General features: G+C 34.4%; 1 protein-coding gene across 1 annotated transcript; it reads right to left on the bottom strand.

The window, feature by feature from the left end:
- Positions 1-29,360: 29,360 nt before the first annotated feature.
- LOC123649859 lies at positions 29,361-127,259 on the bottom strand. Its single transcript, XM_045568139.1, has 3 exons — positions 127,177-127,259; positions 105,521-106,642; positions 29,361-29,740 (listed from the first exon to the last, which is right to left on the bottom strand). The coding sequence occupies exons 1-2, from the start codon at positions 127,257-127,259 to the stop codon at positions 105,838-105,840; spliced, it is 888 nt and encodes a 295-aa protein (XP_045424095.1). The 3' UTR covers positions 29,361-29,740; positions 105,521-105,837.
- Between the last annotated feature and the right edge of the window lie 16,920 nt (positions 127,260-144,179).

Raw genomic sequence — 144,179 nt, 5'->3', positions numbered from 1 at the left:
TGACTCATACGTAGGGGAGATTACCAACAAGTCTGAGTAGTCATTTAAAATGAATATATTAGAAGCTGGTTACAAGTAGAAAAATTACTATATTTGGCACTAATTGTGGCTATTTTTCTTTTACCACTTTCTGAGCTCATTCGAATCACATGCTGTGCCAGTCTCTTCCTTTTGGAGAGATAGACACTACTACATCCCTTATACTATTAGTTTACCTTAGCTTTCCACTACATTAAGCTGCTACAGGCATTGAAAAGTAACTAACACTACAGCAGTGGCAAGGACTTTTACTCCACAGATGAAAAGCATACATGGGCCATATGCAACATTAGAGTAAACTGCACTCTAGAGCTTGCTAAAAATCTTCTTAATAGACTTTTTTGTCAGCCTTTCATTATAGGTACAATGAAAACTAAAATGCTTTCTGTACTCTAAAAAGTCAATTTTGGAGTTATACTGAAAATGAGTTTTAAAAACAAGTAGAATAAACCAAAAATATGAACAGTAAGTATAAAACCAACTTATTGATAAATATTTCTTTTAATTACAAAAACTATTTAAATCACAGTATATAGACAGCAAGGCAGAAAGAAAATATGATTATGATTTATGTTCCTCCTAACAATGGTGACTAAAGGAGCTCTGCATTGCAGGACAGGAAAATGGTGTTTAGCACGAGATTGTCTGTTTATCCAGAGTTCACTAATGCCCTGTGAGAGTCAAAACTCCAGTTGGCCCACATATATTAAAAATACTGAATATTCTTCTTTAACAGAAAACATTTCACATTAGCTTAAGAATTGATATAAAATCAAAACAAAAATAGTATATATATACAAAATCATTTTCATGTTCACAGAATTATTATAATTTTCATGTTGTTTAGAAATAAACCAAGTAAATCTATTCACTTGCTTCAGAAAGGAAAATGTAGTTAAAATGAGTTCTCTATTGTTAAAAGGATGAGAGTCTTGCCCAAGAGTTGTAAACACAAAGATTATTTTTCTAGGGGTAACAGGTAGATAAATTAAGGAAGTGTCTCAAGAATAACAAAAACTTTTTCTCTATTTACATTTTTCCAAGACTCCTGATTATAAATTGAATTTTTAGCAGCAAGTTGTGAATATTCTGGTGTGCAAATAAATTAAATAAATCATCAAACTGAAACCTAAAAAATTGCTATTCTCATTTCCTTTTTCTTTTGAAAAAGGTTTTTAGTTGATATTTATATCAAGGATAAAAGAACAATTTCAAGAGAACAATCTCAGGAAAAAAGTCTTTATACCAGCAGTATATTTTGGTAAAACAGTTTATGATCATGCATTGTGCAACTGAAATGATATAAAATGTAATTTAATAACCATCAATATTTCTTACTGACTACTAAACATGTGGTATTCTAAATTGATTCTAATATTTTCAACAATAAAAATCAATGATGCCACAATAAAAGAATAAAATTATTTGACCCTGAAATTCCTCAAATTTTAATTAATATAAAGTCAGACTTCAATAGAGATATTTTATAAATGCGTGTTCAAATACTCCTGAACTGTAATATTATACTATTTTAGAATAAATGACTTCTTTACTTTGAATGAGAGAACAAATGCAGCTCAAAAAGAATAATCTTCACTTTCTAAAACAATCAACAGTGTGTGTATATTTATTAAGGATCCAGCATGATCCTATAAAGTCCTTGTTAAATTCAAATTTCAAGCCAATTTATATATTTCAAGGTGCCACATATTTATATTTTATACACAAAATATATGCAAATGTCAAGTGTTTTTTTTTTAAATTTCAGTAACTTTCTTTTTACTTCTCCACAGAAAATTACTTCAACTCATACCTAGGCTCACCTAGAAATTGGCAAAGTTGAGGAAGCATAAGGAAGCATGGGAATGTTTACAGAGAGAAATGGGGAAAGGACAGAAACAGCAAGGAAACAGGAGGAAATGACAGTGGATTCCTTCCTTAGGTGCCCCTCTCAAATCAACTAAGCAAACGTATTTACAATGGTTTGCTTATGTGCTTGGAAAATATTCACTGTATTACTCTGGGTACAACAGTTTCCCCATTACTTTAGAGAGCATAATTTTGAAAGGTGTTATGTAATTGAAATATGCAAAAAGCAATGTTAAAGAATATTTTCTAGAGCACAGGTTCTCAATGTGTGGTCTCTGAAGCAGGTACATCAGCAAGGCCTGAGAACTTGCTCGGAATACAATTTCTCAGGCCCCATCCCAGACCTGTCAACTCAGAAGACCTGGGATTGGGGCTTAGCAACCTACGTTTTAAGAAACCATGCAGGTGATTCTGAAGCACAGCAAAGTTTGAGTGCTGCTGTTCTGGGCTTGAGGGTAATTACACCCTGAGGAGAAAGTTTAGTCAAAGAGATCATTCAGTTTGTCACTGCACTAGATAATGCCAACTAGTCCAATAATGTGCAAGTAAAAGAAGTTTACAACTAAAAAACATGGAACCACAGACATGACAAAATTTAAAGGAATAGATAATTGGATCCATACTTTCAGAAGCTCCAAAATCCAATCTATGGGAAATAATTGTTGAATTCACATCTGTAGCTATTCAATCTGCTTTTGTAGGAAGTAATATATGAGAGGTCAAGCCATGAAATTTATTAAGATGAAATTAAGTGATTAAATAAAAGGCAAAGCATTTGCTTCTTGATAAACAAGAATTTAATGCATGTGCTGACCTTCCTAGCCTATTTCATTCACAGTTACTTTGTGACTAGCCCTATCTTTTTTTAATAGATATGGACTGTATTGATGATATTGTTTGTGTAATACTTAGACAGGAAAGATAGAAACGATGTCCAGCATGCTGTTGGAAACTGCCGATCCTGATCTTAGTGAGTCAGGGTGTCATGCACTAGGAACCTGACCTTTAACCTGAACTTGCCTTTAGGGACTTTTGAGACGGACTAAATCAATTGATATGGTCATTGCAATTGAAGGCCCTGTCAAAATTTTTACAGTTTTGAAGGAGGTAATTGGAATCTAAAATGGCCTGTAAACTACATGGAACTACAGTTTTCGATATGCCCATGATCCAACACATTTTATTTCTTCTTTATACTGTATAATGTACAGCAAGCAAAAATGTTAAACACCAGTTTCCAAGCAGATACTAAGATATTCTGCTATTTTGATTCCAATATATGTCTAATGAATTTTCCACAAGTTTAAAAATGTAAAATATTGGATTTTAAGCGAGAGATAAGAGAAAATTTTAAAAATGAATTTAACAAATATATTTTGATGGAGAGAACTAATAATTTTCTCTAATAACTTTATAATTTTGGAGAATATGGAACACAGGGAAGAGAGCTCTCTTAATTCAAAGGAAAAATGTTTTATAAATGAGCCTAAAGTTAATCTTTACAATTAAAAACAAATTGCAACTGAATGTTTTCAATTTCAAAAACTAGAAAATATATATATATATTTCCCCCTGTTTCTGCTGTGCCATGAGGTGCTTTTTATACTGGATAGAAAAATAGAATGGTTTTTAACATCCATGTATGTTTTAAATTATACTAATAAGCAACATATCAGCTGTGAGGTGAGACTACATTGAAAAAGACTGCTTCAGCTTACAGAAAATACCAGCTGTCTCCACTCTGTGAAGACGGATTACCACCTGTGCCGTTATCTTCCATACACAATACAAGGCACGTTGGCCATTTTAACCAGGATAACTGTACCCATATGTTCTTTAATTCTGGTCTGCATGCTGCCTACCATTAAATATTCCTAATGGATCATTGTAAACAGGAGATTAGCATGGAAGACAATGTGTTTAAGCAGAGTCTAAGCCTCTGTTTTAAATTGTCTTCCTTGCTCTTGAAACCTTGCACAAGCTACAATAATTGTGATAATACATCAATTTTAGCTAAATAGTGAAGCATACAAGTGCAAATAGAAAACACTTGTTTTTATAAGACACAAGTTCAGAATGCATGTCACAATAAATTAAACATTAGGTTATTTAGGTTAACACATTAACTTTTTAGATGATCACATACATATTTTGTATTTTAAAAAGAAGAAACAGCAAATGTTTAACAAAAAGAATATCATCTTTAGTTTGAAGACTAAAAATTTAGAATTGTTTATGAGTCACAGGAACAGTTTATGGTGGTTACTGTACTTTTAATTGAACATCCAATTTTCTCCTCATTATTTACAAAAACGACATACTGAATGCATTCAACACAAAATAATACATGAAAAGAGGCACAGATTTTTAAGTATGGTAGCTGAAAAAAGTTACCTTTATATGAAAAATAAAATGTATATTTACCATTATATCAATTCTTTACTAAATCTCTAACCAACAAATCGGGATGGTTAAATAAATGTGCATTTCTAAAATGGCACATATGGAGTAGAAATAACATGCATCTTATCAAATACATTTATGTGCTTGGCCAGCCTAATATGCAACCAATAGTTTGTGAAATATGGATTATGAGATATTGAATTCAGTTTTGGTGAGCACAGGGCTAACCCAGCCATACAGAAATCAAACCCAATACTTGGCCCTATTAGATTTATGTTACGTGCTGGAGCCAACTAAGCAACACACTTAACAACAGGTTTCCTAGCAGCTGTTTTGTATTGTTTCCAATATTTAAAACATCATGTCAATATGAATTAATCCAAAAGATTAATAACCTAAAGTAATGAGAAATAATTTATAAAACCCAGTAAAATGTATATTTAAAATTCCATTGCTTCGTCTTGGATTAACTAGAAAGATAAAATAATTTCAAATATAACCTTTTCTTTGTAAATAGTCATAAATTCTAGTCCTCTTGGAGGAAAATAATAGATCAATATTTGCAGATATTTTCTGTCTTATGTTATTTAGTTCCAAATTATATTAGTCAAACATTTTCTTTCTTTCCAGCTTGTGAAATGCTAGAATTCCTGATTAAACTCTGAAATAAAAAGAATAGACAGAAGCAAGTAGAGATTAAAGGAACACATTACAAAAGCTTTCTTGATTTACAAAACTTTTCTTAAAGGAAAGCAGAAAGCTATTGTAATGGTTGAAGACAGAACCCTTTTATGTGTACACATGGGAAGTACTTCTAGAGAGGGTCATATTTCCTTAGGCTAAAGACCAAGAAAACTTAACTGCCCCAGGCCTTGAGTTTTGTGGGTGAGAACAATTCATTCATTGAGCACTAAGATTCAGTAATCAAAGTATGGGGAGAAGGGTGTGATTTTCATCTTATCTGAGGACAAGGAAGTTCCAATTCAAAAGAGAAAAATGGCAGTAAGAAAATGGAATCTTCCACATTTTTTATGTGTGGTCCCTCATACTGTCACTTTTAAGTTTCACTTTGTATAAATCATTGACTATATAATAAGCCTGAAACATGCACTGTTTGACAGTTTGCAATAATAAGTTCTTATTATATTAAAATCTCTTCAAAAATCACAAAGGATACAAACTATATTGCATCAAAAATTAAAAAAAATACAGTATAGAAATTTAACAACTATTTAATATCAACAACCCATAAGAAAGAAAATTTGTACAAATTCAAAGGTAACAGTTACATTTATTTTCAAATACCTGTTCACTCAGTGCACATAATAAATTTTATTGGAAAAGTTTAATGTTGGAATACCCTTAAGAACTAGATGAAAGACCTGTGCATATATAGTATACACATCCTACGTTCAATCAACATTCTGTTTGGGGTCCAATTGCCCAAACTTTAAGTATTTCCCTAACACTACTCCAAACCTCCATGAATGGCCAGAATAATCAATAATATGAATCAATGTCTTTATCAGATGTAATTTTCTCAGTTTCTGAACAAAAGCCCTGAAAGTAGTTGTAATGGCTTATAATATTACTGCCTGCAATTACACCCATTTAAACTTAACTAAAAGCTTAAGTAAAAAACGAAAACGAATGCATACATGCAGAAAATGCATTTTTAAGCTAAGATGTAGTAAAAATATGGCAATTTTTATCATAAATTTCATATTAATTACCTGTTCTGTATATAAAAGTACTTTATCTGAAGCAATCATCACAGAAAACTTGCAAATTGTGCCTGTGCCATGCACATGGCATGACAAAGAAATGAAAAACTATCATCTACTATGACAAAGTCAAATTAGCATCTGTGCTTTGGGCTTCTATTAATAGTTATTAAATAGCATAGTTTTCAGAAGTAGTTATTATCCAGCTTAGTTCACATGGGTTAGAGCTTGGATAGACATTACTAGATGGGTTTAGGTATTCTATTTTTGTGGAAAAAAAAGCCCAACGGTAGAAATAAGAATCCATAAAATAGAAGTTCATAACCATCTTCTTCGAACTAGTCAAACCAAGAAAGCTTCTACTGATAACTTTATTATATAAGAATACCTAAATTAAATTAAGGAATGAATTAAGCATTAGCAAACCAGGTAAGTCTGACATCAAAAATTTTCATCATGAGTTCTCAGGCTATATTATTAAATTCTTACCCCCATTTGATAATGATTAATATCAGTATAGTTAGAATTTCTTTTATAAATGGCTATTTATTTATTTTAAAAATAAAGCTGAAGTATTCTGTATTAACAGGGATGCCATTTTTAGAAAAATAACAAGTGTTTTTAAAATAATTAGAAAAAAATTTAACATTAATTATACAAATTTAGGCTGCTTATTTTGCCTGTGACTCCATCTTAAATATAAATGTAATTTGTTAAGGGTGGTCAATTCACTTGTTTTACATCTAGAAATCTGACTAATTTTGTAAAATCTGAATTTCCATCATCATTCTTCTGCTATAATAACGAAAAAGAAGGCATGTTTAAGGAAAAACTAAAATTCCAGTGTCAAAAGTCTTTAGCCATCCTGAACCTTTAGGCAGGCCTTGGAATAAACTCAGAGCATGTCCCAGTAAGATAATTTCTCTGGGGACATATCATTCACTTGGCTTTGAAGGATTTATCATAGACAGATTCATTTGGCCTATGAACAATTCTAATCCAAAGAATCTAAACAAGAAAGCAAGCAAGAAGGAAATAACTGGGTTTTTTCAACCTCAATTCTCAGCTTCCATTCAGAAAATTTCTTTCTTCTTTTTATGCCTTCCTATGTGAGTTCTTATAAATGTTTAAGAATGGAAGCTACTACAAGACAAAACCTACCTTATGAGATCGTTATATTTCTTTCAATGCACAGAAATATACACAGAAATTCCATCCAAATGCTTTTGGCACACATTAAATGATGTTGAGTAATACTTGATAATAAATTAAATACAAAAGCATGATATTGTGAGCATCAAAGCCGGTAGTAGTGGATTTTTAATCAACTATTAAAAGAATATATATATGTAAATAATTTATAGAAAATTATAAAATGATTCTAATTTATTTCTTCTCCTGTGACATAAGGTTAAATTGTGTTGATGACATTTATATCTATAAATGTAAAAGAAATCAGAGTGGAAATACCATTTTGTAAAGAGAAATATATAAAAATTTTGGCATGCCTATGGTCCATAAAAGAGGCGGAGTGTTCAATGTGATGAGAGAAATGTATGAAAACTGACCATGATGGAAGAGCAGCTTGGAAAAGTTATTAACCCAGGAGAAGTTCTAACATGTTATGCTAACTTTTATTCAACTAAAATTAGTTATACATTTTGGGGAACTATCTGATGCTTCTAACAATTATCAATAAATCATTATCCCTTATTTGGCAATTTCTGGATATGTTTCATGTTAGGTTTACATCAGTCTTTCCTAACTTAGTGTTTACTCAGTATTATATATATTTTTAGGGCATAAATAATCACTAGTCAGTCTGTCATGGGGCAGCTAAAAAAATAAAAAACTGGCTAAATTAGACCCTGGCTTGCTTCTTGAACTTTCTAAGTTTGAACTGTCACCTTGAGCTTTTCTTTAATCTGCTCAGTTGCTTTCTAAGGTGCCAGAAGTATAACAGTGAAGTTGAATGCAAATACGCATACATCCTACATACTTTTAGGAAATTTCACGTAGAACATGATGGTGACAGATACTGGTAGCCCACTACTATAAAACACTCTGATAGGAAAAAATAAAGCATCTGGCAATTGTCATAATCTGGGTATCCTAATTCTTCGCCACATTTTTCTGCAACGAATTTATTGATCCTTTCTTGTGGTTCTTTTAGAGCAAAGGAACACTACCACATTGACATGATTTTACATATGCTTACAGATATTTTACCCATTTTATTAAAAAGTTCAATGATATAATGATATATTGACATGTTATTTCTAGAATTGTCATATCAAAGCAAATTGTGCATTGTACTCAATAGGTAGGTCTATCCATGTAACAAAAAACATTTGTACTCCTTACATTTTTTTGAAATAAAAAAAAAGTATTACAAAGTCAAAAAAAAAAAAAACCAGCAAATTGTGACTATCACTCAGACATATGTCATTTAATACTATCAATTTTTATTTTATTTTCTCAGTGGCTGTTTCATCTGATCATTAGAAGATCATTGTCACCTGAACTTCAAACAGGCCCAAATGAGTCTTCAGAAATGGACTCAGTGGATCTTCTGCACAGGGGAATTTGCACATCTTCTAGATCAGACAGTGCAAGGCCAGATGGAAATACTGGGACATCATGTCACTGAAACTTACTGCCCAGAAGTGAGTAACTTCTTGATTTTTAAGTTGGAGAATAATATAGTGACTTCAACAAAATGAAACAACAAGGTTGAGGGTAAACTAAGTAGAATCAAAGTAGATGAAACTAACAGAATACTGGACACGGCACAAGAACAGCCTCATCAACTCAAGAAAAGGGAAACAGTGTGTGCTCACAATGTTAGGTCAACTGAAGCTTTACTGCTTCCCAGCTATTTACTTGGTGGATTTTCTTGTCAATATCTGGGCTTTAAAAGATTACCTATTCCATGTCAAAAGATCCCAGTATTGATCTCCCCTGGACATGACCTCCCTGGTCTTGTTCTTTTAAGGGATCATATTAGGTAATGGTTTCTTTACCCAAAGCTACTCTGTCTTTACAACACAGAATAAGTTAAGGAAGGCAAATTTATACACATTAAAATTATAGACCTTAATAAAGGACAATAAAGGCAAAAAGAAGAAATGGTAACCAACTATCAGTTTACCATCTCATTTTAGTCCATCTCAAATTTTACTGGGGAACTCTATATTTTAGTATATTAATCCTGTGATAAGTTGATTTGTCAATAATACATAGACACCAAAGGCAGAAATTAATAGTAAATGCAAAATGTACAGGTCTAGAACCAATTAACTGTGGCAGGATAAAAATGTAAGAGTTTCATGTTTAAGAAGGAATTGCATGTAAAACAATATTAAAATTTTACTGATTCTTGTCTGATTGAGTACGGAGTAGGAAAACGTAAATTAAAAATTACATATTTTGGAGCATACTGACTGTCATATTAACAATTATTTTTCCAAAAGAAATAAAATATACCATATCTTACCATTATTTTGTGAGAAGGTAATTGTCTTAGGTACAAAATGAATTTGTCTTAGATTTCACATTCATGATTAAGAATCCTCCATGATTAAGGAAACACCATAAGTGTTAGAGGCAAAATAACATCAGGATTATGGGCATGGGCAAATTCATTTAAATTACCAGAGTCTCTATTTCATCATCTGAAAGTGAGGATATTGTAATAACTACTTCATTGGGTTGCTGTGAGGATTTAGTAAATTCATAAATGTAAACCAGTGCCTGACACATAGTAAACACTAGGAAGTATTAGTTATTATTACAATTAACATGACCTTTCACCTCAAATTTTTCCTCAGCTTTAAAAAACTTAGACTGTATTCTGTAATATGGTTTTACTAAGAAACAATCTATCCCACTAAGTCAAATATAAAATAGATATAAATTAATTATGTTAGCTTGAATATTTAAAACTCAATATTCTTCTTCCTTTGGGTCTGGTTCAGAATTTCAGTGGCAATTATGCACATATATAAACTCAATTTCCACAGCATAAGTGCTCTCTATATGGTGCTTAAAAAGCTTCCAAACATCCAGGAATGTACTCAAGCAGTTTGATTAGCCCCTTATGTCAAATAAATGGCCAGTTTTTGTAAACATTAAGTGCAATACAGGTCATTTTGAAATGAGAGATTCCCTATAGTATAATAAACATCCCAAATGGAATGCCTCTGAAATAATATGATTTTGTTCTCGAAATAAGTCAACCTTTTAAAAAGTCAGAATTCTACAAAAGTAACAAGTGTTTTTAAAAATTTTTAAGTGACAATACAAATGGGTATGTTTGCATATAAGATATGTAAGTTTACTGGCACATTTAAACAGGGAATAAAATCTAGCATGAACAGTTAAATTTGTCAGACAACTATTATGTACAAGGAAAACACAACACATACAAAAGAGCAGAAAAGAGCTCTAGCCATCTAAGAAATCAAATATAGAAAAGATAAACTAGGTTTGCATGGGATTCAAGGCATGTAAGGCCAGTCAACAGAATAATTGGTGTGAGAATATAATGCAAATCTGATGTTAAAGTTGCTCTTTAAAAAATAAAGACCAAAAAACTAATGTCTTACAAGAATGGATTCTCCATCCCACATCATCAACCAAAAATACCTAGGAAAATCATGGAGGAATGTGCCTTTCAGAAGCAGGCTTCATCCCTGCCAAAAATGATCATGGCCTACTTTGACAAATAAATTTCCCCTGGACAGAAACTCAATTCCCTATTGCTAGGCTAACAGTCTAAAAAGCAAAAACAAAAAATATACACACTGTCATGAAAAAGCATAATTTTAAAGAAAAGATCATATGTATCGAAGTCAGAGCTAATTAAACTTAAAGTCCTTTCCCTCTTCCTATCCTTCTCCTTCTTCTCTCTTTTTTTTATAATACTATTTCCTGGTTTTCTTTCAGGTATGAAAATTGTACAGTTTTGCAAAACCATAGAAATATCACACGTTCTAAAAACATCATTGACTATTTAATAAAGATAACTGTCTCTTATCTACATAATGCCTATCCCTAATCATTCCAAATTATGTTCCAATAGTTACCCAATTATACAACTGTTCTGTAAAATAAAAAAATAGAATTGCCTATTTATAGATAAGAAAATGAAGTCACAGAGGTCCAGAGACATTATCAGGTCCTTATCTTTCAGCCCCAGAAAATCAATTTAAAGAGTTACGCTCATAGAACATTCATTTACCAAACATTTCTGAGATATTTTTTCTGTGCCAGGTACTGTTCTAGATCAGCAGTGATCAGGAGTGACAAGGTCCTTGTCCTCATGGAACTGACATTCCAGGAAGGCAAATCAATGATAAACTTGTATTATTCACATGACCCCATCCCTGGTTTGTTGGTTGCAAGTCATTTACTCCTAACATAGAAAGGGACTGATTAATATACCTCCTTTCCTGGGGCCACGGTGACTCTCCATAGAATCGTAGATTGCCATTGGACAGATGCCAGAGACTTAAGCTGAGTCAGAGAACAAGCTTTGCGTGGTGTGTGAAATGCTACTGTAAAGCAGGTCCTGTCTTTTTTAAAAATCAAAATGCCTATTAAGGGAGAAAAAATGATGTGATTGGAAAGAAGAGGAAAAGGCGGTGCCCCTTGTTCCAGAGGAAGTTACTCCTCTCTCACGCCTCCTCTGCAACTCATCAACTCAGGTTGCCAAGAAATCCATCCCCATAGGAAGGATTACACCTCCATGACCTCAGTGGAGCAACAGCTTTCATAGTGAACTGATCACCCAAGTGCCTCCAAAACGTGTGAACAGAATGATGCAAACCGTTCCTTAACATAGAGACATGACGTGTTATAATACGTGGAATTAATGACCCATATTTTAACATTGGTTAATACTTTCATTTATAACAGTTACATGTCATATATGTAATATTATAGGGATATGACCTGAGCTCTTTGGGAGATGTGGAGGGAGGAGGAAAAAAGGTGATGTCTAAATCTAGACAATTCTGTTAGTGAGGGAAAAAAATTACACATATTTATAAATATATATGTACAAATACATATGTGTATATATACCACATTATAAAATATATATAGCTCTGAGAAATGGTACTTTTGAATAATGAAAAAGTGAGTGATTATAAGGACATGTATATCAAGTTTTCTAATGCACATCTAGCATCCTAAAATGGGACACGGTTACATCTAAACTTGCAGCTGTAAAATAATTTCAAATTAAATATTAATCAAAGGTACAATTATACCTAATCAATTTCATGCATTGCCATTTTAAAGGATGAAAGAAAACTGAAGTATAAATTATTTATAAGAAAAAATAATCTATAATAACATTGAGCTAATTATCACAGTAATTGTAGCATTTCAGGGCAAGGTTAGAGAGAGAGGGATTCCTTTGTTCATATTTTCCCCATCTAGAATTTCATGAATAAATCATATTTTTCAATGGTATATTTAAAAAAACTAAAGAATATTTGGATCTGACCTTCTTAAAACATGGAAAAACAAAAAGGAGCTCTAACTGAATGTATAACAGGCATATAAAAATATTTCTTCAAAAATTTGTGTGTGGTGTATGTGTGTGTATGTGCTTTCTGGGTTCAATAAAATCCCTATAAAACTGGAATTACTTCAGTGAAATTAACGTTCTTTCTTACTTCTCATAAGTAGCACTAACTGTTGTAGCTTCAAAAATGGTTATCATCAGCACAACTGAGCCAGTCAAAAGAAGTAGGCACCAATGCCAAGGACTATGACATTCTATTTTCTGGATTTTGTCTCTCACTTTAAGCAAAAGCAGAAAGAGTGCTTCAAAAATTTTTAAATATTTAAAATATTTCATATACTTAAATTATTTTATATTTACATGAAAATATTTATATTTCAAATATTTATATTGAGATTTTTCGTATTAAAAATAAAGTAGCAATTGTTTTTATCTATTAATTTTTAAAATTAATATTATGAGAAAAATCTGAATTCTAAATTTTTTCAAGGTTCTATGTTGTCATGCATTTTAGTTTATGTTCAACCAGTACATGTTAGATTATTAAAGCAAACATAGAGATAAACTTTTACACAAGTTTTTTTCTGCACAAGTAGGTTAACAACTTAAGGGAAAAATGATTCTTATTTCTATTGATGTACATCAATACACATTTCTTTTTAAATACCTAAGCATAGTATCTGCTATTTAGTATAAATTCTAAAACACAATTTCATTCTACAAAATGTATTTTAAATTTTATAATCTGAGCTAATGACAAGAATATATGTTAAATAAATTAATGCTGTACTTGAAGCTCTTTTGAAAAAGTTTAGCTGAGTTGTACAATCATAGATCTGACTTCTAATTAGAGTTGATTCCAGGAAAAAAATTATTTGTTTCTAAACGTGGAAAAAATGAGGCATAAGGCAGAGCAGGTACAAAAATTTGTGTGCAATGTCTCATTTCTACTGAGGAACAAAATGTAAACTATATATTAGCACCTTCAAATAGAAAGAAAAAGACTTTTTTTCATTGTTGTTGGTATAAGGGGATCATTTCATAGAATCTTTTACTAACAAAGATTCAGTAATAATGCATCTTTGTGACCTGTGCTAGATACTTGAAGGTAAACCCAGTGGTTAGAATTAAGTGGGAAATACAGACAAGACTTAATTACCATACAGGAGCTACTTACTGTGATAAAGGAATAGGGGTGGTATGAGTAAGGTTAACCTGGACTTGTGGTGTGGGGAAGAGTGGCAACAAACAGAAAAAGAGCTTTGGAGAAAGTGATGTCTCTACTGAGCTCTGAAGCCGTAAGTAGGTTTTTTTTTTCCCCCACATGCCAGGGCCACTCAGATCCTTGCAAGTCATTTTAAATAATTAAGACTTTAGAAGCCATTGAGAGTCTCTGAGTGGGCAATCTAGAAAGACAGATGAGATTTTTATTTGTAAAGGAGCATTACAGTTACCAAGGTGAGAAATGATGGTGATTCTAATTAAGAGAATTGCAAAGGGGATGAAGACAAGTAGAATGATTCTAAAGCCGTTTAGCAAAAAACGTGGGCAACAGCTGATGCTCAATTGATATGGAAAACAAGAGGGAAGAATCAATCTCAGGTTTCTGGTTTGGAGGGCTAGATGGATAGTGGTATAAATTTCATAGTTAGGAAACAATAGAGGAAAGGAAGGGATGAGAAGGAAGATGGTAAGTCTCATTTTGGAAATTTGAGCTGTAGGTACCACCAGGACCTCTAAATTGAGCTAAGTAGTCCAGGGCAGAGATAAGAAAACAGAGAGTGAATCAAGAGAAACTTAGTAGGTGGATGCAAGGAGGTAGGTGTGGTCATCCAGGGTGGAACATAGAGCAAGAAAGAGAAAAGGGGCCACAGCATGTCCTTGAGAAACTTGAACATTTCAGCTATAGGCTAAGAAAGACTCAGCCAGATAAACAAGAGGAAAATCATACAGAAACACTATACTTACGCTCTGTATGGCCCATCTCCAGCATCAAATTTAAACCCATTTAGTTAAATGTCCTGATTTGGTTACGTGAAGTAGGATGCAATCTTGACTGGGTGTCATGAATTATACAAAGAGAATATTTCACAACGAAGGTCAACCATGTCAATTGCTTGTAAGAGGTAAATTATATCCATTATAAAAGGCAAACTTTAGAAAGCTGGGATCAAGGCTATGAAGAGTAACAGGATATTAGTGAGAAAGAAGGGTAAGGCCACATGTGGTACTAGGTATCTCTTTGCAAAGTTTTGGTAAAGCATCATATTTGAATTGCTTGTCTGGAATCTTGAATGGATCACTGTTATGGCCTTCAATATGCTAATGGAGAAGAAAATATCCCTGGAAGACAAAATCGAAACAGAAATAGTATATTCTATTCTTACTCTTATAGTCTTGAAACAAAGGAACCATGGAAATAAACAGACTCAACTCCAAAAAACACAGGCACTTCTAAAACTGTATTTTCTCCCACAAAGTATAAAATATTAATGTTTATCTAAAATGTTGTCAGACTATTCATACAAAATATTTCTGCAGTTCATATAAGGGTGGGAATCACAACAATTGAAATTCTTTACTTATGTTTTCTATGATTTGTTGATATTACAAAGACCCTAAAGTTTTACAGAAAATAGATTTTTAAAAGTTTGTTTAAAGATGTATTTTCCAAATTATTTTTTAACAGTCCAAAGAAATAATTCATTGGAACATATTTTGAGAAAGGCTACAATGAAACATATAAATGCTAGCCATACCAGTAACAGCTTTACAAACCCTCAAAAATATATTTGTCATAAAAGACAAATCATGTACTGATATGTTAAGAATACATATCTTTTCACAAATATTTATGTCGATTTTAAATCAACTTGTAATTGAGAAGATGACTGAACCAGGCAACAGAAAGACTGTTTTAAATGGGATTAGTTTTTCAGCATTTGCCTTTCTGAAATGAAAAGATACATTCTTGGGGATCATATACATGGAAGGAATCAACTTTATAATGTGCCTACCACAATAAATAGCAGATAGTACAATAGCTACTACTTATTTATAGTGATTGCTGACTGGCCAGGCACAGCTTAAAGCTCTTTATATGCATCAACTTATTTAATCCTTTCCAAACCTCCATAAGTTAAGCAGAATATCCCCATTTTACAGGTGAGAGAACTAAAATATAGGAAGGCTAAATAATTTCAGCAAGGTCATGGAGCTATGCTAAACGAATATTTATTGTGTTAGAAACAAAAATTGCTTTAACTTAATGACAGAATTAATTTATCTAACCATGAAGAATTTTTACAACGTCCTCTATAGATAAAAGCCATTGTATATGGTTAAAAGAACCCATTGTATTAAAACAAAACTCTTAGAATAGATCATAAGAAATGTTGACCTAGGGTTCATGAATAAAACTCTGGGGGAGGCTTTAAGAATTATAACCACATGGTCCAGAAAGACCCATTTCATGTGAGACAATACAGAGACCTAAGTGGTAATTACATTATTACTAAGAAAAGAAGAAAAAGAGAAGAAAAATGTTAAGGTATTGACTTTATTGCTTACCAATGTCACAGAGTCTGAACACAGAATTTCGAACTTATTTTGGGTTATTTAAGCACAACAAAGGAGAGAAGAGAAAGGCAATTGTCCACAAGTTCTCAATCCACTGGTCAAGTAAATATCTCTCCTCTCCCATCGGATTTTGGCTCATCACTTCTTTCTTTCCAGAGGTGATCTCAAAGGAAAATCCTATTTTCCAAGAATTCCTTTAAGGAAGATTCAATACAATTGCAAACTGTACTACATTTCTACCTGAGAACACTTGGATAAGCTATGACAAGTGCTAAGTTACACAATCAAAATGCTCTAAATGTCCTTCTACATAAAATGGTGGCTCCTATTCCATTTTTCTAGTGTCTGAGATAAGAATCAGATAGAAGAATAACTTAATGTGACTAAATCTACCAACAATACAGTATTACCTGGTAAGACACACAATGGAGAGGAAGAGGTTGAAGGTATATAAATCCTTTTGTTGAAGTACTGTCTTTTGCCATTTTTTTCTTAACTTTCGGGCTTTTATTCTAAATTTATTCCATCATTTACTGGATATGATTTAAAATGTCCTCATCCAGGCATACTAAATAACTTGATCATAAACCTTTATTTCTCCTGACAAGTGGAAAATGTCACACGAGCTATTAAAACTTCAATTTAAACCTTAGGTTAAATATGACACAACTTAAAATGTGACTAAAGCTACAATTTCCACTTTAGACACTAAGAGACTGAGATTAAAAACTGTCTTATTACACTCAAAAACTTAAATTAAAATCAGATATACTTTATTAAAAATTAGGTCCCACTTAGTAACGATCTTCAAACATATGAGCTGCTATATAAAAAATAGCTTTTCTCTGTTATCACTTAGCATGTAAAATGAAAGAATTAGATTGTAGCATAGGATTTAAGTAAATTAAAGTAATAACTTTGTGTTAACATATGCTGATACATATAAGTTATATTGATGATGGAGGCTGGATAATCTTTTGCTCTGAACATCTTTTACTACAACAAATTATCTTCAGACAATTTAAACTAAAAGTCAGAGGGATAGATTAAATGACTTCCAAATGACCCTTCCAGGATGATTCCATGCTTATTAATAAAACCTACTTTTTCTACAGTTTTCATTCTAGTAAATGTAAGGTAAGTGTAAAGATCTAGCATTTCACTTTTGGATTATGTTAAGTAAACATAGGCTTTCATGAATTTACTCAAAAACACCTAAGATACTTCTCATGTATTACTTTTCGTGATGAACAGTGGTAGGGATGGATGTTAATAAAGGTTTGAGTACCCTATCCTCTGCTTAACATCCCACTAGCTGTAAATATTCCAAGCTTATTTGTAAGTACTAATATATAGAAAATATTTTTTTCCTTCTCCATCCAAGCAAATATATTTTTCCACTCTTCCGAGCTTAACTCCTACTCTAGCAGCATGCCACCGCTCGTCCTTCCCGACGTCTGTGTCTTGCTCACCTTTTGCTTGTTCTATTTTTCTCTTCCTGTGTCTCTCTCTGCTACTCTTAATGTCTTCTTCTTAAGTCCCTCTTGTGCTTTTCTGTGTGTATTTCTCTCCATTCTGCCCCTATTTTACTGTCTTTACCAGTCTCTTACATGTCCCACCCTACACGCCTTTCAACACCTCACTACTTTAGAAACCCAGGATAATTCACCCACAATCATGTTTTATTTGCTTCTCTTAAAAAATCAAGCACATTGTGCTTGCGTGTCCAAAGGGCATGTTAAGCTATACAGGAAGAGCAGGGGGTCTATGCACCCCAGTTTAAGACTCCAGATTGATTTTCCTCAAACTTTGCTTAACTTTCCTCAACGCCCTGTTAAAGCTGACACCAGTGCTTCTCAAACTTGACTTTGCATATGAAGTTGCATAATTCCAATAACATTGGAATATTATTAAAATACAGGGTCTGATTCAATTGATCCAGAATGAGACCTGACATTCTAAATCTCTAATATGCTTCTAGTTGATGCCAATGCTGCTTGCTGGTCCATAGATCATACTTTGAGTAGCAAGGCTTCACTGGCTGCCTGCCGTGGACCACATCCATCCCACACCTGAGTTTGCCTCCTGTGCACTACTGGACACATTACCAGCAATATGGGCTTCTTCTATTTCTTGTCCTTATCTGCCTCATTATTGCATCGTTTAGCTTTCCATTGACTTTTTTTTTTTTTTTTTTTTTTTTGAGACAGAGTCTCACTCTGTTGCCCGGGCTAGAGTGAGTGCCATGGCATCAGCCTTGCTCACAGCAACCTCAAACTCCTCGGCTCAAACGATCCTCCTGCCTCAGCCTCCCGAGTAGCTGGGACTACAGGCATGCGCCACCATGCCCGGCTAATTTTTCCATATATATTTTTAGTTGTCCAAATCATTTCTTTCTATTTTTAGTAGAAACGGGGTCTTGCTCTTGCTCAGGCTGGTCTCAAACTTCTGAGCTCAAATGATCCACCCGCCTCGGCCTCCCAGAGTGCTAGGATTACAGGCGTGAGCCACCGCGCCCGGCCCCATTGACTTTTTATATCTTAAGTTTTTGTTTGTTTGGTTTTGGTTTTGGTTTTTTAGTTTTTATTTCATCCACCACAAACCATACCTTAAGATTGTAATAAGTAATTTAAAGCATGACTATGCTGGAATTTCTCTTTGATTTCTCATCAAGTTTGCTTCATTAAATATCAACGTATCTGACTATGATAATAGCTTTACATATAATAGATTACTGGCAAAGCACAAGAGGGCAAAAATACTCCTTTACAGAATAATCACTGTATGTATTTTATCACCTATCCAGAAAGAGAAAGTCAAGTTTGCTAGGTCCTGTTTTGCATATGTAAAGTGTCTCAAGCAGCCCTAAGAAGCCCCTTCAGGCATTGTCAACACAGAAATTGTTTCAGTTAGGAAGAGTTTAATACTCTTTATTTTCTATTAGCCAGCCATCAGGGTTAAACACAGGGTGATGTTGCCCAGAGGGGGTTACTACATTTAGAGAGAGAGCTCCACATTTATTAGAGCCTAAAAATCATTCAGAAAATGACAAACAAGCCAAAAATAACTGTCTTTTTCTACTAGGGGAACTTAACTAAATTCCCTGAGTAATGTTATCCCCAGATGTGACACTTAAATATTCCAGAAGCTTGAATGAAGGAAAAAATAAAAAAAACAAAAACCTCCCAGGGAAATAGTTGATGACTGCATTCTAAATACTGTGCTTTCAAAGGAGTGTTTGAGATCATGTGAAGTGCTTAATTTTACAAAGAAGTTGGTTGGGAAGTCAATGAAAAAGTAGGTAAGACTGCTGCTTGAAGTGGCGTTCTAATGCCTTATGACGTTCCTTACACATGGGATAAAACATTTCTGGGTTCCATGCTAGATCATTTCATTTGCAATGTACCATGAATGGTGTGCTAGGCACCTGGCATGGAAAGATGAATGCTGTAATTTGAAGCAGTGTGTTGGGTGCCACGTGAGCACAGGCAGCAAGGGGCTGAACCCAGCAAGACAAACAGGGACATGGGATGTCGGCACATTGATCACAGCACGGTCCCAGAGGAGGGGACCCTTGAGCTGACTGTAAGGGAGTGACCAGTGCAATAGGAAGAGAAGCACATTCCAGGTGAGGGAACAACAGAAAGTGAAATTTCTTGAGGCCGTGATGGGACAGAACATACTGAACCACTGGAAGCCATTCGAAAATCACAAATCCCAATTCAAACTCAAATCTTAATCCAAACTCTCAGTTCCACCTGTAGAGTCATAGATTTGACCTTGACCTTGTCGTCAATTGCATCTCTTGCAAAATCTCAACTTCTTACTCACCCTCCAAAATTAAGCCAAATTTTTGGTTCTCAAATCTAATCCTCCCTTTTCTCTTCATTTCCACTAATACCACCAGCTTCCAACTACCGTTTCTTGCCTGGAATCCTGCAATAGCCCCCTAATTGATCTCCTACAATTATTATGCAACTCATTCTCTACACATGTGATACTCAGTTATTACATGGGTGGTGTTTTAAAATTTAAATCAGATCATGTCAGCTCCACTATCATAACACCAAAGATACAATTCAACATCCTTAATTCAGTTAAAGGACTTTGCACTATCTAGCCCAGCTCTCTAGCCATCTCCTTTATTCATATGCCATACTGACCATCTTTCATTTCCTCAAATATACTCAAATCTATAATATTTTCATGGTCTTTTAGATGTACTGTTCTTTCAGCCTGAAATGCTTTTCCTTTTACTCTTCATCTTGGTAATATCCACCTGTCATTTAGCTCTCAGCTCTGACCCCATTCCTTCTTGGCACTTGACACAATTAAGCATAAGGTTATTTATTTGTATCGTTAGTTGCTCATTTTCTGTTTCTTTCTCCCCTCCCCCAACCATCCTATAATTTTCACTAAGGCAAGAATCATATCGTTTTTGCTAACCACTGAATAGCTAGAGATAGAATGCCTGGAAAGAATGAGTTAGGAAAAACTAATTCTAATACTATATTTTTTAATAAACTATATTTTGGTATTCTCCATATTTTTACATAATTTCTGACTTTTTAAAAACATTGTTAATATCCATATTGTGAAACAAAGAGACAGAAGAAATTTTATCCACCAAAGACATTCAATAGTACTTTATTCTAACCTGAAAATTTATGGTAAAGTGAGTACGGCTTTTAAAAGTTTAAACTGATAAGTAATGACAGCTTCAGTTAACTTACATTGTGTTAATTTAAATGAATTATACTAAGGAGGTTTAAGTGTGTTTATATTAAATAAACTTGTCACTGAAACAAATACAAATGATTCTCAAGTTTGTGCATGTGAGAAAAACTTATCATAAATAAATTAGAAGGATTAAAAGAAGGCCTGATCTGATGACAAGATTTCAGAGATAACCAGGTCCACCTTTTCATTTTAAAGACAGTACTATTATTTCAAAGTATACCCTAACTTATTGTTGATTATAGTCACTTTGATACAAGGAGACACTGCCAAGAATTTCTCATAAATAACCAAATACTGAATTGATTTTCTGGAAGCCTCAAGGGGCTGTATATCTAGTATATCTAAGCATTAACTAGTGTTGAAATAATCATCTGAATACTTTTCAGCGTGTATGAATATCACGTACTTTTTGAAAAAAATAAAAGGAAGTGGCTCATGAGACTGGTAATGGAATATGTCACCTTTAACCCCGAGATTACTGGATTGAATGTGTTCCGGGATAGTATATCTAGTAATACTCAGCAGATAGCAGCTGTTTTGTAGCATCCAATCTAGAGAGCTAAACTTTTCCATTTAGACTTTATGACATAGCTGACTGTGCACTCCAACATATCCAGTGCCTTTTGTGGCCATCTAAGAAAAGATCCGATGTTAATTGAATAGTAAATAGTTTTCCATAGAAAATATCTGCTTATAGGATCATTCTGTGCATAATATATAAGAAAACAAGACTAGAAGAATATACATCAAAATTTCCTTTTTTTAATTTCAGAATTTTGCAGAGGTATGCATGGTTTGGTTACATAATTTGCTTTTGTGCAATCTGAGTCAAAGTTATAAGTGTGCCCTTCACCCAGTTAGCATACATTGTACCCATTAGGTATACACCAAAATTTCAACAGTAGTTACTTCTGGGTAGTGTTTATGTATTTAAAAGTGTTCTATAATAAACACATATTATCTCTGTATTCAGTATATACATTATAATTTTAGAATTTATTTATAAAAATAATCTTGGTAAGCTTATTAATCATTATCTTGAACCAGTGATTGGAAGTAAAGGAAAGAAAATGCATAAACTGTCCCCACTCTAAGATCTTTCTAGAAATCAGCTAAAGATTAATACACAACTATGTGAGATGAAGAAAAAAATAAAAGTTTGCCTAAGAAGGCAACTGAACACATATTTAAGTCTATAATCTAATTGTTTAACTAAGAGTAGTTTTAAGATAGAATATAAGCAGATGGTTATTTATTGCCAGAATGAATAGTACATTCCATGACACAGCAATCTCTAACACTCATATTGAAAGTCCAGCAAACTCTGTCCTTTTCTGTTGAAATACCCATTGAAACGCAAACTTTCTCTTTATGCCCATCGCTACTGATATCTCTCAGATGGATCTGGAATATTGGCTTTTACTGTGATATTTCACATTAACTACTTTTTGCGCAGCAAACCCAAAAATATGAAAGAGAATTTTTATGTGTTTTCAAAAGAAAATGACAACTACCTTTTCTCTTAATGTAATATCCAAAGAATGCCACTCTTACTTTCTCCAGAAATTACAGAACACACTATATTTACTTGAAGAGATAATGTGTGTATACTTGACTTATGATATTAAATTAAACCTAATAGTTGGATGCAAACAGTGGTCTAATGGACTTACTCCTTACTGATATCATTGAGATTTCATGATTTTCCCCTGATTTTTCAATTTTTATTTCTCAGTCATTATATATGATAAAATAACTAATATAAACTTAATAAAAATCCAGAAATATTGTTATAAAACATAGCAACAAAAGAATACATTCTGATAGATAGTGAAAACTCAAGCCCTTTATAAATATAATCATGTTATAGAACCTAACAATATTGTGTCTTCACTTAAAATAAGCAAATATATAAATTTGGATGTTATCTTAACTGTAAAGTGAAGTTATAAAAATGAATTTGCTCAGTTGCCCCTGAAAGAAAAATAACTTGATTCAATACTATTTGCATGTCTTATATCATCAATGAGAATCCAAAGATAAGGGTAAATGTCTCATACCATCAACTTTAATTCCAGATGCAATTTAGTATATTCAACACACTCTTTAATCAGAAATTAAGGAAAATTGATTACTGAAGTATTTTATTTAAATTTTAGTATCTTAGCAAACTTATCTTCAAATTCAAAATGGAGTAAGATCAGAGGAGTAGAAGATCAAGGCAATACAAAAATGGAGTAAGAACTGACCCCATTTTTGAAGTCAGAGGTGTCCACATCCCCTTCAGATAAGAGGTTTTACATAAATAATCTTTCAAAACATAGTTGAAAACAATAGCAACAACAATTTAGACTTTGAAAACAGCAGCAACAACTATTCAGACTATGTGTCAGTCACTGTGCTACATACTTTACATGCATTATTTCATTTAATTGTGAACCAATTTTGGAACAAAGAGTCAGCACATTTTAAAATGTACATGGACAAGAAAGTGAAAAGATATTTTAAAATCAGGCCAAGCACACTGACTCACATTTATAATCCTAGCACTCTGGGAGGCTGAGGCCGGAGGATCACTTGAGGTCTGATGTTCCAGGCCAGCCTGAGCAAGATGAAACCCTCTCTCTACTAAAATAGAAAAAATTAGCCAGGTATGGTGGTGCACACCTGTAGTCCCAGCTACTCGGGAGGCTGAGGCAGGAGGATCACTTGAGCCCACGAGTTTGAGGTTGCAGTGAGCTAGGCTGACGCCACGGCACTCTAACCCATGTGACAGAGAGACTCTGTCTCAGAAAAAAAAAAAAAAAGATATTTTAAAACCATTAAACTAAATTACACTTTAACAGTCTTTTTTTGAATACTGAAAAGAAAAATAAGATGTAACTTATAAAAATGTTTTAGAATCTGGTCAAAGTATTTTAAAATAGCAAGTATTTTTAAAGATAAAAGTAAAGGAAACAAGGAATATGTTTAAAGATACAGTATAAACCTAGTTCAATTTCAAAGACAGAAAGTCTATCAGGGAATACACATATACATATATATTTGTATATGGCTTTGCTGCCTCACCAAAGACCATCTAGTTTCACCAAAAAGTTAATTCTAAGCTTTGGAGCTGACATCACAGAACTCAGGGATTATTCATCTATTCCAAGCTCAAAATGGGCAGCACTCAAATTTCAGTATATACTCCATCACTAATCTGCTGTGTGATATTGAACAAATCTTATCTTCTCTGATTCTTCCTGACAATTGTCTGTCTGCCTCTCTCTCTCTAAATCAATCTTTTTTTTTAATACAATGGCATATTCTAGTTCCACCTTATCTTATCTAAATGATTTCCTGCCCAGGAGTAAAGTTTCCATTTTCTATGTGCTAGATTTTGGAAATACATTCTATTGTACCTAGGTAATCATGTGGCTACTCAGCATACATTGTCAATTGACTTTCTTATTTTACCCAAATGAGGAATATTGTAAAATTCAAATTCTACATCTATTTAAGAGGCATCATTTAATAACAAAAGGCATGCCTATTTAAGAGGCATCATTTAATAACAAAAGATCATAATGTGTAAAAGCAGTAGGAAAATATTCCTTCAAAATACAAAACATTTTACTTCAAAGTAACAACTACTAAAAAGCATCCCAGTTAAAAAAAAATCTAAAAAGACTGAATCTTTGATTAATTAAAAATATGCTCTTTTTCTTAAGGAAAGATATAATAGTTATATGGTTTTGCTCCTGTGATAGTCAGCAGATGTCTGCGTAGTCTGAAGGGAATTTCTCTTCCTCAGGAGAAAACAGCATAAATAAGAAACAAATGGTCATATACTGACTGTATACTACTTAGCAAATGATGTAGAGAGCTATGTTCTACAATGGAAAGCATGAGGGTCAACGTTCAAGTTAATTTTCCTTAAAATTCAATGTAATTACCCAAGATTAAATTACTTATTAAATACAAGTTGTGTCAAAGAACTATGCTATCAATTTGTGCCAGGCATAACATGGAGGTCTAAATTTAATAATCAGTGATATTGGGTATAGGAAAATAGACTCATAAAATATTTCCCTAAATATTTTATAGACTTTCAAATAAATCTAATCCAAAATAAGCAGGAAAATACTGCTTGCAAGATCTTTTAAGAAAGCTAGGTTTGAAAGTGTATTAGACAAATAGTGAGTTTTCGTAAGTCTTAGAAACAACAATGTCTTCTAAATTATATAATTTAATATCCCCATCAAGACTCATTCTTGGTTTGCAGACAAAAATAATAGTTGAAAAATAAATTTTAAAAACACATCTGTGATTAAAAATTATTTTCTTTTAAAAATACAAACTTGAAAAAACTCCAGGTGAAAACTTTAGAAATAAGGACTGCTATGTATTTCTTAGCCTTCCAGTTTTTAGACTTTATAATCATGTGTGATAAGTTTAACCACATGCAAACTGAGTTTTTGAGAGCATGGCAAGGGGCAGCACTAAAAGGTCTGCTAATATCTGTACTAAGGTCTACCCCTGTTATAACTAGGATACATAAAAAAATGAAAATAAATACTCCTAAAGATAACCAATAAATACAATCATTTCAATTTAAATAAATATTAATAGTATAAGAGACAAGAATATCATCATTTCTATACAGAAATAAAGGTTTTTAAATGGCATTCCATGTCATGTTTTTTCCGATGTTTGAGAGATTGACAATTGCTAGGAACCAAGAAATACAGTTGTTGTTACAGCTGTAAAACTTGGTTTCAAGGCAAATAAAACACAGATAAATGTTTATAAAGCATTACCAACAACTACACTGTGTTGCCCCATGACACTTTGGTTAATGCTGTTACTTGGGGCTACAGCTTTACCAAGAAACTAGATGCAATCTTTGTCTTCCTGTGTCTGAGCCTTGGGGTGAATAAGAGTAGTTTTTATTGAACTTCTGGTATCTAAACTAAGGAAACGTTACAAAAAAAAAAAAAAAGTAGTAATACTCTCTAGGAGAAAGTAAAACTCAAACTATAACTGTACTTTATATGTTTAATTTACAACAAATATGGCCCAAGCTTCCTCCTCACCTCTACCCTGTTTATTTATGTAACATACAAAAGGCTAGTTTTGGCTTTAGGGTACAAGCCTCTTAAAAATGGTAAATGACCAAAAATAAGTAACTGAAATGCAGTAAATTGAATTAATACATATTCATTATTAGTGCAATGAAGCATAAGTGTACTTAATAATATTTTCTAAGCTTTTTAAACACATAAAACCCTTATTAACTGCAGAGTACTTAATTTTTCCCATAAACTTTTGTGTCCAAATCATACAATTTATTAAAATAAAAGCATGTTTTAATCAGTGCAATTAAACTGGTATAAAAATTATTTAAAGCAAATGCTATCCAAACTTTTTTCAGGATTTCAAATAATTATTACCACTAATAAGCATCTTTATTATCAAATTATCTTTGTTAATATCAAACTACATCTGATATATATTTAATATCTATACATTTCATATATAAATTGTCACTGAATATTAATTTATAGTATTTTTAGAAGTACTTATATTAAAGTTTGTTTAGTAAATCATAATATTCTTTTTTTTCTTTGGAGCTTGAAAACATTTTGTAAACATAATGATGTACATCATGCTCAAATGTATGAATCATGCATTAAGGGGATCTATATTTGAATAATTTGCTGGTAAAATTGATATAATGATCTTATGTCTGGTTTCAATTCCATGGTTGTGTATTTGATGACTAAGACTGGAAAGCTTTTCCCATAACTGCTCTCAAAGTAATGGGATGTCTAGCTAAGAAAAAGAACTTAACTGGAAACTAATACTATCTTTAAAATATCTACACAAAAGCCAGATTAGCAAAGACAGCTCTCTAAATCCCAGTGCATTAAGGTATCTTGATCATCTGGGGTAAAACTAAAGGTGTTTTGAAAAAGAAGATCTAGAAGGTAAGCATTTAGACATACTCAAGTCTACAACTGCTTTAAAAAAAAATTCTGGCAATGATAAGAATGCATGTAGAGTAGGAAATAACACAAAAACAAGAGATTATCTTTGCTATTTCTAAATATCAAAGTTGGGACACACTTCATTTATAAGAAATTATAATTTCAGAGCTGGCCTAGGTTATCTATATAATTTTTTGATTCTCTAAATTTGTTTTCAAATGCTAACTTAATTTTGTCTCTACAGGGAATGAGTATTCTTAAACATAAATGTGTCAAATTTACAAAGGTGCTAATATTCTAACTTTGAAAGATGACTTTATCAAAATTTTACAAAAATATACAGTTGGTCCTCCATATCCATGGGTTTTACATCTGTGGATTCAACCAATTATGGACTAAAAATATTGGGAAAAAAATAGATGGTAGTGTCTATACTAAAGATGTACATACTTTTTTTCCTTGCCATTATTCCCTAACTAATACAGTATAACAACTATTTATATAGATTTACATTTTATTAGCTATTATAAGTAATCTAGAGATGACTTAAAGCATTCGGCAAACTATGTGTAGCTCATATGTTTATACAATGCCATTTTATATAAGATACTTCAGCATCTGTGAATTTTGGTATCCACAGGGGTCATAGAACCAATCCCCCATGAATACAGAGGGATGACTGACTGTACATTCTTTTATAAATAGGTTGAACATTTAATTTTTTTTTTTTTTTTGCTTCAGGTATATTTAAAGTTTGGCTTAAAACAAAACAAAACAAAAGCAAAATAGCTTTCATACACATCACTGATTTAGTTCTAAGACCTTCACTGAAAATCAAGCCAATAAGAGACATCATTATAATAATTAACAATGAATAGAGAAATATAAATTCAAATTCAGATTTCAGGCAAATGTTCAAAATATGTGAATAGCTAGTTTTGACATAGTTTAAATGGTTACTTTAATTTTTATTCTATCTTATATTTTATACTCATATCATACATTTTTGGCATTCTATCTCAATGTAAGTACTGCATCATGGCTCTGTGAGGGTGATCAAATCATTTAAATTCTCTGGGGCTGATTCCACATTACTGATATGTGTAAATAAACTGAACCATCAATTACTTGAGGATTACATACATATTTAGAGACAGAGGAATAATCTGTCTCAAAGTTCCTTTCCATATCTATAATTTTATAATTATTTATGGTTCTAAATATTCAAGTTCTAGTTAATCTTGGAGACTATGAAAACTGATTATTTAATTAAAATTTTGGACATAAATTATATTAAAATATCAATCATCTTGGAAAAACATCACATATAGATATATGCAGAGTTATACATACAGTTTCATATATAATTATATATAAAGTGAATTAGATCTAAATTTCATGTCTCATTCCTGTGTAATTTTTAATTTCTGTCATACAGCAAGATTCTTTCAAGGAATGAAACTTCTTGGCTACATCTTGAATGTGGATAGAAAATAAGAAAAGTCCAATTCATATTCAAATACAAATAAATACAGACTCTGTAACAGATATAACAAGTTAATCATTAGTCAATAACTTTTTCTTTAGGTAATTTGAAATGAGCTGTATTTGGTATTTGTGTAAATAAATGGAACGATCAACTACTTGAGGATTGCATATACCTGTTTTCCTCCTGGGGTGCACCACAGTAGCCAAAAAAGCAAAGTATGAAACATATATATATATATATATATATATACACACACACACACACACATACATACATATATACTTCTCTGGATATAGTTCTAACAGAAATATAAAATGTTTCTAAGAATTAGAAACAGTTTTAAATCATACCTTATAATAGCAGTTGAAAGTATTTTCTTAATGAGGATAACTTAAAAATTTCTCACACTATTTTATTTACAGATAAATTTCTATATTTTTATATACATATTTTTAAATATTTACAAGGTGTTGCTATGTTGCCCAGGCTGGAGTCTAGTTGTTATTCACCGGTACCATCCCACTACTGGTCAGCAGAGGGGTTTTGACCTGCTCCATTTCCGACTTGAGCCGGTTTACCCAACCTTAGGCAACTTGGTGGTGCTTGGCTTTCCTAAGGTCACCATACTGATGACAACTTAGTGCAGACGCCAGATCCGCCTAGCACACTACCACCCAGAACGCTTGGGCTCAGGCAATCCTACCCCTGCCTTCCCAGCAGCTGGGCCTACAGGTGGGCACCATCGTACCTGGCTATTTGATATATTTAAAAGCAACTAAGGAAGGGAATAAAACACATTTAACGAAAATGCTCAACAAAAACCAACTCCAAATCAAAAGACAAATGGTTCAACAACTATGTATAAATCCTAATTTAACTTGAATAACCAGCTAGGATGAGAAATATAGAAAATTCAAATAGTGGATGGTATTCACATATGAAGCTAGAGATTGCTGTCAGGGAAAGCCTATGATACAAATTCGACTTTTTATTGCCGTTATCAAGACAAGTGATCCCACTCTGTCACTCCCCCGGCCACACACAGACAGCCCATTTTACTTACTAGCTACCTCCAGCGACGCGTTGTGGCTCACGGCCTCCCCAAGGTAATTCCTCGCTACACAGACGTAGACCCCCTCGTCGGGCCTACTTTTCCGGCCGTGTACTATACGTAAGAAAAATAAAGATCCGCTCGGCAGCAGCATTCGGTGTGAGCGAGGGTCATCTTTGTCTGTCTCCACTCTCTCCCCCCCTTTGTACCATTCAATGGTGGGTGTGGGGCGGCCTTCGGCTTTACAGTTCAAAGTTGCAGGTTCTCCTTTAGAGACAATTAGGTCCGAAGGGTGTTCAACAATACGAGGTGGAAAATCTTCTTGACGAAGACGGGAGCCTGTAGAAGAATTGACAAAATATCTTCATGCATCACTTGAAAACAATTAAAAGTCTTATTTCAAAAGCACTGGCTTTACCACTACTATTTAAACACTGCATAATATGGACCTACCCTTCCTGGCCTATTTACAAACTAATCCCTCTGGTGTCCACCTTGATTACGCCTTCCAATTCCTGCATCCTTTTGACCCTCCTCCACTTAGAAAGTTCTCTTGCTTAAACATGGCCTGTACAAATCCTGTCTGCTCCTCAAATCCCTTATCCACGAATGCTTGCAGAACCTATTACATTGTCTGTTTATGCCATGCATGTGCCTGTTTTTGCAAAGGAATGTGTTAGAGAACTATTGCATAGCTTCCTGAGTATTACAAATAATGGCATGGCTTTCTGGAATCTCCCTTTTAACTAACATCAATCAACACTTTAACAAAACATATGCTATATATGGATGAACATTTACATTCAAATATGTAATGAAACTGTTCTTTTGTGGGTTTTTTTTTTTCCTATTTTTTTTTAACATCTTGGGGATACTCGGAGGACCAGGGAGACTCTAGATGGAATGATAAAGACAAAAGCACTTCAAAAAACGTGTCATGAGGCTCTCCCCTTCAGATAAACAATTCCCCCTCTGAACACTTCCCCCTCCCCAATTTCTGCACTCATGTTTTTCCTCAAGCTTTACACCAGAGGACAGATGAAGTGAGTGGCGGTGAAAACAGGGAGGGCTTCTGCAATGCTGTCATGCAGGGTCACAAAAGGTGGCCTGGAGTTTGCCCTGTAGGAAAGAATTCAGGCTTTCGAAAGCTCCAGTGCCACACAGGGCAGCTCCTTCAGGGACACAGCACAGGTCACTGGGCAAAGACATGGAAGAAGGAAAGAAGACCACACCAAGACCATGAAAACAAGACAGCCTCTGCCTGCGATCCTTAACTGCAGCTCAAAGTCAAGTGTAAGAGGCAATGGGAATTCAGAGTCAAGTGTGTACAAAAGCAGTTCCTTGCTGGGTAGGGTGAGGGCTACTGACAGAAACAAGAACAAGCCCTGAGAGTTGTGTGGAGCTTTGCCCCTTACAGAGCTTGTTATTTCCCATCTTCCTCTCCAGGGAAACATCAGGAAAGCACCTGGGCCTGCAGCTGGTCAGCGGTAGCACTGAACAGATTGTGTGAATTTGGGGAGGCCACTTCTGAGACTCAGATGTTACATATGTAAAAAGGACATGACAATGGCTAACTCCCAGGACTACTGTGAGGAACACTGATACTGTGTGTAAAATATCCACCAATGTAACAATTTTAGATGCTAAATAGTAGCTATCATCCAAATCACTGAGTGCAGTGGTTCTCAAACCAGCCCCACATTAGAAGCACCTGCAGAACTTAAATACAAATGCCACTGCCCAGGCCCCACCTAGAATCTTCAAGGGTACCAGACATGGGGTGTTGTTTCCAAAGCCCCTCCTGCCCCTTCTCTCCTCGGGGGATTTGTGATGACGCTGGGGATGCAAACCATTTATTTAGTTCAAGCCACTAGTTGTACAGAAGCCAGGGATGAGGTTGAACAATGGGCTGAAGGTCATACAGTCCTGTGAGCAGGTGAGGTCCCAGGTTCCCTGTCAGAGACTTCCCTTCCTCAATTCAGGATGTTTGCCCCATCCTTTATTATTATGCCTAACACATAAGAAATGCACACAGCAGGAATCGAGTGCAAACTCCTGAGCCAACCACAGTGCAGCAGCAGCAGCCATGGGAGCTTGGCAGAACAGTGGGAAGCACCCTGACTCCAGCTCCCAGAAACCTGTGGCCCTGGGTCAGCGCCTCCCGCTCCCTGGGAGGGCTCTCCCATCTGCAGTGCCCAGGCCCTGTGGGCCTCAGAGCAGACTGAGGACCCTTACAGCCCACACACTTTGGCTTTTCAGGGCCCTCTCGATGCCACCAGGCCAGAAATTCCTGGGAACTTACTCTTGCTTGGATTCCAAAACAAATGTTTTCTGAAACTGTCCTTTTTTTTTTTGAGACCGAGTCTCCCTCTGTTGCCCAGGCTAGAGTGAGTGCCATGGCGTCAGCCTAGCTCACAGCAACCTCAAACTCCTGGGTTTAAGCGATCCTCCTGCCTCAGCCTCCCGAATAGCTGGGACTACAGGCATGCGCCACCATGCCCGGCTAATTTTTTCTATATATATTTTAGTTGGCCAGATAATTTCTTTCTATTTTTAGTAGAGACGGGGTCTCACTCTTGCTCAGGCTGGTTTTAAACTCCTGACCTGGAGCGATCCACCCACCTCGGCCTCCCAGAGTGCTAGGATTACAGGCGTGAGCCACCGCGCCCGGCCCTGAAACTGTTCTTTATACAGACTTTTCTGTCTTCCTAAACAATAAGATAATATATATACTTTCCCCAGAGATTTTACTAACTTTATTAGTAGTCATAATTATGTTAATATTTTAATAGACTTCAAAGATAAAGTGCTAAATAATTGAGTTTAAATAGTTAAATATGATATTAAATGGAAAAGGCTATTGGGTGAGTGGCTGCATTCTAGACCTTATGTATCACTTAATAAATGAGGCCCTGAGTGTATGTCATTTAAATATTTTCTGTGTCTATACCTAACTTTTTCCAGTGAAAATAGAGTCTCAAAAACAGGGATGATGCTTTATATTTTTTAATATTCCTATCATATTACTGCTTTTTGATAGTACCTATGTAAATTTCTCAAAGATTTCCCAAATTCAATAACCAAAGGTTTCACTGAATTGAGCCCCAAACCTTGCTTTCATCTAGTGTTCCAGTCTCAATTAAGAAGGCAGAGTAGAAACCAGGCTTCCTTATAGTCTCCCTTTCTGTCCCCTAGTCCTTAAAATTCCTTTCTAGAATTTTTTACATTAATCTACTCATCCTCATCTGTACAGCCAGTTACCACCTGAAGTCCAACTACCATCCCTTTCCACCAATATTTAGGAAAGCCTCTTAAAAATTAATAGTTACACTTCAATGTAGAAAGATGAAGGCTGTGAAATAATCTGGGTCCTCCTCTACTTCAGAGGCTCTTAAAATAAACTCATTGTTCTTAAGATAAGCTCCTTTAAGACCTACAAGAGCCAGCATGTTCATTCCCTGATCTAGTTCTCCAGACTCTTCCTATTTCACTCCTTTCTCTGCTCTCCGCAGCCCAGCCTTCTGTTAGTTCCATAAACATCCCGCGCTTCCTCCTGCCACAGGGCCTGGGCTCAAAATAATCTTATCCTAGTTTGCCAACACTCTTCTTTCAAATCCCTGCTCTCAATGATCTTTACAAGAAAATTAAATGCCACTTTCACAAACCTAAATAGTACTACATTTCTATCCTTGGTAAAAATGATCAGAATTATAATATAAATCTATGTATCTGATACTTTGAATATTATCTGTTTTTCCCACTATTCTGTAAGATCTGTGGGGCTGATTTTGCTCATGGTTGTTTACCTTATGCCTGGCAGACTGCTGAGTATGTTATAGTACTCAATAAATATGTGTTGGATAAATGAAAGAAATAAATTAAGTGCTGAAAAGAAAGACTTAACTGAGCAGAATGAGATGAAGTTTAAGAATCATGCATTCTATAGAGACTTTAAAAAATGTATTTTTTCAATTGTAACCAATATGCATACTATTCAACCTTGCAGAGGCTGTAAGCTCTGCATGGGGCTTATTTGTATCTTTGTTTAAATTGTTACTACTGCAATTCATTTTTTTTTTCTTGGTGAAATGACTAAGTGAATGATGAAACTAAAATATCTATTATTTGCTTATATCCACCATGAAATAAAAAATTTTAAACTGAAACGTTAAATAATAGTTTTATGATCTGAAATGTTGCTTGAGTTTAGTGCATGGTATACAACATGCTATAAGTTCTTCAAATGAAAACAGGTTCTAAAAGAGGAGGAAATAAATCAGCAACATAAGAATAACACAGGAATAATTTGGAAACTCATACTCTCTAAGGCTACATTGAAGTAAAGTGAAATTTAGAGTGGATTATAGATTATTCATAATTGTTAGTGCTGTAAAACTTCAGAAAAGAAAATATTTTAATAAGTATTGGCCTTTGCCTTGGCTATAATTATCAATGGTAGATGCTAATGATTCTCAACTGCTGAGGTAATACATATTTAATTAGAGCAAATTTTATTTGAACTTGTGAAGGCCCATTTCAGATAGGAAATAGGGATGCATAGGTTGCTATGAGGACAGAAACAAAGGGCATCTAAGACTACCTGAGCAAGTCAGAGAAGGCATCCAGAGACATGAAACTCGAGATGGGCCTTGAAGAATGAGTCAGAAAGAAAAGAAAGATGATTTCACCCAGAGGCACAGCTGTAAGAGTATACAGCACACTTGTGGGACCTACAGGTCAGTGAGTATGGCCTGGGTACAAGGTGCATGTCACAGATGGGGAAGTATGAGCCTGAAGAAACAGCTAAAAGAGTCTGGGTGCAGCAGCTCATGCCTGCAATCCCAGTGCTTTGGGAGACCAAGGTGGGAGGGTCGCTTGAGGCCAGAAGTTCAAGACCAGCTTGGGCAACCTAGTGAAACCTCTGTCTCTATGATGAAATCCCTGTCTCTATCAAAGAAATGGAAGGGAAGGGAGGGGAGGGGAGGGGGAGAGAAGGGAAGGGAATAGCTAAAAAGATATAATGTGATGGGTTTTGCACATCAAGGCAGAGTTCTGGAACCTAGTTCAAGGCAACAGGAAACCATTCAACAATTATGAGCAAGGGATTGGTGTGATCAAGTCTGGTTTTAAAGAACTCACTATTGGTAGTAAGAAACTGGACTTAGTAGGCTAAGCTAGGAAGAGAATTAATTAGGAACCTTTTGAATGCTTTAAACAATGATTACCTGATAACCTGATAACCTGAAGTTAGACATTGACAGAAAGAAGGGAAAATAGAGGGAGGAATCTAGAGATATCAAGTCATAAAATGAACAGACTCTATTCACTGGCAAAGTCTAGGATGATGAGAATAAAAATGCACAGGATGGAGGAGAAGCAGAGGATAGAAAGATTCCAAGTTTCTGGTCTTTGCAATGGACAAAGGGCAGTCTCAGTGAAGGTAGGGAATAAAAGAGTGAAATATGATGAGAGGAGGAAGGGCAGAGGAGATGACTTATTCAGTATGAGACAGGAAGAGTTTGGGGTATTTCTAGAATATCCAAATGGAGATGACAAACTGTTAATTTGTATATCCAAGTTGACCTCAGAAAAAAAATCTCAGCTGGAGCCATCAATTAGAATAGTACTGGTGACAAAAACCATGAGGTAGAATAAAACTCTCTAGGGAGGAGCTGTCGATTAGAATAGTACTGGTGACAAAAAACATGGGGTAGAATAAAACTGTCTAGGGAAGCTGGGTGCATTGGCACTTGCCAGTAGTCCCAGCTACTCCGGAGGCTGAGGTGGGGGCATCCTTGAGCCCAGGAGTTTGAGTCTGCAGTGTGCTATGATTGTGCCTGTGCATAGCCACTGCATTGCAGCCTGGGCAACATAGCACTCTGTCTCTAAAGAGCGGGGGGGAAAAACTGTCTAGGGAGAGAGTATAGAGAAAGTAATAACCAATTACAGAAACTAGCAGTCACTCAGGCTAAACTAAAGTACATAGTTGCTGAGGATTCTCCCTATCCCTAACCTGCAGTCCCATGTAGCCAGACCGGCATGACTTTTGGGAATGGAGAACTCAGGCCCAAATTTTCACCATGATGTTTGTATAGCAGCATTCAGTAAAAGTTCCTGCAATAAAAATGCTTTCTATATTATTAAAGTGTAAATTTTCAAAATGCTCTTTGGAACAGTCATCCCTCAGATTGTTAATAGGTATTGCTTCAGAAAAGAGCCACAGTTTTCAGGGTCTTTAATCTTGCTAATGTACATTATGATGTGCCAGAAGAGGGTATAGTATGCAGAATTTCCCAAACCAATTTGGCAACTAAATTCTTTTTTATTCTTTTCTGTTTTTCAAGAGAGCCTACTAAACTTTGCTTCTAAGAAACATATTTCATGAACTAATACACACTGTTGAGCATATAATAATCTGAAGAGAATGAGTAGCATTGGCAAATAAACAGTAATTTGACTGGAAAACAAGTAACTTTGGAAATCATAACAAAATATAGAAATCTTACATTTCTCATCATGCATGACCTTAGGAAAAAGACCTTCCAATTTCTGAGTGATTTTTATAACAAATGATTGGTTAACTGCAATTTAAAAAAACCATAAATGTCATCTTCATTAGGAAACTATAATAAAGTATTGTTTGTTATCAACTCTAAGCAGGAAGAAAAGGAACATAAAAGAAAACACTATTAATTATCTGCCATCTCCTTTATCACAACAGCACCCTTATGAGGTGGGTGTTATATCTGTGTCCACATAAAATAACTGAGACTCTCAGCTGTCACTCAGCTGGGAGGTGGCTCTGCTGGGATTCAATCCTAGTCAAATTCAAAATGCTTGCTCTTTCTAACTATTCCATAAATACTGCTAGGATTCATTAGTTAAAATCCATTGAGAAACATGCTTTGTCCATTCTTATTTCCAGCACTGAAAGTGTTCATTTTGATTGCTTACTTTTAAAGTGTAGATGATAACAACAGCAAGCAGCAGTCAAACCTAGTGACATCTGTTGTTCTTTGCCCATGCATAGAGTATCTACCTGTAAACCAAATGATTCCATAGTCATGTAACTCAGTAAAGACCTTGATGATGAATATAATGGGCTAAAAAACTTTCCTTGTACTGTGTCATCTTCTCTAATATGATCTTGCATTATAGAGTAAATGGCCTTACATTATCAGTTTATAATATTTTGAGGATCTCAATTCCCACATAACTGATTGCACAATTAAACTTCAATATCCTTGGTTCCCAACTTTTTTCTACCAACATAAGGGAAAAGTCACCCAACTTATATCTGTAACTCTAACTCACTTTCTCAAAGCGGGGCTTTGAGGGAGTTATACCTAGATCAAATAGGGAAGAGCATATATGAATCTCAGAAAAGTGTAGATGAAAGACTCCAAGCGATTCCCATCTTTCTCCTTAGAAGTGGTATTCACTTTCACCCTACCACAATATAATACATATTTTTGTATACATAGTATATATAGAATATTCTTGATTCATTCATAAAAAGCTTTCTCTCTTCAATCATAAATTCTGAGTTCATATAAGATACCTGACAACCATCCTTGTTATGCTAATTCATGTATATTTTATATAATTAGATACAAGGTTTATACTACAATTGGCAAAACCAACTTCCAGGTTTCAACCACACTTTGCACAGAAAATTTAAAAGTTAGAAAGAAGAGAGGGAGAAAGAACAAAGAGACTGATGAAGTGAGGCTTTAACAAGGAAGTAGGATGATACTGTCAACTGCGCTCAGTAAGAAGCATGGTGGAACCTTGGGAATATAGCATGATTCACTTCAGGCAAGACCAGCATTAGGGAAAGGGCAGGGCAGATTCCTTCAACAACTGCCCGGTTGGAAGATAAAATATAAACACGACTGATGGAAATATTTAAATATTTACACAACCACAGCTGGAAAAAGATATACACGTAAGTGCTAAGTATTTCAAGGAAATATATCAAAGTCACATGAGATTTATGATGAGGAAACCAAACTCCTAGTTGGATGTAAATTGTTTCCCCCACTGAGACATCACTTTTACAGAAACACGAGCAAGTAACCATTTAAGAGACTACTCTTGTTAATATTCTGTTGAGGTAAGCAAATATACATATATATAATTTTATTCTTTTTAAATATATATGATATTTTTCTAGCATAACAGTGATATTTGTCTTAAGGTTTTATTTATGTTTTCAAGTCTGTTTCTTGAAACAGAGAGTAAAGCAGTATTTATTTTTTTAATAGTCTTGTTTTGATCCAAATTTTTTTCATATTCTTTGGTGTATAAAATTAGAAAACCCAAAATGATTAAAATATCCATCTGCATCAAATCTCATATTAAAGCATCTTGCAGCACAAAAATGCTTATAAAATTGCTAAGAGCCCAAGAGGAACAAATTTAGTGAGTAGTTGACAGATATACAATGAATATTAATAGACAATTTGGTGACATCTGTCCAAGGTGGGAATGGGATGTATATAATTGCCTTAATAACATACCTATATTTGAAAAAAAATACCCATATTCTTAAAAGAGCCTTGCCTCTTAACATTTTTATTTAAGCTCCGTTTACATTTTAAGGAGCAGAACTGCCACCAATTATTAACATAAATCCTATCATGGGTACCAATCCTGTAATTTTCCTGTCAGAATTTCATCCGAGAAGGAGATATTTGTTAAAAATAAGAAGGCAGCACCAGTTAATTACTCACCGTGCAGAGAGTAGACATAAATATCCCCTATCGAGTTATATACATTTCCCAAATACACTTACTGCTGGAATAAGAAGTATAAAAAGTCCACATTCTACAGAAAAACTAAGTGATTTCACCTGGATTTATAGTAAAAGGAATAAAAGGAAAACAGAATGTGTTAAAATAACTACATGATTAACAGATCATGCCACTTTCCTCACTTTGTTTTATCCTAAGATGATAATCTTCTACCTAAGAAGATTATTTAAGGGGAAAAAAACCCTTTTCTAGCCAAAGGTTGGAATAATCCCAATAATTAACTGAGTGCTAGCCGTAGCACTTACCATCTAAAATGATTACCAAAATAGACCAAAATGAATTCCAGGAGTGAATGCCTGGTGTTTTTGTAATATTCCTGTAGAATTTAATATCATATGGCCATATCCTCAGAGATAGGAAAGAGACTGACAGTAGCATAAGTTAGATTTTAGAAATAATTCTATCTCCCTATTCCATTTTTAATAATATACAGACAACTAAACAGAAGAGATGTTTCTGTCATGGGACCCAAATATCATAGAAGCTAGTAGGGCATTAACTGCAGGAATCGCCTCAGCTGACTGAATTCAGGCAGGATTCACTCTGAGCTGTAACTAAAGGAATTGGAGAGTTGAAGCTGGCTAGCTGAGTTCATTTTTCCTATTTGCCCCTTACTAAAATAGAAGGATTTTACTTTCTGTAAAATGCCAAACAAAAATATCTGTATATCTTAAAGTCCAAATTCTCTCACTCTCCTATCCATCCATCAACATAAAGAAATACGAAATAAAATCCATGATTTTAACAGCCTGAAGTCTACAAAGGGAGATAGAAATATTAACAAAAATAATATTGAAAAATAAGAGCCATACAAGATAAGACAATAGGAGAAACCGGAATCAGAGGAAGGAATGGCGGTCGGGGGTGGAGCCATAAGCTACTGCAGCATCTGTGGGGAAAGTCATTAAAGCTAGAGACACTGAATTCAAGTCTAGGCTCTCGGATTTCTTAGTTGTTTGAACTTGGATAAATAGATTAACCTGCCTGAATGTTAGTTTCTTCATCTGTAAAATAAGGATAAAATAATGCCTACACTTTATAAGTTAGCATAACTTCTAATGCGTAAAATAATATTACATTGATCCATGGGTTGGAACATTAATTTAGTATTTTAGAAGTTGGCATAAGCATCGTTGTTCCATTTTATAATATTCCTCCCAACCCTCTTATAGAATTACATTAGGATGCTTATTAATTTATACAGAAATTAATTACATTTTCCCCTAGATTTGTGAGAAGCATTGCAAATGAAGCTAAGTCCCAAGTTTTAGTTGAGAATTCAACTCAAAATAATTTTCCACTTTCATGGTTCTTGGCAGGTTCTGGCATAATTATAGCAAAACATCTTTCAAAACAGAAGAAAACAAAATAAAACCAAGCTAGAGCACTTAGCACACAGCTAAATTATTGTTTTACTGAGAAGCATCAGAGGTTGACTGACTAAAGCCATCTTTAAGAAAGTATCTCTGTTTTTTTGTGAAAAAATATTCCAAATAAATCCATTGACTAAATGTAGTACTTTTCAAATTTAAAAAACACACTAGTGCTTTTAAAATATTACTGACTGAATAGTCATATTGTCTTTTATTTCCATTTTATTACAAATATAAAAATATTATGGGTAACCAGAGGACAGATTAAGTTTGTAATTGTGCATCCTAATGCCTATTCTAACGGACCAAAATATTTAGGTTTGAAAATATAACATAACACAATAAATATAATACAATAAAATACAGTAGCTTATTTCAGCGGTTAGGATCAATTAAATCTTCACATTTTTCACTGACAAAAGACCTTGGACAATTGAGAGTTTAAATTGAGAAAAACAGTATTTGGGTGGCCCTATGATTCCTTTTATTGCTATGGAAATATAGTTAATCATAATCTTGGATTTTCTACATATTAGAACAAATTATATGGTATTGCAATCAATGTGAATCTGCAGTTCATTTCTTTCTTTATAATATGGAAATGGCAGATGGTTATAAATTTGAGCCAACTATAACCTCAATATACAGAACATGAGCAAACTCCCCTATTGAAGTGGCAACTTAAAAATATATAAAACCATAAAATAAACATTGCTTAGCAAAACTCCTTTGTTCTCAATTTAAACTTCTCAGGAGAGAGTCTTTATTCTGAAGTTAATCTAAATTTTGTGTTTAAAACCATGCTTGTAAGTCATACATTTAAAGTATGTAAAAGCAAGTATGAATATAATTCCTTAACCACAGAGAAGGTTTTAAAAATTATAATGTAAAGTAAAAGCTATCAATTGTTTCTCTAAAGAGTTGCATTAGATTTTCATAGAATCTGTTCATTACAGATATAATTTGCTAGGAGTCAATAACTGAAAATGAACTAAAGTACTAAAAATAAAGCTTTCAGCTCTACTTTTTAAATTAGGTAGTCATACTTATGTCATATTTAAAGAACCCTTGATTCTAGGTGAGTTACTAATGTCTTCAAGATAGAATATGGAAATATAATTTTAAGGATAATGGTCTAGAAATAATTACACCTTAAGAAAACAAAATAACTTTTTAAGGTTGTTAGAAATCCCTATAGGAATGCAATCAACTCACTCATTTTAAAAACTCAGTCAGTATTTGATAAAAAGATAAAAAACATGCAAGGTGCTAATAAATTTTTTTAAAAAAACTTCAGTCAGTACTTTTGACATGAACAAGAATTTCTGAAGAACATTTTTCACACATTAGCAAACTAACTGTAATATTTCCCTCCTTGTACCTTCCCCATTACTCTCTTACTATATCTTAGATTTGGCTTTTACAGATTCTAAGTGGTACCTTGATAAAATGCTGAGAGGCAGATTCTAATCATTTGGCACACAAGATATGAGATTTTAAAAGCTATTTCACATGTTAACTTAAAATCTAAATTTTAACTAATGAATTAAATACTTAAATAGTATACTACAGTATATGCTGTAGTAAATGTTAAGTTGTTAAGTATGGAATGTCTGATTTCCTTAAGTACTAAGTTTGACAGTCGATATTCCTGACATTTCACTTTGACACTTCTTGGTATTTTTTTTTCCTTTTTTTTTTTTTTTTTTTTTTATTGTGAAGGTACATCCCCATTCTTTCAAATGCACGTTTTGGCTTGTGAATATCTTTAAAATTTATTTTTTTAGAGCAATTTTTGTGAAACCATGGATAAGTCAAAAATTCATGTTATTTTCGAATATGAGTTCCATCATGGAACCAATGCAGTTCAGACAGCTTGAAATATCAACAAAGTGTTTGGGAAGGATGTGGCTAAGGAACGCATAGTATGTTAATGGTTTAAGAGGTTCCATTCTGGTGATTTTAATCTTAAAAATGAGCCATTTGGGTGACCTGAGACCAAGGAGGATAATGATGAGCTGAAAGCTATAGTGAAAACAAATCCATCTCAACCTATGTGTGAATTAGCAGCAAGTTTTGACATTACTATTCCAACAATATTGGACCAGATGAAACAAATGGGCAAGGTAAAGAAACTGGAGAGATGGGTACTGCATGAATTAAACAAGCATCAGAGAAGCATTCATCTCGAAGTTTCCCTTTCTTTCCTGTCATAACATAAAAGCAAACCACTTCTACACTGTATTGTTACATGTGAAGAAAAATGGATTCTTTTTGACAATCACAAGTGTTCAGCATAATGGTTGGATAAAGATGAAGTGCTGAAACACAATCCAAAACTGAATATTCATCAAAAAAAGCTAATGGTGTCTGTTTTGTGGTCCAGTGCTGGCATTATCCACTACAGCTTCATAAAACGTGGTCAACTGATGTGGACGTCTACAGCAAACAACTGGATGAAATGATGAAGATGCTTGAGATTAAGTAGTCACGATTGGTCAATAGAGACAGGCCAAACCTCTTGTAAGACCACATGTCTCAAAAAACAATGCTATTCAAACTATAGAAGCTGGACTTGAAAACTCTCTGTCATCTACTGTATTCACCAGACCTTGCACCAATTGACTACCACTTCTTCCAGGCTTTGGACCACTTCTTGCAAGGAAAAATATTCAATTCTCAAAAAACTGTGGAAAAGGCCTTTTGTGATTTCATTGCCACTCATTCTCCAGGAATAAACAAGCTACCGTAAAGATGGCAAAACTACGTCTATAATTTAGGTGCATACTTTGATTAATTGTACTGCTTCTTGTTTGAGATATAATAAACTTTACTTTTGATTCTGAAATAGGACATTTCATATTTAATGATCTAAAATAGAAATAGGTAACTACTAATCTTTGTTTTCTAAAGGGGTAAATAATTTATCATTCCAAAACAAATGTAGAGTGGATCTATTAGAGAAAACCCCACCATAAATAAAATAGTAACATTTATAATTTTAATGCAAAACATAAGAACCACCCCCCAAAATTCTCCTAATTCCAAGGGCATCTTAATTATGGGTAACATGATGTCTGTATATATTTATCATTTTGCATTTCAATGCCACATGAAAAGAGAAATATGATACTTTTAGTCATTTTGAGAGGGGTTTAATTCTTCATTATGAAGGGGAAAAGCTATAAAATTAGTTTTGTTTAGAAAGTATTTATAATGTTGAAATGTTTGTGTTATGTTAATAAAGAGATCATAACTGAAATACTTCTACAACCCCAGTCCCTAGAACAGCACCTAGCACTCAGCAGACACTCAATAAACACTTGTTGAATGAATGACCAATAATGGAAAAAGAAAATGGCAGGTGACCCCATACATATTTATAAGTAGTTTAGAACATGGTATATACAAACATCCATTCTTGGAGGCAGTCAGTACAACCCTGAGCTGTGGAGTACATAAGAGAAACTCTTCATTCTGTTTCTGGGAAGCATAAATCCACAAGAGAAAAGAACCCTTGAGTCACAACCTCCCTGAAGGCATATGGAGATACAAGCCTTTTGGTCCACTGAAAGTTGGGAGCTCTCTTTAAAACTAATTCTGAGGACATTGAAACCTGTGCACAGTATCATGTGTGGTGCAAATACAAGGATTAACAGGTTTAAATTGCATAATTTTAGCTGAAGAGAGAGATTGATAGGAAGAGGGAGACAGAGTCAGAGGGAGAAAAAGACATGGAAAAAAGATATGAAAAGAATCTTTTTAAAAAATTATTATTTCAAAATATTATAGGGCTACAAATGTTTTTGGTTACATGGATGACTTTTGTTATGCTTGGGTCAGGATTCTAAGTGTGTCCATTACCCAGATAGTGTCCATTGTACCTGTTAGGTAGGTTTTCACCCATCCCCTACTCCCCCCTGCCCCCTGCTTGATTTCCACTGAGTTTTACTTCCCTGTGTGTACATGTGTGCTCCTCGGTTAGTTCCAATTTAATAGGGAGTACATGTGATGTTTGTTTTTCCATTTTTTGGATACTTCACTTAGGATAATGGTCTGCAGTTCCATCCAAATTGTTGTAAAAAGGATTAATTGATCCTTCTTAATGGCTGAGTAGTATTTCATAGTATACACATACCACATTCTATTAATCCACTCATGAATTGATGGGTACTTAGGCTGATTCCAAATCTTTGCAATTGTGAATTGTGTGATAAATTGTGTAATAAACATCCAAGTGCAGGGTCTTTTTGATAAAATGACTTCTTTTCCTTTGCATAAATATCCAGTAGTGAGATTGCTGGATCAAATGGTAGGTCTACTTTTAGTTCTTTGAGGAATCTCCATACTGTTTTCTATGGAGGTTGTACTAATTTGCAGTCCCACCAACAGTGCATAAGCATTCCTGCCTTTCTGCATCCACACCAGCTTCTATTGTTTTTGGACTTTCTAATAAAAAGCCATTCTTACTGGGGTAAGGTAATATCTCATGTGGTTTTAATTTGAATTTCCCTGATGATTAGTGATGATGAGCAATTTTTCATGTTCATTGTCCATTTGTCTATCTTCTTTTGAGAAACTTCTGTTGATATCTTTTGCCTACTTTTTAATGTTTTTTTTTTCCTTGTTTATTTGCCTGAGTTTTTTGTAGATTCTGGTCATTAGCCCTTTATCGGATATATAGCTTTAAAATATTTTCTCCCATTCTGTTGGTTGTCTGTTTGCTCTGTTGATTATTTCCTTAGCTGTGCAGAAGCTTTTTAATTTAATCAAGTCCCATTTATTTATTTATTTTTGTTGTTGCTGTGATTGCCTTTGGGGTCCTCTTCATGAATTCTTTGCTTAGGCTGATATCTAGAAGAGTTTTTCCAATATTTTCTTCTAGCATTCTTATGTTTTCATGCCTTACATTTAAGTCTTTTATCCATCCTGAAAAGAATCTTAATGTGATTTCTTAGAGACTGTATTCCATGATGTTCTGGTACTATTTTCATAATAAAACATTCCATTTTAGAAGTTATGAAAGCCAACATATATTTTTGAAAAATATGGAGAAAATAAAATTCAGCCTCTGCTAACTCTATAACATCCATTTATTCACTCAACAAATACATTCTAAATGCCCTTGCTGCACCAAGTCTGTGCTAGATGCTGTTGATATATGAGCGCAAAAAAAAAAAAAAAATCCTCAAAAAAAGCACATACAGGAATACCTCTTTTTTTTTTGATTATTAAAGATGCATGGTTAATATAAATGACAAGTGTCACTCTATGCACTTAAATAATGTGCATGCACTTATATACCTTGTAGGAAACAATAAACTTTCATGTGGGCACACAGAAACAACCAGTAAACAAATCTGAAAAAGTTTTCTATGCGGAACTGTGTGCAACAGAGTCAGAATGAGTGGAAGCAAACCATTTTGACAAAAATAAGCTTTCCAGAAAAGGTGAAAAGCCTGAGTGAGATTAAATGAATAGAGGCCACAAACCCTGAGGCGCATAGCTGCCCACTCATGCCCTGTGTGATCACTCAGAGTTAAAAGACTGGATATGGATTTAAACCGATTAACAGGTATCAATTGCCTCTTCTCTTTAGGAAGCAAATAGACCTAATTATCTTACTTATCTTCCATGAAGAAATGTTACAAGCTAATTCCTAGTCTACGCTGGCCTGGGAAAATTATTTTTCTAAACCTTAAATTATTTCTCACTTCATATTTGACTATTCTTTAGTAATTCTGAGATCCTCTAATAATAATAAATTAAACTCCAATTACATTATCAAAATATATTAATATCTTTTTTACTATTCAGCCTGTAATAAATGACAGAATATCTCAATGCAATAGGTTTTATTTTCTCTAGCTTTCTGCTAACATAGACACTACAATTAAGATAGAAAAAGATGCAGCATAGGTTGTTGGTTTTTTTTAATAACTTTACTTTGTTATTAATCTTAGAATGATATTTATATAATAAAGTCTTCTGAAAAACGTAAAAGTAATTGTCTCTTGAAAGAATTATTTTATTTACTACATATATGCATAAACTACATGCAGGTATTTTCAGAGGAAAATATACACTCATTAAAGTAAAACCTACTGAAATATAAGGCAAAGGCATGACAAACTGGAATAATATCACATTCAGTAGGTAACCTTTTAAAAAACTTTAAGTATTAAATATCAAATGAAAGCAGTACTTCTCAATGCGTGATCTTTTTTGTATGTATATAAAGTTTCTTTAGCTTTTAAGTATTCTATATTTTATTTATTTTATCTTTGTGCTTTAGAAAAACCTGGTATAAGGTTAAAAATGTGGATAACTTGTCCCTGATCTACTCAGCAGTAATCTCTGGGTATGAAAACTTGTAACTGGTACTTCACAGGCACACAAGGTGATTTTTAATGTAGACTAAAGTTTTGAGAACAACTAAACTAGAAGTTGAACCTATTGTGATATATTTTTCTCATACTATTAAATGTTCTGAAATTGTGCCATTTTTTACATATCAACTAATACTATTACTAATAATACTAATACTAGAAAAAAGTTATACAATGTACAGGCACTTTTCTAACTGCTTTAAATATATTAATTCATTTAATTATCACAAAAAGGAACTGTGATGTTACTAGCAGCTCCATTTTATAGATGAAAAAATTCAGGCACAGCAAAGGTAAGTAATTGGCCTAATATCATACAGTGTATGATAGGTCTGAGTCACAGTCTCAGGTAATTTGACTCAAGAGCCTATATCCATAATAACTATTCCGAACTGTTTCTCTACTTAAGAACTGACAGAAATATAACATAGTACTCGACATGATCATGTTTTTAAAAGATAGAAAAAAAATATGGTAAAATCATTCTTGTGATAGCATGCTCTTCAAAGCGAATAGGAGATAACATTTTATTCATACATTCTCCCATTACAAAATTATTGAGTCAAGAAATGAAAAGAAAATTTCAAATTTGTTTTTGGAGTAGGAAGTGTAACTTAATATGATAATGTGAACTGGTATGCCAGCTTTACTCAACTGAAAAAATAACTGAAACTGTAAAAAAACAATATAAAAACAACAGAAAAAAGTTGTGCTTCTTTTTATAATTAAAACTAAACAAAAATTAACACAAATTAAAATAAGTAATAATAAGTACATCATATAAGATGAAGAAAGTACAGAATATAATAAATAATAGTTATCTATAATACTATTTACTTCCAGAGAAAACCAAAACAATTATTTTAATATTTTTACTTCCAGTACTGTTCTACTAATTAATTTTTATATTAATACATGAAATATTTTATAATTAATTTGTTGGCTTCTTATAAACATTTTGCCCTTTCACAAGTTAACAAAAACATATTTTTTAATTTTATAAATAATATAATATCTTACTAATGTGTTACAATTAGTTGAACTTCCAAGTGAAAAGTTTGTTTATTTCCAAATTCTTAGGATAATCAAAATTTTAAATTTAACATTGTTGTATATATACCTTTATTTATGTATTAAATTATTTCCTTAATATAACAACCTTACATATGGTATCTGAGAACCAATGTGTTTGAAAAATTTTAATAGTTGATGTATCTCTTCAAAAATAAATTGTTTAAAAGTTTTCTTTAAAATAATTATAGTAATTCTGAAAACATTGTCTTCACTTACAGTACTCTGGTATTTTGATTGTAATATTGTCCTTCTAAAATGCTATTTTAAAATGTTCTGTAATCCTTTAATATAGAGAATCTGAAAAATATACTGTCAAATATCTGATTTTCTACAATGTCACATTCCTAGTAATATTGCCTATTAAAATATGCTTATTTATGCCTTCAATTTGGTTCATTCTGACCAAAACCTAGTTTATAAAATTTTTTTTAAGTTTTTAAAAATTTTTTTAGAGACAGGGTCTCACTTGGTCACCCACGCTGGAGTGTAGTGGAGAGATTATAACTCACTATAATCTTAAACTCTTGGGCTCAAACAATCCTTCAGCCCCATCCTTCCGAGTAACTAGGAGTACAAGTGTGAACCGCCATGCCCAGGTAATTTTTCTTTTTATTTTTTGTAGAGATGGGGTCTCACTATGTTGCCCAGGCTGGTTGCAAACTCCTGGCTTCAAGCAATCCTCCACGTTGACCTCCCAAAGCATTGGGATTACAGGAATGAGCCACCATGGCATGGCCTAAATCTACCTTTAAAAAACTGACACCTAATCAAAACTCTATTTTCATTTTGGGTTATACCTCTTAAGGATTTCTAATTAAACTTACATTTAAATACTTGTTAATTCTCAAGACAACTTTAAATTTTAGTCTCAAAAAAATCTTCAAGTTTTAATTCTTATTTATCCATTAGCCAAACATTTCAATGGTTTAAATATAATTTGGGAACATAAATAATTCTAAATTTTAATGTGTTAGATAATCAAATATATTGTATTATTTTAGGACCAAGTCCTGAGAAATGCCTTCTAGTAAGTATCCTCAGTTTGAAAATAGGAGTATCTCTTCTTGACATAATTTTCAAATAAAACTATATGAAAAAATCCACATATTTCTAGTTTATTGATGGAATTAGTAGGATGCAATTAACTAATTCTTTTAAAATACAAGGATCTTCTCCTAGATCAACCAATTTGTCCCCATTTAGCCAGGACCTTCTCAGTTTTAGCAATAAAAGTCTCCCTCAATCAGTCTCAGGTACCCAGGATGGTTGGTCACTCTCTCTCTTTAATAAGTCAGATGGAACACTCTGACAGAACAATACACCACCCAAAATAATCCATCATGGTAACTGGTACCAAAATTAATTATAAATAAAAATTTTAAAAGTATATTCAAAATGTCCTAAGGTGTAAACTTTTTTAGGACAAAGAATGCATTACACCCTCAACTACAGTGAATATGCACGGAAAGAAAAAGAAAAAAAAGTATTAGCAGTTCTTGGTCAACTTATTAACTAAATAAGAAAAAAGTCTACTGAAAGACAATATGCATTAAAGAAAGGAATTGCCACACTACTATCATATTTGATGTGTTGTAGTTTTCTTGCAAGAATAGAATAATTTACTCACTGTGAAAATGCAGACAGAAATCCAATGCAAAGAGGAAAACTATAGTAAATTCTCTACTTGTATATTTTCATTATGTGATTTAATTTTAAAACCACAAGAATAATAATCGCTAAATGGCAGAAGTCCAAAAAGAAAATAGTACAAAACAATGCATGAAAATAAAATTATTTTAATTCAACAAGTATTTATTAACTATTCTGTACACAGCCCTGTAGATTATAGATGAAAGCCAAAAACTTAAAGCACTTAAAGGGCTTGTAATAAGTAGGTAGCACAAAGAAAGAAAGGACAGAACCAAAGAAGTTCAATAGAGAGCTATATTGTAGATTTACCAAAAGTTTTGTAAGTTCATCAACTATGTGATCAACTAGAGATATATGATATCTAAAAACCTCACAAGTATACTATGAAAAGCAACAGATCTGTGTCAATACTGTATCTGATGTTTAATACACAGAAAGAACAACATTTCAGTAAAGGTAAATTCCTAGATGGTCTTGCTAACTTAATTATTTTCAACTGATTTTGACCCAATTTTCAACTAGAGGTAGTTTTGAGATTGAAAATGTACAACCAAGGATTAAGGATTGTTAGTCAAAAGTGTATGTGTCGTTGTTAACATAGTGGTGAGTTTTTTTTTTTTTAAAGAAAGCAAACAAAAAAGGTGTATGTGTAGATTAAATTGCAAGATTCAAAAACCAACTAGACATTTCTCCAGCAAAAATTGTCTAATCAAGCCAGGTGAGCTGATACACTTGTAGTCCCAGCTACTGGGGAGAATTAGGCAGGAAGATTGCTTGAGGCCAGGAATTGTTCATGTGAATAAGCCAATGCACTCTAGCCTGGGCACCACAGCAAGACCCTGTTTCTAAAAAAAAAATTAATTAAAGTTAAAAAAATCATTAAAATGTTTAATCAGAAGTATAGTGCTTTTAAGAAATGTCTGCATATATCTGCCAATGCAAATACACATAATATTAATATATTATACACTAATATATTTATATAGACATTATATATATAAATTTAAAATGATTATTTTAGAGTTACATGATTAAATGACATTATGAAAAGAGAAAAGTAAAAGAATAAATAATGATACAGAAAATACTTAAGGAATTAAATATTTTTACTAGCTTTTCCCTTCATAAGCTTTTCACTTGGCAAACTATAAGCAGACCATTTCTTCTAGTGTTTTATTTGTTTTGCTTCACCCTAATCATTACAATACTCTATATGTTCATATTCATGGCCAAAGTCAGTATTATGCCAATTTCCAGAGTTCCCATTTCCCTGTATAATACTTTTGAGCCATAATGAACAAAATACTACGTTAATGGCAATGTACAGCAAGTCCTCTCTCTCTGAATGATTACCACTACACATATATATAAGCAACTCATATGTGGCCCTCAAGCTTAGAATTGTTCACTTCTCTTTGCAAAACTGACCCATAAAAAGAGTGCAAAACCCTACAGAACTACAATAGTTGTAGATTTTGCATACAGAATATAATTTGAAAAGGGACAGAAAAAAATAAATCAAAGTTCTTATGGAAAATAAGATGCATAGGAGATTGTCAAGATGATACTGCCTTCTTGTGTAATTCACAAAATCAATACTTGGTTTGACTTAGTTCTACATAGTTAGTTGTATTGATATGTTTAAGAATTAGTAAAAGCAGCCGGGCGTGGTGGCACATGCCTGTATTCGGGAGGCTGAGGCAGGAGGATTGCTTGAGCCCAGGAATTTGAGGTTGCTGTGAGCTAGGCTGATGCCATGGCACTCTAGACCAGGCAACAGAGTGAGACTCTGTCTTAAAAAAAAAAAAAAAGAATCAGTAAAAGCAAATGGTGCTTTCTTAAAAGCACACAAATAAGATTTTTTTATAATAACCTCATTTATCTTGAATGTCAGGTTAGAATGATAGCTAAAATGTATTTATATTCCAATTTCTTAGCTGTTTTAAATCTCACAATCCTCACAACATTGTGAAGTCAGCACTATCATTAACCATAATTTGTAGATGAGAAAACTGTGGCACAGAAATTAAGTAACTTGTCCAAGATTTTACAGGTACTAACTAGTGGAACAGAGATCCAGAGCCCTGCAGTCTGCTCCAGAATTTGGTCATTTAAACACCAAACTATGCTGGAAAACAGTACAATGGTACGAGAACTCATCTTGTGTCAAAATGTACTGCACAGACCCAGACTTTTTTTAAACTCTCAAAATTAATTTAAATTTAATACAAACTACAAAATATATTTTAGTTCTATATGGTAGTTGGGAAGAGAGAAGCCCAATACTTGGGCTTTTCTTTTGGGCCCATAAAGTTTTTCACTTCTCCACCCTCAGTTACTGGGTCAGTTTCTTCATCCATAAAATGAGGTTAATATAGCATGTTAAAGCTGGAATAAGAACAGATAAATTTGTCAACGCTCACATTTTCCAAACAAAGGAAAACTAATCACTGGAGTGAAAATACTTGATCAAAGCTGACAGCAAATAATCTCCCCTTACTAGAACCAGGGCCCCATACTTCTGAAACCGATAAACACGAGGTGGAGGGTAAAATTTTTTAACTCAGGAAGAGGTGTTCTTAACCCATTTAGGATGTGCTTCTAAGTGTCTGTAAATTCTTGAAAATGCACACAAATTTCTCTGGGTATGAATGGAGATATAAAAACTACTAAGTCTTACAAGAAGGTTTAATCTTGTCAAGAAATACAAGAATAATTTTCTTTACTTTTTTTAGATGAACAAAGAAACGATCAGAGGGGTAAAGAACTTGCACAATATTTCCCAAATAATTTGTAGAGAGCTGAGAATCAAACTCAAAGCTATCAATTCCGGAGCCTGCTGTCCTTCCATGGTGTTACCATGCAACGCTGGTTCTCTGCCTTCTCACTTAAACCTTCTTTTCACACCTACTGTCGATTCGATGCTGGACTCAGCACAGGCTGAGTAAAGCAACACCTGTTATTATTCCTTGCCCACACAGGAAGTTCAAATTATTTTTTGTTGAGAAGTATTTTAGCAGAAATTAATATTATTAAGAAAGAGAACAGCAATATGTGGCACTAGGTATTAAGCACTTAGCATCTTCCAGATATGTTTTGCGCATCATGTACATGCAATCTCTTTGTACTTTATATATGTATATATACATATATTACCTTACACTGCTGATGATGGGAAGGTGGGTATAATGAACTAACCCTATCCTTCAAAATCTTACAACGTAAGAATTTAATACTTCAAAAGATTTGTTTTCAAGTTGAGAGGGGCTTACATATACGTTCAAAAGCTCAGAGTCCAAGAAGTATGTGATGAAGTACCAAAAGCAAAATATATACAGTAAATTTCCAAGGAGAAAAGAATTTAAGTGAAATAGGTAGACTCTTTTCACAGAGATGATGTTTTGGATGGACCTAGGGGCAAGATATCATTTGGGTGACTCAGAGGTTCTTAATCTCTGAAATATTCTAGAGAGAGGCTCCATCCAGAGAAAAGGCCATCAGATTCTTAAGGAATGTCATCAGTGCAAAACAAACTAAAAATTATAAAACAAAATAGTGGGTGTATTGGTTTCCTAGGGCTGCCATAACAAAGTACCATGAAATGAGTAGCTTATACAACAGAAACTTTCTTGCCTCACAGATCTGGAGGTTAGAAGTCCAAGATCAAGGTGTCAGCAGGGTTGGTTGTTCCCGAGGGCAATGAATCTGCTCCCTACCTCTCTCCTGGTTCTGGTAGTTTGCTGGCAGGTCCTTGGCATTACCCACCCCAACCTCTACCTTTATCTTTACATGCCGTTCTCCTTATGCCTCTGCCTATGTGTCCAAATTTCTTCTTTTTATAAGGATACAGTCATACTGGATTAGGGCCCACCCTAATAAACTCATCTCGATCACCTGCAAAGACCTTATCTACAAATAAAGTCACATTCACAGGTACTGGGGGTTAGGACTTCAGCAACCTTTTGGAGAACACAATTCAACCTATAATCATAGGATAAGCAGATGTGATTGGAAATGACGTTTTCAGTGGGGCATAGAGGTGAGAAAAGGGAATAATGTGGCAGCAAGAAGCTCAGCATGATTTGTATGAAGGGTTCAGTTAAAGACTACTGGAAAATAGGAGCTGAGCTTTGGTCAAATTGTAGAAATCTAAATATGTTAAAAAAGGCTTTTGATTTCTAGCCTATTAGCAACACAGAAGTTCTCAAAAGATTCTGAGAAGCAAAGTAACATGATGAATATACTGTTTAGGAGCATTCAGCTCACAGGGCTAAAACATAGTGAAAGGAGACTCAAGACCTGATAGTGATCCCCGTAATACAGATAGGAGACAACAAAGTTAACAAAAATGAAAAAGAAAGGAAAAATTCAAGAAGCATTATGAAGGAAGAATCCATACAATTCAGTCCAATGTCTCTGAGGTTTGAGATTAAGAGATAAGAAGAAAGCCAACTTAGAGTTTTTTATTTTAAAATTGTTTTTGACTTTAAGAAGGTAACTAGTAACTGTCAATTTCTGTTTTTTCATACATTATATATGACTTATAAGTTTTTTGTTTTGTTTTGTTTTGTTTTTTTGAGACAGAGTCTTCTTGTTCTGTTGCCCGGGCTAGAGTGCCGTGGCGTCAACATAGCTCACTGCATCTTCAAACTTCTGGGCTCAAGCAATTCTCCTGCCTTAGCCTCCCAAATAGCTGGAACTATAGGTGCACACCACTACACCTGGCTTATTTTTCTATTTTATGTAGAGACAGTCTCTAACTCTTGCTCAGGCTGGTCTCAAACTCCTGGCCTCAAGCAATCCTCCTGCCTCAGCCTCCCAGAGTGCTAGGATGACAGGCAAGGGCTACTGTGCCAGGCCTCTAAGATATTTTATAAACTAACTTGAGCTTCAACAGATGATATAAACAAAGAGTGTCAAGGTAAATTTCTTTCTTTTCCATACTGATGGGGTTTACTATTTCAAAATTTATGTCTCAAATTATAATAAATAATTATATACAATATATTTGCTAAAATTGTCCTTTATAGTTTCACTTGATCATTTATAAATTATATTCAATAAATTCAGGAAAATGCTACCAAACTAACATAATTACATTTAAGACTTAATGCTGAATTCCATGCACATTTTATACAAAACTACTTTGATGGTAACGTATAATCTGATGTAATGTAGCAATCTTAGAACAAATCCTTGAGGTTTTTTTAGACCACTTAGTTTCATTTTTGCAGAACATTTTAAGCCTGTTTTATAAAGTGACGAAATACTGAGGCCTTTCCTACTTCTTTGAGCAGAGTAAGAAAAGTTCTTTGGGGGAAGTTTTTTAGTGGGAAAATCTCAAATACATCAAAAGAGTCTTCAGATGATTACCATTCCAAGTTAGTCCAAGCCATCTAAGTAATCTGTCTTCTTTAAGCATGTTTATTCATTAAAAAAAAAAGAATAAAACATTAAATCTCTGTTAATAGGAAGTATTTTTAATATGAAAGCCACTTTTATAGAGAAAAATGTGTGTTCCTACTTAAAGAAAGTAATATTTAATAAGAATAACTTTAAAAAATAATTCCCATTACCATAACAAACTATAATGGAGCAAAATTTCATTATTCTTACACTCTAATCCAGTGTGGTCAAAGAGAACTTTCTGCAATGATGATTAAAATGTTCTGTATGTACTCTGTCTGATACAGTAGCCACCAGTCTCATAAAGTTTTTGAGCACTTGAAACTCAATTTTTACTTCATTTTAATTAATTTTATTTAAATAGCAATACGCAGCTGGTGGCTACCGTGTTAGACAAAACAGTTCTAATCTCCTGTTAAGTGAAAATAAATGCAAAGAGGAAAAGCACAATCTATAACAATGGCTCTTAAACATTGGTATACATCACAATGAAAATCATACTGTCTATCCACAGATCTATAACTGCTGGGTACATCAAAGTGAAATAGAGAGGTGGGGACTAGTTAATAATTCAGATGCAAGAGCAACCCACTCCTGATCTATTAAACTAAATCTCTTAAGATTCTATTTTTAACAAATACCAGAAGTAATTCCTACGCACATTAAAGTTTAAGAACACCTCATCTCTTTCCACTTACAATCCAAAGTTGAGTCACTGCTTTTCTCCAACAGGAAATATGAATTTGTACTGTTTAACCATTGCGTTCTAATATTAAAACATATTGCTTTAATTTAAATACCATTGGCATCTCTTAATCAACATTTCTTATAGAGTCCCATCTCCTTAGAAACGACTGGAAAATAAATTATTTCACATTTTAAATGCCACTGAGTATCAATTAATTTCCCTGGACAAATACTACACTTCATCACATCTGGTCTTTCTGTAGATCCTAAAGTAAATGAATTATCTGCTTTAATTATTGCACAAAATTCTTTTTTTTTATTCTGTAGCTCTAAATCCACATCCTAATACTTGTTACGTACACGTCCATGCAACATTAGTCTTATTCTCAATTTCCTCATCTGCAAAATGAAATAAATAAAATTGGAATGAAAACTCCTACCTCACAGGCTTGTTACAACAGCCAAATGTAAAGCACCTAGCAGAACGTCTGGCACATATGTAATAAATGCTAGGTATCCAGTTCCTTTCCTTTTCTCAGTGACTGTTTTTCTATTTATTTCCCTTTTAATCCACTCCATCTGTCAATATTGCTGATAGTTGCTCAAAACCACTTAACCACTACTTGCATGTTTAGGGCCAGAAGAGCCTTAGTGCACTGCCTCCCTCGGTCAGGAGAAATCTAAGGACCTATGACTCACTGACTTCTCATCACGTCAGCCTTGTGAGGCTGCTCTGCTATGACCTAGTCACCCTTTCCCATCTCCCCACACCCACCCTATCCTTAAAGCTCAGCTATTGTTTTATTATGGCAAGCCAACCCTGCTCCTATAATACCAAGCCAAACCTAGTTCCTGTAACTAAAACCTTGCTTCCCTTCCTCATGACTTTATTTTGAGGTTTTGCCTTACAACTTACTCCTTCTTTCACTCCAACAGAGAAAGAAAGCTAGGCACTGAAGTCTTCCCTAATTTAGTCAGAACTTGGGAGCGAGCGTGTCCTTGAGCTGGACATATGGTATTTGATATATCCTGTTAGAACCAAAAAAATCAATCATGACCCTCCTTCTTTATTAGTGGGTGTTATATATTATAGCTCTAGGGTTGGTCTACATTTTTTAGTATTTTTTAATTTTAAAAATGTAATCTTGTGCATCAATATGAACAATCTAAAAAATACCTAAATTTAATAAAAATATTACAACATTTATACAATTAAATGATTTCTTCATCTTCTAAGAAAAGATGGATAACTAGTCTTGAATTAGGGTAAAATTGAATGCTATCTTAAAAAAGAGAGAGATACAGAGAGAAACATTTGAATTTTCTCAAATTGGCCATAATTACATTCACAATTCTGAAGTTTCACTGCTCGAATCTTCTAAAGGTGAATACATCACAAACTTGCAAATCATTTTGGGGTTAGAATGGCAACCAAATGACCTTTCTTATTTAGGTTTAAGAAACTAGGAGTAGAAGGAAATCAATATTTTTATTTAACAGTCTATTTTTAAAGTTATATTACAAAAACATCAAAAGATCTTCTGCAAGATTTGTTATTTATTTCATTGCAATGGCTATGTGATTTAATTTTGAAGACAAACCACTTTGACATGTCAACTTCATAAAGACCTTGAATACTAACAAGACACTCACGTGGGAGTCACAAGAGCCATAAAATGGAAAGCATGTTGCTTTATGACAACTGCACAAGTAAATTCTTAAATAAAATACAGATTTTCTTTTGTAGAGATGGGGTTCTCAGTGTATTGCCTAGGCTGGTCTTGAACTCCTGGTCTCAGGTGATCTTCCCACCACAGCCTCCCAAAGTGCTGGGATTACAAGCATGAGTCACTGCACCCAACACTATGAATTTTTAAAATGACAAAAAAAACTCTTTGATGTTTAAAAAAAAAAACAAGTTAGTAAGAAGAAGCTAAAGAATCAAGTTTGGACAAACTTCAGTCTTCTTTCTTTTTTAGGAGCTGTTTTTAGGTTGGTTCAATAACAATAACAAAAAAGCATGAGTTTTTTCATTATAGAAGGTGTAATGCATCCTTGTCGTCTGACAAGTTTCATTCACATGATATATCAGTAAATTTTAGATTACATTTCATTGCTGGTAGGAGTAAATAAAAATGAATTTTATAACATGCATAACTCAGTGCCAGTGTTTTATATATTTTATCTTAATAAATCTTCATGACATTTCTATTTTTAAATATGCACTAGTAAAAAAAGAAAGCCAACAAAGTGAGGCTCAGAATGACTGTCTACCTTGTTTGAGGTTTACTTTTTGGCAAATTACTTAAATTGTCCCACTCTATCCAAAATCATCTGAATTTTGTAAAGCCAAAGTACACAAGAGTGGATCTCAAAACCTTATCACATTAAGCATTGTTCTATGACCTAATAATTACTCCTTTTTACACAGCGCACTCTTCCTAAAATATAAGAAGATAATTGTGATTGATATAATATACATTTTCTTTAAAAGAATTACTGAATTGTTTTGTTTCCCCAAGTCGAATGACTGCTAAAATTATACAAATATTATGGAAGCTCAGATATTAAAATTAGGTTCCTACATTCATAAAGGCTAGAGGAGAATGTGTAGAGCCTAGCACTACCAGTCTACAAACTGAAAGGATACCTAACTTCAATTTCCTTTTCCTTGTAACTATTTTGAATCACATATTGGTTCAATTGCTAATGTCTTGGCACACAATGTTGGAAACATGATAGCAGAGGGAGATTGACCATAACATATTTTATCCTGACTCTAGATCAGGTTATTTGAAAATGCCTACAACCATAGTAGAATCAAATGAATCTACGGTGAACTGCACTTCCTGGACATTCTTAGTCAATCCACACGGATGTACAGCATCATTTATGTATGTCTATTCAATGTGCATGTGTTACACTGAAACAGCAGCCTATTGTGACCTATCTGGGAGAGCCACATGTGGAGATTTTAAGCCCTCATATTTTCTGAAGTTTGTCTTTCAAAAAACCCAGAAGCCAAACATATGAAAACGATTATTTTATATAAAAATCATATGGACACAAACTTAATTTTCCATTGCACATAAAATTTAAAATAAACAAAACCTGAAATATTTGGTGTTTGCAGACAGACTTAAATTACTATTATTAAATGTTGCTAAATGTGCATTGAGTTATGACTGAAATATGTTTCACAAAAAAACAAGAAGATAGACCAATAGGCTTTTCATTTGAAACTTTTGCAGTTTTTAAATGCAATTCTTTGAGATCCATAGGAGAAAGAGAATGACCTATGAATGGTTATTATGCCAGTTTATACTTTAAAGCATATTTTGTTTCTCAAAATGAGTTCAGAATGAGGAGTCAAAGGCTAACTAAAGGTAAAGAAAAAGAGAAATAGTAAGCTATACACTAACCACCTCAATAGAATTTTTTTTCTCATTATACTCACTTAGAATATGATAAATACTACATGAATGAATGAACTCCAGGCATCAATGATCTTGTGGAACTGATAATATCTACTTCACAAATTAAATAATTAAGAAAAAATTGCTAAACTCAATGCATGGAACATAATATTTGTTCACTTAATGATGGCTCCCTTCTGCTTTGCTTCTCTGATCTTGGATAAACAGACCAAAATGTTTTCTGACTCATAATAACACCACACTGCACACAGTTCTTTTATCATTAATGCCCAACCTTCAAACTTCGAACTATATCTACTTCTGCCATGTTTAAGCCACATTAAAGTGATACTCTCTTACATTTTTAATGAACTAAAAGCATAATTGTTGTTTAACTACCACTTCCCCAGTACTGAAAACTGACTATATGTTAAAAAGTTTGGAACTCAAATGAATTGTCCAAGGATTTTAATATTAAAATAATCTACAACATAAATAACCATAATAGCAGAACAATTAAGTAACTAGTACAATCACCAAAAAAAATCTTTGCAGAGGTAATAAGTAAATCATCTTCCAGAAATGTTATAATCTATCTCATTTCATCCACAAGAAATGGGTGCTTTTGTCTTCCAATTTACCATTAGGACACTAATAATGATAAAGTCAACAATGATAAAGCCAAAGACTCACCCAACGTTATTTGGTCAGTCAGTAACAGAGCTAGGATTTGAATCTAGGCTATTTGATTGGAAATCTCTTCTCATCATAGTTGATACCTCTGGGTGTTTATTCCTGGTATACATTTGCAAAAAATAAAAGTAACTGTATTCGCAGACGTAACAACAATGGAATTAGGAGTATAAAGTAGGTTCCAGATTTTGTGCAGAGTGGAATCACTTGGGAATTTGCTATAAAAAAGTATTTAGGACTTATCCCAGAGATTCTCATTTGGTAGATCTAAAGCATGGAACAGAGACCACAAGGCTATAACATTAAAAAAAAAAAAAAAAAAAAAAAGACAAAGAACTGGGGATGCACAGAAAAGGAAGTTCTGATGCAGGCCTTGAAAGCGTAAAATCAGTAAAGAGGCCAGGCCAACAATACTTCTCTTCCCAGGAATCCTGATGTAACTATAACCTGCTTAACACAAAATGAACTAAAAAGCCTAGAGATCCAATGGACAAATAGAAGAGTTTCTATGACAATAGAATGGGATAAACAGAAAAAAATCTAATGCTTTGTACCAACATTTTAAAGCTTTTAAAATGTCACAAAGGCTATTAAACACATTCCTTATAAATATTCATAACAAGGAACATGACCATTGTTCATATAAGTTAATTCTCACACAACTGGTTATAATTCATGGTATAATTTTTAAAATTCCTTTTACTTCTTGCATCAACAAAGCCTTACTTTGAATACTGTCCAAGTCATGTCAAAAGCATAGCTTTGAAGGTCTACTAAACAAACAAGACAGTTCCTTGAACATTTGTGCTTTGAAAACCAGGTCAGTGCTACATAGCATAATCATAGCATCATCTCTTTCATGAACATGAAGAATGGAACTACAGGTTTACCTTAAAATAGCTGAAGAATTTCATTTTGAGAATTTTCCAATGTAATAATTATAGTAATGATATTACAATTAAAAAGTAAACAACATAAGTGTTTCTGGCCAGAGATGCACTAAATAAAGTTGTATTATAAGCTCACTAACATGTAAAGGAATTTCACAGTGGCTGGTATTCCTATTTCATTCACAATCCAATATCTTTTATGGATCTATTCAAAAGATTATTAAAATCTTCCATTCTCCTCAATTGTTAAGTAACAAAAAAAAATTTGTTTCAGCTGTATATTAACTACTCATGGTGGCAATTTTCTGGTGATAGTGGGAGAATTCTTGGCCTCCTCCATTCTTCAGGTAACAGGTTCCATTCCTAGATCACAGTGAGCAGAGGCCCCAGGCCAGTGACACCAATTACTAGTCCTGGAATATACCCATGACTAATGTTGGGATGACTGGAATCCTTCCCTGGGATTTTCCTACCTGGAGCTGGCAGGGAAAAGCTATTAGATTGTGAGACGCCAAGCATCATGTTTGCTCTTGCACAGAAAAAATTTGTCTGTAAAGTAGAAAAATGAAAACACCATACAAGAGGAAGCAGAGGAAAGAGAACCAAAACATACTGATGGCATTTTGTCATTAGTTCCATTTGGCTCTTAAGTCTAATCCCACCAATGCATTTTCTATGGTTTGAGTATATGAGTCAATGAATTTTTCCTTTGTTATTGAATGGTTTTCTTTCACTTGCAATGAAATAGTCCTCATACACTAATTTCCCTGTTAAATCCAGCTTTTCCTCCCCTGACTGTGTCACCATGGAGATGCTGGTAAGAATTTTATACTATCTCCCTCCACTTTTCCCATGCCTTCTCTTTACCTCTTCTGCCATGAAGGCTTGTCAGACCAAAACAATCTATTTCCCCATTATAAAAAAAAAAAAAAACAAAACCTGCCTGTGATATGTCTTCTCCTTATCTATAACTAATATTCAAATTGTCTATTTTAATCTTTTACATACATATATCTTCCTCTCTAACTAAATAATTAACTGCTTGAAGGTAAATTTATTTGCAATTACACAATTTCACATACTCTCAATCACACATATAAAGTATAATAAAGGCAGTTGAATGAATTCTGGCTTCTTATATTTTACAGTGAGAACTAAGGAAGTAGTGCTAGCTAAAGAATTTGACTTACTCAGGTAAAAGAGGTTACATAAATATCAGCTATTTATCACGTATAGGTTCTCTGAATTCCTCTAAAGTATTTATTCCAAATAATAATGTCTGAAGCAGACATGTAGTACACTTATATTTAGTTTTAAAAAATTATTTTAAAAATGTTTAGTATCTATTATATGTTCCTCATAAAATATATAACCAGTAAACCTAATGAGACTGAATAGATGAGCTACCAAAATGAAACTAAGTATTCACCAAATGAAAAGAATTTTTCTTGAAGCAAAATACTCTTCTTGTTTTAATTTCAAAGAGCCATGGAATCACTAGAGAATAATTTTTTAAAAAAACAAGTTATACATATTTTTTTTCAAACATTGTAGGCATTCTATATTGTATTTATATCATGGGCCAATATAACAATTTTTATAAGTGTATAAATAAAGTCCACAGTATTCAACTCTCTTGAAACATAACAGTAAATGAATGTATTTTAATAATGGCAGAGACAGAGAAAGAGACGGAAAAAAAGGGAAATTCCAATCTGATTCAGAACTTTAGACTTACGAAATTTTTTAAAAAAGACTTCTTTCTTGATGGAATGTATTTCTATTGAAAACTGAACCAAAACTCATGGTAGCGGCTGTGGATTCTTTAGACAGATGGTGTCAACAGACCAGTCGATTAGTCAGCTTGGCAATGGAAGAAGGATAGATAGTTTTACAAAATGCCACCAAACTCAATATATGAAAAAAAAAAAAAAGAAAAAGAAAAAGAAAAAGAGGCATGAATTTGTACTCTGATACTTGATCCTGGTTACTGCATGGTTTGTAAAATAGGCTACTCTTGTCACCAGCAGTTTAGAGTTTCCTCGTTAGATTTTCATAGAAATGGTTCTCAGAACACAAAAGCCAAATCCCAGAAGGGACAGCTGGGTTTAACAGGTGAAGAGATCATATCTAATGGTTTTTCTATCAAAGCCCCACTGCTGATTTTCTTTCTCGTTTTTATACCTAATATAAACTAAAAATATATATTCTGATAATTAAAAGATATGCCATTTGAGAATGTATTCATAACCTAGGATAAACAAATATTATGCCAAAAATAGAGAGTCCCTATTTATAAATACAAATATGATAATTTAATTTCTGGTGGCTCAAGGTAGAATTTTATATTAGATTATATTTAGTCAAGTTAAAACTAGTGTTCAATAATTTATTCCCAAGAGCCAAAGACCATGTCTACTAATGCCACCAAATTAAATCAGAACCAGAAAGTTCAATTTGATTAGTAATTTTCCTGGTGAGTTTGGGGCCCTTCTAATGTAAATTAGAATTTTCATTAGCATGGGAATGAGACCAGGATATGGGGCCCTGCAGAGAAAATAGCAGGTTTTAGAATTAAGGAAAGTGGTCCTCCTGCTTCTGAAAGTGAGGTGTCTAGGACAAGTCTCTTAGATTCAGCTTACCCTTACATCTTTATCTATAAGATAAAGAGATGGTGGCAATTTATATTTAAATTAAAATCTCTTTCAGGCCAGTTTTGATAATAAAAGCCAGTAAAATGAACATTCTATTCTGGTTTGTTCTGAATATATCATAAGCATGTGAAAGATTATCTTCTATTTTCATGTCAGTGACCACATACGGGGGAATTTGATCAGAAAGACAATTTTTGTAAAAATTTTATCATTGGCTTCATGAGAATTCAACCACTATGCCTTCCTGTTCTCTTCAGAGAGAATGTTGAGGGCAAAATGGATAAAGAGAATGAGATTTAGCTCTAGGAGAGACTCCTAGCTCTACCATTTAACTAGTTGTATAAACGTTCTACCATTTAACTAGTTGTATAAACCTGGGCCACCAGTTTCTTAACCTTAGTTTCCTGATTTTTCTCAAAAAGGAATAACTTACTGAGAGAAAATGAAAGTATTAAAAAGACAGTAGAATATGGCACAAAGTAAGTTTTTAATAAGTGTTTCTTTTCAATGATAAAATTTTTAGATCACATATTTCTAGCCAGCAAATGAAAGATATAGGGGTAAAGGAAAAAGAAAATTGTTGAAAGTGACATTATATAAGCACTGAAATTAATTTGTCAACCTCTTCCATAGCTCAGGGTGTTCAGCAACCAATATAAAAGGGAATGGGAAAGTCCCAGAACTTAAGAAGTAAACATAATTATGTTTCTATATTCATGTGATATTGCAGAACAGCATTTCCTAACAATCAACTTTGATTCTGAAAATTATTTACCTTTAAGGCAGGATAAAGACATTGACCCAACAAATGCTTTTTTAAAAACAGCATAAAAATACACAAGTGAGCACAATTTTCTTCTTTTGCTCATTCTGTTTTCTTGTTTTATGTTTTATATATATATATATATATTTTTTTTTTTTTTTAATTTTTGCCAGCATCATTTATTGAAGAGACTGTCCTTTCCCCATTGTATGTTCTTGGCACCTTTGTCAAAGATAAGTTCACTATAGATATGTGGATTTATTTCTTGGTCCTCTATTCTGTTCCATTGGTCTATATGTCTGTTTTTATGCCAGTACCATGCTGTTCAGGTTACTATAGATGTGTAGTATAAATTTAAGTCAGGTAATGTAATTCCTCCAATTTTATTCTTTTTGCTCAGGATGGCTTTGGCTATTCTGGTCTTTTGTGATTCCATATAAATTTTAGGATTATTTTTTCTATATCTGTGACAAATGTCATTAGTATTTTAATGGGAATTACATTGAATCTGTAGATTGCTTTAGGAAGTGTGGGCATTTTAACAATATTAATTCTTTCAATCTATGAGCATGGAATATCTTTCCATTTTTTGTGTCCTCCTACTTCTCTTATAAATGTTTTAAAGTTTTAATTATAGAGATCTTTCACTTCTATGGTTAAGTTTATTACTATGTATTTTATTTTATTTGTAGTTATCATAAATGGGATTACTTTTTTGGTTTCTTTTTCAAATTGTTTACTGTTGGCATACAGAAATGCTACTGATTTTTGTACGTTGAGTTGTACCCTGTAACTTTACTGAATTCGTTTTTCAGTTCTAATAGTTTTTGAGTGAAGTCTTTAAGTTTCTCTAGATCCAAGATCACATCATCTGCAAACAAGAATAATTTGACTTCTTCCTTTCCAATTTGGATGCCCTTTATTTCTTTCTCTTATTTGATTGCTCTAGCTAGAACTTCCAGTACTATGTTGAATAACAGTGGTGAAAGTGGGCATCCTTTTTTTGTTCCAGGTCTTAGAGGAAAGGCTTTCAGATTTTACCCATCCAGTATAATACTAGCTGTGGGTCTGTCATTTATGTCTTTTATCATGTTGAGGTGAGTTCCTTCTACACACAGTTTTTTCAGAGTTTTTATCATGAAAGGATGGTGAATTTCCTCTAATGCTTTTTTCAGCATCAATTGAAATGATCATATGGTTTTTGTCCTTTGTTCTGTTGATATGATATATTACATTGATTTGCATATGTTGAATCATCCTTGTATCCCTGGGATGAATCCCACTTGATCATGATGAATAATCTTTTTAACGTGTTGTTGAATTGTTTGCTAGCATTTTGTTGAGAACTTTTGCATCTATGTTCATTAGAGATATTGGCTCATAGTTTTCTATTTGTGTTACATCTTTGTCTGCTTTTAGTATCAGGGTGATACAGGCCTTGTAGAATGAGTTTGGGAGTATCCCCCACTTCGATTTTTTGGAATAGTTTAGGTAGGATTGGTATAGTTTTTATTTGAAAGCTTGAGTAGAATTTAGCAGTGAAGCCATCAAGTCCTGGGCTTTTCTTGATGGGAGACTTTTTATTACTGCTTCTATACCATTACTTGTTTCTGGTTTATTCAGGTTTGGGATTTCTTCCTGTTCAATCTTGGTAATTGTATGCATCTAGGAATTTATCCACTTCTTTTAGGTTGGCACATAGTTGCTCATAGTAGTCTCTAATGATCTTCTGGATTTCTGAAAGATTAGTTGTAATGTCTCCTTTTTTATCTCTGATTTTATTTATTTGGGTTTTCTCTCTTCTTTCTTAGTTGTACTAAAGGTGTGTCTACTTTCTTTACCTTTTCAAAACACCAACTTTTTGTTTCATTGATCTTTTGTATCTTTTTGTTTCAATTTCATTTCTTTCTGCTCTGATCTTTATTATCTTTTCTTGTACTAATTTGGGGTTTTGTTTCTTCTTGCTTTTCCTGTTCTTTGAGATGCACTGTTAGATTGTTTATTTGAAGTTTTCTACTTTTTTTCTGTAGGCACATTGCTATAAACTTTCCTCTTATTACTGCTTTTTCTGTATTCCATAGGTTTTGATATGTTGTGTTTTCAGTTTCATTTGTTTTGAGACTTTTTTTTAATTTCCTTCTAATCTCTTCATTGACCCACTGGTCATTCAAGAGCATATTGTTTGATTTCCATGTGTTTGTATATTTTCCAACGTTCCTCCTGTTATTGATTTCTACTTTTATTACATTGTCATAAGAGGAAATACTTGGTATGATTTGCTTTTTTTTTATTTTTTTAAGAATTATTTTGTGGCCTAACATATGGTCTATCCTTGAGAATGATCCATAAGCTGAGGAGAAGAACATATATTCTGGAGCTGTTGAATGAAACATTCTGTAAATATCTATGAGGTCCAGTTGGTCTATAGCACAGATTAAGTCTGATGTTTCATTGTTGATTTTCTGTCTGGATGATCTGTCCAATGCTGAAAGTAGAGTGTTGAGGCCTCCAGCGATTATTGTATTGTGGTCTCTCTCTCTAACTCTGATAATATTTGCTTTATATATGTGGGTGCTCCAGTATTGGGTGCCTATATATTTAGAATTGTTATATTCTCTTGCTGGATTGATCCCTTTATCATTATATAATGACCTTCTATTTGCATGGAATATCTTTTTCCTTACCTTTATTTTCAATCTATGTGTGTCTTTATAGGTGAAATATGTTTCTTGCCGATAACATACAGTTGGCTTATGTTTTTTAATACATTCAGCCACTCTATGTCTTTTGATTAGAGTTTAGCCCATTCACATTCAATATTATTACTGATAGGTATGAACTTTTTATTGCCATGTTGTTACTTGATTTCTGGTTGTTTTGTGGTCCTCTCTTTCTTTCTTATCTCCTTCCTGTCTTCCTTTGTTAAAGATTTTCTCTTCTAGTGTATTTTAATTTCTTGCTTTATATCTCTTGTGTATCTCTTGTAGGTTTTTTTTTGTTTGAGATTACCATGAAGCTTGAAAAAAACATTTTATAACCAATTATTTTAGACATATGACAACCCTGTTTACAAAGAAATAAACAAGAGAAATCTATCAGAAATTCTACCTTTTACTCCATCCATCATCCACTTTATAGCTTTTTATTGTTTCCATCCATATTATTTTATACTATCTATCTCTCAAAAAGTTGTTGGTGTTAGTTTTGATAGGTTTGCCTTTCAGTCTTCCTATCCACTATAAAAGTGGTTTCTACACAATTACAGCAATAGAGTATTCTGTATTTGTATCCTTCCTATTACCAGTGAGTTGTGTACACTCAGATTTTTTTTATTGTTCATTAATGTCCTTTTTCTTTCACCACAATGCAATATATCAATGTAACAAAATTGCGCATGTACCCCATGAATATATACAAATAAAAAATAAATGTGAGAAAAGAAATAAAGGAAAGTATAAAGGAAACTAACTATGAGAAAATAAAATCTTTTGATATACTTAGAAACATATACCACAATGTTAGCACCATACTTTCAAAAGTTCCTTATGCCTACTCATTAATATATATAACACTGCTCACACTACTAATTGTCATTTAGGACCATACTAAAAACCTAGCCAATCCCTCTAGGCTGAAAGAAAACATTGAACATCCTATGAATTTTTAGTATCTATATAAAAAGTTGTTTTAATATCTATAAATGAATTTTAAAATAACTATAATAGTGCCATCTAAAAGGGAAGACAAAATGCCTTGCTAATGATTTCTAAACATTGCCAATATATTAAACATAAACTGTATGTATCTCCAGAATCTTAAATTATTTTTGCTGCCCTTTCATATACAGAAGAGTCTCAATCAAGTTCCATAGATTTCAAAAATTCACATCACGTGGCATGACTGAATCTGAGATTTTTATTTTAGATTTATTTTATTTTAGATGTATACATCTATTTATAAATGACCTATAAATCCACAGATATAAAACCAATGAAAATATATGCTTCCCTCTAGTGGTCAATTCAATTAACCAGGTAGGAGGTGGAGGAAGGAATAAAGGAAATCCACATGTAATTCCCAATCACATTTCAACCAAATAACCCTATGCCTGTCTCTTTGGACCAAAGTTTCTAGACTAGGTGTCTTCGGTGTTTATTTCTTCCAGATACTACTGCTTTACATTTGCTTGGGATACTGAGAAATAACAATGACAGTAATGGCAACAGGCACTTTGGGAGTCCTTACTGAATGCTAGGTGCCACACACGGCATTACACATATTATCCCAATGCTTCACAGTGACATTACAAAGTAAATAATATTATACTCATTTTGAAGGTAGACAGACTGAGACTCAAAGATGTGAAGTACCTTCCCTAATGTTCCATACCAGTTAGCAGCACAGGGACTCATATTCAGGTCAGTTCTGCTGGTTTCGGAGCCTGTACTTTTTCTATAATATTCTGCACGATTAAAAAGAAATGCATAAGAAAAAAGTAAAGGGCTAGATGACCCCCAAATAGATCATTTTCCTCCTCAATAATTAAAATCTGACTGTCTTAAACTGAAAGAATGAATTTTAAAGTTCTGCAGACTGTATTCCCAGCCACCTCCCTCCTAGCTGAGGTCAGATACAGCTACAATCTACTCTCCAACTATTTGCAAACCTCTTTATCAACATTAGCACTCTTCAAGTTCTGACATCTCTCTTCAGGCCAGAAGTATTTATTTAATCAACAAGTACAGCTTGAGGAACATCAGGCTCTTATTCATGGTTAAGTAATTAAAAACGGAAAACACATCACCAAGTGCCTAATATATGCAAGCATTAATTGGTTCAATTGGTGACTGTTTCCCCAGACTGCATTTGTTTCTTATGGATGGGTGCTGTGTTCCTGCCTATGCCTCATGGCTTTCAGGGTTTGCTAATTAGTGCTTTCCTAATCCCATTCAGAAAACTAGAGCAAGTTTTTTCCGTTCCCCTTCCATAAATGGGTGGCCACTGAGATTAGGTCAAGCCAGCTCAGCCTACAATAGCATCCTTAATCAGCCAATGTGAAATAAAAATTAGGGAAAAAATCCTGGCTTTTGTCTCACACTGTCTTTGGAGCTAATTAAAATGCACAGGCTCTTCCTGCCGTTATAACCCTGCTGTTCTATACACTAATAAGCCAACAAAAGGTGCTGAAAGCAATGGACTGAATAATTGTTGAAATTTACAGTTCCTTTAAGGCAACTGTTAAAAGATTTCTGTCTCTTCAGCAATGTAGATAATAGTCTGATAAAGTATCACTAAGTAAGATCTCTTACATTTATGGTAAGAATCACATAGCTTTGGGGAGGATAAGGTTCCTATAAATTGATGACTGTTTTTCTTGATGATGTTTTACGTATTTGGCTTTCAAACCGCCTTACTAACCAAAGAGTTAAAACAACACTATGCTCTTTGAAATCTGTCCCCAGGGTACAGTGGGGGCTCTGAAGTTTTAAGGGAGTCCATGAAAGCCCATGGCATAATAAACAAAGAGGGGGTTGGGGGGAGTGGGAGAAGACAGGATGTGGGCAAAAGGAAACAAAATGAACACACAGACACACACACACACACACACACACACACACACACACACACAAATACACAATCTACTTGGGCTCATACCCTTTCTAGTCATTTTACCCGCCAAAAATAAATCCTTAAATTAATAATCAACCTTAATAAAACTACCTTCTAAAATAGAGTAAGCTTTTGATCTTCCTGTTCCCCTGCCTCAGGGTATTCCTTTATATTTATTAAAATGCACCTTGAGCATGTTACAAGTAAAACAATAATTTCCTACACTTGAATGCATGTACAAGCATATAATTTAAGAAAACATTTGCCAAGGAACACCATATGTTCCAAACACCTATACCGAATTAAATTCACGTTATAATTATATTTAAAAATCAATACTCTAAGTAAGAATTCAACATGTTCAAAGGGGCTCATTAGCCCAAAACTGTAATTATAAGAAGGTGACCTACCTTCCTAAGATTGGGCAGGATGTAAGATGTCTGGCCAGACAGTGAGGATTACAATCAACACTCCCTGCCTCCTCTCCCACACACACCCCAAGAACATGGACACAAAACACATACTTTCATCTATGCCTGGCACAATGTCACTAGGCCATTGCACTGTGCAAACTTGAGGAGGCATCAACTACTTTTCTGAGGCTACACAGAAACTCTAAGTGCTTTAAAAATAAAAATGTACAAGGATACTATTTTAATAAAGCATTCTTTTCCAATAGGAGAACATTCTTTATACCAAAACTTTAAATATCTTCTCAAATATCTTCACCACAGGTTTTTCCATGTAAAATCACTGTTCCTTTGCAGCCTAGTATTCACTTAAAACAAACAAATACCAAAACAATAACTATTAGCACAGGAAATTGGTTAAAAGAAATGCAATTTAAAAAAAAAAAACTTTCCTTTTCAGGTAGAACTTAGCTTCTTAGGTCTTTTGTTCCCCTTGCTTAGGCATATGTAATTCTATAAACCACCTCAAAACACTTTAGTCCACGGGAATGTATAAAGACCCTTGGTAGATATAGCTAAAAATGACTTATCAAGAGAGATAATGTTAAATATGGAGAAGAATAATTGGAAATAGGTAGTGAGTTTAAAAAAACATACTAATTTAAAACTATGAACCACTACATCTAAACCATTATTACATCTTAAAATTAAAGTAAGATAATAATGAAAGTCACTTGTATAAAATATATGTGTTGTATGTATTAACTTAATCCTTTCAGCAAGATATGGAATAGATATTACTGTTTTATCCATTATAGAAATGAAGAAACTGGAGCACCAAGTGTTGAAAAAAAATTAACTTTCCCAAGCTCACATAGCTTATAATTAGGCATTGAATTTGTGCACTTAATCATTATGCCATTCTATATAATTACATAAATTATAGTATAGTTTATTTTATTGTATTCTATATAATAATAATGGTTCACATTTATCAAAGGGTCAGAAACTAAGTATGTGAAGGCACAAATTATCTCCCTGAAATCTCTCAAAGACCTATTACCATCACTCTCTTACATGACTGCCAACCAGCATCTCAAACAATAAAGGACATGCCCCACATTTACTACAAAAAACTCAATAAGCAATGTCATTTATGCCTAAATTAGACACAGAACTTTTTCTTTTAATTGTGGTAAAAACATATAATATGAAATTTACCATCTTCATCATTTTTTAGGTGTACATTTCAGAAGTGTTAAGTATATTCACATTATTGTGAAACATATCTCCAGAACTTTTTCATCTTGCACAAGGAAAACTATATAAGCTATAAACTACCACTCTCTCTTTCTCCCTCTCTCTATAGCAGTAATGGGGCTCAGAGAAAAATACCACAAAGTATGGTGTTTTGTCATGCTGAGCACTATTGGATTAAAGGAAACTGGAAGGCCTTAGAAGCTGTCTCAGAACCAAGGACTTTGTTGTGTCTCTCCCTCTCTTTCTCTCTATCGCTCTCTCGCTCTGTCACTCTCTCTCTCTCTCTCACACACACACACACACACACACACACATACATACACAGGCACAAGTAGCCGCTCTCTCTGGACATTCCTTAATCTGACTGAGGAAAACTTCTGCCAAAAGAAATTCAATTATCTTAAAACACCCTCCATAGGACTATCACCAAATAACCAAGATAGATTAACCACCAGAGAAGAGAAAAAACTAAAAAGTTGTCACCACATCCAGACAGATTTTCATCTACTCCTCTGAGAGCAGCCCCCAGAGATTACCTTCAGGACTTTATCTGCATGAGATAGCCTTTGTTCATGGTGAACTTCCGCCCCTCATCTTCCCACAATTTGTTGCCACCTTCCCCAGAGCTCAGAGGAACTTTGTCCCATGCCATTATCTGTTCTTTGGGCTCATTCATTTCCTCTAATAATCATTTACCACCCCTCTAAATTGTCTACACCCCCATTTCCCTCTCCCCTATGAAGAGGGCTATGTAAGTTTCTGAATATCATTGGGTTATTGGGAAATCACTCTCCTGTGATTTTCCCCTGTGTACATTAACAAATTTGTAAGCCTTTTCTCCTACTAATCTGTCTATTGTCAATTAATTTTAGTGAAACTTCAGAGAGTGGAGGGGAAGTCCACTCTCCCCTACAGTAGTCAAATACTGGGCATTTTTGTGTCACTATACAAACCTGTAAACAAACATACATACACCTCCCCACACATATGGTAGTAACTATATTTCAAAATTGCATTTTTTTCTTTAAAAAATTATATCTTAAAATTATAAAAGTATCAGAGATGCTGACTTGAAATTTTTTACATGGGAAGAGTTGAGCATTTTTATCAAATTCCAAGTGTGAACATTTTGGTAGTTCCAATAACTGCATTTTGGTAGTTTTTACATTTTTAGACAAGAAAAACAGTTGAGGTCACTATGAAAGGTTTAAATGTGTTAATCACAACTATCAGAATTAAATGACTGATAAAGGGAAATTTGAAACTAAGTGGTAGCACCTAAAAAACAACTTTATTCCCCCCTGTTTTTTCACCTTCTCCCCCTATGAAGATATCTACAGGCCAATTTCTTCAAGTAAACACAGAGACAACTTTTAAATTAAATTACCACTTACACTATCTTTCCTCCTTAGTTGTTCAAATGCAAATACAGAGAACCCTGGAAGACATTTACATAATCTATTTCTCAATCCCAGAGGTAAGGACACTTGCTACCAATGCTGATCAAAAAGCATTTTACATTTAAATTGCCATGAGATTCAAATACCCAAACTCGGTATAATAAATTGGTGGAGCAGTCTATCAGAACTCATAGCATAGTCTCTTTTTCAGGGACTGAATCATACTTGACATCGTAGAGAATAATATAGGAAATTACAAAAAGTTAAGCAGAAAACCCCACAAATCTTTAACATAAAGGAACTTACAGGCCTAATGAGGAATAAGAAAGAGATAGAGATGCGACCAATCTCAACTACAAATGGAAATATTTGAGTATTTAAGTAATTGAGAAGCCAGCACTCACATTAGGTTCAATTGTAGGGTAACTGGAGTGGGGGGGTTGGGGGGGAGGAGAACTGGGAAAGTCTATTGAAAATAAGAAAGACAAGCTTTTTAGGAGAAAATTTTAAGGCCAATTGGCTCAAAGTTGGTACAAGCAACTTGTAATCTAAAGGCGGAAAAGTCTAATCAGGTCAAACATAAATATGTATAGGAGAATCGATGCTATTCGTGCATATTATCCATGCATAACAGTACAAATATTAATAACAAATATTAATAATATAAAAAATTAAAATCATCCAGGCTTTATGGCAGATACTGTTCTGTACTTTATTAATATTTCATTTTATTCTTTCAATAACCAGATGAGAGAACTGTGGTGGTAATGATGATGATGGCATAGATCAATTTTACAAAAAGGGAAACTGAGGCTTACTAACATCAGGGAAGTAAATTGAGGCAGTCTGACTCCAGAGCTTGTGTTACTTCATGAGATTAAAAATATTAGAAGTCATTGATTGCCAAGCTTGCCTTCCCCAAACCACATCAGAGATACTTCAGGAGGTAAAAGAAGAAAAGGAGAGAAGCCAGTTAAGAAGCCTGTTTCAATAAACATCAGGTTCACAACAGTAGGAGGTAAGAAGTATAACAGACAAATAATCAATAATAATTACGTTGGAGAAATAACTATAAATGAAGTGAAAAATGTTATAAAAGTCTTTTGGTCCCTTCCAGTCCAATTCTTTAAGTGTATTTCTCTGCCTTTTAGCTCTCAGAGCTTGATGACAGAACATGATGGAAGCTTCCCTCTTCCTTCTCTGTCACAGAGGAAACCTTCCCTTATTCACAGTTGAGTGAGGATGAGGAAAAATGGGCCATTCAGACAGCTAACAGATTACACTATGTAGACAACTACACCAATTTTGGTCCAAAAAAAAGTAAAAGTGATAGCATTAAAAGGTACTATAAAAGGTACTGTGTCAAAGGTGTGAAGGTTGAACGGGGGAGAGAAATATAGTTAACCCTTGAACAACATGGCTTTCAACTGCACAGATCCACTTATATGCAGATTTTCTTCTGCCTCTGCCCCCCTAGAGACAGCAAGCCCAAGACCTCCTCTCTCTCCTCCTCCTCAGCCTACTCAATGTGAAGACAATGAGGATGAATACTTTCATGATTGTTCATTTACATTTAATGAATAGTAAATATATTTTCTCTTCCTTATGATTTTCTTAATAATATTTTCTTTTCTCTAGCTTACTTTATGTAAGAATACAGTATTTAATAAACATATAATATAAAAATATGTATTAATTAACTGTTTAGGTTATTGATAAGGCTTCTAGTCAACAGTGGGCTATTAATAGTTAAGTTTTAGGGGAGTCAAAATTTATAGTCAGATTTTAGACTGTGGGGCCAGGGTATCAGCACCCCTAAACCCCACATTGTTCAAGCATCAACTGTAATTTTATTTTATAGCAGGGTTTCTAAGACTTGGAACTATTAACATTTCAGGCCATATCATTCTTTGTTATGAAGGGCTGTCCTGTGCATTATAGGATATTTAGCTGCAACCTTGGCCTCTGCTCACCAGATCCTAGTGCCACAGTTGTAACAACCAAAATTACCAAATGTTCCAGGACAAACATTTTAGACATACTCAACATTTTTATTTTGCTTTGTTTATTATTATTAATTATTATTTGTCTGGAGCAATCAAAAGATTTGCAGGTAGCAACAAAGGTGGGAATTCAAACAAAGGCTGGGAAATCCACACTGCTAAGACATCATGGACATTCTGCCTAGTCAAATATTAGCTATGCAGAGTTAAGATTCAAGTTGTGTGGACGGTGAAAATCCCGACAGTGTCAAGAAGGAGGGGCAGCAGAGGCCAGGACTACACCTTAAATGGATAACATGAAGTTAATGATCACACATAAGGAAAGACATCAGAAAAAAGTTGTTCAAAGAAAAGAACAAACTTATGGCATCCCATCTTCTCCAAAGCCATCAGGAGTTTGAAGAAGAGTGTAATCAGAGACAGAGTTCATAGAAAGGTCTAAGAAAATGAGAACCCAGATGACTGCTTTTGCTTTGAGCCAAAAGGGAATGATTAGCAGCTATCTTAGCGAAAGGGCTCTAGAAAGAGTATTTCAAGCCACCACCTCACCATTTGGTGCCCTGGAGCAGTCAGTCCTTAATTACAATAATGGAATGAGAGACTTAATGTATATTTTAACATGCTTGGGTCACTAGCAATTACTATCAGCATACGTTATACTCCTACAGCAGCATTCAGCCACGAAAGAAAGAATAAAACCCATGTCTTCTGAGTTGTGGGTGCTAACCAGTCAACCATGCTGGCCAAATCCTGCCTCTCAAATCGCTTTGTAATATATACTATTCACCCAGCCTGGAGTCTTCAATGACAGCTATTCATGTGTCCAAAGCTGATCAAATGCAGACCATAAGTGATGGCTCAGCACTACTTGCCGTTACTAAACGAACGGAAAATGTTTCCTTCTCATCCATCTGGCACACAAACTCTGCTGCTTCTGTAAGACTTTTAATGGAGTGTCCTCCAAATGGCACATCAGAGCAAACATTTTCATCTGAAGAACAGGTACAGAAGGAAGCTACTCGTTCAGCAGCAACCTGGCCTTTGGGGATATGTAAAGTCTTGGGTTCTGAATAAAGAAGGATAAGGAAAAAAAGCTTTTGCTGCTATTCTAAATACCCCTTCCTTTCCTTTGAATCAAAGCCCTAATTATGCCAGGCAGGCTGAATGATGAGTAGTGGTTTTGTGATCCCAACTATTGTTCAGAAGGGCTGAGATCACCAATGCATTTTATTAGGTATAGAGAATTTGAAGGGAAAAGTCTGAGTACTTATTATCTCTTTGTTTTCTTAAACAGTGCCTATTTACAAACTTTTCACTAGTGAGTAAAAACATTTACTGGCAATAAAACACAGTAGTGTTTCTGAATGTTAACCTCTCCCCCTAAAACATGACAAAGTGCTCTGAGTTTTTGAGAGAGAAAAACTGTTTTTTTTTTTTTTTTTTTGGCTTGTTTTTGTTTTTATTGCCTCAAACACAGGGTGAGGTGATAGGAAGGAAAGAGGAAGAAAATTAGAAACAGTTTTTTTTTAATATATATTCCCTTGGAGCTATCTATACTACAAAATGAAGCAACTATGCCTTGCCTTTACAAAATCACAATAAAATAAATAAAAACAATATCTCACAACAGATTGAGGGGGGACTATTTTGCCTCATAAAATTATGTTGATAATAAAATATAGCGTATAAGAATGAAGAAAATAAAGCAGCTGAGTGATAAATCCTGTGGCCTCTGAAGGAGACCAGCCATCCTTCCTTTGGTTAGATGTATATTTTCTAAGACGTGGTGTGATCCTGTTAAAATGCTTATAGTTTCAAAACACTTTAATTATCTCTAGGCCTTAGATTCATAAAGATTTTTGAGGCAAGAACCATGCTGTGAAGATATTACCTAGTTTAAGTTGCTAAATACCTAGAATGGTACCTAAATATAAATAATAAGTAATGGATGAAAAAGATAACAAATGAAATTACTCTTGTTTTCTACACACTGGACATTCTCTTAGTAACTTTTGGTGAGTAAACAGATACTGCAATGTCTTCTTTAGCATCAAGGATACTGAAAATAATCTTGGTGAAAAGCTGTGATTATGTTAAACAACTAACTGTCCAAATGTCATTTTCCCTTGAGAGTGAAATTTTAAATCTTGCTCTCCATTCATTTTTCTTATGCTTTTAGAACTTATCTCTAAGTTCCTTTTTTGTCAGAGTTTTCATCGCAATCAAACAGATCTAAGAATAAAAGGCAACTTTTTACAAAGGGAAATGTGTTTATTTCACAAGACTAACAGACTCTTCTATGTGGTCCGATTTTAGGGAGGATTCACTTCAATTAGTTAAAGTTGAAAGCCAAAGAGCTGTGACAATGGAAAAATAATAATGCTTGCTCTGACTTCCCTAGTGCAATTCTCAAATCTTGAGTATTTTTGTGGGCTAAAATTTCCCTTACTGGACATACTACATTATTTTATCTCCAGAGACCTTTTATCCCCACCTGCTGGAAGCATGAAATATAACTGGGTCCAAGATAATCATTGACACATTTCAGGAAGAAAAAATATTTGCACACGTTAGATTTTAAAATCACTTATTTTAAGCTATACCTTTTAGTTCCTTATTTCTATACACTGCTTTAATTCACAGTTCCTTATTTCTATCACTGCATTAATTAACTGCATTAATTCACACGGAACCCCTAAAGCCAGCCAGGGCGAGGTGCCAGGTAAGGCCACAGCCCAGGGAAAGACCTGGTAGGAGAGAGGACCAGCGCAGGCAGCCTGCTGCTGAGCAGCACAGCAGCAAGGGAGAAGGAATGCCTGCTGCCGCTGCTGCCATCTTGGCACATGAGAGGGGCCAGGGAGGGCACCGCCTGAACTAAATCTTCAGTCCCACACCCAGAAAATTATGACTCAGGGTTCAGAATGGTCTCTCCCGGCAGCAAACTCAATTTGGGCCAGAGGGAACCTGGCAGGCAATCTGTGGCAATATCAGATAGCGGGCTTGAATGTGCAAGAACAACCAGGGTCCTTTGAGACAGTCAAAAGGAATAGGCAAAAAAGCCACCCAGACTAATTTTTTACAAAGAAGAAGGACCTTGAAAGGAATATTGCCCAAAAGTTGCAAAAGCCTCCAGGAAGCAAGAAGCCCCCAGGAGAGAAAATGATTTTTTAAGTCCAGGACTCACACAGTGAAGGAGGGGGCCAGAGCCCCCCTGCCTCCAAATATCCCCACAGGAACCCAGGGGAAAAATCAACAACGGGGATTCAATTGGTGCCAACCTACATGGACAGACATAGTGTGATGTGGGACCCCTTCCCTCAGCTGCAACCCTGACCTAGGCCCTAGCTGAATGGTACTCAGTTACATTTAGATGTCAGGATCCTGGGACTATATTGCCTCATGGGCTTAAAAGGGCTCTCCTGCTCTGTTTGATAGAAGCTTAGCACAGGACATTAGGAACCTGTAATTGGACAGATTTATAAACTTGTATTAGCTTATCTGGGGTTCCTAGGAATGGCATCTGGATGGGGGACTGATGGTAAAGCCCTTGTATGGAGAAAACCAAGGAATGAGCCTTAGCATCTTACTATAGATGCTGAGAGGCATGTCAAAGCCACTAAATGACATTGTGAGAGGATGGCCTCTTTGCCCCTAGGCAGTAACAGGTACTTGTGAGTTGTATATATTCTCAATCCTGCCACCCTTTAGCCAGCCAAAGAGAATGAGCCCTTACAACATGACAGTTTAGAGGTTCTGGTGGCTGTGTATTCTAGCAGGATGGATCTGTCAGATCAGACAATGCCAGGGCAAGATTGGGAGCTTTCTCACTTATGGGAGCAGCTTTATGGACAACAAGGGGCTGGACATGCGGTGATCCGGCAGTGGCACTGCCACCTGGGACTTGAGCCCAGGAAGCTGAGTTGCAGTTATCCAGAGGAAAAAGGTAAACATTTATATGGACTCTAAATATGCTTTTATGATTGTGCTACTCATAGTGCCATTTGAAAGAATAGGGGTCTCCTTACAACAGGAAATAAGAATATTAAGTACACCTCTGAAATGATGGCCCTGATACAGACGGTGGCTGAGCCCAAGCAGGTGGCCAGCATGGCAAAAAAGAGGCCACTGGTAGAGCTACTAAGGAGGCCACTGGAAGTGATCTGTTCCTCAAGGCCCTGATACCTCAGTTAGATTTAGACCCCCTTAAAAACTAAAGACTGGGGCTCTGACTTTTGGGATGGCACAGCTAAATGGAGGCAGAATTCTCATAGCTTCGTCTCATACCTAAAGCTTTGGTCGGCCTCTTATGAGGATCTACATGAATACACACATTCAGAGCATGATGCCTTGATGGATTTGGTGGGGTCTCATTTGAGAGGACCTCGTTTACAACTAACTGGTTTATGTGCTTGGGGTGGTCCAAGCATGGAAAGGCAACCTGCTACATAAGGAGCCCAAAATGTGGGGGTCCACCCTTTCAGTGATTGACAGTTTCACTCAGATGCCTAGGCTCGTACTGATAAATACCTTTTCAGGCTGGGTAGAGGGTTGTCCTATCCAGAGGAAAGAAAGGAGCATCTAAGGTTTCCAGAATCCTTCTGGAGGAACTCACTCTGAGATGGGCTCCTACCAGGAACTGACAGGGCCTTCGCTGAGCTCCTGCACATATACAGGAACAGGCCTCAGAAGATGATGGGACGATGGGCATCAATAGTCCAGGGAAAGAGTAAATGGAGAATAACATGCTGGTGATGGAGGCCATGGACAGACAGCTACAGAGACAGCTCAGCAGCTCCTCCTCCTACAGTGAGGATGTCAACAGACACCCCATTGCCAGCAGGATCCAGGAGCACACTCCATGGAGCCTTAGACATTTAGCAAGAGTGACAATAAACCCTCCTTTGTAGCAGAGGTGACCCAGCAAGTAAACAAAGCCCTACATTTAGAACAGAAATTTCATGCTTCCTGGAATTGCTACAGGAAACTCATCTAAAGTGGGATAAGATATTGCAGCTTGCCCTCCTCTGGATAAGGGTAACTCTTTAGAAGCAGGCTTAAGTTAAGCCCCTAAGAAATAGTTTATGAGAGACCTTTCCCAGCACCCCAAGGTAAGTATGGTAAAATAACCAAGAGTAAAAGAAAATAGAGTAAAACAATATGTCAAATGAGTGGGTCAGGTGCTAACCACTATACATGAGTTTGCCTCTTTTAGGTCCCGGCCCCAGTTGGAAGCAGAGATGTGGAAAGGACCCTGTGAAGTGCCTCTAATAACTCACACCTCATTAAAATTGTCAGAAGTGAAACCTGGGGTCCACTATATCAAAGTAAAGAGGTATAGCCCCCAGTAGAGGGGCCAGCCTTTAGGTGATCTAAAGTATCTGTTTAAGAAAAAAAAAAATGAAAATGTAGATATTTTCACTAAAAAACATAAATATTTTACACAGTTTCAAATAGCTAGAAGGAGGATATTGAACATTCCCAACACAAAGAAATGATAAATGTTTGAGATGATGGATATGCTAAGTACCCTGATTTGATCACTATACATTATGTATATGAAAACATCACTATGTACTCTACGAACCAGTAAAATTAGTTGTTAATTAAAAATAAAAATAAATTTTAAAATGTAAGATATTAATTTTTGACAGAAGAATATATCTTCCTCTGGAGGGGGGAACCCTCTCTTCTTTAGGATATAATACTGAATTTTAGCTGCTTCAAGGGGTACAGAAACAAAAAACAGCAGCCTTGGGGTTGAACTTCTGTTGTATAAATTAATTATCATTGTTGATTATTCACTAATTTACATTTTTTTAAAAAAAACCTACATACTTTCTAAAAAAGATATTTCCATGTTGATAAGAACATTCTTGAATTTAATATATAAATCATTGTTCTTCTAAATTGTTTAAGTATAATTGGATATAATAAATAATTTATTGTAAGCCTAAGAAAGCCTTTAGAAAGTCAAAAGGAAAGTCCATAATGGCTATAAAAATAAAGTCTTTGCCTTTTGGTTAAACATTTTATACCTCAGTGGCTTTTAATGATACCAACACAGCCACTGTAGGAGAAAAAAAGAAATTATCTGCCAACATTGGATTTTTCTTTTAAACTAAATAGTATTTTTTAAAATTTTCCTAAGAAAACATTTAACGTACTTGAATCTTCTTCCTAATATACTATATTTTTTTCCCTTAGTACTCTTTGAATCATTGTTGATTGGTCATTTTGGTTAGTCTGGATCCATAAATGAGTAAACCATTTTTTGGCTCATATTTCTGAATCTTAAAATGTGAATTTCCTCCAGAATTTAAATAAAAGAGCAGTAGAAAGCTTCTGCCAAGTTTGCCACCCCACACAGCATACATTTTAATAAATTTAAGGCAGGTTTCTAGCAAATAAGTCAGTTTTCTCCTTGTTATCTAATTATAAATAAGTAAACGTGAAAATGACTTAGTCATATTATCACTAATATATAACTAATAACAAAGCAATGGGATTGTATTAATATTTTAAATATATACTTAGTGAATGGTTACTGTTTATAAGTAATGTACTTGGCACAGAATAAATCATAAACAAAAAATTTCAACATCTCCTATCCTCTTCCAACTGTATATTTACTTCACTCCAGATAGAATAATGTATTTACATTCTTTCTCAAAGCTCACTATCGGTTCTTTTCCTTTAATGAGGATTTATTACATATTAAAACACAAATTATTTACATAAAACTCAAGAAACTCTATACCAGGCTATTTTCAGTAACTAGCCCTCCATAGACATTCCACAGATATTTATCAAATCAATGAAAGAACAGCAAGAGAAATTAATCCTGTATTTACCTATTTATAAATGAAACTGATTAAGCAAGCTTGATAAAATAAAATGGCAAATATAAACTATTACACACACAGTTAAAATAAGTACAAATTAAATTATCTTTGTGACAGGAATCAGTCGGTGCCTGTTCCATTTAGGGATCTAATAAATCCTTGTGAAAATATTAGCAGCATGTTAATTATTACAGGTAATAACAACCTACATGTAAAAATCTAAATATGAATTATATTATAGATAGGATTAGCAATGATTAAGATGGCAGATCAGTCACACACAATGCCTCCTCTATTTCTAAAGAATCCATTGAAATAAAAGTCTGGAAGTACTAAAGGCAAGTCCTGAAATGGAACAACACAATTGGGGGGAGAGGAAGGGGTAGCACCAATGAACAAAAGCTACTAACAAATTTCTGAAGGAAGAAGAAGAGCAGGAACATGTTCAGGAAATAAACAGAGTTGCAGCTTAGAATCTGCTATAAAGAGGCTCTGGAAAATGTAGATGTCTGCTAAGGCAGCCCTGGAAATCAAGATCTAAAGTCAGCAGGAACTCTGGAAGATGGATGTGAAAAGAGAACTGAAGAGAGGAATTAATTAAAGGTCTGTATAAGGAAAACTCTTTTGCTTGTCACCCTCTCCTCCCAAGTGTGGGTAAAGATCAGGCAGCTGGCATTTACCTCCAGCAAAAACAGCTGACCCTTTCCCACTGAAATTAACAAACTGCCAAGTGAAATCTGGTATAACCCTCACTTTTTAATTGGAGGGATCCTGTAGCCTGACAGCTGGCTTCCTGGCTTCCTTGCTGATCCCCCTAAAGCGAAGTCTCACATTTGCTTTCCTCACACAGAACTCCAAGTGAGAATTCCAAATGGGTATCAGTTGTAGCACAGATGTAGGCGACTTTTTATTAACTATCCAGTTCCTTTTTCTACAGGAAGGATTATCAGACACATGGGCAAAAGCAGCAGAATGATATGGAAGGGCCAAAATTGAGAAACTAAAAATTGACACCAGAGGAAATGGAGCTAACGCAGGCATTCAAAAAGAAATGATGGAAGAGAACACTAATGAATAAACACAGGGTTATTAAGAAGGGTATTACATCTATAAAACAAGAACAAAATCCTACGAAAAATGAATAATCAGAAAACAAGAGCATGCTTATATTTGAAATTATAGGTAAAATTAAAAATGAAACTGTGCAGCAGGCCTACATAGAAAACAGTTCGGAAAACAATTGAAAGATATTGATAAAATGCTCTGAGATAGCAGTTTCCACTAAAGGGGTGTAAAGATTGAATAACATTATTTGATAAAGAATGTGGCAGGCATACTCCTTAACGGATCTCACATTGTTCGAGTATTCACCTCTACCCACCATGTATCAGGTGAAGGCGATCCCAATCCTGGATCCAGGTGTAGATATGATCTTGCTAAGCCAACCTCTGCATGCCATTTCCCTGGTACATTTATTGGTCCAAAGGTGGTATTTATCTGAAGATGATTTAATCAAACTGATGGGAAGGACATTGTTAAGCTAGAGAAGTTTCCTCTCACTTTTGCTGAAAGTGAAAAATGGATCCATATTTATCACTAGCAGCCATTCTCCCTAAACAAGGGGAAGCAGCACTAAGTAGTAGACCCTGGAGATGGCAGAGAGGCAGGAAAAACACAGTGCTTAACGATATCTGTGAGCAATTTATATCACCTCGATTTCTACTTGTATGACATCATACATTTATTTGCTGTTCAAAACAGTGAAACGGTGTCAACTTTGTCTAAAGCATTAAAGTCAAGACCAGAACAAGCAAAAGAGACTATTGCAATCTCAATCAAGGTCTAAAAATGCAGTATAATCACAAATTGTCTCAGACTTGAAAATATACAAGAAACTCAAGCATCTCTGTGTACACCTAGTACACAGAGCAACAAAAAGCCTCATTCAAGGAAAGCTCTGAAGTAGATCAGATTCTTCTATTTTACCAGAAACTGAAGCAGCAGTAAGGACCAAAGAACAAGACAAGATTTGAACTGGCGATGAGAATACATACATCTAGTTTGCCATGGAGTAGCAGAAAAGCTGGATAATATTTTATCTATTTCACAATGCTGGGCTAGGACTTTCTCGATTCTCCTCTGATAACCCCCACCATTATATAACCCAACTAAATTTAAAATCATCAAAGGAAATCAACTCTGAACACAGAAGGACTGAATTTAAGCCAAATGTGAAATTAATTCATACTCTTGAATCAGACATGTTCTAAAACAACATGTGTTGGTGTGTGTATACGGTAAGAAGATTAATTTTAAGAAGATACTGATAGATGCATACACAACCACACACACGCGCTCTCTCTCTCTTTCAAAATGTTTCTAAGAAAAAAATCTATTTGGCAAGCATACTTAAATCCTGAGTAAACTGCATTTTAAGGAGACTTTTCTCCCTCTCATAGTTTTAAATTGCTTGAATTTGAGTCAAATTTAGGTAGCAACACCAAGGCCTAAAAGCCCGCATTTACTCACTTTGAGTTGAGACAAGGGTGTAATATACTTATATATGTAGTTGAACCCAGTCAAATCAGTTTTTAGACTTATTAGGGCATGACGCTGTTGACACAAGGCTAAGTGCAAAGCCTTGACCTATGCATTTCCGCCATGACCTCAGGGACTAGACCTCTTCATCTCACCCCAACCTTTACAACTTGAATGATGTCAGATCAGCCTGCTGTGTTTTTTAAAGGACCATTGGCCCAAATGAAAGCTATTTACTTTACCCATAATTGTTAATTCCTATAAGGTTTTGTTTTTTGTTTTTCCAGGGCTTCCAAACAGTCAACTCTATTCTACTTCTGTAAAAACAAAATGTTCCCTAAATTCTTTAAAGTTTACATCAAAATCTGTTAAGTCAAAATGTTTTTTCCCCACCAAATCCTGTCATATTTTGACAGAAATTCAAATGAGTGCAAAAGCTATATGTAAAAAGGGTGTTTAGGGAGAAGAAAGAGAATGGTTAATTTATTAGATGCCAACATTATAAGTATTATTATTATTAGAGACATGGTTTCATTCTGTGGCCCAGGCTGGAGTGCAGTGGGGCACAACCATAACTCAGTGCAACCTCGAACTCCTCAGCTCTAGCAATCCTCCTGTCTCAGCCTCCCGTAGTGCTGGGATTACAGGTGTGAACCACTGCATCTGGCCTATTTTATTTTACTTTCATTTTTATTTTTTTGAGACAGAGTCTCACTCTGTTGCTTGGGTTACAATACAGAAGCATCATCATACCTCACTGTGACCCCAAACTCCTGAGCTCAAGCATTCCTCCCATCTCAGCCTCTGGAGTAGCTGGGACTACAGGCGCACACCACCACGTCCTGCTAGTTGTTATTTATTTATTTATTTTTGTAGAGACAGGGTCCTGCTATTGCCCAGGCTGGTCTGGAACTCCTAGCCTAAAGTGATCCTCCTGCCTCAACCTCCCAAACTGCTAGGATTACAGGCATGAGGACTACAATGTTAAATTATAGTTTTCAGCATTTACCTGAAGTTCCACATGAGAGGCCTCAAAAAGTCTAGTCATTTCAGCAAAACCGGTCTACACAGACATCACACTTTATTTCTCATCTGCCTTTAAGGTCAATGTAGACACTAACACAGCTTTACAAGGAAGCTTTAGCCTTTTGATTCTATTCCTCGGTCATCATAAGCAATCTTATGCCCTCAAACACCATTCCTTGACTGAAATCCAGCCTCCAAGATTTGAATTCAACCAGTGAAAAGGAAAGAGCTATATCAAATTACCCAAAGTACTTACTCAGAGGAAAGGAGAGGATGGAAGCATCTGGGGGGAGCTGGATCTATTAAAAACAGTCAGTGGAGAGAAAAAGGCAATTTTCCCCTCTAAGAGCGTGCTAGTGTATTTTATTGAGGTAAATTGCTTTCTTTATGTAAAAGATAGTAAATCTGTTGATGCCATTTCTTAGGATAGTCTTATCTCAACAAAGGGCATCACACTTAGGGTCTAAAGTTTCTAAATCTCAGCAACGTTAAACAGGACTTTAAAAAGAACTTTCTATTTGAAATACTGAGTAAATGGGTTCACACAGCATGAATTTTATTGTAGACCAACCTAATTTTCACATTTTCCTCTCTATAACAAGCAAGTCATTTGTTCTCTGCACTCATAATGGAAAGAAAACAAGAGTTTCTTTGTTTGTGTACATTAACTCCATGCTGTAAAAGTCATTCAGGCAAGCTTCACTATACTTTCACCTTTAAACCTTAACCTGACTTGTAACAATATTTGTAGCCTCTAAAATTACACTGGTTGAACCCAGACGGAGTTAATCACCCTTCACTGTCTCAGTGAAAAGTATAATGACCTACCATTTAATGTGAAGCCATTAAAATGCTAGAAGGGGCAAGAATTCACATCGTGTGTTTATAAATACCTCACAGACAAGAATCCATACATTCAGCCTACCAGGACACTTTTCATATGGCACTTGTTTAGAGAACCAGATGGAAAATAATGACTGCTGTACACTCGGAGCCAGAAGTGTCTATTCCGCTGTCTCACATAGCGCACCTTACACTTTTCATACTGACATAAATTAGTTCTAACAAATTCCATCTGGGACCGAACAAAGAAAAATCCCAATCACATTTGGGCAATTGATGCTATCCTTTCCTTTTCCTAACTGTGAATACCACTACTTCCCACACAGGGAAACTTCATGGGTGAGATCCTTGATTTCTACTTGCAAAGTATATCCCAATCCTGCCTTCAGAACTGCTACGTTGCACAAATACAAAGGGTGGCATCTTCTCATACGTGGGGCCTGTGCCCCGGGGGGCGGTCAGTCATGCCACCATGATGATGAATCCAAAACTGTGCAACACGAGGCCTGGACCACTTCTGTCTACCCTCCTGGTACCACTTCTCTCTCTACCCCAGTCCCACCTCAGACTGAGCACCACCAACCCCTTCTGCAGCAGTCTTTTAAGTGGTCTCCTCATTTCCACACTTGCCTCTATGGCCCATTTTTTCGGAGCATGGTAGGTAATCTTTTCAATTGTTAAAGCAGATCATGTGACTTTTCTTCCTAATACCACCTTAATTCACTTGAAATAAAAAAAAAATCTTTATTAGGCCCCTCAAGCCCCTAAATTAGAGAATAAAAAGCATGTATCTGTAGAGCCATGTAGTGAGTGAGAGAGCAACACAGGCCGGGCGTCAGGACACGAGGACACATGATAGGAGCGCAGGGTCCCAGCTAACCAGAGCGCGTGGGTGCTGCCCCACGAGTAGCTCCGATCCAGGTCCAAGTGAAAGCTGCCACATGGGAGGGAGAAGCTAAAGTTATCAGGCCATCTAGTTTTTTGAGAGAAGCCAGAAATTTTGATTTTTATAAGAAATTTCAATTTTAAAATGTTGCCTACATTTTTAAAAATAATTTGAAATAAACCAAATACCTCTGTAAACTGGCATAAAAGGCTGTTGGATGATGACTTCTCGAAACAATCTCTCCCTTTATCTCTCTACTGGGACAATCTACCTCTTCTTCTGTTTCTATAACTTAACAAGCTGTTCCTACCTCAGAACCTTCAGACTTACTTTCCCCTTGGCTTTTTGCAGTCATTCTTCTTCCCTGGATGGAAGCTCAGATGTCTCTTCAGAACCTTTTCCTGACCATTCTATCTAATGTTGGCCCCTCCTCCCAAGTTACTACAATACTCTATTTCCTATTTGATTTCTCTTATAACATATCATCCCTGTAAAAGAATGGAAGAGGATTTGACCAGTTCACACTGCTAAATTTGGTCTGTAAGGAATGGTTTTATTGATATATTAATAAAACCCATTTCCACAAAAATCAATGGAGAATATATTGACAGATAAAGACAGATTCTCACATACACACACACACACACACACACACACCCCTTTTGAGCTTTATTACTCCATAAAAGCATCTCAGCAGGCTAACTGGTTATTGTTAAAGAAACACCTACAATAATTTTTTGCCAGAACAGAGGAAAAAATCTGTGTGTATACACACATATACATGAATAATACTTATGTGTTTATATGTGTATGATTTATATAAAAGTGGGTTAACATATTAGTAGATATTAACCTACCTCAATGTAGTTCTGCTAGATGAATTCTTTCTGAACAGTATCTTCATGTAGAAATAAGGCAGTGGTTCCCAACTGTTGTTCCCCAGGAAGCTTTGTCAATGTCTGGAGACATTTTTGCTATCACAAGGCGGGGCTGCTATTGGCATCTAGTGTCACAGGCCAAGGATGGCTGCTAAACATCCTACAATGCGTAGGACTGCTTCTGCAACAAAGAATCATCTGACCCAAAGTTTGTCTTTAGTGCCAAGCTTAAAAAACTCTGATATAAAGTTGTCTCTTTCACTCTAACTTTGCCAGAAGAAGGAAGAGCCACCCCACATCTTTGTTTTTTGGGAGGTAGGGAATAATTTTAAATTAGTTCCTCAACATCATTGTGAAATAAATGGTTTTGTAAAGAAGTATTGATTGTTTCTTTGACCAAGAGCATATAAGTTCCATGAGAGACTAGGGGAAAAAACTTTTTTCATATTGTTTTGATTTTGATTTGCCCCTAGTAGATAGTCCATTCTAAGCCCTCAATAAATGAATTAAGTAGCAGAGATTCACTATTTTATGCTTCACATTTGCAATGTCATTAAATGTTTGTTCACTAGATGAAACATTCAGGTGGAAGTGCAAGACCCTGTATTGGGTTCTAGGCATATAGAGATCAAGAAGAAATTCTCCTTATCCTCTGATTATTCAAAATCAGGTAACAGAAGCAAATAAACATAAAATACACCACAATGTTACTGATACTGCCTTGTAATAAAGGCAAGTAGTACTGTAGTAGCAAGTAGGAGGGCCAGCTCACCTAGACTTGAAGAACTGGGAGTTGGGGAAGAGAGATGAAAGTCAAAACCATCCACCTGGAAGTGATGCCTAACTTGCTTTATATGTGCTGAGCACTAGGTAGATAGAGAGAGAAGAGGAAGAAGAAGCATTTTGAAAGATAAGATTTAAGAAGTTGCACAGTGCAAGTAGTTTAGCATTGTTGGAGTAAGAGGGTGGTTTCCCATTGGGAATGAGAAAAGTAACACATTAAGGCCCTTGTAGGCAACCACAAATGAATTTCTATATTACTATCTATACCTTGGACCAGACTTCTTTGTTTTCTTCCCACTCTGAGATTCTGTGAGCCTCTAATTTTCTTCCAGATAATGTTACCCAGTGATTACTCAGTAAATATTTATGGAATTAAGTTGTAACTTGAACCTACTCCATACCCCATGTATTTTCTAAATCAATATATTAAAATTGCAATGTGCTTATCAAAGAGTAAACGTGTTCAAAATTGAAGTGAATGTAGCTGAAAAGGACTCAGAAATGCCTGTTTCCTTTAATTTTTTCTTTTTTAATAATACATACCTCTAATCTTATGTACAGGCTCACACACTGTAATCTAAATAGTAATTACAAAAGCATACAGGAAGAGCGTGTTTTACTTTAGATCCTGTTCTGTCTCTATCTCTTTACTCCCCAGCCTTTCGATAGAGAAACTTCTCTTACCGCTTATACTCAGGTTTCCCCTAAAGCTGTATCTCTAAATTAAATTCTCTTAATACTCATATACAATTTTTTTAGCATTTCAGGCATTGTCTTCCAATTATTGTAGAATGCTCAGGTGAAAAACCCACTGGTATCACAAAGTCAACCTATCAAGGTACAATTCATAGGGTTTCCTCCATACATATTGTCTGTACCTTACTACTGAAGTCTTTGTGGCCCGTGTTAGTCATCTGAGAGGCACCAGAAATCTTTTCCTCTTGCACGTATTCTGTCAGTTCCACCATCTAAAATTCTTTTACCTTTCCTCTTTGCTGCATTTCCATTGACATGGTTTTTACTCACCATCTCTCCCCTTTATAATTTTAATGGCCTAATCCATCTTCTATGCTACTGTCTGAGGTCTTTCCACCCACCCAAATAAGCAGGCTCTTCACTACCTAAACACATTTAATGGCTTCCTCTGCCACATAGTGAAATTCAGTCTACTTAACATGGAAAAAGAAAACCTTCATATTCTGACCATAGTTTTATATTTACAGGCACCAGATCTGAAAGTAATCCCAAACTATTTCTGGTTTCTCCAGGATCCAAGACAATTTCTCTTCTCTCTGCCTAAACATATGTGTTTCTTCAGCCTAGTCTCATAGGCAACTAAGCAAAAGAGAAAGGATATTCTTCAATATTTAGTGCAAGATTTAGTATGTTCTTTAAAAACTCCCCAGGCCCAGTAGGAATTATATTTTTCCTTCTTGCACTTCTATTACTTTATTATGTGTGTTTATCATATTCTAATTATTCATCTGCCTTCCTCAATTATGTGACCTTTGCACATAGTGACTATAACTAAATTCATCTTCGTATCACCAGTGCCCAGAAATCTCTGACCTACAGCAGATACCCAATAAAATGTTTTAAATGGAAATTATTCTATAGAATAGGAGAAAATCACACTGTACCATTTCTGCCCTTCTAATTATGTTTGAGTTTATGTAAGGTATCAGGCAATTTTTTTAAATTTCTTTTTTAAATAACTTGAGGTTCTTGAATTCTCTAGGTATTTCTCTACAATCTCAAATATAGAGTTTATCATTGTATATTCCTAAAAGAAACGATTCAACATTTAAATCTGTCTCCTTAGCAATATTCAAGGCAAAGTCAAACAGTGTGAGTTCTTTATTAACACTATTACATTTATGGAAAAAATAATTAATATTAAGGATAGTTGAAATATTAGATAACATAGACTTATTAATGTTTGGTTTGGGGAAGATTTATTATTTTTTCACTATATATACTTTAATTTTTAGAATGTTAAAATGATCAGTTTAGAATTTTATCCATTCAACAAATGAAAACATTTGTGGAAAACCCAGTATATGCTTGGTGCTATAGCAGCTATTGATTGGGATACTTAGTTCTGTGAAACAGCCTTGAGTGATCCCCCACAGAGACATGAGACTACTGGTATCTATAGGAGGGTCTGTGAGTAAGGAAAGCAAAGAAGGCTTCCCTGAGAAGGTGACTATGAGCACATGCCAAGCAAGCAGCAATGAAGGCATTCTGGGAACAATGGCCTAGGATGAAATAGAGACTACAACATAAAGGTGGATATGTCACACTTAAGCTAGCAGCAACATTGCAAAATAGGCTGCCTCTTTGACCATGGAATCTACAACTCTCTCTACCTTCTTCAAATTTCTTCTAGAATTAGTATTACTAGTTAGTACTTAATATTAAGTATCACTCTTCCAATATTCTGCTATTTTCCTGGAAATACATATTCATATGGAGAGATAAAATTAAATAATATACATAAGAAATATATGTGCTGAGGTTTGCAGGTAAAAGTTCCATTTAATGTATATAAATTTGATATATTGTGAGACTGAAATGATGTCTTTATTGAATAACCTAAGAAATACTTTAATATACAATTTTCCCATCAATAAGCAAGCAATTTTATCGCATCTTTCTATTAATAAAAGCAACAACAAAAACCCCACTACATTAGGTCTCTGCACCTTAATATTAGTTTGGACTTTAAGAATTTATTTCTACATTATCTTTTTTAACCTCAAACTTCTATCATTTATTGAATAGTTCTTATGAAGAAGGTATATTTAACATGCCCTTTTCCATTTAATCTATATCCAATTTACAGATGAGGAAAGCAAGGTTTGGAAAAACTAAGTAACATAATCAAGTTCACAGCTTGTTATTTATAGTGCTAAGATAAGAGTACAGAGTGCCAGACACACAAAATGTGATAACTATTAAATGAATGAATTACTCTAGGGGGTCAAGCTGTTAACCACCATATTATTCCATAAATGACACTGAATTTCCCAGGTTTATGCCAAAGGCTCACCTAAAAATCATGTTCTTGAACCACAGTATTAATACTTCCAACTTAATCTTTGGTTTCTTGAAGGAAGGACCGAAGTAATAAAAAAGGAAGCTGGATACAGTGTCTCTAGATTCAAGAACATTTTCAACATGTGAAGTTTGCAGCGAGTACGTCTCTATCTTCCTTTAGAACTTCTCTCTCAGTTTGGCCCACTGTTTTTCTCCAGAATCCAAAAAGGCCTCATTTTTCTCCATCCCCCACATTTCCCCCTGTCTGTTCTGACCCCACACTCCAAATGAAAACCTCCATTCCCCAGTGCTAAAGAGCTGAGCTCCAAGGAAAAAAGGATCTATAATCTGATTAAAATAATTCACAGTAAATTGTAAATCTTTTAATCCTCTTAGAGGCATTAACATTTTTTTTAAATTGGGGGGTATGGAGAGGGAACCTGATATAGCCTCTAATTGCTGGCATTTTTGTACAGCATAAATAATATTATCTTTTCCATATTTGGACAGAAATGGCTATCACACTGGCATGGCAATCTGCCAGAAATCTGACCGACCTGTCAAATTAACCTTGAATTTTCTTCCTCTGCTTTTTTTTTTTTTTTTTAAATCTCTCATAGGAGGTCTTAAATTTGAATTCTATATAGGGATAATTTTTAATTTGGAGTTTGTAAATCAGGATCTATATCCAGCAACTATCATTAACTAGTTTCTTAAAAAAAAGAAAAGAAAAGAAAAAAAGCTTGGTAAAGACTATTAAGAAAATAGTAAAACAATGTAATAATTCACACTTAATGAAGTTATAATATGCCAAATATTGTTTCAACACTTTACATACATTAACTTATTTAACTTTCACAGTAACCTTCTCAAGTAGGCACTCATATTATCTCCATTTTACTGAAAAGGAAATAGAAAAGTGACATAACCTATCCAAGGTAATATGGCTAGCTGGTAGGGAAGCCAGATTTTAAATCTAGGCATTTTTGCTCTGAAAGCCCCTTCCCTTATAATCACTATGCTTTACTGAAAAGTACACCAATGAGAAAAAAATTAATCGACAAAACATTTAGCTCACTGTGTTGTTCCTAGGTTAAAAAGTACAAAACTTAGATTCTAGAAGATACCTAAATATCAGCTGGTTCAATACCTACATTTCACAGACAAAAACACAAACTTTCCCATGGCATGGTAAAAAGCTACTCAATGACGAATTTGACGTGAGCTATAACTTAGTCTGAATCCAAGTCATATTTTTCCCTTACTATACCACAGTTAGTCCATAGAAAAATCTACAAACTCCAAGCAATGGTAGACATCCAAATTCCTATCCAATCCATTTTGTAAGAGCCAATAAATACATAACCATTGAACGTCCCCATTCATAAATTACTTCTGAATTTGCTGCTGTACAACAGTGCTACCACAAGTTGTTTTAAGATTTTTAATTTTTTTTTTCAACACTAAGATGCAAGTTTGTGATATTTGGCAATTCAGGTATTTCTTCTTTCCAATTGTTCACTTTTCTGTTTCTAAAAGGATAAAATTTTACTCAATAATCAAAGGGAGTATTAATCTCTTCTATAACTCCCATCAAAGCAAAGTCAAGAAATTCATGATTCAATTTTATTCCCTGAATCACTTATTAATTCACTGAATTATATATGTGCTGACTGTAATTAATTAATTAGACACAGATCCCTGTAGTCTAAAAGTGAACCTAGATAAATATATGCAATACAGCATGATTGCAGGCAAGGACAGTTTTGTAGAGGGTGCCAGGGAAACAAAAGTACACCAGATCTACATTGGGTAGGTGGATGGGACAGCTAAGGCTTTCTGGAGGAGGGACACCTTAATCTGATTCATTAAGCCAAACAGGAATTGGGATGGGAAACAGGTAGAGGGAAAAGGACAGACAGGAAAGGGTCTAGACAGAGCATTCCCAAATGGAGCAGCATTTAGAAAATCTAGAGGGGTAAGAGGGTATTCACCTGGCTAAAGGTGGTTTCCTAATTAGGTAGATGTGTAATACAAGCCAATCAATAATTCTAAAACATCCAAAAACAAGGCATTGTCTCATAAGAAAATAAATGAAACATAACATTTCTATGGTTCACAAATAAGAAAGGGTCTTTATATGTAAAGGAATAGGGAGAAGAAATAGAGCTATGGTCCCAGGAAAAATAAAGACCTAGGCAAATTAGCTAATGCATTCCTATTACATATTTTTTAAAGCCTGCAGTTATCAACTATAGAAATAATTTCCAAAGAAATGTGGATATCATGGCTGCCCTTTCAAGTGATGAAGAATTCGTTATCATTGGCAAGCTATTTTGTCAAAGCATCAGATAATGCTTATCTTTAAACATGCCTCCTATGGACAAGGAAGGTTTCCAGCTTCAAATGAATCTGCTCTCCTTGCTCAGGGCACATTACTGCTCCTGACCTCTTCCCTGCCCATGCCTTGACCTTCTCCCTCCCAGACATTATCCCCTGCTTCATGCCTGTGAGCATCTCACATTATTCGTGAGCTGTAGCTCTAGAATTTAGCATGAGGAAGGCTGCCTCGATACATGTCTTACATCAGTAATGCTCCTAATAATCCCCAATGGGACTCTGCCATATTATTCCAACAGGATGAGTCTTCAAACACAAAAAGAAATTCCATGCATTTTACAGTGAAACATAATGAAAAATAAAAATTTCCACATTTAGGAATATTTTACTTAGATTTAGCAGGAAATGACCAAGGTTTTCTTGAGGAGAAGAAAAGAGTTAACGAAAGTTTCTCCATATATTTAGCTTTGCAATATATCTCAACCACCTAAGCAAATTACACCATTTCTACGTTTGCCTAAAGAAATTCTCCAAATGTTATTTTAGAAACATTTATGAATTATGCACAAGATTTCTTACAGAAACACATACATGCTCTTGAAAATTATGCAGAAATCAATATTTTGTAAATTAAATAACATTTTTCACTGACAAATTATTTCAGAGATGCTTTATTTTCATATCTGGTTAATATTCAATTGGTAATGATTACTGACCCTTTAGATTAAGTTTCTCTCCTGACAATATGTCTGTCAAATAGCTAATGATCTATTAATAAATAATAAAACAAATAAGGGACACCAGATTTTAGAAAGAAAACTATGACAAATTCTTGACCAAGATACAGCTTTCTTTGCAATTTCACCCACAGCCTCAATTTTCTTTGTTTTTATTTCTTCAAATTTCCTTATTGTATTTTCTTAATGTGTAATTCATATGCAACACAGTGGTGCTTCTCTTAATAGCAATCAGTAAACCTTTAGACTGTGTTGACAATTTCTCTTCTTATTCAAGAATGTATTTATTTATTCAGTTCACCAGGGATTCTTAGCTCATCAAAGGGCTTGTGGTTTTGTTTTCTTTGTTTGTTAGCTTTAGGACAAAAGAATAAACATAAACAGTAAAACTGATCACTTTACCTGGCTCAACAAACACAATTTGTAAAATGTAAATAGCTTCCAATAAAGGCAGGAGATTTTGGTTAAATAAATAAGCCATTATGTAAACATTTAACTAGTAACAATACAACGAAGAAGGGCAAACACCAGAAAACTACATGTTCTAAAACACTGAAGATAATAAAAAGTGAGGAAATACTGATGTATTTAGGGTAGAAATAAGCAGCAACAGATATGTCAGTCCTGTATAGGATGAATGGTGTAATAATGCAGCCCCAAAATATGCTGACCTGTGGACCATATTTGGTATGAGCACTTAATGTTATTATTATTAATTTACATTAAACTCCTGCATTCATCAATAGGGAGCTTGTACTTAAAAATATGGATTTATGCCTTCTCTTGAAAAATGTGAAAGTCCATCTGAAAGTTTGTCTACATTGAGACCATATTTATCTCTAGCAAGAACCAGCCAACTATTCCTTGTCTCTAATACAGGTACTTGCTTTCTAATACAGGCCCTACATAGACATTTCACTTTTTACCCATTATAAAACATTATCAGAAGAAAAACAATCTCAGGAATTCTGTTTATCTTCTCTGCCAAGAATTGGGGCTGTAGAAGAGAAAGGACAGTTCTTAGATAGTTCAGTGAGAAATAAAGGGGAAAAGATATGTAGTTAGCTTCTTAATACATTTTCAATCTCCTCATCCAGAAAAGCATTACATCCCAGGATATTGAGAGAAATTTTAGAGAAAATGAAAGATTTATTAAAAGGCTAGAAGAAAAGTTAAACATTAACTAAAAAAGAAGGTAGATTTCTCAAACTCAATCTTACACTTTCAAAAGCACTGACAAATAGATGTTAAAAACAATAACAACATAACCAAAGGAAATGAGTATTTATCAAATGGAGAAAATTGGAAGAAAATGGGAATCTTGTGCCTGAAGAATAGCAGGTTTAGAAAGAACATAGTAACTATCTTCAAAATATAAAAATGGTTTCATATAGAAACTAGACTAGATTTATTTTGGGTAGCTTTGGAGGGTAAAATCAGGGCCATCATGAAAAGATTTAGAATTGGTTTTCAGCTTAATATGAAGAAAATTTTTATAACAATTGTAAATATCTATGCAGGGAGGAGATAATTCCTGACACAGAAAGTAATGAGGAAAGGATAAAGACCATGTTCATTGTACTGCAGAAAGGGTAGAGGTAGAGAGAGGTAGTTGTCATTCTGAGGTACTATCCAAATGATTCTCTGATAGTTAATAATAATAACACATACAGCATTATATCTAAGTCTATGTATCTGTACACTGCTATCCATACCCTCAGAGAAAAATGCCAAAAGTCAAATATCTTAATCTCTAAGAATTAGGTCATAAAATTTATATTTATTTTACATCACCTTTTCTCCATTCGGTGAAAGCATTTTTTAAAAAAAAATTCCTTATTATTTTAATTGTCAAATAAAAAATTATATATATGTATGGTGTACAACATGATATTTTGAAATATGTATACATTGTGGAATGGCTAAATCAAGCTAATTAACATGTGTTATTTTTATGGTCTAAACATAGGCTCACTATGCATAGCTCTATGAAATCACCTATACAGAAATCAACCATTTACCATAAATTCTTTAATGATACAAGGAATGAACAGTTTTTTTTTTCTAATTTGTTGCCTGGTAAGTGAATGAAAGAATCAATGTGATTATTAAATAATGCACTCTACAGTATAACAGTGTCATAAGTGAAATTGTATAATAACCAATAGCTGTAAAGTCTACATTTTCAAGCAAATTGTGTCAGCTTTTCAGATCACCACTCCAGGATGTACCTCTCAAATACCTCCCCTAGCCCAAAAAATTATCTCCATTATTTCTCTCAACACTCTTTGGAACCCCACGAAGATTTTCCTGACTAAGTAAATCCCCTGACCTACCAGTTCCCCAAATGCAATTCCTTTGTCTTTTATCATGTCAAACACATCTTTCATTCACACAGTGCCAACAATTCACTTATATAATTCAACATTCGTTTTGTGGTCTGTATGTTCACAACTTGAATCTTGTATCAAAAGCTCTTACACATTATCATCTATGTCTAAAACAGTCTTTAAAGTGTCTAGAGCAACAAAAGTTAACAGCTGCTTAATAATAATTTTTTATTATTATCATGATTGATAGTAAGTAGTTTAATGAGGAATAAATAATGTTATTAAGCTCCATTAATAATAAACAAGTAGCATTAAATGAATGGCAAACTGCAAACCAATGGATGTACTGAAATAAATTTATTATGAAGTATATTTTAAGACAATGTCTTAATGATAAGAACCTAGGTCTCATATAACGGAGGGTTATAGATATGATACTGTTTTGATTAGTGGTATAGAGTAAGGAACTGGGAAAAAAGTCAATCATCATTTAAGTCTTAGGTAAAGTCACAAACTTATGAAAATAGACAGAAGAATATAAATATACAATCCCATCTATGTATTTTGAAATGATTTGGAAGACCACTGAGTTCAGCTGAGAAAATTATACCTAAGAAATTATAAAACAGTCATAGCAGAACTATATAAAGTGTAAGAAAAACAAAAGAATAACATTTCTAAAAGCAACTGTATTACTTGTGAAAGAATGTTGATTACAGTGCTGTTCTTAATAGATATTACAGACTCATGCAGGCTTCATTGGCAGGGATTATGTTAACCAATGCGAAATTCCTTCTTTGTTTTCTACAAAATATGTCATTGGAGGAGGACATACCTTTAAAGGAATGGTAATCACAAATTCTAACCAAGCTTCTCCTTAGTATGTGTTTATTATCAGTGACATCTTATCACCAAGAAAGCCATTTATTTTCAAGCTCAAAAAATGAAAACTCAAAAATCAGTTCCTGTAGACATTAGATCCCAGTGATACTATTTTCTATATAAGGAAAATCCCATTCCCTTAAAACTGAGCTATCACAAAACTTACTTGGTATTTACTATCTCAAATTTACTCCATGAACTGAACAGTGCTGAATTCCACTAAACCATGTTATGGGGTTGGACTTATGTTTCTGTGTTCCAGAATGTGTAATACCATGGGACAATCTTTTTTGTGGGTTATCATCTGGCAAACAGAAGAGAGGACTAGACAATAAGATATAAAAATCTAACATCTAAAAAAGAACTAAAATGGGTTAGCAGCACAATCCATTTCTCTCACAAAAAAAAAGCATCTTAATCTGTTCTATACACATTTTATACTATTTCATCTACATTCGTTTTTCTTTAAGGGATATGCAGCATGTCTGCATAATTATGAAGAGTAAGAATTCTGGAATCAGACAGGCTGGTTTAAAATTCTCACTTCACCACACGAACTGACTGACCATAGCCAAAGAGCTTAACTTTTCTGAACCTCATTTCCCATATTGATAAATAGAGATAATATTATAGCAACATATTCATTCCTAACATGGTTGTTTTATGTATTACGTAAGTAAGATAAGGCATGTTAGCACTTCACCAGGCAGATAACACTCTATAACTTTTAGGTTTTATCAATATTTCTATTATTACTAGATATATTATTATTGATGCCCAGTTTTCCAGGTTCAGTATATACAATTGGAGCTATATGGTATCAATCATCACTTTATTAATCACTTGGGCTTTTTTATCATGTAAAAATACACACACTCACACACATACAAATGCTCCTAGGAAGTGATGAGCTCCTAGGATTGAATGACCCATAATACTAGAAAAGACCAAATAACGTAATGGATTTATTTTCCTTTTTTACCACACCAAATATAAATAAAAGCTGTGCTTATAATGTTTGTATTCAATCCAAATCCATGGAGATTAATATTATAGAAATGATCTTGTCAGTGAATGCCTCTCTCATTTGCATAGATATCCAAATGAAGTCTTTGTCTCTCTCCTATTTTCCTTCTACACGTTTAGATTTTGGCAATATATTACTAACTTCACTAATTTAAGCAAGTTGTAGTTCCACATTTTATACCATATTGCTAGGAAACTTTCACTTCTCTTCAGATATGAGGGGGAAAAAAAACAGATGAGTTTTATCTTTCACAGCCTGTACAAGTGAGTTTACTTTATTCAGACAACTTGCTAATTGAATGGTTTGGAGACACTGAAATTACTTCTTAAATCAAGGAACTAGAGTAGTTTAAAGCTACCCAGAGGTGTGTAGGTAACATGTAAATGTGCTTTAACTCACTTTATGAGCAAGCAATATTTCATTGAAGTTTCAGAGTGATAAAGACTTTCTTTTAAATAAAACCTGAGTAAACAAAAACAGCTTTAGAGTTGCGCAACTAAAAAGTGTATATTTTATTTTTATAGAAAAGGGCTTGCAGATAGACATATTTCATCAGTCAAATTAAAAGACAGTCCATCATTAGTGAAAAAAAAACAGAGAATCACATGCTGAACTAGAAAATATAACAACATGCAGCCTACTTAAGTTTGCAGATCAAATTATGAGAGTCTGTATATCTCATTAGTACCATGTTGCCAAATGATCTTGAAACAGACATTTGTAGCCTAATTCACTCATTCTTTGGCCTCTTTTTCTTTTCCTACTACACCTGGAATTGCTAATGATATAAAAAAAAAGTCTTAATCACTTTAGTGGAGAGAAGCTAAAATCTGGCCTCTGTTTCCTCTTCTACTAAAATTCAGGAATGAATTTACCACATTGGTATATTTTTTTCCATATGTGTCATAAATTATGACCATACACAACATGCTACAAAGACCTTTATGGTTATATGAACACTGTCTCTCGTTGTGCTCATTGAAATTTTAAGTTAAATCAAGAGAGAGCATACACCTGAAATGACTTTTAAAGTACTAAATGGTCACATGTAAAAAAGTTATTACTCTTCAAATATTACTATTTCTCACATCAAAAGATGAACCTACACAAACTGGGGATACAAACTGGGTCTCAAGCAGAACTTTTCACAAATAATTTTAGGGGAAAGTTGTGAAGACTCCATGTTCCTTTCATGGCTGACCGCGGATAAGCTGTCTCTAGCTCCCAGGTTGTGTACATCTGAGTTGAATACTTTGAACTTGATACTTTCTGAAATCCAATCAAGAGCATCTTGGGAAAGTGTAACTGTGAGTGAGCTATTGCCAGAAGGCTTTATAAATATGTTTTCTAGCAAATCTTGCTCTACTTAGCTGGAAAACTAACACAATTTAAAAAATAGATCCCCAAAATGCATTTATTATTAGGAACGACTACTTCCTATATGCTGCATACAAAGCAATCACTTGACACAGAAAGACTACATTCCCACTTAACACAGAACCACACTACTCTGTTGACATTTGCTTGTATCCATTGATGGTGCTTTTAACGCTTCATTTAAATGTCAAACTAGGTGACAGGCATTAAGCCTATAGACAGACTATTTAGCATCAAATTTGTGATCCAAGAACAGTGTCTATAGTTGTTTACCTTCTATACACTTGCCCTCAAAAAATAAAATGAACCAATTAAATAAAATAAACATATTCTTTTCCGGCTCTAAGCCATGCACAGCTGTGAACACCACAGAGGTACTTCTCCACTTCAATAAAGCCTGAAAGATATGCACAGTCATGCTGTTCAAAATATTGTTTTATGTGTGGAACAACATTGTCATAAGATGTTTGGAAGCCAAGTAAAATCACAGAAGTAAGGGGATTTGTAGCAGCCTGTTTGGCTGAAGGGAATTGAGGCTGAGCTCTCCCATGAAGCAAGCAACATGACACCTTCCAATGTTAGAAATAGCCTTTTGGATGGTTAAAAAAAGAGAGAGAGAGAGGGAAAAAAAAAAAAAAAAAAACAGGAAAAAGCACAGAACTGGAGATCAAAGCTATCTTTCTCTTCACTGCAGATAAATCTTTTTTGCTTCCTCTTCTACAACAGCAAGATTGAAGGAAAGGGCTGAAAGTAGAAGGAGAAGGAGAAAAGGAAACCATGCTAATCCAAAATTGTAAAGAATGGAGGTAGCCTTTTGATCTCCCCAGGATGGCAACTTTATTGGCTATGCATAAGCAGTTTCCAACCAGCTGATCAACCAGGTATTAAGGCTTAACCCTTCCATGATCAGTAACCATGAAGTCAGTTATCTGTGAACAGCAGTCAAACAGAAGGCTCATCTACTATGAAATGATCACCAGCCCATACCCAACTCAGAGGGTAAGAGCAACCACAGGGGAAATGATTGTCTCTCCACAGGCTCTTCTGAATACCAATTATCTGCCTTGGGACTCAGAGCAAAATCTTTCCTCAAGTCTGCATCAAGGAGAATGGCATTCATCTTCCAAAATACAACTTGGAATCTATGTGCATCTGCATCACCAGCAGAAAATGTTTTGAATTACATTCAGTTTCCTCTGTTAAGCATGCCAGAAAATGCTGACATGACCAAGGCTGAATGTGAACTGGTTAGATGTAAACAATTGATTGTCTTGCCTGGCGATCTAAAAATAAGAGGCCATTTTCTTAATGACAGGAAAAATAATGCCTTCCTTCCAATTTTCCAAGTGTTCAAACCACAGTCTTGTTTAGGTAGACTCTTTTGGACAACTTAAGAGTTTTGGAGGCAGCTTGGTTCACGTCTCTGCTCATCCACATCTCCTAACTTCTCTATGATGTAGTTTCCACAACTATAAAGTAAAGGTAAAGTACTATTTTATAAGTAGCAGCACCTATGCCACAGCATGTAATACAAGCATTACATAAGATAATGGTGACTGTTCAATAAGTGATAGTCATAGCTTCATAGCAATAGTACTCACTGTCATAAAGTTTCTTATTTTACCCTAGAACTTGAACATGATCTCATCTTTTCACTTTACTTCCTTCTTTCAGATTTCTCATCTCCTGTAAATAAAAGTGCTATGATATAGAAGGTAACTATTTGGCTTTTTACTGCTTTGTATACACTGAAGAATCAATATTCTAAAGTCTTATTAAACATAGCTTAAAAAAACTATTCTGTCAATTCATTACAGATTTAAACACGTTTCAAATTGCTTTTTTGTTTTAAAAATGCAAAATGTCTAGTTCTTTATATAGTTGTTAAATATAGAGTATACACAACAGACATCAAATTTTCTGAAATCTACTTTTTGGATTTGCTTCTCTCCTGCTGTGTGTGGTCAGAGGGTGCACTTAGATATCACTGCTCTGTACTTCATTCCACTTCTGACTGTATTTTCATACTAGCTTGATTATGAATCTCAGTTTCTACTACACTTTTCCAGACTTCTGCTCCTGTTTTCTTTCTTTTTTTTTATTTTTCTTTCTATTTTTTTCTTTTCTTGCTTTTCTTTCTTTCATTTTTATGTGCCTTTCTTATTCCCAAATATCTTAATATATTCTGTAGATTACCTTAGGCCTAATTTTAAATTGAATGGTAACTTTGCTTTCCTTATTTGTTCCCATAAAAAATCAAGCTTGCAGTTTATATTTTTATTTACTTTTCTAAAAGGGTCAGAAGTTAACATGAGTAATACCTTAGCATCTTTCAGTAACACAGGTGATAACAAATGAAGACTCAATGATTTATGATCTTCATTGAGAAACTGTTATCTTAAGTTTCTTTTCAATCTTATTCCTGTTCCTCAGTTGTTTTAAATTACAGATATCTAGTCAACGTAAAAATGAAGAAATAAACAATTGTCATTGTTAGTTTGAAATTTAGCATTTTGCAACACTTTAACTAACATAAGAATATTTCATTTGTCTTAGCAAAGGTTAAGAAAAAACTTCAGGCAAACTTTCTGTTCTAAGACATTTTAACCATAAATATCTTACATGGCTGAGCACAGTTGCTTGCACCTGGGAATTCAGCTACTCTATAAGCTAAGGTGGGAGGATCACTTGAGGCCAACAATAGTTCGAGACTAGCCTGGGGAACATAGAGACTCCATCTCAAAATGGAAAAAAAAAGTCCCATTTTTTAGAGGGCCCATTATCAGGAAATGAAGATATTTTAAAATATATCATAGTACTCAGGTATGTATATTTAAAAACCATAAAAGTTATAAAGAAACTAGTCAAAACTTTTTCAAATTATCTTTGAATCTTGCCAGAAAGAGAGATGAAAGGAAGAAGGAAGGAAGAGAGACAGAGAGAGGAAGGGAGAGACGCAGAGACACACGAGGGACCCAGAGATACAATTGGGTCAAATAGTGAAACTTATGTAAAAAAAGTCCCTCTTCCCAAGAGAAAAAACACTCCTCTCCCCAACAAAAAAAAGGAGAGAGAGAAAGAAGGACAACACCAGTGAACTTCCACTTTATTTGAAATTCAGATCTCATCCTAAGTTGAACTGAAATTCAATTACTTTTTCACTTAAAAGCAAGTTTTATCTAATGGATTTGAGAACAGGAAGTCTACGAAGGAAAAATGCTTAGTACTAGTTCATGAGAGATCACAAAGATGTTTTTCAGGGCTATCCCTTCTGGATCCTGCCCCACCCTCTGCCCCTTAACCCCACCAAAAGTCTAGCTGTCCATAGAAAAGACAGATACACAAACTAACTAAAGAAATACACCTTAAAAATGAATTTCTAAAGAAATATCTAATTTTTCCAAATCTTAGTTTCCAAATCTTAGAATAAAAAGTTATACATTGTAGCATTAGGTTAATAAATAAAAGGCTGCAAAAAGCAAACACTCTGAAGCACAATACTCAATATTAAGTATGTCATCAACACACCAAAATGGAGTTTATAATCTGTTTAAAGAAAACTACAGGACTTTGTTAAGTTGGCAGCCAGTTAAATAAAAGAAAGAAAGGAAAAGAAAAAAGAACTGACAACCAATAGATGCTTTTACAGGTTAAATCTTGTTGAAGGTACGTTGTCCCCTCTGTACACTTTGATTTACTTAAGCTCACCACATTTCTCTTAAATACACTCCATTAACAAGTGATAGGCTGTGATCTTAGGCTTGAGGCAAGACATGAAACACAATCTTTCAAGAACTTCATTCATTCCTTGACCAGGTGTCTTGAGCACACCCAAGTTACCAGTTGCTTAATTGAGTTCTGTAAAGTTTTATTCAAATCTATAGCATTGCTTTGGAACAGAACACTGTCATGAGATCACCCTAGCAGCCCAATAATTTGACTGGCTTCCCAAGTTCACATCCACATCATGAGTGAAAGTTTTCAGAGGAATAATAAAAAGCTTCAGGTTAAATATGAGAGAGCACTTTACAAAGACATCTCTGTTGTAGAAATCTGGCAAACAAAGTAGATAAGCACACCTATAGGAAAAACTTAGGTTTACATAAATCATCAATGGCATAAATGGAAAATAAAATTAGAAAAATGATGGCCAGAAAATCAGTTTAGCTTTAAGATTATAAATATGTCTCATATCTATTCAAATTACAACCTTCAGATATTAACTGCTGATCAATTATTAAATCTGATAGGACAATACACTCCCAGATATTTCTCCCAAGTGAAGACAGAATTCGCACACTGACAAGACCGGCTTTCAGTGATGCCCTGTTAGTGTGATCCTATCTTTAATCTACAGCCATGATAAAATGTTCCAACATATACAAACTTAGCTCAAGCAGTGACTAATGACCATTAATCCCTCTATCTTCAGTAATCTGTTCCTCCAGTCATTTATCACAATGACACTTCACTTTACACACGTGAATAAACTTTAACCGAGAAGGTGAATCAACAGAAATTTCAAAGGTATCTGAAGCTGTAAATTAAACTAGGGAGAGACTCAGCAAAGAGCGACAAATAGAGAGATCAGACCTTAATGTTTCTGGTGTGCATGGATGGCTGGGGTGGGGAGTTAGGGGGCCATCCAATCACTCAGATATGCAAACAGAGAAAAGCTGCATTACAGGAAGGAGAAGCTGGAGATGGGGAAAGACTGCCCCAAGAGTCAGTTACATCCAATCATCCATCCACTGTGACAATGAGTTATCTGAGGTTGAAATCTGTTTCTGTTTTCTTCAAAGGAATAACAATTTAATAATTTTAAGAATTAGTTTAGCTGCAAATGTTCCTTGTAACTTTCATCCAAGAAAGCACATCTCATGGGCTAAAATTCTTTTAGAGTTTTTTGCTATCATTTGAATGACATGCATCATTTTTGTTCTTTCCTTATTTAATTAGCTATTTGCCTTAAGTAGATTTTTTAGTAAAAACAAACCATAACAACCGTTGACCACAAAAAGCTCACACTAACCTTCAAAATGCTTTCATAATTATGCAAATTGAGTGACTCTAACTTATAGGCCCTGATGCAACTTGAAGCTCAGTATTCGACTATAAAAATTCCCTGTGGTGCAACTGTGTGTGTGTGTGTGTGTGTGTGTGTGTGTGTGTGTGTGTGTGTTTAAGGCCTGAAATAGGATCCGTGATTGAAACCAGAATCTACCAAAAGGAAAGAAACAAAAGTTGAATCGTGGCTCAGTTCACCCATAGTATTATATAAGTTTCTTAGGGAGTGTAAGAAAACCTATTTTAAGTATAGATGCAATGTGCACTTTTATGTCAGAAGTATCCCGTTGCAGCATCCTTCCAACATTTCATATAGAGTTTCCGTACCATTTAATTAATCCTAAAAATCCTAAATTCAGCTTTCTGTTTTCCCTGGCCAATGAGAATTCCCAGGCAACTGTGCCCTTTCAGATACTTGCAACCGTCTCTTTCCCTAGGTAGGCAGCGGCTAGTTTCTACTCTACTCTAAGAAAGTTATTTCCTTAAGTTTCTTCAGAATCGAATTTAATTACAGACTTTGGTTACATAAAACAACTACTAATAACCCCTTGTGCTCGGAAGAGGAGGGGCGAATTGGAGGACCAGGTTCAGGAATCTTGGCGAGTTTCGGGGCCACAAGCTCCAGGGGCGCACATCTCCCTCCCGAAGAAACCAGCCAGTGGATATTCACTTTGGCTCATCCCGGGGGCCCAATCTCACCACCAACCGCTGCCTCCTCCCACCCTAGTGCTTCAGATGTGCTTTTGCCCAGAGTAATCTGGGCGTGCCCTGAACTTGGCGAAAGGCCCAGGTCTGCGAAGAGGCTTGGTGGGGTGCGGGGAGGGGGGGCGAGAGTGAGGTCTTTGGGGATGGGGAAGAGGGGACAATACCAAATGCGAACTGGGAACCTTTTCGCCTAAAAGTCCAGTAGGGATCGAGCCCCTCTGGCCTTAGAAGGGAGAAGCAGCCAAAATGCAATTCGGGGTTTGATTTTCAAAAGTGGAGAGGGGGCGGACAGAGAGATCAAGGGTGAAGAAAGACGCGGGGTTACCTGAACAGAGACATATTAATCCAAACAGGTAAAAGTGAGCAGGCTCCGCGATCATTGTCCTCGGGTAGATCCTGCATACAGTCTCATGCCAAGCCGAGGGAGTAGAAACGGGGTCCCCAAATTTATGAAGCCACACACCACACACACACTACACACAAAGGCTTAATATAAGCAACGTGGGTCAATCCTCCAGGAGTTTTCAGGGCAATTACTTGTCGACCTTTCCAGACGCTTGTCACTATCTCAGAGCCCTTTGCAGACGAGGAATTCCTAGGTTTGTCTTCTCCGGTCCCAGGATTTCCGAGGAGGAGGCTCAGTCAGACACTTCCAAGAACCATCCAAGGCGAACAACAAAGAGCTGAAGCAGAGGAGCAGTTGTGCCGTTTCCTGCCTCCACGGTCTCGCGGAGCCTCCCGGCGTGCGCCCCCACAGTGCGCGCCCGAGCGCCGCTGCGAGGGCAGGCGCGGCGGCTGCAAAGTTGGGGTGTGAGAGCGGATTAGGGAGGGCCCCAAAGTGCTTCTCCGTCTCCAAGTGAGCCCAGTCAGCAGCTGGCCACACGCAGCGGCGACAACGGCAGCCAAGGTAGCAGCGGTAGCTCCGGACGACCGGCTCGGGGTGCCGGGGGTGTGCCTGGGTGACTCCGCGCGCAGGGGGCGAGCGAGGGGGCGGTGCGGCGACAGCGGCTGCCTGGGCGGGCCCTTGTTCCCATCACTTGGGGGATGCGGGGAGTACTGGGGACAGCAGCAGGACCGCGGACCTACGCACGCTTTCCGGACGCCGCCAGCCCCGCAAGGCGCCCAACATCGCCCTCGGCCCCTCGCCCTCTGGGGCGTGCGCGCGACGCACCCCAAACTACGCTGGAGCCCAAACTTCCTGGGGGTGGCTGCCCGCACCCCTGGGCTCGTGGTAGCTGCAGGGAGGCAGCTCCCGGACCTCCCCGGGGCGGCGGAGGGGAGCGAGGAGGATGCTGCCGCGGGCGGGAGACGCGGCGCCCGGCTCTCCCCAGCTCCGCCGGACCGGCAGCGTCTGAAGTTTCCGCTCTCACGCTGCCTCTTCTCTGGCTCAGTTGCTTGCGGGTTTCCCCCAACGTCCCCGCGGCTCCCGGTTTCCTCCCTCTCCTGCCTGGCCCGAAAATACTTAAAGGGGCCGCGCGGTCCTTTCTGTACTTCACTCTACACTTTCCAGGTGCCTGTCAGGCAACTTCTGCTCCTTAATGTTTCCATCCATAAGCCGGGGTTGCCCGACTACGCCCTCAGGTGAGAATCAAATTGCTCAGGATCGGAAATCCAAGCGAATAAGAACTTGTCTTGTTTCTTTCGCCACCCCTGGCTCCCCTGCACCTTTCTCCAAATGGAACCTCCCAACCAAAGACTTCAAAAATCCTCCTGGTCCAGCTTAACCTCTTCCTTACCACTTCCAGGGATTGGAATGAACTCTCCAATAACTGTACCCTCACTCCCCACCCCATTACCATTTTTTTAAAAAAGTCAAGTTTGAGCAACAAGCCTTCAGGATAGGAGGCAGAATGAGAACTATCTATAATAGAATATATCAATAGATGAGCACTCTATTACAACAATCCGTCTCTTTTAAGCTGAAACTGTTGAGGGTCTTGTAGAAAGCCTATCCAGTTTGAGGGGTGCGGGGTTGGCCCATGGGATCTTTTCACTATGTTTCATATGAAAACCTCTCCTTCAACTCCATAGACTCTGCATATTGGAAAGTTAACAATGGGAAAGTAATTAAGGAAGATGGACAAATGCGAAAAACATACTTTATACTTAAGAATTTGCAGTTTCGAGAATCCATTCTGCATTTCAAAACCAAGGGCCATAGGCTTAGACGCCCAATATACCTGCCCAGAAATCCCAACCTACCAGTTATGAACCCTGTGGCCAGGTCTGTTTTCTCTTCTGAAAAATAAGGATTCTTGAGATATGTTATTGTATTAACAAATCGCACCCAAAGTAAGATAAACCTGACACATCTGATGGGCATTCATTTGTTCATTTCTCTTTCTTTCTGTTAAATAAGACAGTGTAGGTAAAACACCTAGCATGCTGAGTGCTCAATAAATGGTACTATTGGTACTTACAGCTATTACTTTTATTCATAAATTATTATCTACAAAGTTATGCATAATAATTTCCAAATAATTATTTGGTATCCAGTAGTATATACAAGAAGCTGCTTTCAGTGTTTGCCTTCAGAGAAGAGAATTGCACAATGGATGGGGGAGGGAAGGCAGATTTGTTCTTTTCTATATACTGTTGTGCCTTTCTATTTTTTTTTTAAGTGAGCACATTCATTGCCTAATGAAATATACAATTTTAAAAGCAAGTCCTACATTTATTTTGGTTGCCGCTGATACAACCAATGACCTTAGAGCAACATTTTGTGGAAACTCTGGCTAATAGTACCTATCTCTGAAAGTGAAAGATAGTTTAATCCTGAGAAAGCTGACTGAAAATTCAGTAAACAGGCTGGAGATAAGAATTCAAAGACTGCAACCAAAATCTTTTCAGCAATAAAACCAAGAATGTACAATCAAGGCTGACAAACATACATTGATTTGGTCTTTGTGAAAGGAAATTTAGTAAGAAATGGAATAGATCTTTTTCTTGTGTTCTAAGGTAAGATTCCCTAGTAATAGAAAATAAATAAATACTAAGTGTAGTACTTGAGAGAGCAAGAGAGAGAACAGTCCTTTAAATCTTCATATAATTTGAGTGCACTTTAAAGATTATGAACTTCCACTTAGTAAAGTATATATATTTGTAAATATGAAGTAGAATATGTATAAGGATTCCTATTGCAACGTTCCCCAAAGTAGATCTCCTGGCCTCTGGAAATTTGCTAAGATTTTTCAAGAACTCTTTTACCATCTACTTCATTGTCATTGAGCGGAAACCACATTAATACCATCTTTTATTTCTCAACTTCAGTAAGCAATACCCACCCAATTCCTCTATTCTACCCCTCCCTAGAGATGATATCACCTGGGAGTCAGCAGGATCTTCAAGAACTAACTTTTGATCGGCCTTCTAATAAGAACTATCATCACCAATTCAGATATGTTGGTCCTTTCTGTTTCTCCTGCCTCATCACCCAAAGTGTATGTTTTTCTGTCCATTATATCAGTAAAGGTGGCATCTACAGACAAGAACTTGTATTCAGAGGGCATTAGGAATTTATTACAAGTGAAACTCAAAGCACCTGAGAACTTTTGTATCTCCTTCCTTTTACTCACTCTTACCCCATGCAAACACTTAGTGAACACCAGCTGTGTACAAGAAACATTAAAGTGTGCCATAGGGGAAAGATGCAAATATAATGCCATTCATCAGGTCCTCGGTGCTCTTACTGTGGGGAGCTACACAAAGAATAGCCTACAGAGTGGAATCTGTCCGGAAAAAGCAAAAACAAAGTACCATGGGGTTAAATGACAGCACAGTACATTACTAGAGATGGATGGATCATAGCAACTTTGTCATCTTTCCACTTGTGCTCCTGAACATTAAATTATCTAGAAGAATGCATGAAATGCTCAATGTGTCTGTGTGAATACATGTGCAAATGTGAGCGTTCACTTGTGGATAGGGAATGTCCTCACAACAGGTCTTCAGGCAACTTGGGGGTATACAAGAGAACTCTGACTCATTCCAGACTGGTTGGGAGACAAAGAGCAAGGTAAAGAGAAAGTGCTTTAATTTGTACTCAGGAACTCAATTCTAAACACTATGATTGGAATGAGTGGTAGTTTCAAAAGTTCCCTTTAAAGAATTCTGGTCTCATTTGGAGCCTATGAAATTCAGAATCCCTAAAATTCAAGATCTCCCTGGAGAATTTTGAAGAAACCTGCAAATAATACATTCCAGGAGTTCCACTAATAGGGATTTTTTAATAGTCAAAATTCTCGAACAGGAATGATTGGGTTGCTCTGATCTGATTTTATCTTTCATAGAAGTAGCCACAGGAACTCAGGAAATAACAAAACTCCTAGGGTTTCTCCAGGGATTCCAGATACCACTTATTCAGATCAAGAGGAGCAGAGTAGAGTTCCTAAGGAAACTACAAACCAGAACATCTCTCTCTCCTCCCTTCTTAGCAAGAAGCCTTAGAATCAGACTGAGCCTGGGATGCAAGCCAGAAGTTCCAGCAGATCTGGCAAGAAGCAGCATAATATATCCAGTACACACCAGGGATATGTGCTGTGCAGGATACCATCCCTCAGGGCACAACAACTTGTTTAGCAATTTTTGCAGGAAATTGCTGAATAATCTTTGCAATCCTTGGTATCTAAATAGATAAGCTAAGATGAATATTTGAATATTTGAATATTTTCCTGAGTTGGGATATATAAGAAAAGTTCTATCTCAGAAAGTAACTAAAGTAACCCTGATAAAAGGAAAGGAAATTCACGTTTGTTGGAACACCTACTATGTTTCAAGAAGCCAGATCTATTTAGTTTCTTTCAAATGTACACGCCTTGCATTTTAACAGCAGTACTTTTGTTTGTTTGCTTCTGTGTTATTTAGAACATATAATTATGTGCTCCAAACCAGAAATCAGAGGGAGAAGAGAGTCCCTGGGTTATTTACCTTCACTTACTTAAAAACTTAAGACACTGTAAGTGGGGCCAATGTTTTTAACACATTGTGAAAATACAGTGAAAGGGTCAGCTGGAACCCCGTTGGTCCTACCTAATCATGTACTCCAGCCTCACTAAGCTCTCTAAGGCTCATAAAAAAACAGAAACTATGCTATACTTAAGTTTGCTGTGGAATTACTGTGACTGTGCATTTTATCATCTCAACATCTTGGGCACATCGTAGATGTCCTAAAACTAGGCGCTACACTGCTAAGGTTTTTTGATAGAGCCTAGGACCTTAAGTATTAGCAACAACGGGTCTCACTAGAATTTCCTCCGTTTATGTTAACAGATGGTTCCGTTTTTTAAAGATAAAGGAGAGGCTACAGGAAATTAGTATTAATTGAGGGCACTGTTTGGGGCCCGTTACAAACATTATCTGATCTAATTCTCCCCATGATCCAGTGAGGTAGTAGTAGTATCCCAGCTTAGAGATGATGTTAAGACAGTAGATAATTAACTCAAACTTCAGAGGCCCAGAAGCTATGGAGCTTATATTTGAACCCAGCTTGTTTTGAACCAAAGCATATGAGAAAAAAAAGTTCGATGGTAGGATAGGGTTGGAAGACTGAATTCAACATATTTAAGGATTCCTCAAAGTCTTTAATATGGACATAAGCATTGTGAGTCCCTAAGGAGGGACGGTTTTGAGACATCTCGTCTTTTTAGTACATTGCTCAGTCTACAGCATGCTACCACTGTGGTAATATCTCTAACACCCGACACCTGAAAATTAAGGTCTTCGGCTTTCCTGACCAAACTGCTTATGGTAGTTACTTGGCAGAAAACTTATTTGTGTTAAAATGAGCAATGCAATACTCCTTACTGAGAAAGACCATAAATTGAAGTAACTGCCCTTCTAGGTCATTCTTCACAGAGCAGCCAGAGGGATCCTGTTAAATCTGTGACAGATCATGTCTCTTCTCTACCCAAAACCCTTCAGTGATTTCTCATCTTATTTCAAGTGAGAGCCCATGTCTTCCCAGAAGTCTACAAGGCCTAACATGAGCTGGTCCCCCATCCTTCCCTGACATCATCTCCTCTTACATTTACCTGCCTTTTGCTCATGTTGTTCTACCGCAATAGCCTTTATGCTGTTCCTAGAGTGAATTAGACAATGGCTAGCCTCAAGGATTTTGCACTTGCTCTGTCTGGAATAATTACCTCCATAAATCTGCAAACTTACACTCTCCCTTCTCTGAGGTTTTTATATCATCAAACCTCAGAGAGGCTTTTTCTGACCACCCACTTTAAAATTACATTCTGATACAATACTTCCCATATCTCTTTCTTGCTTTGCTTAGTTTAATTTAGTTTTGTTTTTTCCTGAGTCTAGAGCATTATCCTCATATTTTCTTACTTATTTTATTGGCTGCAACCCTCCTCTTTGAATGTTACATGAGGCCAGGGATTCTTGACTGTTTTGTTTACTTTTACATTCCCAGCATCGAAAAGTTCATGGCACATAGTAGGCACTCAAACGTTTGCTGAATGCATGAATGAATGAATGACTCATACTTCACTGTTAATGTATTTTTTTTGAAAAATGCTTCTTTATTGAATCCATTTCTATAGTTTTGAAGTTTATTTTCTCCAGTATATAGTTCAAGCATTTATCTACTTCAACTAACAGAGAACTAACACTGACTACCACTCATGTAGCTGATGTTTCAATGGACTTCAATGACTTCAAAATCAAGGTTCTAACTAAATAAGCACACACTTATTTAGGTCAAGTTATTTAGGACCAGGGAGATCGAAACCACTGACTCAGTTTAAATACATAACATTCAAGCTAGAAGCAACCTTCATGATTAACTTTCATAAATAAGAAAACTGAAGTCTGAAGAGACTGATTTTTTTTCAGAACACTCTTTTGTTAGCAGTTTACTGATAACGAGAACGCAGTCCTCTACGTTGCTAGAGAACATTTCTTTCCACAGAATAGTTAATCTCAATGTTTGATCAAGATTCTCTACTTTTGGAATATTTACATCATTATATATGGCACAGTATAAGATGTATTTATATTATATAGTGCATTTCACATATTTCTGACTCATCATCAGGAATCTAGGAACTATGTTTTATAGTTGATGTTATTTCTGTATTTCCAGTTCCTAATACAATAAAAATAATAACAACCAACATTTACATGACATTATGTGTTTGAAATACTATTCTAAGTACTTTGTGTGTTCTAACACATTGAATTCTCAGAAAAAAATTATTAGGTCAATTATTATTATTATCCTGTTTTATACACAAAGGCCAAGCATGGATTTGAACCTTGGCTGTTTGGATTCAGAGCACTGGCTTTTACCCTTACCCACACAGTGAAGTGCAAATAAAAGTTGTTGATGAAAGTAACGTAACTTTGACAGATTCAGGTCTACCTGGAAAAAGCTATCAGTGTGTAAGTTTTGTTTTGTTTATTTAAAGATCTAGTTTCATTTGGGGAATCAGTACAAGTAAGTGACTCTGAAGTATATGCGTTTGTAGTTCTACTTCGATATGAACTTAGAAGCTTAGATATATCTTTTTTTATTTCATGTCTAAAATGTTCAAAATGGTTTTATATTTCTTTTAACTCTAGTAAGAGGGCATGAAAAAAATATTGCACAAGTTTGTTAAGACATTCAAAGTATATTGGAAAACATAAAGATATATATATATATTTATATCTTACCAAGGGATTTGTTGTCTTTTGGTTTCTTCCAGATATATCTGAAACCAAGCATATACTATTCTAATCATGAATTAAAATTCTCTGAAATTGGGATCATAGTTACCAGCTGCACAGCTGAATGACACACTCTATAGGCTTACAACTTGAACACAAACTATTTTGTAAGTAATTTACATTATGCTTAATTCTGCAGATGTGTTCTACAAAACTGTTTAGCGTTTTTGGATTTTCATTGCCTTTAAAAAAATCCTTTCAAGAAATGTTTATAGGATTGAGGTACATATATTGGGATTTATGTCTTATTTTGTACATTCATTATGTTTAGACCCACCTGCTGCTTTCTTTATTGTGAAGAACATTTTACTTAAGTTTTAGCAGTTATTTTAATCAGTTCATTAAAGAAATATTATGTTAATTTGAAAATATCTTGAAATTCTACTACAGTTTCCTATTTAGAGGTTATTTTCTGGTACGTAAAAAGTAGGCCTAAATATTTAATGTTACACTGACTTAAGAGAAAGGATATCCAAGTATATCATAAATAATGATAATAGCAATAATGAAGAATTCATTAAATTATAATATCAGATTATTTGAAAGTTATTTATTTTACAGCTTACTTACTTACTACATAAGAGTACTTCTCTCTTATGGCTTATGGAAAAATGACTTCACATTTGAGAAACTAAGTTGGGACTTTGGAATTTAAATGCTGCCTGGTGTGATTGAGAACTGGGATTTTAAATATGGAGGTACTCATTCTTGTGGGTAAATACTGAATCCATATCCTACAATTGTCACTGAGAAACAAACTGCTGTTGAAAATTGACATAGAATATAAACTTACTGTCCTAACAACAAGGATAATTATATATTTTCCCAAGAGTTTAATCACCCCTTCTCTAATATCCTGGCCATGTTCCAAGAGAAATCATCCAATTCCATTATTCTAACTAAAAGTCTTTGTTGATTTGATCTAATCTCATCTTCTCAATTTCCTATCATTATATATACTCCTTTAAAGCTGCTTTATTACAACTAGAAGGTAGAATTTCACTGTTACAGTATGTATCTTATTGCATTTATGTATCATATGAGCATCTGAAATAAAACAGATGTTTGTTGAAGCAAGTAAAATAACCTTATCACCGAAAATACCATACAAAAATTATTCTGTTTATAAAAAGATTTCTAAGTATTACTTTTTACTTACAATGTTTTAAATGCAAAGTAAAAATTGTTTTACTAATTTAGCATGTTAATACTTTGATAAAAATATTGGTAAGAGTACACACTAAAAGTAATGTGGTTACATTTTTATATTCAGATGCTAATTGGTTCGAATGAGATTTTAATTATATTTCTTGACAAGATAGAAGTAATATAGTTTTAGAACATTTGGAAAATACAAACAAAGCAAAAATTTACAATAATTCTCTCAGATTTAATCACAAATGCTATCAACATTTTATTATGCATCTTTATTTTTACTCTACATGTAAAGACTATTTTTCCTATAATGTGGGATAATAATCTATGAACTGATACAAAACCTACATTTTTACTCAACAATGTGTCATAAGAATTTTTTCTATGTCATAAAATATTCTTCAACACCATCATTAAAAAAGAAAAATAGAATTTGATCACATGAATACGTTAAAATATGTGTAACTAGTCTCCAATTGTTAAATATTTACCTTATTTCCAATTGCCACTAAGGTGTACAGAATCTGATTTTTAAAGTCATGTTAGGATATTGTCTTGCTACTTACATTGTTAGTAAATTTCATTTTGTTTATAAGTATTCTGTTGAAGCAATACATATTTAACACAATTTATTACGTTACTTAGTTGTTTAAAGTTATTATGCAGATTGTTTATTCAAATGATTTAGAACCAACATCCATAAGCGGTAAAGATCACAAATAACAATGGAAAACTATAGATAATTCGTAACAGCTAAATTTCCCTGTTTTTTCCAATAGCATCATTACATGTTTGTTCAAGGTATGTCTTTTTCTTTTCACTACAACTGATTAATAAATGAAAATGTTTGTTCTTCACAAGTGTGCTTGAATTTCACAGGTCTTGTGTTTCACACCAGAAAGTAAACACTTTTCTTTTAGTAAGAGCAATAAATCAAGACATAAAGGCTTTTCCTAAATAGTTACCTTTGGGAAAAAATATATAAACTTAAGCATAGTTCATTATTTCACTAATGTTTTTTTTTTCAGCTGGGAGGGTATATTGTTTAACATTTGGCTATCGTAATTACTGACAGTGATTATAATGTGACCATATAAAAATACTAGTCTAAAATAAGAGTTAACCTAGATGTATAATCTTATGTGCACCTAGTTTATCCAAATCACATTACTTTGGCTAACACCTATTTCTTGATTTTCTTCTAAATGCCATGTGTGGCTTATTATACAATAGGACTTTGAAAAATTTAATTATACTCTTTTTCCTGGTGAATTAGGAACCATAAAGTTAGGATAATTAAGAAAGGACATCAACTCCTACATTAGATGCTTTACTGATTGAAGAGGTAATGTCATTATTTCTTGAGGTTAGTAATTTTATTACTTTTTAAAAATCAGATCTGGAAAATCCATTTGTTTTAAATAATTGTGAATATTTGTCAGTTTAGTTTAACTCATACTGCAATGTACAGAACACTTGGCAAAGTCTAATTAATCAACCAGATTATCCACTACATTAAATTTTTCTGATCTTGCTCCCCTTCATGTTTCCCAAGAATAAGAATACTGTAAAAGATGTTACTGCATGTAAAGATGTTTCTTTAGACATAGGTATCTTTCCTAGAACATCATTAAATATGTTTTCCAGGTGTAAGCTATGTGATTAATGTAGGAGAACCCAGATTGAAGAACTTGCCATTTAGCTCACTCAGACTTCCCCTGGGTAACTCCTATTTATATTGTAAGTCTCAGATCAAAGTTGATGGACACACTTGAAGCTCTGACTCTGGTGGGACAAAGGCAATACATGTAACCTAAACATTTGTACCCCTGAAATATGCTGAAACATAAAAAAAAAATTAAAAAAAAAAAGAAAAGCCTACCTAGACCTGCCATTTCCAGCCTTCACCAATAGGTCAGATTTCTTTGTGACATGGTCCTAGAACAACTTCAACTAGATTTCTCCATAGCTCCAACCACAGATAATTGCTATAAAAATGTATCTTTTAAGCCTGCCTCTTCTGTAAGTCTTGTAAACTCCACAGTGGCAGTACTGACTTCTTACTTGTTCACCAATGGTATTTTAGCTCTTACCAACATTGAGCATGGTTTTGTGCTTATAATTCAGTATAGTATACTGTTTTGAAAAATACTTAGCCAGACTGAAAGAAAGAATAAGAAGAAAGTCTACATACGGATTGCAGATATCTGGGCATTCACACTTTTTGCATTTAATCTAACTATTCATTTCCTAAAGGAAAATAGGCAATTGCTAAAAGGTTTACTTTATTTCAGTGTTCGCAACCTGGGGTGATTCTGTCCTCTCTCTATGACACCACCCCACTGACATTCTGCAATGTCTAGAGATTGGGGTTGGAGTGAAGGGAGGTGAGGAGTTGCTACTGGCATCTAGTATGTAAAGGCAAGAAATTCTGCTAAACATCTTACACTGAGCAGGACATCCCCTTACCCACAACAAAGAATAATCTGGCCCAAAATGTCAATCATGTCAAGACTGAGTAACTCTGCTCTAGTTTAACTTTAATATATGTTGATGGATGTTTTTGTTTTTGTAAGGATTATATAAGATAGTGGGCATGCATCTTATGAGTGGGGTACAGTTTCATTCTAAAGTTATTAGACAAGCTATGTTGTACCTATCGTACAAGATAGTACTATAAATATTATAAAATCCTATACAAATATCCCCAAAGCATTATTAAATGCTAATATTAATATATCTTCAAAAGCAAAATGTAATTGCATTCTTTTAATAAATTGCCATCTACAGTTTATATAAAATGCATCTTTTCCTGAAATATTATTTACTTCCATGCATACTTGGATTCATTGGAGTAGGAAAGCTGGTATGTGAAGTAAGGCAGAATGCACAGTTGAGTTGGCACAGACTCTTAACCAGATATGAGCTATTGAGAGTTAATCAGAAAACTTTTCTTATGGTAATTTCTAAATGCTACCAAACCTTACCTGATAGAATGAGGACAAACTTTTGCTTTTGTGTGGATGTGGCTTTGAATGAGTATATAATAAATGTAATCTGTTGGTATGTTTCAGAGTATTGATAGTTACTATTGATTTATATAAGTACTTTTACTTATATTTCTCTAATAAAAAAACAGATATATAGCATACTATTCATTTTCCAGTGAACTACATGATAAAGGAAGTTCTCAGGCAACTTAGAGTATTTGTTGTTTACTTAAACTTTGCTCTTTGGAGCAGGAAAAATAACAGGATTAGGTGCCTATGTAGAGTAATAATGCAGTGTGATATTTGTTTCTAAATAAATATGTAGATAAGAACACAAATGGCCATCTCTGTCACTGACTAGCCAGGTGACTGTGGACAAAGCCTTTTAATATCTCTAAGACCTGTTCTTTTTATGTTAACTGAAAAGAATAATACTTCTTACCTTCTAAAGATGTTGCAAGGATTGAAACATGTAATACACATAAAGTGCTTACCATAGAGCTTGGTTTAGAGTAAACCATGATTAAATATTAATTATTATTATTGCAACTGCACTGTATAAAAGAGAGCTCTACCCTGAAAACTCAAGATAAAATTTATAGTTAGTAGAAGACTGAACACATTTTTAAGCAATACAGGAAACTATATAAAGATTATTGCTTAAACAATTATTCAGAAAACAATGAATACAATTTAAAAGTATGTACATATAATAAACTTCTAAATAAGTCAAATTTGATTTTATTAAGGAGTTTGCAATTAATACAGTATATTTAGAACCCACTCCTCTTCAACAATAGCATTAGTAGTGATCTATTTTTGAATAGCCCAACTGGTTATACGTTAAAACTAAATTTGCCATAGTATATCTGAATGGCAGTCGAATGGTGCTGAGATATTATTAACATAATATTCTCAAAGTATATCCTCCTTAAATGCTATGAGAACAAGTAATTATGACTTAAGTGAAATAAATTGATATGTAATTACATTCTTTTTCATTTTTCTAAACAAGGGGGATAGTTCCTGATTATCATCTGTGTATCAAAACAATGATTGTATAAATAGTAGATATATAAATGAGAAAAATGTTCTGATTGTTTTAAAACCAACTAAGGATCAAACTTCTTAAATTAATAATTTGGAAATTAAAAGGTATATAATTTTTTATTTTATTCCTCTGACAAAATGAGACAACCCATTTAAATAGTATTTCATTACAAGTTCAGAGATATACAACCTGGCTTGTATAGGGTACAAAGCCAAAAGAATGAAAAGAAATAATGTGTATACTTAAGTGTCATTTCAAGCTTTCTAAATGCTTATCTATTCATGGGTAGGTGAAACTTAAGGGAGGGAAACAATAGCTTCTAGAATGAAAGAATCACAGTTGTTTAAAGCTGGGAGATCCAGACATTCCCTGCCCTTATAAAAGTGATATATATTGAATAAATTAATTTTTAAATGCACAGTAAAGAGTTCAAAATATCTTCAATGCTAATTTAACATTGAGAGAAAATGTTATGTTGGTATATTTAAATTATATTTTACCAAGATTTTCCTCACATTGTATAATATATAATTAATCCTCACATACATTTTGAGGAGATTTCATTAGTTCATCATAATATAATTTTAAAATGATAAATAATATAGTAAATTGAGTTTAATATTTTTAGCTTAGAATAGATCTACTAAGAGATGCTTAGTGTAAAAACTAGTAAACAATTTATTTGCAAAAACATAAGTGAGATGAGAGGAATTCCTTTAAGTCAGATAATTCTCTCTCTTACCCTGACACTATGAAATGGACAATAGAATCTCTCTCTATAGAAACTTCTTTACAAGTATTGAAAATTTGTATTTTTTGAAATTTCTGTCAAAGATTGGATAACGTTTACCACTGGGTTATTTCTTAGTTTTTCATTCATGTTCCCTTGGATTAATTTTAGATAGTAAATTCACTATAGTTATAATAAATTATCAAAAACATAATTCAAAACTCAAGATGCGCGTACACACACACATATTTTAGTGCAATAGAACTTGATAGTAGGTCTCTTTAATTTACATTTGTATCTTTGTACATAACAGAAAATCCCTCCCCTATGAAATGTTTTAATTGGCTGAGGGTGTTTAGTACACAATGCTCTATTGCCCCCTACTGGCTAGAAAATGGTAAAATAAAAACTTCTACCTGCTCATTAACTATATGGGGACCTTAGAAAACTAAATAAAGAAGATAAAGACACGCTTCAAAATAATAAACCAACATATTAAATTGGTGGAAAATATAAAAATGAATTTCTGGAACATTCTTATCACGTTTCAAAACTCTTAAAATTCTATTTTTAGTTTTTTATAATTAGCTGAAAATTCTAATTATTTTATATAACACTAACCACGCTCATTAATTCACGATAACAGTTTCATAATCTTAAATTGATAATTGCAAGACTCATAGCTGTTTGGGGATTCTTGGGATTTTCCAACAAGATATGCATGATGTTCTAATTGTTGGCACATTCGTGGAATATTTTTATAATGATATTTTGATATATCTAGTGTGATTTTATTTTTTTTAAGTAGTACTTCCAGTTAGAAGAATATTCTTAGCATTTTTAGTAAAAATTTAAGAATTCTTTACCAATTACATGAATGATTTGTTTTGCATATTTCATTCCCTTTTATATCATTATATACTATTCACAGTTCACTGAGGAAAAAACAACATTGTTGTATAATGCTGCATAAATTCTTTAATGAAAATAACAGTGATAATGCCCCAAGGAACATAAAATAAATAGAGTGATGAACGTACCTTGTTTCATTTTAGCACTACATGTTTCTTTAATGCTTGATTACATTTATTTCAAAAACATTTCTAAAGATTAACTTTACCATCCGTGGCAGATTTTCAGCAGATCATCCAATGCAGATTTTTATTACTAAGGTGGCCTTGCTTGTTTTTCTAAAATACACTTGAGTTAAAAGAAATTTAAAACAAAACTGTCGCTGTTTTTTCAAAATTTTGACTGGAATTGTGAATCTGGGATTTATTTTATATTTTCTGTAGTTTCTCTCAGCTACAATATACATTGAAAAATAATCTGGTTTTCATTTCTCAATGTACATTTCTCTGGAACATTTATAAAACTTGGGCCATGTTTCTTTGAAATGGAATTTTCTTCCATGGACTTCACCTTCCCATTCTATCCTCAGAACTAGTGTCTATTACAAATCAGGAGGATAATTTCCCTATGGCTTCCCTGCCAAAACAACTGTCAATTCTTGTAAAAATTTCTGGAGCAAATGATGTTTTATAATTTACTCTAACTACCTCTGATCTAGATTGTATTCACATCTCAAACTTTCCAAAAGAATATTTTCAGTCCAAGAGTATATATGTAAGCCACTTGAAGTCTTTGGTTCTCCATAAACAGAGAAAAAAGCTTCATCCTAGAAAATATTATTACTATAAGATGGAAAATAACTTTTTTTTACTTCTTAATTCTCAAGGGAGGTTAAAAAAAAAGATACACTTTACAGTTTTTCACATTTAATCCTCAAAAAACATTAGAAAAAATCTTTTACCATTTCCATCTTAAGACTCAGGAACACAGAAAAATGAGATTCAGAGAAATAAGGGACTTGTCCAGATTTATACAGGATAGCCTGTTTGTCGAAGCCAGGTCTGGCTGACTCAAAGTGCATAGTCTTTTTATGGAACTTCACAGTCTCTGGGAGTGAAAGATAAAGCTGGGAATCCATTTGTATTGGGATCTTAAAGTGATCATGCCATTCCATATATTGTAGTAATTCTAACCCAGGGAATCTAAGGAAATATTCCCATTTAGAGTGAAAGATGTTCATGACATTATTAATTAAAATAATGTGGGAATAAAGGAAAAGAAAACTAGAAGACGTCTAAATTTCTAACAAAAAATGGATAAAGAAGTTAACTATGGTATGTCATCTAATGCAATATTACAGTCATTATAAATAACAGCCAGAGGCTACGTGTGGTGGTTCATGCCTGTAATTTCAGCACTCTGGTAGGCCCAGGTGGGAGGATCATTTGACGCCAGAAGTTGGAGACTAGCCTGGGGCAACATAGTGAGACCCCATCTCCATAATTTATTTTTGTTTGTTTAAATTAGCCATGTGTGGTGGTGCATGCCTGTAGTCCCAGCTACTCGGGAGGCTGAGGCAGAAGGATCACTTGAGCCCAGGAGTTAAATGCTCCAGTGAGCTATGATCACACCACTGTATTCCAGCCTGGGCAATAGAGCAAGACTCTGTCTCTAAAACAACAATAATAATAATAATAGCTAGATGCTACTTCAAAAGCTATGAGTTGCTTAGGATAAACTGGCAACCAAAAATTTAAATATTACATAATTAAAATTTAAATATTACATAATTAAAATGGAAAAGTTTATAAGTACTGGCAAAGAGAGGTGTCCTGTATATTTTTGCACAAGGAAATTTATGAAGCAATAATATATATTCTAAAACATTTTGAAAAATAATAATAATATATATGTCCTTGAATATATGGGCAAATTTTATATAATATAAATCAACTTGTTGATCCAGGGGTGGGGAACCTGTGGCCTTCTGGATCTCTGTGTGTGCCCTTTTGACTGAATCCAAATTTTACAGAACAAATCCTTTTAATCAAGGGATTTGTTCTGTGAAGTTTGGATTGGGGCGAGGGGTTATTATTAGTATTTAAATTTTATGTATTACTTGTAGAATTATAAAAATAATAAAGATGTAATATTTCAATATGATTAGAGTTATGTTGAAATATGCAAAAATAATAATAGTTGTTATTTTAGTGTGTGGAATATACATTTTTCCTAAACTTAAAATATTTTCAATATGTTTATATTTATTTTTATTGAAAAATATGAAATAAATGTTATGAAAATAAAGTTATTTCTAACTCTTAAGTTCTTTCTATTTCTCTATTTTGTGGCCTTTTGTGAGAAATATTGTCTTACTTTCCTGTTCTTGAATTAGTTAGCAGGTTCTCTTCATAAATAACTGCCTCGGGTAAGTACATTACTTTTATAGGATTAATTTACTAGTTTCTATGGAAATGTTAAAATTAAAAGCCAGTTTGACTGAGTTATTGCTGATGTCCACTAAGGAATAATATGAAAAAGATTATCATAGTATTCTATTAATTTGAAATTTATCAATGCTCAAAACTGGTAATCTGAAATTTAGCTTTTGTTAAACAACTTTAATAGTTGTTTACTTTGAAACAAAACTACCATGACCATTAAAGTATTTAACTAAGGGATTTTACAGTTTTCAAGCATTTCAACTTCTAGAGGTTTCTTACTTCTGATTAATAAATACTTTTTCTCAAAATCTCTTTTATGTATTTATTAAACAGCTCCCTTAAAATTGATGAGGCAATATATTCTTTTCCTTGTAATAGAAGCATAATATTCAGAAATTGTGATGAATTTTGACTTGGGTTACCAAATTAATCTAACCTAATGGAAGTTTCCTTTAAGAACTGGAACAAGGTACCATCAAAGTTGATCTCCATGTTTCCAAGGTACTGCAACTTCTAAATGTTTATCAAAAATTAAATGTTAGTCTTTTTCTCTATCTATCTCTCTTACCTTTACTCTTTCTTTTTTTCTCTTCATTATAAGTATATAGATAAATAACCATTTATACAATTAATATATTTTGGCTTTTATTTGGGTGAATGTTGCCTTAAATAAAAAATTATGGATATGAATTTATTCTGATTTTCCCTTTTACTTGATAACCACTCCTTATGGTTCTCTATGGCAGAAAGAACTTGCATTAACTTTAACATCATGTCAGATAGAGTTGAACGTATATTGCTTTTCACGTATAAAAACCTTTTAAATCTCATGTCCAAACAAATACTTTGCTTTTGGAAGGAATCTTTATGCCTATTAACATAGTAAGTATATTTTCTTTACTTCTTACATTCCTACAGTAGATGATCTTATAAAATTTTTTAAAAAACTTAAAAATATTTTGACCAAAAATTAATTGGATAATGATGTCAGTATGTTATTAAAGAATACAAGTATAACAAAATTATCAGTTTCCTTTATTCTTCCTTTCTGGAAAAAAAAAAATGACACTGACTGGGAGTTTTATAATGGCCCAAAGGAAAAAAGTTCTTTGTGTGCCTCAAATTCGATATTTTAAGTTGAAGTCAGCTGTTAAGAATTACTGCATTATCCAGGGCAGAATCTGGGGTATGGCTCACATTACACTATGTTGGATATGAAAAGTTGAACACAAAAGGGGTGAAAACTTTTCAGTGATTAAAAAGGCCTGTGGGATTGGCTTTTAGATTTCAGAGCAGCACATCAAGAGAAAAGTTGCAGATTCTCGAGTTCTCACAGCAAATTGTGTCTGTAAATCGATGAAGTGTTTCTGAAAAAACATATCAGGATGGCCCTAAAGAGTATATATAAAATTTCTTTCAGCTCTCAACGGGAATGAGAATTAAATCTGATGGATGAAAACAAAGACCTAACAAAGTTAAGAAATTGACCACATCAAGATTTCAAACAGGCCAGAAAGTAGAGTGGATACAGTTGGCTATTTCATGCATTTTCTACTGTAGTATCTTTTGAAGTAAAATGTATTGATGCTTTCAGAATTAATTTTAATTAACCTTCATCACGTTTCTTAAATATCCTAGGCATTCTGTAGAATACAGTGACAGTCATCAAGTGCTTCTGTATATATATTGCATAATTTCTTCAGCCTTATTACTTACATTTCAGCAAATTTATCCTCTACTTCATATTTATTCTCCTCTGAACCATTCTTCCTCATAAATGCAACTGACATCTAATTAAACATAATCAGGTAGTGGATAACTTAGGACATGTAGATATTATTGATGTAAACATGTTACACCAAGGTCACTGTTGCTAATATATGGGGATCCTATTGTTGACTTAAATAAAATATTCTTCTTTAGTGTTAGAAAAAATAAATGTTGATAAGACTTGTTGCAGAATTTCTATATAGGATCAAGGGATTTTATATTTCCAAGGAAATTGTTTAGAAACTATGCTGCTAGATACAGTCTGTTTTTATGTGTGAAAGTACGTGAACAAGTATATTTGTATGTGTTTAACTCCAAGAAAAATAAATGTCTGGAGTAAAATCTTGATTTTGTTGTAAAGAATGTCATAAAACGTTGTGAATTTATTCGAAGTAAATTGAAAAAATATATTTTTACACTTTATTTTATGGTAGAACTTAGGTTTCACTTGAGAAAGTCAACTGTGGATGGGAACTAAACATTCCCGCAAATGTGTTCCTTGTGATATTTAACTATCCCTTTAATGCTTTATTTCTTATAAGATAAAAAGTGATAGTTCTTTTAAGCACATAACTCTGCAGAAATAAAAGCAGTTAGAAGTTTAATTATCTCTCTATTGTCTCTTCATTGTAACCCAAGCAAGATTTTTAAAAACTAAATCTGCTGAGATTTAAGCTCATCTGAACCAAGAGTGCCATATGATAGTGCTTTCTTAAATTTTATGGCTCTCTACAATTTTATACCATATTTCTAATAAAATAATTGGAAATGATACAATTATACATTGGAATCTAAATCAAAGCATAGGACATCTAAAACCAAGGTTGGTAGAGAGTTCTGTTCTACAGTGATTTATGCAACAGAATTGAAACAGGAACACATCTGGCATATGTTCCAGAAAGACTCATATTTACTGAATTATTGAAGGAGCATTTAAACATATGAGTGGCTTCTTGTATAGCAGCCCCTTGTGATGGTGGTGGCCTCCCCACAGCTATTGTGGAATGCTGAGCTTTTTTCCTTCGATGATTTGGTCTAAATTTGAAATCTTGCAGTTAACCCTCCAATCCTCACACTGTCCTCATTATGTATCACCATCAGCACAAAAATCAGGAAGAGTAGCTGTTGAAGGCAAGAAGACACACCTTTGCTTTACAGAAATAAAATTTTTATATACTTCTCATTCAAAAGGAGAGGTCAACTTTTACTTGTAGGCTTGATAGTGTAATGTTTTTCCTCATCTCACTGCTCTTTACTTTCCTCTCATCTCACTACTGTAAACTGAGTATCTAGAAAGATTTTAAGATTCTGTCAAAAATCACTATAAAATATTAAAACTAGAAAAAAAATTCAATTTAAAATAACTATCCCTGAAAAGAGTATCATCACACCTGGTACTAAATTAACTTCTAATGACTTTCCCAATATCATGTGAGGCCATGGGTCAAATCCTACATTTCCAACTCTTAGGACGAGACCGTAGCACTTTCTATGTCTAAGTAGAAAGGCTCATAAACAAATACCCAGATCAAGATCAGAAAAGGCTGTATTCTCTAAGACCTGAATAAATACAGATAGCAGCCTCCACATAGAGGCTGCTCTCTTCTCTCCACGCAGAAGAAAAGCATCCTTCTGTTAGCCGATAGAAAGATAACCAGGGAGCAGAGAGTTCGCTGTGTGTGAAGGTCCTACCATAGGAAGAACAATGATTGAAGACTCATTGTTAGACAATGGCTCAGAAATCATGTACAGAAATAACTTTAGTCTGATATTCTGTATATTATATTTTGGTAAGGTTAAGGTGGAAATAAAGGTTTTTAAAGAAAATTGGCTTTAATATATATTTCAAAAAATAGAGATAATTGCTCTGCTTAGAGTAACAATGGAGTTACTTTCTTGCTTTTTTTGAAAATCTCATAATTTGGAACCCCATTCTCTACTGTTTTCTGGGGAATGTATTTTCCCCTGAAAAAAGTCCCTATATTTTTCCTGGGAAATTTGGCCTCAGAGCTGAAATGTTATGTAATTTTGGAATTGAATTGTCAGCCTGTGTCATCTGTGGGTCAGGAGTTCAGGAAGTACTCTCAGAGAGGAGACGCTGGGCAGTAGAAACAGCCATGGCTTCGAGTGAGATGGACACAGGTTTAAAATTCTGCCATAGATTTAAGGACTATGTGACCTTAGACAATTTTTTTAACTTCACTTTCAGTTTTTTCATCTGCAAAATGGGGATAATAATAGCTTCTTTTTAAGATCGCTGGAAGGATGAAATGAGATACTTAATATTATGTCTGATATATAGTAGATGCTCAATAAATAACCATCATTGCTTTATGACCTATAGGTAGTTTAATTTAGATTGATATTAATAACAAATTATAATCAACCAAAGAAATATAAAAAATTTCTTTCTAATCTAGGCACACAAAGGACTTCCATTTAGAAAGACTTCCTGGGTACCTCAGGAATTGCTAATGTTGGCAAATAAAACATTACAGGAGGTCAGGATTCTTCTCATTCTTTCTCTGTAATCTTTAATAAGTCTTATGCTTCTTGGTGTCTCTGTTAATTGGGATTCACATCATATCAGTTGTGTGAAGGTTAAATGAGATAATAGGTCAAAATGTGCTTTGTCAGCCTTAATAGCATAAAAAATGCTAAAGCATCATTGAATTTTAGTTATTCATACCATTTCATGAGTCTAATACCACAGAAGTGCTAAATCATCATTGACTGCTCATTCATACCATTTCAATGAATGTGAAATATGACATTTAAGAGCTAATAATCTGAAAAATGAAAAAGAATAATTACTAGAAAGGATGAAATTACCTATCCATGAAATAGGTAACACCAAAGGTCTAGTCATACTTTCATGTTCAAACCCAAAGCACACCTCTTATATCTTATTTTTGCTTTTCCCCCAGTTGTTCTATTACTCATATTTCATAGCTTTTTCACTCTTCTCTCTCCTGATATTATGTGTAATACTTGTTGGCTATTGTTATTAGAGTGTTACTCTATGTCCTTGCTGTGGGCATCAAGCACCCAAAAATGACACTAGTTTTAGTTTTCATTTTGTCATTCCAATGATTAACTGCAATTCATAGCTCCTGATGGCCTGAATCAGAGTTATCTTTCTCAACACAAAGCATTAAATTATGTGATGCTTCCTTTTAAACATTGATATCTCATAACTGCCTACAAGAAACATTCCATATATGTTAGAATAGCCCAAAAGGCTCTTCACAGTCTAGCTCACTCCTTAACCTCTTGTCTCCTCTGTCTTCCTCATGTGCCTTGACTGAACTGTCAAGTTCCCGAATCTTCTCATAGTCCACCCTCGACCCCATGCTGGGGGCATGTCTTTTCTTATGGCTTCTCTCTCAATTTCTCACGGAGCATTAAACAACAACTTAGATACTGCTTCTTCCAGCACTATTCTTACTCTTTGAGACAGAACAGATCTGCTTGGGGAAGTCAGCAGTTTATAGTCTAATAATCCTTTGTACATTCATTCATGTATTCTGGTCATATCTCCCTGCTGCTTTCTTCTCTGGTCATATTTCCCTATTGCTTTCTCTTCTGTTTTTGATTGTTACTTGTGTGTCTGGTTCTTCTGTTTGTAAAGTGAAGTCTTGTATGACTTAGACAGTGTCTTGTTTACCTTTGTGTCCCCAAGACTTGGAAATTTCTCTGCCTGCGTTATTAAAGACAAAAATATTTATGAGCCATTGCCTCTATCTTAAAATTGAAATAGCAGCATCTAAAAGTAATTATTTTATGTACATCTTAGGTTGCAGAAACTTTATTCTTTTTATACAACCCATAGTATGTCTATGCATATCAAATTAATGGATATATTTTTTTAATGATTTGCTCTTCTCATGCCACTGATGTTCTGGCAATCAGACAGTAGAAGACATAAGTAATAACTGTAATTAAGCTAGAATAAAAAGAAGCAGAATCAATCATTTACTTGAGAATGCTGATCAGAATGTCTCATTTTCTAACAGCTTTTATGAAGCTCTTGCACCAGATGCCCACGTTAGAGTACAGCTTGGCTAAATTCTGTAAGGACAGTTCTGCTTTCTCCAAAAGGAGATGCTGTGCATGGGTTCATGTGGAATCCCACACAGACAGCCTTTACTATTTTATTTTCCATGAACAGGAGGTCAGAATGCTGTCAACCTCCCTGTTGTCTCTGCGAAAATGTCACACATGCCACCAGCCACTGAACTGGGATTGGAAATGTGAAGACCTATTGTGACCCAAATATTTGGTCACATATTCATGGTTGTTGGGATGGTGGAAATGAAGAAAGGCATAATTTTACTCTCAATTTTTTATTCACATCAATAAACAACCCTGACGAAATGGAACTATAGCACAGACATTTTCTTTTCCCTTTGGCTCTATTTGGTAACATACTAGGCAGGAAACATTCATAAGATTAATACCTTTGAACACTCTGGATTCACCTCTATATCATTTCTCTGAATCATAAAAGAATGATAGCTACCATTTATTATTAATAAACACTTCTGTTATCCAAGAATCAGACTCATACATGCACACGTCTCAGGTATATATGTACTCACACACACAAATATTCATTCAATTATTAGTTCATTCATTTATTCAACAATGTTTTGAGCAGCTAAAATATTCTGTCTGTATACTATACTATACACACATATACCCACCCTTTCACATGCATCCATTTAATTATAACATTCTAACATATCTTTATCCTTTTAAAGATGAAAAATTGAGAAGACAGAGGAAACAGGTTCAGAAAGGTAAATATTTTGATTGTGTTCACACAACTAATAAAGAGCAGAGTCTGCTTTTAAACTCTGAAAACCCTCATTCTTTATACTTCCTGGGATCACTAGTTGAAGAGAATAATTTTGCCTTGTAATTTCTTTTATAAAAGTCAAATATTATAATCAGTAAATTAAGGGCACTGATGTTTTGAATCTAACAACAGATAATATCAAATTTCTAAAAAATAATTCTGCAGAGAGTTCCAAGCACACATTTTCTTTTACCAGTTGAATTACTGAATCGAAACTTTCTGTATGTGCAAAATGAGAAGTTTGTCATTGAATCTCATCTCTAGGCAAATATGCATCACATACCTATTATGTGATTTAGATGATAGATGATTTCTAAAATGTGCAATCAACCCATATTTTAGATGCACCAGGAGAGTGCTACTAAAATAAAATTCTAAAATAAAATCTGAATTCACAGTAACTCCTTCTTAAAGCTCCATTTTATTGCTAAATCTAGATTTTGTTTCCACCACAGGGTTTTTCCATCCTCTTAATATACAAATTCAGACAATAAAGTTGTATCTTAAATATATCTTTAATTTTTGCTGCATTATATAAAAGCTGCCAAAGTAATTCTCTTATTTCTTCTATCTTTTAAATTCTAGCTTCTCTTGAGAATATCATAAGAGGGATCCAGAAACTTATGCTAATGTAACACTTTATAAGAGATAAAATAAATACAATTGCCTAACGCTCAAGACTGTCAGTAAGAAAGTTTAGATTCAATATATCAAATGTTTTCAAGAAACCTACAGTTGGAGGTTTGTGAATATTTAGCTTAATGGATTAACAGAAAACAAATTACATAAAATAAAAGGACACTAATAGGTCAATTTAACATAGAATTCCATATCCCCAAGTGGTGTGAATCATTATGCTTTTTTAATTTGCTGTTCTCCGGCACAAAAGTCATATGTGGATCTTAATGACTATTTTTAATTTTAAAAAATTCTCTTTGGAAAATGATCCCTCTGTTTATTGAAACAATCCCTTGCAAAGCCAATGAGGTCACTGCAGGTCAAAACCCATATCTAAGTTGGTTTAAGCTTAGGGTAACCTAAATAGTGTGTCAAATTGGACTACTAGATATATAAAATGATATTATATAAATTTTAAAAAACTTTTCTCAGATTCTACATTTCTTGTGAACGACTGGTTTTAAGGGTAAGATCTGAGGGGAAAAGAACTATTGGAATGCAAAAGTGCATTTAACATTTGTTTATATTTCCACGTCATTATGCTAGATTTAAGCTGTCAACCTAGGTTGATAACAAATGTTAAGTATAGAAATGTATACAGCAACCACCTACTGTCAAACTAGGCAAACAAAGAATTCTTGTGAAAGGGTTACACATTCCAAAGTTAAATGCAAGGTAATGTTTTCAAGGCAAGGTTTGCTTTTTATCTCTAATGGAATGATTTCTTTAAAATGCCTTGTACTTGCACAACAGAGCAGAATGCATGTATCTTGCACTAGAATTCTGCACAATGATTCACTTAAAAAAAAACTAGCTTTACAAATGTGATTATTGAATGAATGCATTGAACATTACTTTGAGAAATAGTTCTTGAGATTAGGTGTAAATTTTTAAAAAATGGTTAACTTTCTACTGCCTAATGTGGAGGAAGTCATTTGCGTCTTTGTTCTCACTTTTGGTTAAAGAGCTGAATTAAACTAAAAGACTTGTGTGTGAAACCATCTTATTTCTAATTCCTTCAGATATTTCTGTCATTTACTTTAATAGCCAATGATAAAGCAGTTGTATTTTTTAAAGCATTTATTGCATGATCAACATTCTAGAAGATACAAAAGTATAATATCTAGTTCCTCAACAAAAAACATTTATAATTTGATTTGAGAGATCATTTCTTAACCAATCATGCAAAAATTTTGCATGAAAGTACAGTAAACTACTTGAGACAAGGGGCTTTAAATTATTATCTTCAGGTGTTCAGTACCTGTCTATGGCAGTTAACACGGAAATCGGAGGAATGGAAACAAAAAGTCTATAATGAAACTAACTCAATTTTTAATCCTAGAAGTTATTTGCTGCTTGACTGAGGAAATAATTATGTCTCAGTTCTGTCTCTCTCCCCCTTTTTTGGGGGCAAATTGAGGATAGCAATCCTCAAAGGGTTGTAGCAAGTCATAAATGAAGTAAATTATTATACATATATTACAACCCTGTCTGAAACATAAATATTATTTTCTACTACCTTCACATGAATTAAGCTTTCAGTAAATAATAGTTCTTTGAAAGAACAAGAAGTGCAATGGAAAAAATGATCTGATTCTTGAGAGGAAAGAATGATGCCAGAATAAAAAATAATTAAAAAAAAAGAGCTTTTAAAAAAATTAAAAGCATTATAAAGCAATCCAGCAAGTGATTGAAAATGACAGTACTCTTTAGATTTTCCTAATTGTCTTCATTATAATGATAAAAAGGTGAAGGATATTAACATGAAATCAAAGAACTGATATTAAAGTTTTTCTTAAAAATGAAATATGTGGCTTCTGTCTTCTGTCTTGTTCTCTCACTTCCTTACTCTGAGGGAACTCAGCTACTACGTTGTGAGCTGCTCTGTAGAGAGGCTCTCTCAACAAGGTACTGATGTTTCTGAGAAACAGGCAGTGAGAGCCTGAGGTCTGCTAACAGCCTCCTGAAGGAGCTTGCAAAAGGATCTTCCCGCAGTTAAGTCTTGGGATGACGTCGGTCCTAGCCAACACCTTGAATGCAGCCCTGTGAGAGATCCTGAGTCAGAGGCCGCCAGCTAAGTTGTACCCAGATTTCTGACTCACAGATGTTTGTTGTTATAAGCTTTTAAGCTTTGAAGTTATTTGTTATACTGCAATACATTAACTAATACAGATTTTCGTACCTAGAAGTAAAGTGCTTAAGAAATACTTAAAAATGTAGAAGTAGCTTTGAAAGTAGGCAGTGTATGGAGGCTGGAAGAAATGTTGAGGAGTATGATAGAGAACACCTAAATTGCCTTATAATAAAATGTGAGAGGAAAGAGATAAATTAAAGGAAGAACTGGTTTTTTTTTTTGGCTTTATTTATTTATTTATTTTGAGACAGAGTCTCTCTCTGTTGCCCAGGCTAGAGTGCCTGGGCTAGGCTGTGGTGTCAGCCTAGCTCACAGCAACCTCAAACTCCTGGGCTCAAGCAATCCTCCTGCCTCAGCCTCCTGAGTATCTGGGACTACAGGTGCTTGCCACCATGCCCGGCTAATTTTTTGTTTCTATTTTTTTAGTTGCCTGGCTAATTTTTTCTATTTTTAGTAGAGACAGGGTCTTGCCCTTGCTCAGGCTGATCTCCAACTCCTGACCTCAAGCGATCCTCCCACAGGATTACAGGCGTGAGCCACCACACCCTGCCAGGAAGAACTATTAACAACAACAACAACAAAGTGCAAAGACTTTTGAAAATTCTCAGTCTCTCTAGATGGCAAATGATGTTAAAATTAAGAAATGGCTTCCGAGTACACATTAGGTCCAGGGCACTGCCAGGAAAACGTGATCTGGAGATAAAGCTGAGGACAGGACTGTCCTCTTTTTGTTAATATCTTCGAAAAATAGAAGCTATACCTGGATTCTTCAGCCACAGAAGCTTGTAAGATAATAAGTGCTTGTTGTTTTAAATTACTAAGTTTTGGGGTAATTTGTTACATAGCCATAGATAAGTAGTATAGTTATAAACCACAGAGAATTATTAGTACTGTAACTGTGTCACTTTAGGAATCACATCACATACCATATTATATATGTTGCAAATGCCTGGGAATATAATTTGATATTCAGTATTACACCATTGTCTGATTCTTCCACAACTGAGGGCTTTCTGGAAGAAAGAAAATGAGGAGACTGCAGTATGTAGCAACAGAGGCAGGGTAACACTGGTGTTGAGACAAAGTGTGCTCTATTTCATGGAGCAGAACTAAGAAAGTATTCATGTCTACTGCCAAAGGAAAGGCATATAGGCATATATATTCCTCACCAACACCAGAAGTCTTGCCATGGAAACTTCAGGAATCTTAAGTCAATCCTCTGGCCAAATAAAAACAGCCTGGTTTCTAAACATTCTCTTCACTTGGTGTAACTGAAACCTGGGTTTTCCCTGAATAAATGGTTACCTTGTAACCTCCAAGACATGGTTCTTGGGTAGTTGGGTAGTTTTCCTCATGCTTTCAGTTCATTCCAGTTAAGCCCCTGTCTTCAATAATCAGGTCTTAAAACTATACTGCTCACCATGTCATCCTGTGACAATTATCTATTGATCTCTGGTTACTCCTCCTCTTGCTTTGAAATTTGTATTCACTTCTAAGACTAGTCCTTGCCATTCCCGATAACTGTAACACCCACATAACCTCAATTCAGGTATTTCCTTCTCTCACCACCTGTCCATCTTTCCAGCTTCCTTCCTCATTTACTCTAATATTTCCTTGGCCTCAGCTGGTATTACAATCTATTTTTCTCCCCTGACTTTCAAATAACTTAAACTGTCCCTCTCACAACTGATATTGTCTCCTTCCTATTTATGTTCCTTCAACTATAATAATTTCCTTGCATATGTCTCAAAACCTTTACCCTCTTTCCCCTTCTGCTTATTACTTCATTAAGAGGCAACTTATGGTTAAATCATATTCTCAGCCTATTCTCCACCAATCAAATTTCCTGCTGCACGGAGGTAATTGACTGCTGGGCCCAGTTGTTGCACTATCAATCTATCGCTGTGTTTATAAGAATATGCTTTCCAGGAGCTGCTCTCAGCCAATGACTGTGACTGGCAGCAATACTAATGCAGAACTTCTCTGATGGCTAAGTTTCATTCCTATCAAAACATTTTTTAGAACTGTGCTGCAACCTGTGATTCTTCACACACACCTCTCCTTCTATTCCTCCCTCCTTCACAGGGTTAGACCACCAAATCTTCTGGTAGTCTTCTCCTTTTCTCTAACAGACATTTGCCCTAACAATTCTCTTGCACATCTAATCCTGTCTTGGCATGTGCTTCTCATGGAATCCCAAACACAAGTGGCACCCATGCAGCTGAGTGTAGTTGGAGAAGTGTATACAACCATGCTGACTGCCATTATTTTTAGCTCATGACCACTTACTTTAAGTGGCTCATTCACTCTTCCAAATAACCAAACTGTACATTCGTCTCTTCATAACTCCATGATCTTTTCCTTCCATTCTCACACTGTGATGATGCCTTCATTTTTACTTTACTAAGAAAATAGATGCAAATCAAAGAAAGGTTTACTAATACCTACACACACACACACACACACACACATAAACCTACCTCCATCTATGTCATATACTCTGTTTTCTCTCCTAACCATGGATGAGTTCTCCGTGTCCCTAGCTAAGGAAAAGACCATGAGTTGTCCTCTAGATTTTTCTGTAAAGGGCCAGATAGTAAAAATTTTAGTCTTTGTGGACCATGGAGATTCTGTTGCAACTACTCAACTCTTTCACTGAACCATGAAAATAGCGATCAAAAATACATGAACAGATAGGAGTAGCTGTGTTCCAATAAAACATTATTTACAAAGCAAGTGATGAGCCAGATTTGGCCCATAAGCTGTACTTTGCTGAGCCCCTACTTTGACCCCGACTCCCATTTTCCTTTTCCCTGGTTAAGAACACATCTCCAGCAATTCATTGTCTCTCTCTCTCACACACTCACTCATTTTTTTTTTCAAAAGAAAGTGCATCATTCTCATCAGAATAAAAAAAAAATGCTAGTATTCTTTCATCTCATAAAGATAATGCTTTGTTGTTGAGACAAATGACTTCCCCATTTCTCTTTGCCTGTATTCTAAAGTTACTTCTCATTTGTTCTTAATCTCACACCAATAAACTTTAGCTTCCACTAACAAATTATTCTACTTAAGTTTACCAATGACCTTCACATTGCTAAATCCAAAGGAAAATTTCAATCCTCATTTTACTTAACCTTCGATACAGTTGATCACTTCTTCCTCCTTGACATACTATATTCACTTGGTTTCTAAGATAGTCAATTGTGCCCTCAGTCCAGCTTTTACCCACTCTAGAGGGCTAATTGTAAAATATTCAGGAAATTGATGAGACAGCTATTAAATCATTTATGGGTTAAAGTCAGCTTTGATGAGAGTGTTTACTAGATAGAAATTGGCAAATATTAAAAATCAGGGCTTTTCAAAGCACAAAAAGACAATCTCATTCATATGTTGAATCTAAAAAAGTTGAGCTCATAGAAGTTGGGGTAGCATAGTAGCTACCAGAGGCTAGGGAGGGGAGGGAGGGAGGGATGAAGGGGAGAGGTTGGTCAACTGGTACAAGGTTACAGCTAGACAGGAAGAATAAATTATGATGGTCTATTACACAGTAAGGTGACTGTGTGACTGTAGCTAGTAAAATGTATTGTATATTTCAAGACAGCTTGAAGAGAGGACTTTGAGTGTCATCACCACAAAGAAATGATAAATGTTTACAGTAATGGATATGCTAATTACCCTGATTTGATCATTATACAATGTATACATGTATTGAAACATCACATGTACATAACTATGTCCAATTATTATGTGTCAATTGTAAATTTTTAAAAAATCAGAGCTCCTTAAAAATAGCAACTTTTTCACTATACCACAGAGACTTTCCTTATATACTTGTAGACCCTGCTTACCAAGCATAGCCTTTTTTTATCTTCATACTACACTGACTGCTTCCTCTCAGTCTTATATACTTTTTCCTGCTCATTTTCCTGTTCATTTTCCTGATTGCCAATCAATGTAGACTCCGAGGCTTATAATTGCATGTAACAATTTTGTATCTAATCTTATTCTTGTCCTTTGCCCTGTCAGAGTCTATTCTCCACACAAACAGCCAGAGTAATCTATTTAAAAAATAAATCAAATTATGCAATTTCTCTGAACAAAGCCCCCTACTGGCTTATCATTTCAAGTAAAAGCCAAATTTCTGACAAAACATCTGGTCTGAGATATATCTTATGTTCTCATCTCCTCATACTCTAATACTCAAATACTCACTTCACTATAGAAACTCTTGTTTCCATGTTTTTCCTCAAATATGTAAAGTATTTCTCCACCTTAGGACTAAAGCCATGAAGATAGTGAGGGGAGCAAAAAGTAAAAGTGAAAGAATAAGAAGAAAAGGAAGAATATAAGTCCTAAGTATTAAGAAAGGGACAGTATCAAAGCTTTCTGTGATCAGGTGGAGCTTGTGTGACAAACTGGAAATCTGAGGAACTCTAAATAAATAGCTGCTTTTCCCCATGGGACATTTGTTGGATCCTATGGGACTCAACTGCTATATGGGAAGCTAGCATAGAAGCTTCTAAAAGGCAAAGGTAAAAAACTCATTTTTGAAAAATATTAATCTCATAGAAGTCGAGAGCAAAATAGCGGTTACTATACTAAAATAGAAGGAACACAAAAGTGAATAAACACAACAAATAATGCCTTAAGAGAAACAGAAAAGGAGTTTTGTCAGTGTAATATGGCACAAAGCAAATGAGTATGTGTGAAATACTGTATTCAGTCATTCCCCAAGTCTTAAGAACTAAGATACTCAATAAGAGAGATGATACAGCTGTAAAATAGAAGAGATTAAGCAAAACTCCTGGAGGTATCCTAGCTCTACCCTGCAAAAAGGCCTAGAAAAAATGACCAGTCCATGACCCTCCCCAGCATCAGGCTGTTGTCATGAAATGTAACTTCCCATTAAAGGAAACCAGGTCTTCTTGCAAAAGTGGCTGATTTTAGGTCCAGGGCATAAAATGCGCAATATGAGTCTGGGACATTTTAGCATACCAGATAGCAAGAATGTTATCAAAGATTACCAGGGTCACGGGAAAAGGTTTTAGGTTTAAGACTATCTATTGGCCAAAGGTAAGAGAGTTTGAGCTTCAATGAGGACAAGATTTACAATGGATTGATGCTCATCAAATATATTTAAATTCATGAATTCATAATTATTTAAACAACCTGGTTAGTCAACCTTTCGGGATGACTGCAACTCAATTTATTTTCTTAAAAATTAGTTAGATAAATGGAAAGGATCTAGCATTTATCCAATTCTCTCTATACAAATGGTAGGATAGCCAAATATAATAGATGATAGTAACTCTCTCTTTTTAAAATTATTTTAATTTTATATATTTAGTAGATTGAAAAACACACAATTAGAATATTACCACTCTCAATCTCTAGCCAGTTAACATCATAAACAGTGAAAACCAAGCATTGTGTGTCTTTTATGTGCAAGACTGTGGACTTGCCAAATGGATATAATTTGAGTTTGATCAATCCATTGAATCTAGCTGCCAATTTACAGAAAATAGAGTTCAGAGGAACATACTGAACTAGGACACAGGAGAAAGTGTTGAGATCAAACATCTTGGATTCTTTAACAGGTAACTGTAAGAAAAATAAATGGATGGAAGGGAAACATGCAGCTCAAATCTCTAAAAGACACATTATGTTTTTAAAAATGAATAAAACTAAGTTAAAGTGCCTAAGGATGCATAGGTGACAAAATTAGAAAGAAAAGAAGGAAAGTGATTATTGAAAAAGCCAAAGTAGTGGTTATTTTTGTTTAGGTGGAGTGGCTCATGACTTGTGAGACACACGTGGAGGAGTTTCTAAGGTGTTTAGCAACATGCTATTTCTTGACCTAGCTTACATGGGTGTTCTTGTAATTATTCATTAAGTTATACATTTGTTTGTTTTGGATTTCTGTATCTGCATTTTATTTTACAAAAATAGGTTAAAATTCTACTCTGGCACTGCTAACCAAATTACTGAAAAACAAGTAAAGAATCACTTTGGAATGTGAACACTCTCATTACCATATTAAAAATACAAATATGACTAGTAATAAAATTGCCAAAATGTTCCTTTTTGACATAAAAATAATGTTTCTCAGAATAAACTGTTATACAGATCTGATTTTATCAGTGAAAATGCAAGCAGGAGGTTCCCACTTGCCCTCCCTTTTTCTCTTTGTTCTTTTTACCATAATAATGAGCTCTTGGAAGACACTTGAAACTTACAGTAGATCACATTTGAAGGCATATCAGTCAAGAAGATATAAAGCATAAATGATATTTTAGAGGGAGCCCTAGCATGCCTAGAAAACCTGTAATCATTCTCAGCAGATAACTGATTATTTAGCCGGAATATGTTTAAAGGAGAAGCTTTACTCCAAAGTTGGATAAGTGAAGGTAGGATTCAAGCATGATAAAGAACAGTAAGTGGTAGAGGAACAGTAACAACTATAAAGCCTTTATGATTTCTTTAATATTGCCAGGAAGCACATAAAAGCCTTCTAGAGCTGACTGGATACTATTAAAAAATAATTGTATTCTCCTTGCTGTGAATTATAAGTCTGTTACACATGGAAAAAATTTTGGTGGACACACAAGGCAGGAAAATAAAATTAATTTTAATTTCAAATGCTATGTGAGTCTATGCAGTTTTTCAAATTATAAAGATATGTCTTGTGATTTTAAGAAGTCAGCAGAGCATATAATACTTGTATTAATGTAAGAAAATGTTGATATTCTGTTGCAAATAGGTCCCTTAATAAGCATTAAACTCTATAGAAACTGTCTTAAGACAAATAAAACCTAGTCATTGATGTAACATAAGGTTACTTTTTTTTATTTGATAAATTTTTCACAGGGAAATTTTAAACCTTATGACTTAATGATGCTTTTAAAGAGATTATTTATGAAATTAATTTCATAATTATTGCATGGAAATGGTACTGAATTTGAAGACAGAATACCTGAAGTAAAATTCTGATTCTGTCAACTACAAACTGTGTGGCTTTGGGCCACTTAGTCAATGTTTCTGATTCTCGGGTCACTTTCTAGAAAATGAGAGGATTGAACCCTACAGATCCTAAAATTCTTATTATCTATGTCCATCAGTCTTCTCAAGTTAAGCAACAGTGATTTATTTCAATTTGTTTTTTGGGCCAAATAAATTCTGTAAAGACTGAATGAAAAAGTTATAATGCCTGTATTAGTTATCTTTTGTCTGTGTAACAGATTAAACTAAAACTTAGCAGCTAAATTAATACAGCAGACATTGCTCTACATAGTTTCTGAGGGTCAGGAATCTGGAAGGGGTTTAGCTGACTGGCTCTGATTAGGGTCTCTCGCAAAGTTACAGTCAAGTGTTGGCTAACACTGCAGTCACCCGAAGGCTCACTGTTGCTGGACAATCCCCTTGTAAGTTCACTTACATGACTGCTGATAGGACTCAATTCCTCACTGGCTCTTGGCCAGAGGTTTTTGGTTCCTTGCCTAGTAGTCCTATCTCTAGTGTTGCTCACGGCATGGCAGCCAGCTTCCCCCAGACTGAGTGATCCAAGAGAAAGAGAGAGCATGCATGAGTGAGAAAGCCCCCAAGATTGAAGACACAGTCTTTTATAAGCTGATCTGTGAAGTGACTTACCGCCACTTCAACCATTTGTTATTGGTCATATGGACAAGCCTTGATACAATACGGAAGAGGACTTACAAGGGTGTGAGTACCACAATATAAAGATCTTGGGAGGTAATCTTGGAGACTGGCTATCAAATTGCCTACACTGAACATAATATAGATTAAGGTCCAGCTTTCTCTCCCCCCATTTTCCATCTGCCCAATTACACAAACTTCTCATGCAATGAGTACTATGGATGTTGCTATGGTTATTACAGAAACATGGGGTTCTTATCTGTATTCCTGACCATGAACATAAGAAAACATCTTTATTTTTCAAAGTAAATGTCTTCTTTTGCAGCAAACAGCTTTACTTTAATTTACTGAAATGTGGTTGTCCAATGTGAGTATTTTCAGTTTCTCCTTGCTATACCTTGTTATTTCACTGTACCTTCATCTTTTCTCTTTCTTTATAGAATTCCCTGAAAAAGTCTATAATAGTGCATGGTTTAATTTCATCGGTGGTCTTAAATCTGTTTCCTCCTCCATGATTATACCTCATCAAGTAAACTTTCTTTTTCTCAAATTCTCCATTTACTGTCTTCTTTCAGCTTAAGTTATTTTTAGGACTTTTCTGTCTACCTTCCGGTCTCCAATTCATTGCTAAACTTTTAGTAAGAACAGTCTACACTTTTTTCTCATTGCCTTATTAACTTTTTAAGATTTTCTAATCTAACTTTCTCAATTATTATTCTGATATGGCCAATTTGCCTAGTTCAATGGTTATTCAAATCTTCCTCAACTTCTGCTATACTAACAGTGCCAATTTTACTTTTCTTCTTAAAACGTTCTTTCTTTTCTATTATCACCCACATTCTTTCTTCTCTTTACCCTAAATTTTTGATATCTCTATGCTCTTCGCTTTTCGACTCCTTTGTTTCTCCATTGTTTTTTTTTCTTAAAAATCTTCTAAGGATCACCTCAATGGAACACAATGCTTACTTTTTGCCCCTTTTCAAGGTTAAAATTCTAATGATCAATTAAGTAAAGAGTATCTTTATCTGAATTTACAATTAATATCCCAAATTCAACATACATTTAAAATATACTCATATCTCTATTTAGAAAATGCAAATAGGGTCTTTTGTTTCTGTTAATAATATTTCCATTTCCCAATTTATGCAAATCGATCTTTAAGTCATCATTTTATGTGTGTATGTATGTATTTATATATTTCGTTTGAGGCCTGTCAATTCAGATTGTGCAGCATTTATCATTTTGATGTGCTTGAATTAATCTCATCCCATGTTTTATCTGTTTTTATTCATTGGAACTCAACCCTCCAATTCTCCTGCAAATCATGCCTTTTGCAACCTCCCATTCAACTGACTGGTCTACAACTGAAGGTCTACAACTTCTCTCTCCACATTCTTCTCCTCATAGTATTTACTATTTACAACTGACTATTTACAACGACTTCCTTTTGCTCTTAGATTAGACCTACATTCTTGACATATCAACAAAGTCCTGTAAAATGTGACCTATGCCTACCACTTAAATTTTATCTCAAGCTACTCTTTCCCTTTCCATTTGCAAATACAGGCAGTAAATGGTTACAGAAAAATCTGAATCTAGTCTGGGCTTGGATTCAAACCTACTTCTACAAGTTTGTAGTGACTTTGACCAAGATTCTTAGTCTTTTTGTGCCTTAGTTTCCTAATAGGTAAACAATAATCTGATAAAAATAGTAGTTGCTTATTGAATTGATCAATCTATTAGAACAATTCCTGGGAAATAATTATAATATTTGTTATTACTACTTGAACATATTCCTGCAATCTTATATTTTGTTTTATATTCATTATACTTATTAATTCTTTTTTATCCCTCCCTTTCCTGATCTTTTACTAAATTCATTATTTCTTTAACTTCTTTCCCATGATTTTCCTCAACTGGTTTTGAACTTATTCATGCTATTTCTATTCATTTATTGTTTTTTATTTCTGTTCACTTATTGACTACTTTTTAAAGATACATATTTGATTTAACAAAGTCTTAAATAGCCAAAATCTTTGATATCCTCCTGAGAAAAAGAAGGATCTTTGAATGTTTTAACTCTATAACCACTCATTTTCCATATTAGTGTTATCAAGTATGAGAGCCCCACTTTGATTTTACCAATTTTAAAAAGTTGCTGTTATTGTTACTAATATTATTTGAAGTGTTTATTTGGATATAGAATATATTTGCTTTTTCATAACAAATTTATTCTTGCATTCTAAGTCTTCAATTTTCTTCTAAGTAAATCATTTTATTGTAGTTCTTTCTTCAAATGTCTAGGTGGAAAACTGTCTTGCCTAAAAACAGTAATTTTTATCCTTACTCTTGAATAATGGGTTTCCTGGGTATGGAATTTTATGCTTATGGGTTTTTTTGGTCAGCATGTTGAAGATATTATTCTAGTATGTTGTGATATGCATTGTTGCTAATGAGAAATATATTAAAAGATTTCATTGTCAGTTCCTTATGGATCATCTTTCTTTGCTGGGGGGAAAGAAGTAATATGTAAGGTTGTTTAATTTTTGCTTGTTTATGGAAATCCATAACCTGCTAGCATTGTTTTTCTTTATTCTTTCCGGGACTCAGTGAGTATCTTTAATCTGAAGACCCACATACTTCTTTAACTTTGGAAAATTCTCAGCCATTATCTTTATAAAATTGTCTCTCATGTATCTCTTTAGCCCTCTTATGTTTTACACTCTTATTATATTTTCATGCCATCTAATTGCTCTTTTGTGTTTGTTTTGACTCTATACCTGTGTACAAACTAATTTTTTTTGTATATTAACTGTTAAAATTTATTATTTATTTTTTATTAAGGTATAGTTGGCAAATTAAGATTATGTATACTTATGGTGTACAACGTGATGTTTTGATAGATATATACATTGTAAAATCTTTAAATCAAGCTAATTACCATATACATTACCTCATATACTTATCTTATTGTGAGAACATTTAAAATCTATTCTCTTAGCAATTTTCAATTATACAATTTATTATTATTAACTATAGTTACCATACTGTACAATAGATCTCCTGAATTTTTAATTTCAATTTACCATTTCAATTATCTCTAATCTGCTCATTAATCTATTTATAAAGTTTTTATTTTAATTACTATATTTATCATGTCTAAAAGTTTGATTTGGCTGGTTTTTTAAAATGTACTTATTTATATTTCATTCTCCCTTATTTATTATTTTGTTTTGTTTTTAAATTTTTATATTTCTATATAGACTCTATATATCTCTCTGGTAATTTCTTTTCCTTTAATTTCTATGATGATATCAGAAAAAAATTATAGTGTTTTCCAGATTGTTTCAATAACTCCAGCACTAGGTGAGCTTTGGCTTTTTATGACTTCAAGCACTCCCAAAATATTTCATTTGATTTGTGTTATTTGCACTGTTTTTATGGAAAATTCATTTCAGTGAGTGTCCTATATGGCTTTAATTATGGGAGTTCCTCTATTGTGGTTAATTATTTTTTAATTTCAATGATTTTATGATAATTTCTCAGCCCCACCCTCTATAATGTAAATGTGTAATCCCTGCACCACACACACACACACACACACACACACACACACTCTGATTGTTTACTTCCTCATTGTATTCTCAGCATCAGAGGTTCTAGTGCCTAATATATATTTTTGGTTAATTTTGTTTGATGAAAGGATGCATGGTTATTCCCTGTATTCCTTAAATAAATAAACAAATCTGCTGTAGTAAATTCAGAGCTACATTCTATTCCAAAGAATGTTCCATGTTTTGGACTCTTCATGTCCTACTGAAAGTGTCCACTCCTTTAATCTTAAGCAGTCTAAAATTCCCTAAGGACACTCTCCAGATATCATTTTCAAGAAGGCTTTGCTAAATTTAAATATATAACTTTACAAATAAGTTAAATATTCTTATTAACATAAATTTCCTTCAGAGATGTACTGATTTTTAATTTTGACATATTCAGATTTTAATTATTCCCTGGTTTCTGCATTTTATAAGAACATTTGGGATATACTTAGTCATAAGTTCCTTACACTGACTCTATGACATGTTTGTCTTGGATGTGCTACAGAAACTCCCATGCAGACGTTCAATTCATTGACCAAGAAAGGAATTCATCTGACATATATGTTGGTTTGGCACTCATGGTTTTAAAATTAACATTCAAAAATTCATACATTGGAAATATTAATATGTATCATTTTGGGGGTGTGCATGTGCAAATAATCAGATAATATGATAATAGGTCTGCATTTCTTCTTTTTAACCATTGCTTAAAACTGAGTTCCAGCTGCTCTTTGTGGACAGTTTATGTTCTATCAAGTTCACCACAATGTTTACCACTTCTTTTTGTTTTAGACTTTGTCAGTTTCACTCAGCTATATATTTCTGCCTGGCTGATGTAAATATTTAAAGTTTTGGGATGTGGATGTGAAACATTCTTCACAGCTTAGTGTTGCCAATTATTATTGGCTTAGGCCACAAGGTAAAATTTTTATATACTGCTATCCATTTGAAATCAGTTCATTAAAAGTGCAAGAATTAATATGCATTAAATTATAAATATAACCATTTACATTTTAACTCAATTATATTGCTTATCTTGTTTCAATTTTTCTCACTCATGAAACATAGAGTTATTATTACAGAAACAGATGATTTCACACATACTTTCAAGTTAGCTATAATACAAAATTTGCCTAAACTGCCTTGAGTACTACTAGATGTATTTGGTAACTCAGTATTTATGTACTACAACCAAATATGATGAATTCCTATGGTAAGATGAGAATTGTAATGAAAACTGAATGCCTATTGATTGATTAGATTATTGCACAGTCTATTAAAAACTGACAAAAGAGTGAATCTGAAATGTTGCTACGGTAGTCATCTAAATAATGGCATCGGGCGA

Source organism: Lemur catta, chromosome 1, assembly GCF_020740605.2.
Source record: "Lemur catta isolate mLemCat1 chromosome 1, mLemCat1.pri, whole genome shotgun sequence".
Lineage (NCBI taxonomy): Eukaryota > Metazoa > Chordata > Mammalia > Primates > Lemuridae > Lemur > Lemur catta.
The sequence above is the reverse complement of the archived record's forward strand: the minus strand, read 5'-3'. Positions and strand labels throughout refer to the sequence as shown.

Excerpts from the sequence above, each read along its gene's own strand:
- LOC123649859 (XM_045568139.1), bottom strand. The coding sequence starts at position 127,259 with ATGGGGTCGAGGGTGGACTATGAGAAGATTCGGGAACTTGACAGTTCA. Across the intron at positions 106,643-127,176 it reads GAAGACAGAGGAGACAAGAG|GCAGGAGAGGGAGGAAACCG; the intron begins GTTAAGGAGTGA and ends TTTTCGGGCCAG.